This window comes from Lissotriton vulgaris, chromosome 3_1 (genome assembly GCF_964263255.1).
Source record: "Lissotriton vulgaris chromosome 3_1, aLisVul1.2, whole genome shotgun sequence".
In the NCBI taxonomy this organism is placed as follows: domain Eukaryota; kingdom Metazoa; phylum Chordata; class Amphibia; order Caudata; family Salamandridae; genus Lissotriton; species Lissotriton vulgaris.
In genome coordinates this window covers 1,733,643,531-1,733,787,709 of record NC_141689.1, presented here as the reverse complement: position 1 = coordinate 1,733,787,709, position 144,179 = coordinate 1,733,643,531, and the positions used below count along the sequence as shown (strand labels likewise).

At 44.8% G+C, this 144,179-nt stretch overlaps 2 pseudogenes; one reads left to right on the top strand and one right to left on the bottom strand.

Annotated features, from left to right (window-relative positions):
• Nucleotides 1–36,720: 36,720 nt before the first annotated feature.
• Nucleotides 36,721–106,254, bottom strand: LOC147728376 (uncharacterized; annotated as a pseudogene).
• Nucleotides 106,255–106,960: 706 nt separating this feature from the next.
• Nucleotides 106,961–111,358, top strand: LOC147728375 (uncharacterized; annotated as a pseudogene).
• The last annotated feature ends 32,821 nt before the right edge of the window (nucleotides 111,359–144,179 follow it).

The window sequence follows — 144,179 nt, the reverse complement described above, 5'->3', positions numbered from 1 at the left end:
TACTGCTAAAATATCATTTTCAGGGTCTGGAGTTACCGGGGCGAAATCATCAGCGTATGCCATGATTTTAGTTTCAAACCCTAATCTACTTATAGCCTGGATTTCTGGGTTATTTTCAAGTTTTTTAATAAAGGGATCTCTATAGATGGCAAAGTGCAGTGGGGAGCAGGGACAACTCTGCTGAGTCACGGGTAAAATTTAAATCTGCTCCGTTAGTTGCCCATTTATTGAAATCCTGGCTATAGGGCTAATATATAAGGCTTGAATAGCTTGAATAGCTTTGGGCTCAAAGTTCATCCTCCTCATGACGCGCCAAAGAAATTGCCAGGAGACCCGATCAAAAGCCTTTTCGGCATCAAGTAGAGTATGAGCCATCGGGTCCCCTGTAATCTGTGCTGCGTCAAAAAAGGTGATGGTACGCCGAATATGATCGGTAGTGCCTTTTTTAGGGATGTAACAACGCTGCCACTTAGAGACTAGATGTTCAAATTTGGAGGACAGTCTGGATGCAAGGATTTTAGAGTAGAGATGAAATTAATGAGTGTGATTGGCCTATAAGAACCCATTTCAAGAGGTAGTTTATCTTTCTTTGGAAAGATTATAATCTTGGCTGATGCCCATGAGGTGGGTGGAGGGGCACCGTTAACAATATAGATTACCAGGGCTGTAAAAAGGACTTTTAGCTGAGAAGAATTTTTTTTATAGAATTCCACTGGGATAAATGCGGAACCTGCCGCTTTACTTTCTGGTATGCCTGCTAGAGCTGTAGCACTTTCCTCCCATAAGGGTGGATCTTCAAGTTGATCATGATTCTCCATGCTAAATTGGTTTAGTGAAACGGCATCTAGATAGTTCATAATCCCGCCTTCATTAGACTCTGATGGGCCAACGCCCTCTTCGTTATAAGGAACCTGGTAGAATTCTCGGGACGCCCCTTGAATTTTAGCGGGTCATTGGTAATCTCGCCTGTGGAAACCTGTATTGAGTGTATTTCATTGGAGGTAACCTGTTGTCTAGTTCTAATAGCCAACTGGTGACCAATCATCTCGCTACACTTGTATATTTTTTAACGGACCAAGGCCCATTTTGCAGCAACTTGCTCCGCTAATAACTGCCCAATTTTTGCTTTGATAGCTGCAGCTTCAAGTTGTGCAGTTTTGATTTCTTCCCCCCAACTGAATTGCCCTAGATAATTTCTCCTCTGCCTTTGCTAATTTATCGTGAAGCTTCCAGTTCTGCACTTTTTCTTGTTTATTGTTCCTTAAGGAGTACTGAAGGGTCTCCCCATGGATAAATGCTTTTAGCGTATCCCATACCACAGTAACTGAGACAGACCCAATATTTATCTCTAGGAACTCCTGAATACAGTTTTTCATGTAAGTCGGGTAACCAACATCATACAAAAGCTCTCTCTCAAAGCTCCAGGAATTTCCTTATGGGGCACAAAGCCTTTAATATCTTGGATAAGTGGATTATGGTCTGACATGAAACATGGGGCAGTATCAATAGCACAATTACAGATCATGTAATATGTAAAACCTGATTGGGTTTTAAGTTAACCCACACGTCAATGAGCCCATGGGTATGCACTACATTTCCTAAAGCCTGATATACTTTGGGCTTCCGGCTGGTATATTTCCACTGACTATTCACTCTCCAGTTGCTGGGTAAATTGATGTTGATATCCCCACATATAATGACAGGGAGGGGCCAGTGGGCTAGTTAGCCTGAAATCCAATTGATTACCCCAGGGTTATCTGAAGTGCTCCTGTAAATGGAGCACAAAGTAAAAGAAAACTCTGTTGATAGCCAGCATTCTGCTATGACTCATCGCCCAAAAAAATCAGATGTCATACAAATGGTTTTTAATGAGTGGTTCCGCTGGGCCAGAATCCCAACACCTCTCACGCTCCCCTTGTGATGTCCCCCCAATTATTTTATAACCCAAAGAGTTTAAAAGGTGTATCTGTGATCCCACAATATGTGTTTCCTGGAGGCAAACTACGTCAGCCCCCAGCGATCGTAGCACTTGTGACACCTTCTGCCTCTTCCGTACATCATTTAAACAACAGATATTTGCAGAGACAATTCTAAGATTAGTTGTACTATTCATGTTTAAGCATAAAAAGCTTTCAAAGGAGAAAAGAAAAAACAAAAGCAGAAAACATACATATCCAACATACAGGTTATAGCCATATTGCTCGTTTTTTCCTTAAGTTCAAGCTCATTGTAGCTAAACATAAAATATTGATTAATGCCCAGTGTCCCCCCACTGCTATTCCTCCTGCCCTACTCCCAGTCGGCCTACTCACCCCTGCAAAATTAGACCAATCAGGAAAAACCTGAATGATGGACATCTAATGTGAGTTTCCACCACCCATCAACACCATATTTATTGCCCAAAGGCCTCTTACATGAAAGAGACTCATAAAGAGGCACATAGAGAGGGACACAAACCATAAAAAAAGCCTACCTGAATCTCTCGACTAATCCCACATAGAAAAAAAAGGCAGGGGAGTGAGAGAGAGAAAGAAGAGATGGCATCAGAATATTAAATGTATAATTTATCAGATCGAGAGCTGATGAATTATGCCCTTTTCCATGACTTAATTTCACCAAGAAACTCTTCTGTCTTAATTTCCGAATTGAAGGTACGAGTAGCCCCATTCAAAATGCCTTTAAATCTAGCCGGGTTCATTAAGAAAACTTGAGCCCACTGTTGTTGAAAGGGGGCAATTAGCTGATGGAGGCGCCACCTCCGCTCTACCGTGATGTGACAGAAATCAGGTTTTGTGAAGAAGGACACTCCATCAGAACCTTTCTGAGAATTGGGTCGGGCCTGGTCATAGACCAACTGTCTAAGCAAAAGGTTCCCAAAAACACCAGAAAGGCCCTAGGTTTTTCCCCGTCATCGTTGCCACCGTCCTGCTGTATCTTCAGATTAAAAGGGAAGCGGTGAGCTTGCTGGACCTCATGTTCCCAGTTTCAATTTGAGTAATCAGGAAAGGAATCTCGCAGGAGTTTCACAATGAAGCATCGTGGATCATCCCCCTCCACTCCTTTGGGAATCCCCGACAGGCGGAGGTTATTCTGGGTCTGTCTGTTTTCCTGCTCTTCAATCTTCCACATCAGATCTGTCAGGCAGGCACCTTGGGAAGAGCCTTGTTCTTTCAAGGCCTAAACATCAGTTTCCAAATATTCTGTGCGGCCTTTAATCATGGTGACTCTATCACTGATATCAGTGCAGGTTCTATTCAGTTTCCTTATGCCCCCTTGCAGTTTCTTGGCTGCCCCTTTAGCAAGACGAATGTCAGATTGGAACTCTACCTGAAACTGCTTTATTGAGGCCAATGTAGACATTAGGGATGGTTCTTCCATTGATTCAGATGTAGTGCTTATATTCTCCCAATGTAGGGCTTTGGTGGATGTCTCGCCGTGGGAAAAAGTGAGCTGGGAATCTGAATAATCCCATTTGAGTTGGCTGTGTCTATCTGCCTTGCTGAGCGCCTTTTTCTGTTGCTGAACAGTTCCGAGGATTTTGCGGGTACTGCTGTCATTATCATCATTCCTCTCTAATAGATCCTCGTTGCTTGAGTTAGATGTGCCCCCTTCTGCCATTGAGTCAGAGCGGTTTGACACTGAAAAGAAATGTTCAGCGGGAGGTTCAGGAGTCTGGCCAATGAGTTACTTTCCAGAGTTTGAACAGGTTTTGCAATGCTGGCTGTTTTAATTTCTCCTTTATCAGAAGCTGAAGTCCAAGAATCCAACTGAGCCGTTGCGTCAATGTTCTCATCAACGGTGACTAAGGGGGGATCTACGGGCTTGATGGTGTTGATGGAGCACATGGGACCCTATGTATCAGGAGAATGATCCCTGGGCATATTGGGCAGAACAGAAGAAACATTTTCTATTGCAGGCATGCCCCCCCGTGGGGGGCGGAAATGCCTATCCTGGAGTAATACATTCTCACTTGGGGGGGACCGGTGGTTTAGCGATAGGGACTATTTTTGCAATTGAGGGCTGAGTACTTGCCCCTTCCTTTACAGCGTCCCCTTGCCTTGGTCTCCCTGCTGTCTTTTTGGAGACCCCTGTCTCCCGTTTACCTTTCTGGGAGGCATCCGTCCCCTCTGCATCACCTTGTTCAGCGTTAGCATGAGCAGTTTTAGCTTTGGGGGCTCTTACTCCTCGTGAAGACATATTCTGCCTGGAACTAGGCTGTGCCTCTTCAAGAGCCCGCACAGCCCGCTCAGCCCGCACAGCTCCCACCATGGAGGTAGAGCAGAGTAGCACTACAGCAGTCGGCAAACAAACGAGGATACTCCACGACTTTCTCGAAAACAGCCGCACGCAGCCAATGCCGTTAACAGGGACCTGGGTGGCTGAATGGTAGCAGAACGCCTTCCTGAGTGATCCGAGTGATCCCAGTGCCTTCAGAGCTGCTTTCCAGGGGCAGACCTCATAAGCAACCCCAGATTTCCCTTACGGTCTGGGTGGCAGAATGGCCCAGAATCATGCAAACACTATCTTGCTCCTCTCGGAGAATAGTATTTTCATATGGCTTTGTATTTGTAATAAATCTTTATAAATAATCCACCTATTGTCTCTAAGCTCTACTGTGTGACCAAAATGGGTTGCACTGTGATTGTATATTGAAAGTGATCCTTACACCTTTTGTTCCTCAGGCACCCTAGAAAAATCCATTACAGGGGGTAGGAAAGGGAACTTGACTCTGATGTGTTATCAGGTGTGTCACAAAGCTAGTTAGATGTTCTGCCCATAAAACGAAAATTCTAATTTTAGAGTAATTACTTCCTTTCCATGTTATGTTCTCGTTCCCACAAAAAGATATTCACAGATTGTCAACAGATTAAAACAAGAGTGTACCAAAGGTATTGCAAAATGATTTTCATCATACAACCCTACTTTAGGGAGAGGAGTCCCCCGGTACCACTTTCTCTGAAATCAAAAACATGGGGAAAGCAAAAAGTCACAAAACGTTTACATTACACCAACAGGGCTGAGACCTGAGCAGTGCTCATGGGAAGGTTAACCGCATCGCTGCTGCGGTCATTTTTGCGCTGTGCGGCTGTTTTCGCAAAACCGCGTTACATGACGAGCTCAGCTCGTCATCCGCACACGCCACCCGTGGCTGATGACGAGCTGAGCTCGTCATCAGCATCGAAGGGGTTAAAGAATGTAACGTTCTGTTAAAATAGGTAAGTGGCAGCGGGTTCATTAGATGTGTTTGTCTGTACTACAGCTCTACGGGCCTTTTAGGACTGAAAGTGAGGGGCATTTACACTGTACTAAGATGCAGCCTTTCCGAGACAAAAACCTCTTTGTCTTTGTCTGCTTTGGTACTTTCTGCCTTTCAGATTTAGTGAGTTACTGGCCTGCCGGATACATGTCTGCTTCTATTACATACTTGCATACACATCTGACATGCCCCTACTGGTCTTTTAGAGGATCTGAATTGTATTCAAAGATTTATACCTGTTTGCACTACAAACCCACTGCAACCCACAATATTCTCCTATCCCAGCTAGAAGTGGGTGAGCCACTGAAAGCCTAAGTTAAACTGAACTGAGATGCCTGGCTCTGGCTCAACTCATTGTCCTCTTGGACAAGTCAAGGCTTTTTCTGATCTTTGCCTACTACCCACTTTCTGACCTCATTGTGCACCAAGAAAATCAGAGTATTAATCTTTGATGTAAAGAGGGAGAGAGAAATAGATACTCATTGAGCGGTTAAATTGCACAATGTAAAACCAGAAAACCTGGGATCAATCCCAGCGTCTTTGCTTGACCACGTCTGATTCTAGATAAATAGTGTGTTTCCCAGAGACTTCATTTTCTTCATCTCATATAAGAGCACCTATAACTATGTAGCTTCAGAATGTGGGCTTTACGACAATCATTTGTGTTTGATTTTATAGAATATAGTGTTCCTCCATCTATAAAAAAAATCGAGCCCATAGTTCGGGTATGCGTGACAACAGACTTGTCTCTTAATTTTTAAATTCATTTTCATGGGGGGCAGGATTATGTTTCTAAGGTTCAAAAACTATCCCTTTTATTGCAGTGATATAATCTGATCTACTAAGTTGAAACAATTCTGTATCTTAAAGAAATGCACTTTCTTTAATTTTTGGAGATACATTATCACATTTTTACATGTTTGTTGTTGCCCAATATATATTTAAAAAGATGTTATGGCTTGACTCATGTCTGTGCTCTTACAGCCAGCCAGGTCTTTGACTCAGCTCTAGTTTAGCTCTCTCTGCTATCTTGGTGGATTGACTGACTCTGATCCAAACCCAATGGGGACAGGCCTCTCAGAGGCATCAGCCTATCATGAACATAGACATGTATACTTCTACTACAGACCTACAGGCTCCTACACCAAACCTTGTGGGCTTTCAGAAGCACCCCATCTGGACCAGCTCCACCTAGATCCAGCATGCACGCTGCACAGGTGAATGAAGAAAGCTTCCCTCTCTCCTGACTGTACTTACCGACAAGGCTGTTGCACAAGAGCAGGATTCCCAATGTACATTCTAAACAGCAGCAGTGAAACTTACTTTACAGTCATGGTATAGCCCGAACATTTACTGCATGCCACAGGATGAGCCCTCTCCAAATAAAAAGGAAATGGACATATGCCAGAGGTCAGCCAGCTTGTATGGGGTTGCCAAATGTCCACAAAGAGATCCAATGCCCTGCCACCTTATCATAACACAAGGGAGGTGTGGCCAGCTGCCTATGGCGTAGGACCTGCCCGACAAATCCCATCCTGTGACATCATGACCAATCCTATTAGGCTAAATGTCACCTAATCTGTAATATGTGTCCATCTAAGCCCATTGCCTATTTTTCTGAGATGCTTTCGGTGTTTTGAGGCAAGAAGTGGCCCCTGCGGTTGATTGCAAGATCAGATGATTGTACTCCCAAGATAGCAGATGGGGGCCATGCCGAATGATGCAGGGGATCGCTGCAGGGTCCTCTACGGACTGGTCCCCAGTGCTGTGAGCCTGAAGCGGAGGTCTGGGAAACCTTTCAGATGCAGCCAAATAGCACCTACCAGAGCGACCGCTCCTATGGCAGCTGCTGAGTGGTGACATGGTAGCCTGTCTGTTGGTGGCCTACCACATGGTGGTGAAAGGAAGCGGGCGGTTATTGGAGAGCAGAGCCTCTTTGCTCCTGCCACTTTGCTGAGGTGCTGAGTTAGTGACTCATATCTGGGGGTCACAAATCTCTGGAACATTGCTGGAAAGTTGGAGTGCGGATGTGAGGTGAGCGGATACGGGCCCTGACCAATACTGCCCCATGTGTCCAGCTGGTTACCTGCCAGTGTGGCCTAATGAAGATGTGCCTCTCACAGAGAGACTGAACACCGCTTGTCCTTTGCGGCACATTCAGCCTCATCGGTGTATTGTGTCTAACCAAACTCTGAATTAGCAGTGCAGCTGCTTGGGGAGCTGGGTGTGAGATAGCACAGTAGGTCACTTCAGCATGACCAGTAATCTACTGGCCCCTGGAGCACAGCTCTTGTGACCCTACACACTGTGCCTTGTTACATCTGAACATGTACCACTCTTTTAGACTCTACCAAAGGGCTTTTGTGATGAATGGCCTAGAGCTTTACTTATCCCCTGTTAACACATCCAATGGGCCCTGAAGGAGATAAGGTCCCCCAAGAAAAATGAAAATCCCATCACACACTGGACTCAGACTACCGCTCCTGCTTCTGACAATCTTGTGCAAGATGCCTATTTGCAGAACATCTGCCATCATCAGAGCCTGCATTACTGCCTGGTGTGTTTCACTATTGTAATAGGAGCGGCCTTGGAACAAAAGAGGACTGCTGCTTTGAAATACTGCTTTCTAAGGGGTGTGCCCTGGGTGCACAGCTTGAGTGTCTAGCACAATACCGCAAACTATCCTATGCCGGACACTGGTAATCAGCGCTCACATTCTTGAAGTTCTCTCCTCTTCCTCACCAAACTGTTGATCTCTAGCTCCTTTGTCACAGTCGTCGGAGCCTTATATTCTACCTGCATTACCACCTACTGTCTCTCTAGCACCATGGGGAATACCTCCTGATGGAAGGAGACAGATACAGCAGGGCTACTTTGGAAGACCCTGCTGCACCCCTTCATGAAGATTGGGCTTCTGCCTCACAGCCGGACTGTCCGGAGACCCTACTCTTTAATATATCCCACAGGCCTTCACTGCATCCAGGGAGGTACTGGAACTAAGATTGACACTTTGGTGGCAGATATGGGGATCTTGAAGGATGATCACCAAAGACTGGCATAGCAAGTGAAGACAGCAGAGACAGAACTGGTGGAGATCCACCCAGTCCTAAGAACTGTGAAAGAGCACCTCACAGATATGAAGTACCGAAACTGGAAGACAGAGCGGAAGACACTGAGAACAGGTCACGTCCAAATAACATCAAGGTGATTGGCCTACTGGAACAATTTGAGGGAGACTGCATGCTAGATCATCTCAAACAATGGCTGTGCAGTACGGTGGCAACAGAGGGACTCTCCCCGTTCTATGCCCTGGACAGATCATATAGAGTGTCATCAGGACCTCCACTCCTGGGGGCACAGCCATCAACAATAGTGTCCAGACTATTGCATTATAAAGACCGAGACCACATATTTAGCCAAGCCAAACTGAAGGGAGACCTCAAAGTTGAGAATAGCAAATACAGGGTTCACCTTCTTGGACGGAACGCAGCTTCTCTGGCAACTAGGTCTTACGTATGCCTTGATGATGGATGGAGTGCACTTTTTCTGGGCCCCACAGGAGGTATGGACTGAATTAATGTACATTTGCATGCCTGTTCAAGGAGTAGTACCCATATTGGAAATCTATCAGAGCCAGATCAAAACGCAGAGCGAAAAAGTCATAGCAAGGTGGCTCCCTTAAGAGGAAGTCCAAAATGAACATTAGAGAGCGGTGCAAGTAGCAGCAATATTGGGGGGGATGTGGTGCGAGTCCGACATCCACAGAGGAGGATGATGGCACTTGATTCAGATTCTGGCCACAGATCCAGCTCATCTGGGGACTCAGTCATGGACCTGTCCTGAGACTGCTGACAATCTCATATAATGCAGCTGCATTGTCAGTATTGTTATGTTCATTGCTTGGTGTGTGGTTTCATGGTGGGACCCTACAGATGACTGGGAATCCATCCTAGCCCCCTTGAGCCATGGGCTCCTCTTTCCAATCTGCAGCTGGGTGGTGGGGAACTCAGTGTGGAGCTTCCAAATAGTCACAACCCCTTTGTACACACTGGAGATGTAATTGACCCAGTGGATAGATGTGTTATGGTAACGGGTCGACTAAAAGACCAAGACATAGCGGTCATTACTTATCCATGCCACAAATGTAGAACATAGGTTGTTTCTTGTGGACTTGTTGATGTCCTTAACCCCTTACTTGCTGCACTCTGTCATTATGGGAGGTGATTATAACTGTGAGGCAGATCCTGTGCTAGATGGCTCCCACCCCCCAGTGAGGGACCCACCAGCTACCAGATTGGCTTGGTTATATGCGGACTGGCAGATTAAATAGGGGTTAATTGACACCTGGCACAGGAAAAACCTACTAATTAGGGATTATTCCCAGATGTCCATGTCTTGGTGCATTAGGTTGAATTTCACTGTAGAACCATTTCAGCCCACAACCTGGTCATCCTCTCTTTGAAGTGCGAGCAGACGAGAACCTGTATCCCTGGGTGGAGACTGAAGCAGGAATTCTTAGAGGACCCAATATTATCGAAAACCATTGAGGATTGCATTAGGCAATACTTTGAGGACAATACTGGCACAGCTTCTTCACCTCATGTGAAGTAAGATGCCTTTAAGGCAGTGATCAGGGGAAAATGCATAGCGAAATTGATGGGTGTTAGATGCACCTTATTAAATGAGGTTGTGTCCTTTAAGGGAGAACAGAGAGAACATGCAGAAGAGTATACTAGGTCGCCCAGATTTGCAACAGGCCTTGCTAGATACCAGGGAGCATTTGGCAGGGCAGGTTGAGAAGCTCAGATGCTTTGATCATAGAGTGTACATGACAAGGGCACATGCGGAGCCCAACTGCACTGGCTTGCTCTTGCTTTGGCTTTACAACTCTGCCAAATGGGGCTCGTCATTGTGGAACTTGAGACAGATCACGGAACCCAGCTTTATTGACAAGCGAATATCAACCAATATTTTAGATGCTACAGTTTGCGGTCCACACGCCGATTCATTGTGGCCACCCACATCACTGACTGAAGCTGGCTCTTGTAATGTGAAGGGAAATCTCTTTCTGAACTATGGCGGCTACGCAGACAGGAAACTGAAGCGGGTCTTTGAATACTCATATGGCGACCTGATACATAAAACAATTAGATTCATATCAGGCTGGATTTGAGTTACCTATCTTTTTTGTGACAGCCGCAACAAAGGATGCGGACATGCACCATTCAGTATGAATGAACAAGTTTTTTTTTTGCCCTGATGATAACCTTGTAGAAAAGCTCATAATTTCCCCCTCTTTCTCATGAGTTCGAAACACATTGGCATTGCCTAGGGATTTATAGAGGAGTATCACCTCAACATTAGAACAGTGGCTATGCCTTACAATTTTCTCATAGTCAAAAAAGCACTTTAGATTGATTTTGGAATAGGCTGAGTGTGGGAAGGAAACATTAATCATACAACCCCAATATCCTTTGGTTAAGGTGCTTTGACAAGACACTTGGGGGCTACTGTGGACCCATTGACAACAACCCAGGTATTTTCATTCATTTTTGTGTTTCAAATGTTTTTGTTTATCTTATGTTATGTTTTGTGTTGGCTCATGTAAATGTATTGTTTGCTTGTGTACTGGCTATACCAAACAGATAAGACTATCATAACATGGAAAACAGTAAAAACAATAATATAACCTGATATATGAGATACACTCTCAAGCACCTTAAATTCATGTGTAAGTTGTGCATTTTTTACAGTTTGTCATCAATGTTCTTATGTGGTATTCAACATGTTATTTGTGATATTGATCTCTCCCCCACATCAGGCCTTACTGGATCAAACCCCATTCTAAACTAGAGGTTTTCAACTCACTGTCTGGGCTGAGGGTCAACTGGCACAAGTCACAACTGTTCCAGACACTTGCCAATTTGCAGACCACCTGAGGAACTAGAGTTGTTGCACTGAGAACCCCAATGTCTACAATATCTGGGTGTTACTGTATTCCATGACTAGGCTGACTTATTGGATGGGAATGTTGGAATGGCAATCCGTGCTCTTAGAACATGCAATGACTTCTGGAAGATGCTTCGCTTATTTGTCTCCATGCACATCGCTTTGCTTAATGTCGTAGCTCTCCCTGACTGTTTTAGTAGTACTGCCTGTATGGATTTCTGTAGAGCTGTTCCAGGAAATGGACTCACACATTATTGCTTCTATAAGGGGATCAGGCCATAGAAGAATTAGTGTGATATCACAGCACCCTGTGGATCAGGGAGGAATGGCAGTTCCTGAGCTTGAGACGTGTTGCATTGCAGTGCAATTCCAGTGGTTTATGCAGTGGTTGGTGGGTAAGCTGTCCCCGGGGGCGTGAGAAGGGATAGATTTTACATGAGCTTCACTAGCTGGTTATGGTACTGTTGAGATTGAGATTCCAAGTAAATGCTTACAAAAGAAACAAGTGAAGTTTCTGTATTTGCCCTACAAACCCCTAATTATGTTAGAGGTGCTGCCCCATGGGACAGAGTGGTGGAGCTTGGCCGATTGGATATCTGCAGGTGCGACACAAGTAGGGGTCTTGTTCCAAGATGAGGAGCTCCTCCTGCTTGAGGAATTTCTCTTGGAATTCAATTTACCCCGGAGTCACTTTCTGCTCCTTGGGGCAGTGACAGCCGCCGTCTGTAGGCACTGAGGTGTGGTCATGACAGAGCCACAGCATCATAAGTGCTATCAATACATAGTCAAGTCCGCTGACATGTTCAAAGCAGTCACATGTTTGTATAGGGTGATTAGAGAAGACAAGCTGCAGCCCCTAGACACCCTAAGGGCCCAATGGGAACAAGACTTTGGGAGTCCCATACCTGAGTGCGACTGGACAACTTTGTTGGAGTGTGCCCCCAGGTTATCCATGAACTCCAGATTCAAACTAATCAATTTCTATGTCTTGCATAGACCGTACCTCACCCCAGGGTGAATAAATGGGTATTTTAATGCAGTTTGAGCAACATACCCAAGATGTGGGGTAGTGGGAGTGCAATTCCTACACATGCTATGGAGCTGTCAGTCACTAGCAGACTATTGGGAAGAGATCACAAACATAGTTGCTGACATTACCTTGAAGGAGGTCCCATGTTCCCAGGGGCCCTGTTTGCCTAGCTAATTACCACACCCCACATAGATCAAGGTCACAGCAAGTTCCAAGACCTGCCCTTTATTTTGACAAAGAGGGAAATCACAGAAATTGGCGGGCTTCCAGGGGACCCAGGGTTGCAACCTGGCGTAAGGAATTCAAGAGGTGGGTGGGGTATGAAAGTGGAGTGCTCCTCAGGGAGGCTAGATGGGAACATGGTTAACTGACCATAGCCAGGGACTTTGAGGCATTAGTGGACTGTTTAAAGGACTGGCATCCCCCATTGTAGGTAGTATCTTCCATTAGTTTCTGGACCCTGATTAGAACTGCCCATATGTTTGCGATCACACCCGTTGCTGCCTGAACCTCAATGGACAGGCTTAGCGATGCAGATTATGACTGCATCCTACTCTTCACCTGCTGAGTGGGACTATTACTACTGGGACACAAGTAGATTTAAGGGTGGCGAGGGAAGGGTAGATTATGGTTATAGTATTGCGGGACACATCAGCTGGATCTATGTTACTGGTGGTATGATGCAACTTTTCTTTGCCTGATGTTTTCTGCTGCCTTGAAACACAATAAATTCTGGTAAAAAAACTTTCTCATAACACAAAGGGAATATAAATGCCTCTAGACTAACAGATTGTAAATGGCAGCCTCTCATCCTTGGTCAGCACCGAAGACACCACCCGCACGATGAACACCATCCACTCCCGCTCTCCAACCAACCCATGCCCACACCACATCATTAACAAAGCCGACTCCATCATCGCACCCCAACTCCGGGGCATCATTAACAGCTCCTTTGCATCCGCTACCTTCCCGGAGAGCTGGAAACGTGCCGAGCTGAGCGCCCTCCTGAAAAAACCCACCGTGGACCTCACGGACCTCAAGAACTTCTGCCCCATCTCGCTCCTCCCTTTTCCTGCCAAATTCATCTAGAAGACCGTCAACAAACAACTCTCTGCCTTCCTTGAGACAAACAGATCCCTTGACCCCTCGCAGTCCGGTTTCCGAGCAAACCACAGCACCGAGACCGCACTTATCGCAGCTACCGACGACATCAGGTCCCTGCTCGACAACGGGGAAACAGCTGCCCTCATCCTCCTGGACCTCTCAGCATCCTTCGACACCGTATGCCACCACACCCTGATACAGCGCCTCAGCAACACTGGTATCCAAGGTTCAGCCTTGGAGTGGATAATCTCGTTCCTCGCCGGAAGAACCCAGAGAGTCCGCCTCCCCCGTTCCGCTCCATGGCCACCAAAGTCATCTGCAGCATACCGCAATGATCCTCGCTCAGCCCCACCCTCTTCAACATCTACATGAGCCCCCTTCGCTTAATCCATTCACTCATACTGTTCTTCTCTCTATGAATCATGACTTTTCTCCACCCATCCACTTTAATTTTTTCATCCATTCATCTATACTTCCAGCCAAACTACTTTCCAACCATCCTCTCTCCATCCATCTAACCACCACTCTTTCTGCCAATACATTCATCCATCCATGCATCAATGTAATCATCTATCCAACCATACTCTTTTACATCCTTATGATGGAGCAAGGTTTCAAAAGTACAGAAACGTGCTTGGACTTAGCCCTCTCAAAATAACGTATAATATATTAATCAACATGTTTTGTTTACTAATATTTGCATTTCACAACATTTTTAGTTTCCAGGGGAAGCTTGACAATGTGCTTTTACTAACATTAACCTGAGTGTCTTAAAATGGCCACCGAAAACGCGGGAACTGTACTACGCATGCGTCTGCCACATCTACGTGGTGTGACGTACTTCTGCTTTTGGTGAGAATTTCTCACTTCTGCGCACTAGTGCCAGAAATTGCCACTTCAAACCTCACATGCTAATGCTTATGCTCCTGCTTGTACTAAGCTTGTTCGTTCTGTTTACCTATTAATGCAAAAGTTAAAATAAAGTAATGGGTTTAGAGTAGAGATAAGTGGTATACAGGGCATTCATTTATTTTTGTATTCTAATGTGTCTTTCTTTGACTTTGTTACTAGCTTGTATTTAGGCCTGAGGGGTGACTTGAAATGCAATTTTGAAAATGCACTGCACATGTGCTGGAAGATATGAGAGATCATGAGCTGTGGCATTGAAACCGTGCCAGAGATGGTCTTACCCGCGATGCGCCTGAGCATCTCAACCCATGACCCGGGAAAAGGAAGACAACTTGCAAAATGTTATAACATTGTATGCTAAAATGAAATAATATTGGTGGGCAGAATAAAATTGTGAGAAAATAAATTATGGGTGGGAACTTGATCAATTCAAGTCAATTGAAATTACCTCATCTTAATATGGTGTGATGATCTCTCCTCATCATTCTGACCAATCACTGAAGGGGAACACATACATTTGCAACATTTAGGGGTGGTACATTGCCCTCGAAATGGTATAATTAAGGTAGGTTTAGATAGAGAAATTGTCCAACTTGTCCGAGTAGCTGACCTGTCACTAACCCAAAGCATGCTATAGGAGATCATGAGAAGAGGTGATGGCGGAGCACTCTGTCAGAAGAATCGAGGTGTTATGGGAAATTATTGATTACCCAGTTGGGGTAATAATTGGCCTAGAGAGAGGGGTGTGACGCTGGTGTTGCACTTAATGGAGGTCACCTGTCCTGATCTGCACTTGTCTTGTTCCATGGGCACCTTATTAGTCGGGAACCTGATCCTTTTTTAACCCAGCATATGGACCGGATTGGTCAATGCACAATTCTAGGTAAATATAAATCCATGTGGTATGTCCTTGTGCTATTTACTTTCTCACCCTTCCCAGGTACCAATGTCTAAAGGTGTTACTGTGATTTCTTACAAACTTAATATTTTAATAATCATATTCTTACTTATGAAAATTATGATCTCTGTAATTTGGTTCGAGACTCACCAAAAATGTGCATAGATAAAAGCTTTTAAAACTTTCCCTGAGTCTGTGGTTATTACAGGAAAGGGTAAAATTGTTTAAATATTGCCTGTTTATTCTAACTCCTTTTTCGATCCCTAGGACTTATAGCAAAGGTGACAAGGATTGGTAAGTTATGGTGTACAGGTATGAGTCCTAAAAGGAACCCAAAGTACTGATAAGCGATTAGTTAGTAAATCCAAGGCAGGACTGCTAGTTCAAGGTGTGAATGTTTTATAGGCCCAGGTGAGTATGGTAAAATTGAGCTAGTGGTCCAGCGCGCTCTATCAGTATACGCTCTCTATCAGTATACTTTTCTGGTGACAGTAGTATGGTTAGGGATTAGTTAAAAATGGGTAGTTAGATGCATATTGGATATTGATTGTTATTCTTATGTACTAACCAGAATCCGCTAGTGTTGTTAAATGTTGTCTCGAATATCCTGGGATAAAGAAAGCGGGTGGTAATATGGTCCGGGATGCCCGCCACCCCTTCCACCACCAATCCCAATTGTAGGAGACAGACACAGTTTGAACTTTTGGAAGGCAGGGGGGCCTCACGACCCCCCCGGCCGTATTTATTAAAATATGAAACAAAATTTAAAACTTTAAATTAAAGACGTTTCATGTATCATGTACAAAATTCGACATTCATTACACTTGATGAAGACAGGTATCCAGGCTAACCTTAACAAATCTCTAATACAAAGATTTTCCTAACCGAGTCTAACATCCTGAGATAATGCATTGCCTACGAATTTTTGTACATCCTATCATTAGGGGCCAATGGCAAGGTCTTAACCGGTGTCAGATCTCTATCACCAAATTTCCGCCCTCACGTGTGAGTGGCGCATGCAAAGAGGGCTTTACCCTCGTAGCCAACCGTAACTTCCCTTGTCATGGGGGCCCCCTTTAACTCGGCGCCATCTTAAGGTCGTCCGAGTTCCCGTGCGGGGTATCCGTAAGAAGGACAGTGTGGACTCCCCCCCTTTTCCCGCACTCTCTTCCGCCGGAGCGGATATCCGCCCCCCGGGAAATTCGTGGGAGGGGCATATAGCCGTCTCCCCCTGGGAGGGGCCTATGGCTGTCTCCCCCTGGGCGATCCCATCCGTAATGGGTGCCGCCCCCCCATGGGAGGGGCCAATGGCCGCCTCCCCCGGGCACTCCCATCCATAATGGGTGGCGCCCCCACTAGGGACCTTGAAATCACTGCTCACCGATCATGACCTTACCGCCACAGACCAGATAGTTGACCGGCTATCTGGCCCCCCCACACCTCCTATAGGTCATGTCTCCTCAATCCCACTAGCCAAGCTATCATGTCTCCTATCAATAAGTCATTCCCCACCCTGGACAGGTGTACCTCATCATCTGAATAACAGTGGTCCCCCAGAGGCACCCATGCGGTATGCTTTGAAGATGAGCAGAGCGAAACAATTTCTCCATTCTATTGTTGACCCTCTTTACCGAATGGTTCAACGCTGTCATGGACAATCCACCCCTCCATACCCTCCTCGGAATCATGTGTGACCAAGCTAATATGTACCCCGGGAGCGTCTTTGCTAACCAACTAACTGCTTAAAGTATGTGCTCGATTAAAGCTCGTCTGCCCAACCTTACCAAGTCATTGCCCCCAATGTGCACTATGACTACTGAGGGCGGTGACCTGTGCCGCCCTAACAATTCTTCCACAAAACCTTGCAGTCGGTCAATGCATAGGCTGCCCTTCCCATGGAAGGACACCCTGAAACCATATTCCTCAGATGTGTGGATCGCATCACCTGCCTTGAATATGTCCACGGCACGCCTCACGTATGAGTGGCCCACGACCCAGACCACTCGTCTTCCATTTCTTGATCCTTGATCCTGAAGTGGTGGTTAGCTGATACTGGGCCGGTCCCAATTTCCGCCCTGCGTCACAGGCTCGTGAAACTGTAATCCAAACAAAAGACAACAAGCGTGAGTGCACTTCTTCAGTAACTTACAACATGTGCAGCTGCACGTACCATTTAAAACAATTCAAAGACCAGCGGCCTAATTATTTAACATTGTCTGCCCGCAGACCCCCAGCCGTTGCTTCTGTAGCGGCCCCTATCCTGAATGAATGAGTCTCAAAATCACTCGGGTTCAAGCCCGCAGCTGCAGTCGTGATTGACAGCACCCTCTGGAACTGAAACTTCGTTAACGGGGTGCCGTTATTATGTCGCAGCAAGGCCCCCCCCACGTCGTCAACCTTTGTTTTAGGTAGGCCTCAACATGCCTCACTGGACAACAGGGACTACCAGGATGCTATTCCCCTGGGCCTCCTGGTCTGTCTTTGACCTGGCTATGGTGATCAGCAGGGAATCCCCCCTCACTTGCGTGTGGTCCCTGCGCAGACGCTCTTCGGTATCCCTTTTGTTGGCAGCCACTAGTTCGCTTACCCGCAGGGCCCCATAGAACTCCAATGCAAATGCTGCCCAGAATAGGACGGCCTCACTAGGTGATGAGCATGTCTCTTCTAGTTATCCAACAATGAGGTCAATCTGTCAAATCCTATCGGGTGCCTGTTATCCTTTTTGCGACCCTCCAGGCGCCGCCAGCCGCGCAGCGCCTTTCTGACTATAAAGGAATCCGTTGGGTCCCTAATCCCATGGAGCTGAGCCATAAACGATATGGCGGGCTTATACCGACTGGCGGTTGCCACCGACCGGCCCTCCTCATGAAGTGCCACTAAAAATTGGGTAAAGGACCCCTCCTGACCCCATCTATGCTCCCATGTAGGGCCCAAAAAGGTGCAGTACGAGCAGAACGCCCCTTCATAAGCTTTTCATGTCCTGGGCACTAAACTGGCTGCCTCGAGGTTTTGTAGTCCGGGGCGCCGATTTGCCATAATGCTTCGGGAAATGGCACTGCCACTAGCTCCGCTGAGGGTAAACAATCCCTGAATGCCTGCATTTTGAAACGAGAGAGCGCATCAGCTGCATTATTCAGTACTCCCGGCACATGTTTTGCCCTGAATTGCACATTTAGTCTCAAGCATTTCAACACAATTTCTTTCAACAATCGCAATATCCACTTGCAGCGTGCTGCCTGCTGGTTAATGCACTCGACTACGGTCCTGTTATCAGACCAAAATATCACCGAGCGGTTTCGGAACTCTTCTGGCCAGGCCGACAAAGCTAACCAGATGGGGAATAGCTCTAGAAAACCAATGTTGCTCGTCAAAACAATTGTTTCCCACCATGCTGGTCATTTCTGGGAGACCATCGGTTACCGAGGATCGCGCCAAACCCCACACTGCCCGCAGAGTCGGTCCATAAACCTAATACTGCTGACGAGGCCGGGGCTTTGCTCAAGACTACTCGGCCGTTGAAATCTGCCAAGAATGCCAGCCAAATGAGCATGTCCTGGCGAACCTCTGCCGACAGCCTCGTACGATGGTGCCCTTCCTTTAGGCCAACCATGGCCTGGGCAATCGATCTTGAGAAAGGGCGAGCCATCGGTATAACCCTCAATGCAAAGTTAAGCTGTCCCACTGTTTGCTGTAGTTGGTGCAGTGTCACTTTGTCATTCCGGAGACATTGCAACAAGGAGGCCCTGAATTTGGCGATCTTCTCCGCCGGCAAACGGAAGCAACCCTCCACGGAGTCTAGTTCGATACCCAGAAACTCCAGGGAGGTAGTTCGACCCACCGTCTTACCTGGCGCCAACGGGACCCCGAAACCCCACATGAGCACGCAGAAGTCCTGCAATGCCAGTGCACAGTCCCGGGAGCCCGCCGGGCCGATAAACAAGAAATCATCGAGATAATGCATCACATGTTGGTCCCCTGAGGCCTTTCGAGAATACCCACTCCAGAAATGAGCTAAACATTTCAAAATAGGCACATGAAATTGAACAACCCATCGGCATGCACATATCCATGTAGTACTTCACCTGAAATGCAAAACCCAACAAGTGCTGATCCTGGGGATGTACCGGAAGCAACCTAAATGCGGATTCAATATCCGATTTTGCTAACAATGCACCGGGGCCTAGGCGATTCAACATTACCACTGCGTCATCGAATGATGCATACCTCACACTGCAAATGTCTGCATCGATCGCCTCATTAACGGAAGCCCCCCTTGGTGCCGATAAATTATGAATGAGCCTGTATTCTCCCGGCTCCTTCTTGGGAACTACCCCTAACGGGGAACACACACAATTGGCCGTTGGTGGTTCACCGAACGGTCCTGCAACCCGCCCCAAGCGAACCTCTTTTGCGATCTTTGTGGCGGCCACCGCCGGGTTGTGCTTAACGTACAGTCGGTTTTTGCATACGGGAGCCCCCCGAAAATCACCCGCCAGGATCCTGAAGCCATACGAGAAGCAATCTCGCAGGATCCCGGTGGACACATGATCAGGGTATTTGTTCAGCCAGGGAATCAAAGCCAGAATATCCATGGGCGATTGTGTGGACCTCCGAGGCACCGTGTCAATCCTGCTTGGTACCCCCTTTTCCTCCGGTACTATTGCCTCTGGATCAGCAGCTAGTTTCAGGGTGGGAGGTGTTACAACAACCTGCTCAGGCATGCCTGAACCTGCATGTTCCCTGCAGCCTGCTACACGTTCCCTTGTTAAAACCCCAACATACTCCTCGCTTATTCCCATTCCCGCCCGATCTAGACTGAGTATCCCCCCCGTAGGTTGGTCGAAAGGGCTGTGGATGTTTCTGCTGAAAGGCCCTGGAGCCATTTGCACTCAACCCTGATCCACCCGCCGAGCCCGGCTAGAACTGCGCATGCCAAGATACAGTGTCTAAACAAATCCAAGTCAGTGTTTCATTAAACTCTTTCGCTTTTCTAAATGCCACGTCATACCCTTTCCGTTCTTCTCCTCCATACTTCTCATGGAAGCCCGTGATCCTGTTCTGGTAGCAAGCAAGGTCTCCCAACAATTCTGGTGTTCGCTCAGCAATAATTGCATCAAAAACAGAAAAGGCCCTGATCCAGTTCATCATGGACTCTTCCACCCTGAATTCTGCCATTTTTGCCCGCCATACACTGGGGTGCCATAAATCCTTCTGAGTCTTGGCATATTCTAACTCACGATTGTCTGTCAACAATGAAAACATATTGATATACTTATTGGACCACACCATCTCTTTTGTTGCCATAGGAACATGTTGCGCCAATCATTCCCGCCTTGAGGGTACAGCGCCCTCCCCCATTATTGGGAGCAATCTCTTACCAGCTTCTGTTGTACCTCTGGTCGTGTCCGTCGACTTATTCCGATTTTCGACCGCGGCCAGGTTCGCCACCTGCGGAGAAATAGAAGGCACGTTTGCTGCCCCAGCGCCCCTTGTCTGCCTGACCTGCTCGATAATCTGTCTAGCTTCTTCGACAGGGTCTTCCACAGCCGCGGATCCCCCGCTCCCTTCTTCAACCAGGGTAATACAGCTGCCAACTGAATCGCTAATTTAGGGGGCATTTGGTCGTTATCCAGCGGTGTAATAACCACAGGGATTGGCAATCCCCCATCCGGTGTGGGTACCGGGCTGGACGCTGGTGCTACCGGGGCCAGCGGGACCTCCATCGGAATGGGGCCTCGCTAGGACCCACTTTCCCCTTCCTCTTTTTCCCCTTATCCCCCCCTGGTGTAATGTTTGGCAAAGCAGGCCCCACGATCCTCTTAGGTTGCCCTGAGGGCCCGCTTGTGCCTCCACTTGTTTCCGGAGGGCCGCTAGGCCACGACCCAGCTGGTCTACTTCACCGAATTTCCTGTCCATCGCCGACACTTGGTTCACCAGTGTGCGCAGCATTCGTTCCATCTCGGAGCTCTTTCCACTCTTCTTACCAGGCATATCTGCGTTCTGTTTTGTCTCTGCCTGTTTTCCAGCAGTGACTCGGATTCCAGCTATGCCTTGAAGACTGAAACAAAAAAAAAACAATGATTACACGTTCAAAAAACTGCAGCTTGTTCCCTTGAGGGCTCACGAGTGGTGCAGCCTTCAGAGCGCAGGAACAAGAGGATGCTTGCCTGGATTCCCGCGCCTTTTATCTTGCAGCAGGAAGGCGGGGCAGCATCCCCATCCCGCCCAGAGGTGCACGGACTTCCGGGCTGGTGTTAGGACAACCCTTGTAGGCGGCGGGGGCGTGCTCCAACCACGCCACTATGGGCATACCGGCCGGGACACGCCCCCCCACACGCAAAGGTTTCCCCGGGGATCGGGGGAACCCAGCCATACGTTCGGGGTGACCGAGAGGTCTCCCCTTTCCAATAGAAGCCACACTGCTGGGGGGTTACTTGCCTTGAGGAATAGGTGCGTAAAGTTAGGTCAAACTTGAAGCATTAGTTAGGGTTTAATTTCTAGTATAAATGTGAGAGTGATTGGTAACAAAGGAGTTCGCTGTTGAATCTTTGGTTTTATATCACCTAGAAATGGTAATTCTGAAGGAGGAGCAGGTTCTTTTTTGCTCAATTGAAGAGTAAACTGAAGGCTGTTTTACTCACAGTACATGAAGAGTAGATGGAAAAAGGCTTACTTGTTGTGAAAGAAATTATCTTTCCTTTTGAATTTAGTCAATCAGGCACAATAGCGAATGTTTTTATGTTGTCAAATAATGAAATGTGAAATTAAATTAAATTATCGTATTACCTTGCAAAGGAGGGAATCAGTTGCGGTTGCTGCACTGACATCATAGAGACCCGCGCTGGGATTGGTAGAAACATCAAGTGTGTAACCGTGAGAAAATTGTAAAGGAGGGGTGAGTGCAGAGAGTGAGATTCACATCACAGAAAATCAGCTCGATCATTGGTTAACATTGCTTGTAAGTTTAAACCTAACTGGTCATTGAAAATAAGATACGCGCTGGAATTTGAGAACTATTTCTGCAAAGTTAACAAACTGAATTAATTGAATTTACTGAAAATATAAATAGCGGTATATGTGGCATTTAGATCCAGCATTTGTAGGAAATCGTCCTTATAGAAAATATTTAAGATGTACTAGAGAACAACAAATTAGAGGAAGACCTTATATCATGTTTGGAGACAAGAGAAAAATGTCGATTTTCAAGAAAATAAAGAATTATTTTAAAAAGCTATTAAAACAAGAGAAGGGATTATTACTCCTCCACCTAATACGCCTGCATCATACATGATGGTAGAAAGGGGCTGCCACACATGTGTGTAGTTAGAAAATTGGATAGAGTACACTAAGGAAGATGGTATTTTGGCATTTCCAGAACATCGTACCTTTAATGGTAGAATTTTGTATAACTTAAGAACATGTATAAATAAGTTAGATCCTAAACCTAGATTAACGTAGTACGATGCATTAGAAGAATGGGAAACAGAGGCATTTGAGCGAGACAGGTCCAGAAGTGATAGAAATTGTAGTAAATTCTATCCCAGATTTCCTAAAGAGATGAGTGATAAGCAAATGAAAAAATGGGCACAGTCCATGTTAGTGGAAGGATTATATCCTGTTTTTACCACAGAAGAACCGTCAGGAAGTAAAAGTACAGAGAAAACGAGAAATGTTATGACTGGTGGTGTTTCCGATGATGAATATTTAGATGATTTATTAATGAAAAATCCGCCATCTTACCAAGAAGAAACGCATAGTTACTCCCAGTGCTCCGTTTTTGCAACCACCCTTAGTTCTGCATGTTATATATGAAACCTCATTAGAAAAGGTACTACAAAAAAGAGAAAAGGAAGCATTAAATAACCAGCGTAGTGAATTAATTCAGAAAATTTCCGATTTAAATACAAGTCCCGAAGCTCTGACAATACCCGTAACAATAGGCTCTGTAGTTCCTTTATATGGAGACAAGCAAGCTAGTCCTAAAACTCCCATTCTGACTACACCCATAGTGCAGCCTAGACAAGAAACCCTAATAGTTAAGGATCAAGCAAGTGAATGTGAATCGGTAATTTTCCTAATGGATTTACCGATCCGGGAACCAGTAAGTGACTCAATCAGAAGAATGAATCCCATATGTTCAAAAGAAGTACATATTGAGACATCCTCAGGAGTGAGAAGTGCAACTGTAGTAAGCCCTGAAGAATTAGATCGATGGACCCAAGAAATAGAAAAGCCAAAATCACAGCCAAAGGTATTGGACATATTCAAATTGAGGGTAGAATTAGAAGAAATGGAAGCAGGAAATGTGGGATTGGACAGACTAAATTCCTTCAATAAAGATGAATTGTTGTTTATATGCAGAAGTATTACTCAGAATACAAAAACATACCATGAAAAGTTAATGAATTTGGCTTTGGAAAAGGGAATTGACATTGGCAACTCAAAGGTATCATAGAAACCATATAGAGCTGAATTTTCTGACAAAGATTTAGAAAATATGAATGTGTCAGGACGAAAATTGCAGGTAAAGGAATTGTTATCGTTGTTGCAGAAATGGGGAGATCTAGAAAAATGGAAAGCTAGATGGGAAAATAAAAAGGAAGAGCACAGGTGAATTAAACGTCTTCTGAATATTTACTAAAAGAAGCAGGAAAAGTCGAAAGGTTGTGTCTGATGAAAGAAGTGTCGAGAGGAGGTTATGTGCATGTCCCATTGTCCCAAAAGGATATTTTATCATTTAGTAATGACTTCCTGAAGTTTAGAGAAAAGCCTGTTGAATGGTGTCAGCAAGTTGAAAAGTTTGTGAAAGTTTCGAAGGTACTGGTAAAAGATTTAGATGGTTTATTTGACATTGTTGTTCCAGCCGATTTGTGGACCTTGAGAAAGGGCGAGCCATCGGTATAACCCTCAATGCAAAGTTAAGCTGTCCCACTGTTTGCTGTATTTGGTGCAGTGTCACTTTGTCATTCCGGAGACATTGCAACAAGGAGGCCCTGAATTTGGCGATCTTCTCCGCCGGCAAACGGAAGCAACCCTCCACGGAGTCTAGTTCGATACCCAGAAACTCCAGGGAGGTAGTTCGACCCACCGTCTTACCTGGCGCCAACGGGACCCCGAAACCCCACATGAGCACGCAGAAGTCCTGCAATGCCAGTGCACAGTCCCGGGAGCCCGCCGGGCCGATAAACAAGAAATCATCGAGATAATGCATCACATGTTGGTCCCCTGAGGCCTTTCGAGAATGCTCCAACCACGCCACTATGGGCATACCGGCCGGGACACGCCCCCCCACACGCAAAGGTTTCCCCGGGGATCGGGGGAACCCAGCCATACGTTCGGGGTGACCGAGAGGTCTCCCCTTTCCAATAGAAGCCACACTGCTGGGGGGTTACTTGCCTTGAGGAATAGGTGCGTAAAGTTAGGTCAAACTTGTAGCATTAGTTAGGGTTTAATTTCTAGTATAAATGTGAGAGTGATTGGTAACAAAGGAGTTCGCTGTTGAATCTTTGGTTTTATATCACCTAGAAATGGTAATTCTGAAGGAGGAGCAGGTTCTTTTTTGCTCAATTGAAGAGTAAACTGAAGGCTGTTTTACTCACAGTACATGAAGAGTAGATGGAAAAAGGCTTACTTGTTGTGAAAGAAATTATCTTTCCTTTTGAATTTAGTCAATCAGGCACAATAGCGAATGTTTTTATGTTGTCAAATAATGAAATGTGAAATTAAATTAAATTATCGTATTACCTTGCAAAGGAGGGAATCAGTCGCGGTTGCTGCACTGACATCATAGAGACCCGCGCTGGGATTGGTAGAAACATCAAGTGTGTAACCGTGAGAAAATTGTAAAGGAGGGGTGAGTGCAGAGAGTGAGATTCACATCACAGAAAATCAGCTCGATCATTGGTTAACATTGCTTGTAAGTTTAAACCTAACTGGTCATTGAAAATAAGATACGCGCTGGAATTTGAGAACTATTTCTGCAAAGTTAACAAACTGAATTAATTGAATTTACTGAAAATATAAATAGCGGTATATGTGGCATTTAGATCCAGCATTTGTAGGAAATCGTCCTTATAGAAAATATTTAAGATGTACTAGAGAACAACAAATTAGAGGAAGACCTTATATCATGTTTGGAGACAAGAGAAAAATGTCGATTTTCAAGAAAATAAAGAATTATTTAAAAAAGCTATTAAAACAAGAGAAGGGATTATTACTCCTCCACCTAATACGCCTGCATCATACATGATGGTAGAAAGGGGCTGCCACACATGTGTGTAGTTAGAAAATTGGATAGAGTACACTAAGGAAGATGGTATTTTTGCATTTCCAGAACATCGTACCTTTAATGGTAGAATTTTGTATAACTTAAGAACATGTATAAATAAGTTAGATCCTAAACCTAGATTAACGTAGTACGATGCATTAGAAGAATGGGAAACAGAGGCATTTGAGCGAGACAGGTCCAGAAGTGATAGAAATTGTAGTAAATTCTATCCCAGATTTCCTAAAGAGATGAGTGATAAGCAAATGAAAAAATGGACACAGTCCATGTTAGTGGAAGGATTATATCCTGTTTTTACCACAGAAGAACCGTCAGGAAGTAAAAGTACAGAGAAAACGAGAAATGTTATGACTGGTGGTGTTTCCGATGATGATTATTTAGATGATTTATTAATGAAAAATCCGCCATCTTACCAAGAAGAAACGCATAGTTACTCCCAGTGCTCCGTTTTTGCAACCACCCTTAGTTCTGCATGTTATATATGAAACCTCATTAGAAAAGGTACTACAAAAAAGAGAAAAGGAAGCATTAAATAACCAGCGTAGTGAATTAATTCAGAAAATTTCCGATTTAAATACAAGTCCCGAAGCTCTGACAATACCCGTAACAATAGGCTCTGTAGTTCCTTTATATGGAGACAAGCAAGCTAGTCCTAAAACTCCCATTCTGACTACACCCATAGTGCAGCCTAGACAAGAAACCCTAATAGTTAAGGATCAAGCAAGTGAATGTGAATCGGTAATTTTCCTAATGGATTTACCGATCCGGGAACCAGTAAGTGACTCAATCAGAAGAATGAATCCCATATGTTCAAAAGAAGTACAGATTGAGACATCCTCAGGAGTGAGAAGTGCAACTGTAGTAAGCCCTGAAGAATTAGATCGATGGACCCAAGAAATAGAAAAGCCAAAATCACAGCCAAAGGTATTGGACATATTCAAATTGAGGGTAGAATTAGAAGAAATGGAAGCAGGAAATGTGGGATTGGACAGACTAAATTCCTTCAATAAAGATGAATTGTTGTTTATATGCAGAAGTATTACTCAGAATACAAAAACATACCATGAAAAGTTAATGAATTTGGCTTTGGAAAAGGGAATTGACATTGGCAACTCAAAGGTATCATAGAAACCATATAGAGCTGAATTTTCTGACAAAGATTTAGAAAATATGAATGTGTCAGGACGAAAATTGCAGGTAAAGGAATTGTTATCATTGTTGCAGAAATGGGGAGATCTAGAAAAATGGAAAGCTAGATGGGAAAATAAAAAGGAAGAGCACAGGTGAATTAAACGTCTTCTGAATATTTACTAAAAGAAGCAGGAAAAGTCGAAAGGTTGTGTCTGATGAAAGAAGTGTCGAGAGGAGGTTATGTGCATGTCCCATTGTCCCAAAAGGATATTTTATCATTTAGTAATGACTTCCCGAAGTTTAGAGAAAAGCCTGTTGAATGGTGTCAGCAAGTTGAAAAGTTTGTGAAAGTTTCGAAGGTACTGGTAAAAGATTTAGATGGTTTATTTGACATTGTTGTTCCAGCCGATTTGTGGACCGAGTGTAAAATTACAGTCGATTGACCAGATGATAAATACCCTAGAGATCCTAAAACAGGAGCCCCATCAGAAGATGTGATGAAGAAATACAATCAGGTGATAACTTACTTAAAGGGAAACATTCCTCAAAAAGAAACCGATTAGACTAAAATAGACAGAACCACCCAAAATAAAGATGAATCTGTACATTCATATTATGAACACCTCTTGCAGGTATTTAAACAGTACAGTGGTTTAGAAAACATTGATAATAAAGAGATGACACATTTTATTTATCATTTTGTGTCTGGACTAAAACTTGAAATCTCCTAAACGATTAAAGAGCACAAACTCTGTTGGCAAGTGAAGACTGTCGACGAAATTCTCAAGTATGCAAAATACTGTGAGGATGAAATTGATAATAAACTAAAGAAATTAGAAGAAAAGGTAATGTGGGCTCAAGTAAAAATGGCAGAACAACAGGAACTTCTATTAAGTCAGAAAGCAAACAATCAGAAAAGAGGGGAAGGCCAAGGTGAAGGAAGTAGAGGGAAAATGAGTAAAGAAGAGGCAAAGAAAATGTTTCCCTGTCATGGGTGCGGAAAATTTGAGCTCTGGAGAAATTACTGTAAATTAATACAGAATAATAATGTCCAAAATCAAAATTGTAATCCATAGACGCAGAATGAGGTGTCAATGAGACAGCCGCAACAGGTACTACAGAATTAGTTACCTCAAGCCCCTATGCCAGATTTTGTAAGTCAACCCAAATACAGTGTGGACACCGGATTTCGGGAGGGATGTGGTAAGAAAAATACTGTAACACCATAGTTTCTTTTGCACGACACAATTTTCGAAGATGAGTCTTATTGACGGTGCCTGAGAGGGGGGATGAGGATTGTGTACTTGGCACATCCTTACCGGTAGATCTGTCAGGTGCTTACATTGAAGGGAAAGTGGAGGGAAATGATGTTACATTTTTGTTGGACACTGGTGCTACCTGTTCTACTGTGAAAACAGCAGACATCTCAAACCTACCCCTCTCGGGAGAAGCGATCTAAGTAGTGGGCATTTCAAATAAACAAATTAGGACCCCTGTCACAGAACATATGGAAGTCTGTATTGGTAACTTTAGAGAAATGCACAAATTCGTAGTGTGCGATTCTAGCCCTGTAAACTTGCTGGGAAGGGATCTACTGTGCAAAATGAACTGCACAATCTTTTGTACACCAAATGTTGTTGAAATTCAGACTCCAGATGAAGATGGAGTATATAAAATTATGCTAGCCAGACAAGAAGCAGAAGTTAAAAAGATGAGCCTAGAAGATTTACCAGGGGAACTAAAAACGTTCATGAATCCTGATATATGGGATTTTACTGGAAAAAAAGTAGGATTGATGGCAGATGTTGATCCCATAAAAGTGACAGTGACAGAAGGTGCAGTTACCCAAATATTCATCAGGACAAAATGAGTCCCGAAATAAATGTAGGAGTTGCACAAGAAATAGAGGGTTCAGTTGAACAAGGCATTCTAAAAAAATTATGAGCAGTCCTTGTAATTCACCTATAATTGGCATAAAGAAACCAAACAGAAAGTACAGGGTGGTCCAAGACCTCCAGGAGATTAATAAAATTGCTGTCCCATGTTGGCCAATAGTACAAAATCCAGCTGTGATTCTGTATCATATAGCATGGAGAGCAGGATTGTTCACTGTAATTGATTTATGCCATGCTTTCTTTTCCATCCCACTGCATCCAGATAGCAAGTTTTTATTTTCGTTCATATTTGACAAGCATGTCGTGTTCCACAAGGGTACATGAAAATACCATCCATCTTTAATCACAATTTGAAAAAGTGCCGTGAATCATTGGTGCTGCCAGTACAATCTGTCCTGGTGCAGTATATTGATGACCTATTATTGCCATTGAGTACCCAAAAAGACTGTATGATTGATTCCATTGCATTTCTGAACCATTTAGCAAAAGGTGGACACAAGGTGTCCCCTGAGAAATTGCAATACTGTGCAACCTCAGTCAAGGATCTGGGACACCAGATAGAAAGAGGGGTCAGGAGAATGACATTTGAAAGAATCAAAATAATTCAAAACATGAAACTACCCAAAACTCAGAAAGAAATTAGAATGTTTCTAGGAGTTGTAGGGTACTGCAGGCAGTGGATTGTGGGATTTGCTGTGCTAGCAAAGCCATTAATTCAAATGACAAAGAAACGAGAAAAAGATCCAGTTAAATGGGATGATGAGAGCATGACTGCTTTCTTAAAATTGCGTAACAGTTTATGTGAATCTCCAGCATTAGGGATGCCTGACTATTCAAAAGAGTTTGCACTATTTTGTGACACAAGAGACAATTGTGCTCTTTCAGTCCTAACCCAGACCCATAGGTTAATGCGATGACCTGTGGCATATTTTTCTGCCACATTGGACCCAGTGGCATCAGCACTGCCAGGTTGTTTGAAAGCGGTAGCTGCAACTTGTATGAGTCTTGAGCAAAGTGAATCCATTATCATGGGACACCCTGTAACAGTGTATATCCCACATTCAGTCGAGATTCTGTTAACCAGAACACGTAATCAACATTTAACTCCCAGTCAGATGACTTAATATGAAAGAATCACCATTGGTTCAGAAAACCTGACAATAGTGAGGTGCACTTGTCGTGGTGAGCCTCAGCTAGGCCTACCAGTGCTAAGGGTTCACCCTTCTCTGCACAACGTCCTTAGACCAAGAGGAAGAAGTTGGCACGGAAACTGTAATACAAAACAGAGCGCTTTTATTAACCTCAAGAGGTGGAACTACATGCACACAACACCCTTCGATAGTGTATGCAGTAGCACCCCGAACAGAGGGGACATGCACCTTTTATACCCACACAGGGCTCAGAAAAGACGGAACAAGTACAAAACTGAAGGTTTATATACATAAAAAGGCATGTAGAAACGCACAATCAACAATAGGGTGGAGCTTAGCAGTATACTAATTATGATAAAAATACCCTGACAGATACATTTTAGAACATTTGTGAACAGTTACAATCTCCTTTGTGCATGTGCAGAGTAGCAAAGCCTAAATATAACCTGTCTCTAGGCAGAGTAAATGAGTAGACAACAGAAAGGTAGGACAGAGCACATGGTGAGCACATGGTTGACAAGATGGCTGCCGAATCCACGATGGCTTCAGCTAAATGCTACCCCCAATCGCTGCCAATTACAACAGATGACCCTTTTAGCATTAGCTGAAGACATTTGTTTATTTGGGGTAATCTACATTCATATCTTGTACATTAATATTCATCATTTCTGTGACCTCTTTATTTAATAAACTTTGTGATTTTATTTCTGCAACATTTCGCTTGGCAGGTGTACAGGCAGAAATACAGACGAAGCAAAGCATTGGACTACATTATATACATACACAGCATGTAAATAGTATCACTAATATTATACATAGGATAGTCAACAGCTTCCGGCTCCAAGTAATAAAGAGGGTCCACATCCAGCTATAAAGAGTCCAAGTGCCAGTCTCTGGGTGCATCTCAGCAGAAATCTTATGCAGTTGCGAGATTGCATCTAACACTGAAGGTGAGTGGTTCGGAATGTAAACACAGCAGCTGCTACTGATGATACGACATGCACCACCACGATCAGCCAGAACCACATCAAGAACCATACGATTTTGGAGTGCTACAATCCTCACAACTTGCACCTCTTCTGTAATGGTCCCAAGTGCCATAGTTGTCTGATTGATAACAGCTTCCACAACACGAGTCAATCGTCTAATCTTTCTGCTGTTTAATGCTGTAACCACAAAGAAAAACAAGCCCAAATTGAAATCGACATATTGTTGCAGAGTGGTGTCAGTCCGGTCAACCTCATCAGTACGTGTTGTCCTTTTATATCTGTTCTTAGAGATATTGTTGTACAACTTAAAATCTCGGTGATATGATGCAGGTGCCAGAAACACAGGGGGCAACAAAAATGACACATAGCATATTCCAGACCATCCAACAGGTAGTTGGCAGTATCCCTTATTACTGCAGACAAAGTATGTATTATGTGAGGATATAAAACTACTGTTATTAGTCAATAGTCAAAGTCACAATATACTCACTTCTCCCCACTGGAATTCTCCCAACACTTCCTATACATAAGTCTGCTTTAGCTCTGGTAACAGAAATCACAAATGGTCCATTGTTCTTCTTAATAGTTCTCATATTTGGGAAAACATATGGCATAAAAATGTTCTCAGGTCGATACTCTTCCGATCCCCATTTAGTTCCTTCAGCTCTCAGATTGCCATCTTCATCTGGATAACACACCTTATTGAGATGATAATTAATCTTTCCTACTTCCGCCTTTCCAGAAGCAATTAAAAACGCAAACCAAGCTTGACAAGAAGCATTATGTGAGAAAGGAAGAGGAATAAAACGTGTTCCCCCTTTCTTCTGGTGGGCAGGTATCATTCCACACACCCAACAGTCAGTAGTATTTGTGGAATTGCGAGTGTGATGCAGCATCTGAATAAACATATTGTTCAGGTAGGATTGTTGATGTTTCTGCTCATGGTAGGGAAGTGTAAAGTAATGATCCTCAACTGGTACTGGAGTAGTGGCGATCAGCAGCTGTCGAGCAGGGGCCACTTTCTCAACAAACCAAGTTATCAGTGCTATAGCCACCATAGCAACAACAAACCCTACAGCACAAATGATCTTCTTTTTTTAATTTTAGCAACAGTTGATTTCCCTGCAAACATGATCACTTTGTTGTTGAAAACAATCTTTGGAGCTCTAAAGTCCTGGGCAGCCGTTGATTTCTTCACTGAGGGTCAAGACGGGTGTCACTATATAGGACTGATTCCCCCCTCCCTGCCACATCAGTGCCATTTTACCAACCCAGGACGGTTGCTCAACCAGTCTTTTTCAACAAAGCAGACTCTTTCCTCTGTCTCAGTTGGTATTGGGATACTCCAGGGATTGTGTGGTCCGGGAAGACTCCCTCAGATTCGTCAGGTGAAATAGCATGGCCTTTCTCCGTTTCCAGGATATCTTGATGGTCAGTCAGTACAGCAGGTTCCACTAAGGTAGGCAACACTCGCTTGCAGTGAGTGCTATGGACCCAGTTCTTTCTGTACATCACTCGAACTGCTGTTCTCGTCGCTAGGAGCACCTGCTCTGGTCCTGGCCACCTCAGCTCGAAGCTGTTCGACCTCTCGAAGACCTTGACCATTACATGGTCACCGGGTCGGAGTTCATGGGCCTCACCTATAGATCTGTCAGGAAGAGCTTTTCGAACCTGTTGAAGAATAGAGATCAAACTATCAGTCAACTGTGCTAAGTAATCATTCATCAGAACACATTGTACATCATGTATGGAGCGTGGCTTCAGAACTCCCCAAATATTCATTGGTCTCCCAAATTCCACTTCATATGGTGTAAGCCAGATCATGAATGTGGCACCGATCTTATGGACAACAATGCCAAGGGTAGTGCATCAGGCCATTTCAAGGATGTGGAAGCCAGTATTTTTGTTAATTTCAATTTCAATGTAGTGTTATACCTCTCCACCAATCCTGCTGATTGTGGGTGAAAAACTGCATGGAACTTCTGTTTGATCCCTAATCTTTTCAAGACATGCTCAACAAGTTGCCCAATAAAATGAGGTCCGTTGTCACTCCACAAAAGTTTACAAACACCATATCTAGGGAAGAATTCCTTTGAGAGCACCTTTGCTGTAGTGAGAGCCGTATTATCCTTGGTAGGGTATGCCTCTATCCATTTGCTGAAGGCACATACCACCACTAGAACATACTTCCAGTTATTGCAATGTTCAATTTGCATGTAATACAATTTGCTAAAATTCAAAAGGTGCAGTTGGTGTAGCAAACCCTCCTGTAGGAGTTTGTGTCCCTTTTCCATGATTATACTGCCAACAGATCACATAGGATAGTATTATCCGTTTAGCTGTACCGGAAATCTCTGGATGCTCCCAAACTTGCGTAAGCAATTTCGTTATCGCTAAAGCTCCAACATGTGCCGGTCCATGTGCCATCTGAACCATAGTCTGTAAATAGGCTACTAACAATTTCCACTTATCCATCTCTTTATTGCGCCAACAACCCTCATCCTCCAACATTCCCTTGTTAGACCATTGCTCAAGTTCTTCCACAGAGGCAGATCTCTGTATATCTAGCACTTCTTGTCTAGCATCATGCCAACGCCCAGCTTGTGACATCACTACGTACATAGATTTAGTACTCCGTTGCATCGCAGTCTCATTAGCTAAGCGATCTGCAAAGGCATTGCCTTTTCCTATCTTATCAGTTACGTTCTTGTGTGCACTACACTTAACAATAGCTATTTTCTTCGGATATGTCAGTGCAGTCAAAAGATTATGCACTAATTCTCAGTGCATTATCTGCATCCCATTAGATGTAAGAAAGCCTCTTTCCTTCCATAGTAGGCCAAAATCATGGGACACTCCAAAAGCATAGCAGCTATCTGTATAGATGTTCACACATAAATCAGTGCTAAGTTCACACGCTCGTGTCAGAGCTATTAGCTCAGCTGCTTGAGCTGACTTCTGTGGTATCCGTGCTGTCTCCACTACCGTCTCAAGTGTTGTAATTGCATATGCAGCTGAAATTGTGCCATCTGGTAACTTCAGGCAGGACCCATCAACACACAGTTCCCCATCTGCATTTAAAAGGAGCTTATCCTGCAAATCGACGCAACCCTTTGTCTGTTCCTCAGTAAGGAATATACAATCATGAGGCTCATGTGACTGAGGCTTAGTCGCTGGATATGGCAACAAAGTAGCTGGGTTTAGAGTCGCACACCTACTCAAGGTAATGTGAGAGGTCAACAGTGTCAATTCGTATCCTGTCAAACGAGCACTAGTCAAATGTTGTGCCTTAGTCTGATTCAAAAGGGGATCAACCGCATGGGGTACTAGCACCAACAATTTATGTGACAAAACTATCCCTTCACTCTGACATATGGACACAGCTGTTGCTGCAACTGAACGGAAACACCCAGGCAATGCACGAGCAGCAAGATCAAGAACCACTTAAAAATATGCACTGGGGGCGCTGCTTGTCACCGTGTGTCTGTACTAAAACTGACAATGCACACCCATCTTTCTCGTGTACATAAACCGTAAAAGCCTTCGTGTAATCTGGAGTGCCTAACACTGATGCAGAACAAAGAGCTTGTTGTAGCTGACGAAAAGCATCCTGGCATTCATCTGTCCATGGAAGGGGCATTGGAGTGTCTTTAGTCAAAAGCGCTAGCAAGGGTTTAACAATGTGTGAAAAACCTAATATCCATTGCCTGCAAAACGAAGTCAGACCAATAAATGCACGGACAACTTTCTGAGTAGACGGCACTGGTGTGTCTAAAATTGCTTGAATGCAATCTGGTGTAAGTGCACTCCCTCCTTAGACAGAAGGTGACATAAGTAGGTAACCTTCAGTCTACAATATTGCAATTTCTTCTGTGGCAATTTAAGGTGGTGTGAAGAAAGCAAGGAAAGTAAAGACAAAGTAAATTTTTCACACTGTTCAGGCGTATCGGCTGCCAACAAGATGTCATCGACATATTGTATGAGAGCCACTCCTTCAGGCAAAGTGAAAGAATCAAGTTGTCGTTTCAGTGCTTGGCTGTAAATGCTAGGACTCTCAGTGTACCCTTGAGGAATTCTACAAAATCTCTGCGATTGATTATTCAAACTGAAACCAAACAAATATCAGCTATCAGGATGAATAGGAATCGAAAGGAAATCGTTCTCAAGGTCAATAACAGTAAATGTAGTCGCCGTTGGAGGAACTAAGGTAAGTAGAGTTGTTATGTCAGAAACCACAGGGTATTGCGGCACTACAGTCTTGTTGACTTCTCGTAAATCAATAATGAATCTGTAAATCCTACTATCAGTATCTTTTTTTCAAAATGGGAAGAATAGGACTGTTACAAACATTATATGGAACTTCTTCCACAACTCCTACTTTAATCAAATCATGGACAATGCGTACAAGTGCTTCTTCGCCTTCTTGAGAAGTTTTATATTGAGGCAATCGTGGCAATAAAGCACCCTCCTTGACACTAATATGAGCTGGGGGAATAACCATTTTCCCTACATCGGTGTCTAAAGTAGCCCACAAAATACTAGGGAGTGAAGCTAATGCAATGTCCTCTTTAACAAGACAGGATCTCTCAATCACAGGGCAGTTGTCATTCAAAATAACACGTACTCCTGCCAGAGAACATTGTATCATAGCCCTGAAATATTTAAGCATATCAAGTCCCACAATATTGTCCGGTGTGTTTGGAGAAAGCAAAATTGGACATGGAGCAGTAAACTTATCGACATGAAATGCAAGTGGTTGTGACAGTGGGCTAAGGGAAGGTGTTCCCTCGAAACCTATCGATGTAACTGTTAAGCCAGACAGGGGAGCCCTTGGAACCAATTGTTTAGATAAGGCGCTACGAGTAGCTCCTGTATCAACCAGAAACTGATCAGTAGAACCCAAAAAATGTGTTGTAACATAGGGACCCTACTGATCTACTGGAACTTCAACTGATTCCTTACCCCATCCTAGGCAATTCTATGCATAAGCAGAAACTTTCAAATCAGACGGCACATAATCGAACATTTGATATTGGTTCCATCTGTCAAAAGTGTTAAAACCATCCTGTCCACGCATATTAGTATCAAACCTAGCACGATTGTCCGTGTTTCCTCTAGGCCCTGAATATCCCAAACGATTTCTCATTTGTCCCCGTCCACGTGGGTACTGCTGACTGAGCACGCAGTGCCGGACAATTGGCAGCCCAATGTCCAAATTTTCTGCAATAAGCACACTGGTCAGCAGACAACGTCTGACAAGTATAAAAAGGAAGAGACAAACGATAAGATCCAAGTCCACCTCTATCATTACCTCTAGAAGGCAGAACGTAAGCCTGAGCTAACATAACCTTTGTTTTTAATTCTTTAGTTTTCTTATCCTCAGTGCACTTTGCTTCTAACTCCTGTCGTTCATAATACTGAGCCATAGTTAAAAGAGAAACCAGAGAAGAGGTAGTCCATGAACTCTCACTGGCCTTTGGGCGACTAGCTATTCCTGGCAACAGGTTGGCGACATATTTATCGACAAACAGATGCCTGCCTGTGTCATCTGTCAATGATTGGCCACTAAAATTGTGGAATGCCTCCTCAAAGCGCGTAAAGAAATCAGAAACCGATTCATCTGCTTTTTGCTTACAAGATGCTAATACAGTCCAGTCTATCATTTTAGGAGGAATAATCGTCTTTAACTTAACTATTATAGCTGCAGGAAGATCTAAAATTAGCTGACATGACTTCTGTGTGGGTGCCCTTTCTACATCCATTTGTTCTAAATCTTTCCAATCTGGCCCAAAAGCAGCACGGTCATCAACTTTACGAACAGTTCTCCACATTTTTTGTGGTAATATCAATCCGAAAAACATTTAAATATCAGACAAAGTCATAGTACAAGATCTAAGAGCACCCTCAACTTCCTCATAAAAAGCTGCTGGATTTTTCTGTGGATCAGGTAGTGCAGTTTTAAGAGCCATAACGTTTGCTCTATTCTAAGGAGTGTAAACCCAATTATAAACAAAATAACCCTTTGCAGTAGCAGAATCCTTACTATCATCTGTTCCGATGCCTCTAGGAGGAACTTACAAAGGTGCGGCTTCCCGCATAGGTTTGCATGTACTATCATAGTCTTATCTGTTCCCGAGAGTAGAAGCTCGTGCCATGCTGATCGAAGATGTTTGTGCAGCTGCCTCTGCTGCCTTTTTCCAATCTTGCAAACGGCCTGCATCAGCACATGCTTTAACCAAACATCTGATTAAATCAGCCTCCTGAGAAAAGACAAAAAGACCATCAAGCATTTGCTTACAGTCATTTGCTATATCATCGGGTTCCAACTCATCAGAATGTTTCCTAAACTGCTCAAGGACCTCTGTGGCGAATACCTCGGTAAAATATAGTTGCTCCCTTTCCTGCCAACCTTTCATATTATCTATAAGTTCAGAAGCAGGAGTAGTACTACGAACAGCTTTACGAGCAGCGGATCGAAGCTCAGACGAACGCTCAGCAGACAACATAGAACAAGTTTCCCATGCTTTCTCTTGCTCTGATTTGCATATGACCAAAAGCCACCACTGGGTTTGGGTTCTCCACAGTAAGGCCAAGCCACCGACCAATATAGAACAAAACAAATGCCAATACTGTTATCATTATTCCTATTCTGATTTCTCAAAACATGCAAATTATACACCATGTAGATCCACAGTTTGTTGGAAAGAATTAATCTCTTTTTTTAATTTTCTTTATTTCAGATTCATTATTTTGGTTAATTTTCACCAATTTTATATTTCAAACCATCAATATCAAATACAAAAAATTACTATACATTTTCATGACACATCACCCTCTGCGCATTCATATTCTTTACATACTCACAGTGATTTCATATATCCAACATTCAATCTCACACAAACAAACCCCCCACAAATTATTTACATTTGAATTACAATTTTACAATATTCACAAGATGCCATAGACAATTAATATGTTAACTTTTTTCAAATTTGGAGCTCTTTATAAAGCAGCGTTAGAATGATCTCATAGCTCAACAAATATGGTCTACGCATTTCGAACTCTCAATCAGTTAGGAGTTCTCATCAGGACCGAAGCTGTGAAGGAAGCAGAGAAATCATTTCTTTAGTAACTTAGTACTCTTACTTACAAACTAGTTCTACCACTTTTCGCTGATGCCTCTTACCTTAAATAAAGATTTGTATTGATACTCTTGACGCTTCAGACCAGTTTTTAATTTGGACTTACTTGATTTAAGTAGTCCACAACCATGCACTCTTTTATGTTTGATTTGTTCGGGCCCTAAAGAGAAAAGAAATTAAAGGTTTCCGTTTGACTCAAATCTATGCACAATTTGGGCAATGATTCGTACGTGTTGGAATGTAACTTACTTGTCAAAATGGCCCGCGACGTGTAAATGCTGGGCAATGTTAGCCTGCGGTGGCAGCCTGCAGGGAGAGAAGCACCAAAGGATTCAGTATTCTTGAATTCATAAAATGTGCCAATCGGTTTAGGGCGCTTGCATGGGCTCGATCTTACCTTTTTGACACAAGACGGGAAACTAATTCTGCCGGCTCTGGCTTGTCGTAGCGCGTTGTTCAGAGCGCCAGCTTCAATTATACATGTATTCCTGCGCGTCTTCCTGGTTGAAAGGAACCTTGGGACATGTAGTCGCATGTGTCCATGGGGCTTCTATGATTGAACCGGCCGCCATGTATAAACGATCAATAACAGCGCTAATCATTACTCAAATCGTCTATTTATTGGTGTCCTCCGTTCTGTTTGAAAATTCTTGTATAATGTTGCAGAACACTTTTGACTCGCTGTGATTTGCTGGTTGTTTTTGATCTGAATCAGATGGTTTTTCTGTTCGTCTAAGTAGCCTGTTTTTTACTGGTGGTCCAAGTATTGACATTGTCAATATTTCTTGTCTGGAAGGATGAAAAAGAGGGTTGCAATTTAAAAAAAATGAGGAATGCAATTTTGAAAGAGGATGCTTTTGTAATTTGATTCATTTTGTCAGCCTTCTTTTATAGAATCTATATTTGGAACTTTGGAATACGAGTCTATATACAATGTTTATCACCATGAAATCATTGTTTCTATTGTCCGCAGTTTTTTTAAAACAAGTGATTGGGCTTCACTGGGTATTCGTGTTCTGTGGGCCTCTGTGAACATATTGGTCTTTGAGGATCTGAGTTTAATTCCATTTTTAGATCTCGGTAAGCTCATTCAAACCATTGACCGCCGAATTGAATTTGATAATAAGCAGCGCTTCCCTTCTAGATAGCTTTGCATCAAGGTCTCCACCTCTGATGTCATGCTCAATTTTTGAAATCACAGTCCACTTTAGATCTATTTCAGTGGGATTGTTCAGGCGCCAATGGTTGACCAAATGTGCGGTTTGTACATTTTTTCTGATTCTTGACTTATGCTGTGAAATTCTTGTTCGGACCTCTTGGTTTGTCTTTCCAATGTATAACAGGTTGCATGGGCATTTTATTCCGTATACAACATACCGAGATTTATAATTAGAGAAAGTCTCATGTTTCTAAAAAATGTTGTTGTTTTTGAAAACCGATCCTTCTTCAGTGGTTGCACAACAGATGCACGTTCCACATTTGTGGTGACCCTTTAGCGGTGGAAGACCGACCAAAGATCTCATTGTAATCTGTTCTTTTTGGGGGAGTGCTGCCCGTACTAATTGGTTAGCTATACTGAGATCTTTCCTAAATGCAAACAATGGCACACTATTCAAAGAGTCATGGAGATTTTTTACCAAATGCCAATTGCGATTAATTACCTTTTTTAGCATGTTGACATTTGGGCAATATGTTGACACAAACACAATTCTGTTTAATTCTTTTTTGGTTTGTTTTTCAAGGAGACATTCCCGTGGTAGCCACCACGCTCTCTTCATTGATCTCTTTAATAGTTTTTTTGGGTAGCCGCGTAACAACAAGTTTTCGGTTAATTTCATTGCATGTATTTGGTATTCGTCCTTAAACTGGCAATTTCGGCGTATACGGAGATATTGTCTGTAGGGTAAGTTTTCTTCCAAACTCCGGGGATGGTTGCTCACAAAATGCAGTGACTTATTGCGGTCAGTTGGTTTCTTGAAAAGAGTTGTTACAAGGCCACCTTCTGAGGGATACACCTCAACATCTAGGAACGGCATTTTTCTTTTTGAGTGGCTTAGGCTGAATTTAATTGCTTGTGTCCTATTGTTCAGCCATTCGTGAAATCCAAACAAGTCCTCCTCGCTACTGGTCCAAACAAAGAATATGTCGTCTATATAACAACTCCAGTTGTTGATCTATTGAGCAAAGGGATTGTTTTTGTAAACAAAAGTTTCTTCGTATCGGGCCATGCATAGTACTGCCAGCTCTGGGGCAAAAGGGCATCCCATGGCGACTCCATCTGTTTGAAAATAAAAATCGCCGTTGAAGTTGAAATAGTTTCTTTTTAACACAAAATCCACCAATTTCACAATTTATTCAGTTGGTACTTTTTGAGGTTTGTCACGGGTTTCTAAAAAGCATTCTAGTACGTGAATCACTTCATCCTGGGGAATTTGAGTGTATAAGGACACCGGATCCATACTCACAAACCAGTGGGTGTTTTCATCAAATTCTATTGGTGTCAATTTATTGATAAAGTCTGTTGTGACCCTTATAAAGGATTTCACATTTGGCAGAAACGGTTTAAGGAAACAAATCGACACATTTTGCAATAGGTTCCATCAGCGATTCGCATCCGAAAACTATTGGCCTTCCAGGCGGTGAGCTGTCGTTTTTATGTTCGAGCAGTAACGGAACCCCCCCCCCCTAAGCGCCTTGAGACCCTACGGGTAAGTAGTGCGCTCTATAAATGTCTTGATTGATTGATTGATGTATTTTGGGCAAAACGTACAGTAACGGAAAGCAAGGGTTTTTTATTTTGAGAAATTAAATTTATTTTTTGCCCAAGAAGCCTTGACTGTTTCCTTCATCTAAAATGGAGTGCAATTGGTTCTTTAATTCCAATGTGGGATCCTTATCAATTTTTTTGTAACATGTTATATCATCTAACTGTCTTTTGACTTCAGTGATGTACAATGTCCGATCCCAGATGACAACTGAGCAACCTTTGTCGGCTTGCTTAATCACCACCGACTTGTCTTTCTTTAGATTTGTTAGTGCTTCCGACTCAAACTTTGTTATATTGTGTTTTATCCATTTCTTCTTTTTCTCTATCTCCGTGATGGCGGATAAGATTGTCCTTTCAAATATCACTACTTCCTTTGGGATTTTGTTAGTTGGAGGGCAGAACAGTGATTTGTTCCTCAAGCCTGTTGTCTCTACTGATGGTTCATATGAATGTTCGGAGAAGAAGGTTTTTAATCTGATCTTGTGACAGAATTCTATCGCTTCTGTTTTCAACTTCACGAAGTCTGTCATTTTTGTCGGTACAAAAGAGAGTCCTTTCTGAAGCACACTTCCTTCTTCTTAAGTTCCAGTTGTTAAGATTTGGTGGTTGTGAATGGTTATTTGGTATTGTTTGTTTGAGAATGTCTGAAAATGAAACCTTCGCATATATTTGCATAAATCAAAAGAAAGTCACGTTGGTGGTGATTAAGCAAGCCGACAAAGGAGGCTCAATTGTCATCTGGGAACGAACATTGTACATCACTGAAGTCAAAAGACAGTTAGATGATATAACATGTTACAAGAAAATTAATAAGGATCCCACATTGGAATTAAAGAACCAATTGCATTCCATTTTAGATGAAGGAAACAGTCAAGGCTTCTTGGGCAAAAAAGAAATGGAATTTCTCAAAATAAAAACCCTCGGATTCTGATACTGTACATTTCGCCCAAAATATATAAAAACGAGAGCTCACTGCCTAGAATGCCAATAGTTTCTGGATGCGAATCGCTGATGGAACCTATTGCAAAATTTGTTGATTTTTTCCTTAAACCGTTTATGCCAAATGTGAAATCCTTTATAAGGGACACAACAGATGTTATCAATAAATTGATACCAATAGAATTTGATGAAAACACCCACTGGCTTGTGAGTATGGATAGGGTGTCCTTATACACTCAAATCTCCCAGGATGAAGGGATTCACGTACTAGAATCCTTTTTAGAAACCCGTGACAAACCTCAAAAAGTACCAACTGAATTAATTGTGAAATTGGTGGATTTTGCGTTAAAAAGAAATTATTTCAACCACGATGGAGATTTTTATTTTCAAACAGGTGGAGTCGCCATGGGTTGCCCTTTCGCCCTAGAGCTGGCGGTATTATTCATGGCCCGATACGAAGAAACTTTTGTTTACCAAATAAATCCCTTTGGTTAATGGATCAACAACTGGAGTTGATATATAGACAACATATTCTTCGTATGGACCGGTAGCGAGGAGGACTTGCTTGGATTTTACGAATGGCTGAACAATAGGACACAAGCAATTAAATTTAGCCTAGGCCACTCAAAAAGAAAAATGCTGTTCCTAGATCTTGAGGTGTATCCCTCAGAAGGTGGCCTAGTAACAACTCTTTTCAAGAAACCAAATGACCGCAATAAGTCACTGTATTTTGCGAGCAACCATATCCAGAGTTTGAAAGAAAACTTACCCTACAGACAATATCTCCTTATATGCCGAAATTGCCAGTTTAAGGACGAATACCAAATACATGCAATTAAATTAACCGAAAATTTGTTGTTATGCGGCTACCCAAAAATCTATTAAAGAGATCGATGAAGAGAGCGTGGTGGACATTAAACAGAATTGTGTTTGTGTCAACATATTGCCCAAATTCCAATATGCTAAAAAAGGTAATTAATCGCAATTGGCACTTGCTAAAAAATCTCCATGACTCTTTGAATAGTGTGCCATTGTTTGCATTTAGGAAAGATCGCAGTATAGCTAACCAATTAGTACGGGCAGCACTCCCCCAAAAAGAACATATTACAATGAGAACTTTGGTCGGTCTTCCACCGATCAAGGGTCACCACAAATGTGGAACGTGCATCTGTTGTGCAACCACTGAAGAAGGATCGGTTTTCAAACACAACAACATTTTTTGGAAACATGAGACTTTCTCTAAATGTAAATCTCGGTATGTCATATTTGGAATAAAATGCCCATGCAACATGTTATACATTGGAAAGACAAACCAAGAGGTCTGAACAAGAATTTCACAGCATAAGTCAAGAATCAGAAAAAATTTACAAACCGCACCTTTGGTCAACCATTGGCGCCTGAGCAATCACACTGAAATAGATATAAAGTGGACTGTGATTTCAAAAATTGAGCATGACATCCGAGGTGGAGACCTTGATGCAAAGCTATCTAGAAGGGAAGCGATGCTTATTGTCAAATTCAATTCAGAGGTCAATTGTTTGAATGAGCTTAGCGAGATGTACAAATTGAATTAAACTCAGATCCTCGAAGACGCATATGTTCACAGTCCCCCACAGAACACGAATACCCAGTGAAGCCCAATCACTTGTTTAAAAAAAAACTGCGGACAATAGAAACAACGATTTCATGGTGATAAACATTGTACATAGACTCGTATTCCAAAGATCCAAATATAGATTCTATAAAAGAAGACTGACAAAACAAATCAAATTACAAAAGCCTCCTCTTTCAAAATTGCATTCCTCATTTTTTTTAAATTGCATTCCTCTTTTTCATCCTGCCAGACAAGAAATATAGGCAAAGTCAATACTTGCAGTACCAGAAAAAAACTGGCTACTTAGACGAACAGATAAACCATCTGATTCAGCTCAAAAACAACCAGCAAATCACAGCGCGTCAAAAGTGTGCTGCAACATTATACAAGAATTTTCAAACAGAACGGAGGACACCATTTGAGTAATGATTAGTGCTGTTATTGATCGTTTATACATGGCGACTGGTTCAATCATAGAAGCCCCATTGACACATGCGACTACATTTCCCAAGATTCCTTTCACCCAGGAAGTAGCACGGGAATACATGTATAATCGAAGCCGGAGCTCTGAACAAAATGCTACGACAAGCCAGAGCCAGCAGAATTAGTTTCCCGTCTTGTGTCAAAAAGGTAAGACCGAGCCTCTGCAAGCGCCCTAAACCGATTGGCACATTTTATGAATTCAAGAATACTGAATCCTTCGGTGCTTCTCTCCCTGCAGGCTGCCACCGCACGCTAACATTGCCCAGCATTATACACATCGTGGGCTGTTTTGACATGTAAGTTACATTCCAAGCACGTTCCAATCATTGCCCAAAGTGTGCATAGATTCAAGTCAAACGGAAACCTTTAATCTCTTTTCTCTGTAGGGCCCCGAACAAATCAAACATAAAAGCGGTCGCTCCCCACGCTCCCTGGCCATCCTGACTTTGTAGCGCTATACTCCTCCTTACTGCCTGGTATCGTAGCGCTTGCTGCTAATTATTAATTGAGCTCGCATTGCCTGTAACATTATCGTAGCGCCTGGTATCGTAGCCTGGCATCGTAGCGCTTGCTGTTAATTATTAATTGTGCTTATTGCTCATTGGTGTTAATTGTCATTGTTGCACTGCTCGCATCGCCTGCAAAATTATTTGTGCCTGATTGTGCCGCTGCCCAGATCATAGCATTATTCCGGTGGTGCCCCTGTTTCGCTTTTTGTTTGTGCTGCCATTTTGTTGTTGACTCCTGGCCCGTTTCTCCTCCCCGCTCCCGCCTCCCAGCTGCTCCTCCCTCGCTCTGCCCCCCTCCACTCTCCACTTATGTCAGAACAGCTGACGCGCAGCGTTCACGCGCTGCGGGCGCGCCCCATGCGCGCCTAAGGCGCGCCAAAGGTAAGCCCATCTACGCCCGTCCGCTTGGACCGCGCCCAGCGCCAAACCCCCTGGCCCCCGCAACATCCACTCCGCCCGCATAATGTACGACGCCGCAACCCTCTCAGCCCTTAACCCCGGCCGACCGCCAAACTGCTACCAAGCCACCCCAGGACACACCCATGGACCCTTCACCAGCCACTCCTGCAAATTCGACTGCATCAAGACCCACACCAAATCCACATACTCCAAACAGAGCTCCAACACTAACCACCTGAAGTGCATCCTGCTCAACACCCGCTCGGTCCACAGACACGCCATTGATCTTTGGAACCTACTCGACACCACATCGCCGGACTTCGCCTTTCTTACAGAAACCTGGATGAACGCCTCATCAACACCCGACATCGCCATAGCCATCCCTGACGGCTACAAGATTATCTGTAAGGACCACATCAACCAAACAGGAGGAGGCATCGCCATTGTTCATAAGAACACCATCCGCATCACGACCAGTTTGGACGACAACCTTGCAGCCACCGAACACCTCCACTTCCAGATCCACACCGACCCCAAGACCACACTCAGAGGCACCCTCATTTACAGACCACCAGGACCCCGCACACAATTCAGCGAAGACATCACTGACTTCATCAGCCCACACGCCCACACCACAGCTCTCCATTGGACTGACCACAGCTGCGTTCACTTCAACTACAAAAAGACTACGACCCACAACCACCCACAACCAATTCCGCGCAGAAACTGGAACAAAATTACCACCGACCAGCTCTTCACATCGCTTCACCAAAACCCTCCTGCTATATCATCGGACCCAAACCTTGCAGCCACCAACCTCACACAATGGATCACTCACAGCTTTAACGAATTAGCACCCCCAAAAAAACATAAAATCAAGCAAGGTAGCAAAAAAGCCCCCTGGTTCAACGATGACCTTAAGAAATCCAAGAAGATCTGTCGCACCCTCGAGAAAGCCTGGCGAAAAAACCCAACCACTGACAACCTGGCTACCTTCAAAAACGCCACCCGCAAACACCACCAACTGATCCGATCCACCAAGAAATCAGCATTCAAGGATCGACTAGACAACAACGCCCACAACAGCAAGGAACTATTCAACATCGTCAAAGAATTTACCAACCCCACCGCCGGCACCAACGATATCACTCCCTCCCAAGACCTCTGCGACCCCCTAGCCTCATTCTTCCACAACAAAATCGCCGACATACATAACAGCTTTGTAAACCATTCCGGAGACCAGTCCACCCCACCCACCTCCGAACCAAAACCCCCCTCCAACAACCTTTAGGCCTGGAACCCAATCACCACTGTAGAGACCATCCGCCTGATGAACTCCATCCACTCAGGATCGCCAACCGACCCATGTCCCCACCACATTTTCAACAAAGCTAACTCCGTTATTGCACCCCATCTCCGAGACGTCATCAACTGCTCCCTCAACTCCGCTACCTTCCCGGAAAGCTGGAAACATGCCAAACTCAGCGCCCTCCTGAAGAAACCCACAGCAGACCCCACTGAACTTAAGAACTACCGCCCCATCTCGCTCCTCCCATTCCCTGCCAAAGTCATTGAGAAAGCTGTCAACAGTCAGCTCGCCGCCTTCCTCGAATCCAACAAATCCCTCGACCCTTCACAGTCCGGCTTCCGAGCCAAACACAGCACAGAGACCGCCCTCATCGCAGCAACAGACAAAATTCGAACACTACTGGACAATGGAGAAACAGCTGCACTCATCCTACTTGACCTCTCCGCAGCCTTCGACACAGTCTGCCATAGCACCCTTTTACAATGCTTCAGCAACGCCGAAATACAAGGAAAATCATTGGACTGGATCATCTCGTTCCTCGCCGGAAGAACCCAGAGAGTCCGCCTCCCCCCTTTTAGATCAGAGGCCACCGAAGTCATCTGCGGCGTACCACAAGGATCATCACTCAGTCCCACCCTCTTCAACGTATACATGAGTCCCCTCGAATCCATCGTGCGCCATCACAACCTCAACATCATCTCCTACGCAGACGACACCCAGCTGATCCTCTCCCTCACCAAAGACCCAAACACCGCCAAAACCAACCTACACGAAGGGATGAAAGAAGTAGCCGAGTGGATGAAGAACAGCCGTTTAAAACTGAACTCGGACAAAACGGAAGTCCTCATCTTAGGATCATCCCCCTCCGCCTGGGACGACTCATGGTGGCCATCGGCCCTGGGAAACGCACCCATACCCACGGACCACGCACGTAACCTAGGCTTCATCCTGGACTCCTCCCTCTTGATGACCAGACAAGTCAACGCCATCTCATCATCATGCTTCAACATCCTACGTATGCTCAAAAAAATCTTCCGTTGGAACCCCACCGAAACAAGAAAGACGGTCACCCACGCACTGGTCACAAGCCGACTGGACTACGGAAGCACCCTATACGCCGGAACCATAGCCAAACTACAGAAAAAACTCCAACGCATCCAAAACGCCTCAGCCAGACTCATACTAGACATCCCCCGCCAAGTTCACATTTCCGGTCACCTGAAAGACCTCCACTGGCTCCCCATCAACAAGAGAATAACATTCCGTCTCCTCACCCATGCACACAAAGCCCTCTACGACCTAGGACCCGAATGCCTCAACACGAGCCTGTCCTTTTACCCCCCCCCGCCAACTACGATCGTCTAATCAAGCCCTCGCCGCAATTCCACGCATCCATAGATCCACCATGGGGGGAAGATCCTTCTCCTACTTGGCGGCCAAAACCTGGAATTCTCTCCCCACCCACCTCCACCTTACACAGAACCACCACTCCTTCAGAAAACAACTAAAAACTTGGATATTCGATAAGTAAAGTACCCCCCTCCCTCAAGCGCCTTGAGACCCTCTGGGTGAGTAGTGCGCTATACAAATGCTAAACTTGAACTTGAACTTGTTGTGGACTACTTAAATCAAGTAAGTCCAAATTAAAAACTGGTCTGAAAAAGGATATTGAATTTAAGATGTCATAAAAGTAATTAGGTGTAAATTTGTTATTTTATTCTCTCCTGCATTAGAGGGTCCAGCGTCAAGAGTATCAATACAAATCTTTCATTAAGGTAAGAGGCATCAGCGAAAAGTGGTAGAACTAGTTTGTAAGTAAGAGTACTAAGTTACTAAAGAAAGGATTTCTCTGCTTCCTTCACAGCTTCGGTCCTGATGAGAACTCCTAACTGATTGAGAGTTCGAAACGCGTAGACAATATTTGTTGAGCCATAAGATCATACTAACGCTGCTTTATAAAGAGCTCCAAATCTGAAAAAAGTTAACATATTAATAGTCTATGGCGTCTTGTGAATATTGTAAAATTGTAATTCAAATGTAAATAATTTGTGAGGGGTTTGTTTGTGTGAGATTGAATGTTGGATGTATGAAATCACTGTGAGTATGCAAAGAATATGAATGTGCAGAGGGTGATGTATAGAATTTTTTTGTATTTGATATTGATGGTTTGAAATATAAAATTGGTGAAAATTAACTAAAATAATGAATCTGAAGTAAACAAAAATAAAAAAAGAGATTAAATCTTTCCAACAAACTGTGGATATACATGGTGTATAATTCACATCTTTTCAGAAACCAGAATAGGAATAAGGATAACAGTATTGGCATTTGTTTTGTTTTATACTGATTTGCATATGGCCTTGTCTGAACTGGGGTGGCAGAGTGGGCTAAAGAACGGTGATGGATTAAACCCAGATCTGTTGACTGGGTGTGAGTGTTTGATTGGTTCAGATGCTCCGTCCATCACCACTCCCTTTTGTACCATTTTGTTCACCATAAGTTGGCAGGGTATGCTCAGACGTGAATCCCTTGCTCACTTTTCCAATGGATTGAAGCAAGCCTGGCTGAAGACGGCTGTACTGCGAGAAACCGGGCCTAGGAAGCTTGTTTCCGGTCCAGGGAAGGAATGGCTTGGCAGTTCGGGCTGGACTGTTCCCATGAGGCACAGGGTCAAACTGATTTGCATATGGCCATGTCTGAACTGGGGTGGCAGAGTGGGCTAAAGAACGGTGATGGATTAAACCCAGATCTGTTCACTGGGTGTGAGTGTTTGATTGGTTCAGATGCTCAGTCCATCACCACCCCCTTTTGTACCGCTTTGCTTGCCATAAGTTTCCAGAGTATGCTCAGACGTGAGTCCTTTGCTCACTTTAACACTGGATTCAAGCAAGCCTGGCTGAAGACGGATGTAATGCCAGAAACCGGTCCCAGGAAACTTGTTTCCGGTCCAGGTAAGGCGTGGCTTGGCAGTTCGGGCTAGACTGTTCCCATGAGGCACAGGGTCAGACTGATTTGCATATGGCCATGTCTGAACTGGGGTGGCAGAGTGGGCTAAAGAACGGTGATGGATTAAACCCAGATCTGTTGACTGGGTGTGAGTGTTTGATTGGTTCAGATGCTCCGTCCATCACCACCCCCTTTTGAACCGCTTTGCTTGCCATAAGTTGGCAGAGTATGCTCAGACGTGAGTCCTTTGCTCACTTTGCCATTGGATTCAAGCAAGCCTGGCTGAAGACGGATGTAATGCCTGAAACCGGTCCCAGGAAGCTTGTTCCCGGTCCAGGTAAGGCATGGCTTGGCAGTTCGGGCTGGACTGTTACCATAACGCACAGGGTCAGACTGATTTGCATATGGCCATGTCTGAACTGGGGTGGCAGAGTGGGGTAAAGAACGGTGATGGATTAAACCCAGATCTGTTGACTGGGTTTGAGTGTTTGATTGGTTTAGATGCTCCGTCCATCACCACCCCCTTTTATACCGCTTTGTTCACCATAAGTTGGCAGGGTCTGCTCAGACGTGAGTCCTTTGCTCACTTTGCCACTGGATTCAAGCAAGCCTGGCTGTAGATGGCTGTAATGCCAGAAACCGGTCCTAGGAAGCTTGTTTCCGGTCCAGGGAAGGCATAGCTTGGCAGTTCGGGCTGGACTGTTTCCGTGAAGCACTGGGTCAGACTGATTTGCATATGGCCATGTCTGAACTAGGGTGGCAGAGGGGGTTAAAGAACGGTGATGGATTAAACTCAGATCTGTTGACTGAGTGTGAGTGTTTGATTGGTTCAGATGCTCCGTCCATCACCATCCATTTTTGTACCGCTTTGTTAGCCATAAGTTGGCAGGGTATGCTCAGACGTGAGTTCCTTGCTCACTTTGTCTCTGGATTCAAGCAAGCCTGGCTGAAGACGTCTGTAATACCAGAAACCGGTCCTAAGAAGCTTGTTTCCGGTCCAGGGAAAGCATGGCTTGGCAGTTCGGGCTAGACTGTTCCCATGAGGCACAGGGTCAGACTGATTTGCATATGGCCATGTCTGAACTGGGGTCGCAGAGTGGGCTAAAGAACGGTGTGGATAAAACCCAGATCTGTTGACTGGGTGTGAGCGTTTGATTGGTTCAGATGCTCCGTCCATCACAACCCCCTTTTGTACCACTTTGTTCGCCATAAGTTTGCAGGGTATGATCAGACGTGAGTCCTTGCTCACTTTGACACTGGATTCAAGCAAGCCTGCCTGAAGACGGCTGTAATGCCAGAAACCGGTCGTAGGAAGCTTGTTTCCGGTCCAGGGAAGGCATGGCTTGGCAGTTCGGGCGGACGCGTGTGAGGAGGTTTTTGTTCTTTTTGCTGCTATTCTGAATTGCCAACAGTTAGCTGCCTTCACACTTACTTATTACCGCAAATATACGGAACCTTTGAGAAAAAAAGAATAACTCAATTATTATTTCCCCAATGTTTTTGTGTACCTTTTAATTTTCCTGACTGTATTTTTTACCTTACTGGCTGTACTCCTCGTTCCACCGCGGGCTCTTTGGTCCCGATTGTTGTGGAGGGAGTTAAATTCCGGTTTAGTGGAGGTGGAGGTTGGCGCTCTAGTCTCCTCCTCGCCCCCTTTAAAAACCGATGCTAAACCAAGTGCGCAGCGGACGTGCGTAAGGAGGTGTTTGTTCTTTTTCAGCTATTCTGAATTGTCAACAGTTAGCTGCCTTTACACTTACGTATTACTGCAAATATACGGAAGCTTTTAGAAAAAAAGAATAACTCATTTAATATTTCCCCAATGTTTTTGTGTACCTTTTAATTTTCCTGACTGTATTTTTAACCTTACCGGCTGTACTTCTTGTTCCACTGCGGGCTCTTTGGTCCCAATTGTTGTGGAGGGAGTTAACTTCCGGTTTAGTGGAGGTGGAGGTTGGCGTTCTAGTCGCCTCCTCGCCCCCTTTAAAAACCAATGCTAAATCCAGCGCGCAGGGAACGCGCGTGAGGAGGTGTTTGTCATTGTTACTGCTATTCTGAATTGCCAACAGTTAGCTGCCTTCACACGTATTTATTACTGCAAATATACGGAAGCTTTTCGAAAAAAAGAATAACTCATTTAATATTTCCCCAATGTTTTTGTGTACCTTTAAATTTACCTGACTGTATTTTTAACCTTACCGGCTGTACTCCTCGTTCCACCGCGGGCTCTTTGGTCCCGATTGTTGTGGAGGGAGTTAACTTCCGGTTTAGTGGAAGTGGAGGTTGGCGTTCTAGTCGCCTCCTCGCCCCCTTTAAAAACCGATGCTAAATTGAGCGCGCAGCGGACGAGCGCAGCGGGCGCACCGGCGGCGGGCCAAAGGCACGTCAAAGGCAAGCCCGTCTGCGCCCATCCGCGCCCGACCGGGGCCAGGGGCCGGTCATTATGCCCGTTTTACCACCTATTCAGCACTTTGAGTTGCTAAAGCTACGGGGCAACTGGCCCATTAATCCTAGTATTAGGACCTCTGCTATGAAATCAGGGATTTTGTCCTCTAGAGACTCCTTTCCTGAACTTACCACCTGGCCTATTGGGTAGGGTAACCTTTCCCCCAATAAGGTTCCTCCGGAATCCATCAGCCCGACTCCCATGCAGCGGCCCCCCTTACCATCATTTATCTAAATACCCACTCTATGGTGAGACATCAACAAGAAATCTTCCAACTTCAAGATTCCGACAAACCTGACATCCTACTTTTGTCGGAAACTTGGCTTACGGCTGAATCCACCCCCGATATCCTTGCAGCAATACCTACAGGCTATTACATCCTCCAGGCCAATAGGCCATTATGCAAGGCGGGGGCGGGGTGGCAGCTATTATCCATAAGAAGCACTTATTCACTGCCCTTGAGGTCAGTGGTATACCTCGGTTGACAGTCTCATCTTGAAATTTGAATCCCCAAGTCCCCCTTTATCTGTGCCCTTTTCTACTGGCCTTCTGACCACATGCCTTCATTCCCTCAATCATTTGGCGAACGAATTTCCCAGCTAGTTATCAACCATTTCAGAATAATTATCCTTGGAGACTTTATTTACTGGCCCTCTGACACGCATGAGAGTACGAGCTCCGTCGTGTTCACGGACCTTTTACTAGGCATGAACTGTATCCAACATGTGCATAAGGCCACACATGCTAAAGGGCACATTCTGGACCAGGTCTGGACCTCCAATTTAGAAATCACACCTCCTTTAGTTTCCCCGTGCACATGGTCTGACCACCATTTTATTACTTTTAGCATGACCTGCATCCCTTCTACAAACCCCCCCCTGGCGGGCAACTTCCTGGCCAGGAACTGGATGCGGGCAAATATCAATGACTTCTGTACTCTCTTAACAACCACCATTGCGACGAAACCAGACTCCCTCTGTCATCAAGCTTTACAACGGGACCATTGGCTCGAATCAGCCAGTAATAAGGTTGCCCCCTTTAAGAGGACCTCCCTCAAACGTCCCCATGATGCCCAACGTTGGTTTTCCGATGACCTGAAAAGGGATAAACTGGCACTTAGACAAGCAGAGCGCCGCTGGAGGCGTACTTATGCTCCAGAGGAGAGAACCGCCTATGTGGCTCTGCTAAAAAACTACAAAAATTCTGTTCTCCGGACCAAGACCACGTATTTTTCTTCAAAAATTATGAACTCAGCTACGAAAATGAAAGACATCTCCGGAATAGTTGATGAGCTCGCTCAACCGGATAGAGTGATAGCTAAACCTGTCCCATCACAAATACTATGTGACTCCCTGAACTCTTTCTTTATCGACAAAATCACTTCTATCAAAAACAATATTCCCAACCCCACGCTTCCAATCACCCCTCCAATCATATGTAAAAACCCCCTCACGCTTGACCAAATTCCCCTGATCTCTAGAGAGGAATTTTTCGTCCTCCTAAAAAAGGTGGGATCTGGCTCCCCTAACGATTGCTGCCCACCCCACATCCTGCAAGAGGCTTTTGCTGCCTGCCCCAATCCGCCTCTCTTACTCCTTAACAATTCCCTTAAACAAGGTATTGTTCCGGACACCTTTAAACACGCCGTGATTGTCCCGATCTTGAAGAAACCAAACGCCGATCTGTCGGTTTTGAGCAGTTTCCGCATAATCTCCCTGCTTCCATACCGTAGTAAGTTATTGGAGGCCCATGTCACAAACTGCCTCCACTCATTTATTGAGCATTCGCAGTTCCTCGACCCCCGGCAGGTGGGCTTTGGACCATCCCATTCCATGGAGTCCGTCATCTTAGCAGTTATGGACGAGCTGAGAAGAGGAGCCGATAAAAACACCACCACCCACTTTTTGACCTGTCAGCCGCTTTTGACACAGTCGATTATGATCTCTTGATCGACCGTGTCAGCAATGCTGGCATCCAGGGTCTGGCCCTTACTGGGTCTCCTCTTTCTTGCATAAGCGATTCCAGGCAGTTCACCTGGCTAACTTCTCGGCCAAACAAACCAGGCTGGCCTGTGGAGTCCCTCAGGGTTCCTCCCTGTCTCCTCTTTTGTTTAATTTGTACATGCAACCTTTGATTGTCTCTTTAGGCAATAGCCCAGTCATAAACTTCAATTATGCCGACGACCTCCAGTTGGTATTCGACATTGACCCCTCCAACACATCAGTCACTAATTTCCAATCCACCATGACAGCCATCGCCGAATGGGTGTACACTAATCAATTAAAACTCAATCCTGACAAGACGGAGCTGATCCTGACTGGTGGTGCTGCCAACCCCTGGGACTCCAACTTTTGGCCCCCACTCCTGGGCTGCTCCCCCGCCCAGGTGATACTATAAAAAGCCTTGGGGTCATAATCTGCAATGATCTGTCTCTGAAACCCCAAATTAACGCAGAGGTTTCTTCCGTTTTTTTCCATCTTCGCAGAATTCGCAAGTTCTGCAAATTCCTGACCACCGAGGCCCTCACTCTTGTTACCCTGGCTTTAGTCATCTCTCGTAATGACTACGCAAATTCGCTATATGTTGGTATCCTAGCATACCAAATTCGTCGTCTACAGCTAGTCCAAAACCAAGCAGCCAGGCTCATCTACCATCAGCCTAAGCACCAGCATGTCAGTCCTCTGATGAAGAGCCTTCACTGGCTCCGGGTGGCCAAATGTTGTGTTCTTAAACTGTACTGTACCATCTGTACCGGTCCTCAGAAGCTTGTTTCCGGCCCAGGGAAGACATGGCTTGGCAGTTCAGGCTGGACTGTTCCCATGAGGCACAGGGTCAGACTGATTTGCATATAGCCATGTCTGAATGGGGTGGCAGAGTGGGCTAAAGAACGGTGATGGATCAAACCCAGATCTTTTGACTGGGTGTGAGTGTTTGATTGATTCAGATGCTCCGTCCATCACCACCCCCTTTTGTACCGCTTTTGGCCGCCATAAGGGTATGCTCAGACGTGAGTCCCTTGCTCACTTTGCCACTGGATTCAAGCAAGCCGGGCTGAAGACGGCTGGAATGCCAGAAACCGGTCCTCGGAAGCTTGTTTCCGGTCCGGGGAAGACATGTCTTGGCAGTTCGGGCTGGACTGTTCCCATGGGGCACAGGGTCAGACTGATTTGCATATGGCCATGTCTGAACTGGGGTGGCAGAGTGGGGTAAAGAACGGTGATGGATCAAACCCAGATCTTTTGAGTGGGTGTGAGTGTTTGATTGATTCAGATGCTCCGTCCATCACCACCCCCTTTTGTACCGCTTTTGGCCGCCATAAGTGTGGCAGGGTATGCTCAGACGTGAGTCCCTTGCTCACTTTGCCACTGGATGCAAGCAAGCCGGGCTGAAGACGGCTGGAATGCCAGAAACTGGTCCTCGGAAGCTTGTTTCCGGTCCAGGGAAGACATGGCTTGGCAGTTCAGGCTGGACTGTTCCCATGAGGCACAGGGTCAGACTGATTTGCATATAGCCATGTCTGAACTGGGGTGGCAGAGTCGGCTAAATAACGGTGATGGATCAAACCCAGATCTTTTGACTGGGTGTGAGTGTTTGATTGATTCAGATGCTCCGTCCATCACCACCCCCTTTTGTACCATCTTCAAAGCGCTCGCGGGCCAGGGTCCTGCATTCATTTCGTCTATGATCCATCGCTATGTCCCCATACGCGAACTTCGCTCCTCCCACCTCAATCTGCTCACGATTCCTACTGTTAAACACAAAAAACATGGCGACCTCCGATTTTCCTTTTTGGCTCCCCATTTTTGGAACACTCTCCCGATGGAACTGAGATTTGTAACCAGTTACACCCAATTCATAACACTCCTCAAAACCCTTCTGTTCCTACAAGCATACGAATAACGTTTCTGCTCCCCACCTCCGCTGTTCTTCTCTCTTAGCGCCATGAAACCGATTGGTGTAAGCTCGCTTTACAAATAATTTTAACATAACATAACTGTTCCCATGATGCACAGGATCAGACTGATTTGCATATGGCCATGTCTGAACTGGGGTGGCAGAGTGGGCTAAAGAACGGTGATGCATTAAACCCAGATCTGTTGTCTGGGTGTGAGTGTTTGATTGGTTCAGATGCTCCGTCCATCACCACCCCCTTCTGGACCGTTCTCTTGCTCTGAATCAGAGTCCTCATCTGACTCATGAGGAGCAGAAGGAAAAGTATACGGAGGCGGAGAACGGTCTAACAAGAGAGAATCATCTTGGGGCTTATTAAGAATATGATAGAGAGGTTGTCGAACAGCGTATTGGCCATTTACCTGTGAATGACGCTCCCTATCTTCTCTCTCTTTAATTTCTTTAATTTCTTTATTTTTCATTTTTAATGCTTTTGCGTGAATGCTCTTACGCTGTTCCTTTTCCGCTAGGGCTTGCTCATGCTTCATTCGTTCACACACTTCTTTCTCCCACATTCGTACACAGTCAAACATATTTTGCCTAGCCTTTCACTTCAACATACATTGTTCCACATACTGAATCTTTCGTAAATCAAATGACCCATGCATAGGCCCACGCAACTCAGGATCCTTACGAGTATATTTCTTCCATAACGTGCTGTACATTGTGGACGAAATACCATACTTAATATACATATCCCTATTAGGCGTCCCCTCCGGGGGAGCCGGTTGTGCTTCTTCAAGTCTCAAACTGGTACCACTACAAAAACAACACATTCTACGAAATGTGCTAGAAACAGGCATGCCAAAAATAGTGCAAGATATGCAGTAGTATACCCAAAGTAGCACTTAAAGTACACTTGTACACTGTGCCGTTCAAATCAATTCAAAACAGAGAAAATTCTCCTCATTACCTGCCTATATAACTTGCAATTCATATATCAACTACTCACAATTCCCAAATTGGCCAATACAAATTCCAAAGCCACAGCAAGCGTCGCAAAATGACCTTACCAATCCCAGGCATCCAGATTCCTGCCAAGTTCTTGAATCAACCAAATGGTCACTGCACGGCGAATCAACAGAAGAGATGTCAGTCGAGGACCGGCACCACCTGGAGGGTCAGAGCAGAAAGATAAGAAAAATGCTGTGGTTGCCAAGACGAGGGTCTCTTTGGGCAGCGATTGTCCTTAGCGAGATTCCAATCCTTTGTTTCGACCACTCCTTCGGGCATCCGAGTCGCCAATGAGCCCCACTGGTTGGGCGCCATTTTGTCATGGCAAGCCTCAGCCTGGCCTACCAGTGCTAGGGGTTCACCCTTCTCTGCACAAAGTCCTTAGACCAATAGGAAGAAGTTGGCACGGAAACTGCAAAACAAAACAGAGCGCTTTTATTAACCTCAATTTCGTAGTGCGCCCTGCATCGCAAAATGCGATGCAGTGCGCGCTATGAAATTAGTTTTATTAATTAAATTGTTTACTTACCTCCAATTATCCATATTCCGGTTTTTAGCACCCCCCACCCTGCCCCTCCCCCGCCCCGCCTTCCTGCCCCATCGTAACTCCCTCCACGGGCCGTGGCTGCGTGTGACGCTGGAGTTGCACTTAGCGGAGGTCACCTGTCCTGATCTGCACCTGTCTTGTCCTTTGGGCACCTGATTAGTCGGGAGCCTGGTCCTTGTTTGACCCAGCCTGTGGCCAGGATTGGTCATTGCACCATTCTAGGTAAATATAAATCCATGTGGTATGTCCTTATGCTATTTCACTTCTCACCCTTCCCAAGTACCAATGTCTAAAGGTGTTACTGTTATTTCTTACAAAATTTATATTTTATTAATCATATTCTCAATTATGAAAATTATAATCTCTGTAATTCGGTCTGAAACCGAAAACTTTCATAGATAAAAGCTTTTAAAACTTTCCCTGAGTCTGTGGTTATTACAGGAAAGGGTAAAATTGTTTAAATATTGCCTGCTTATTCGAACTCCCTTTTCGATCCCTAGGAGTTATAGCAAAGGTGACAAGGATTGGTAAGTCATGGTGTACAGGTATAAGTCCTAAAAGGACCCCAAAGTACTGATAGGCGATTAGTTAGTAAATCCAAGGCTTGTGTGAATGTTTTATGGGCCCAGGTGAGTATGGTAAAATTGAGCTAGTGGTCCCACGCGCTCTATCACTTCTCTACTCCTTTCATTTCTACATCCCTTCTTTCCTTAAGTGCTTGTTTGCTGTATTTGTTTCCCCAGTCCACAGCTACATCATATACTGTTCTGTTGCAGTGGTATTTATGAATTTCTGGATGGAGAACAGTGTCTCTGAACAAAGATACAGGAGCTATCAACAACATTTCAAATGTTTTAGGTTACACTGACTCTTTTGTGGTACCCACAACCCCTTTCCCCACTTTACCACAGGCCTCCACCAGTCCAGTAGTCTTAGTCCCATACCACAACAGCTAGCATGGATACCCAATGGCAGGCACTTGCTTATGCTGCCTGTAGAAAGGAAACACTACAGCACCATAAAGAAGTAATTTTTTTTTTGCAACCAGTGGAGCTTCCCAGAAGGATGAAGGCTTACCAAATGTCGAAGGTATTATTACATAAAGAATGTTCACTAGAGTGCAACAGAATTTCACAATAAACTGATTATATTGATCTTGATTCATATTTTGTACGATACGTTAATGCTTCCCCCTGGTTAAGTGTGTATGATTTTAATGTATCTGCTAATTCATGTATTTTTTTAGCAGGATTCAGTTATTATTCAGGTGGAACCTTAGTGGTGCACTTGTGTACGTTTCTTAATTTAACATGATATGATTTAATCTATTCATTTTGTGGATGTAATTATTAATAAGCTATACGTTTGTATTATTATATCATTTAATAAGATGATAGTGTCCTTTCTCTCTAAAAATTGTGTTTGGGTTCCAGCAAACTAGGTTGTGACGCTTTTAGCCGAAACACGTTAACATGTAATTGTGCTACCTGCAGTATAAAAAAAACTGATATGCAACAATCCATGTATGTATGATGAGGTCAGTTTCCACTGAAAAGTAATTTTGGGGTTTTTGTTTTCTTAATAACTTTGAGGCTGTTTGACAACGTGCACAAATCTTTCGAAGAAAAGTACATGCTTTTGGACTGTTCACAGCAAGATTCACGGAGACCCGTCAAGTGAGGACCTAAAAATAGGATAGGCCATAAAACTGACATATTCCATTTTAACTCCCATAGAATTCCTTGGTCATCTATACAGAAAATAGACTGAATGAAATTATACGAATTTCGGCATGTACCTAGAATTTCACACAAGGAAATCATTTTGTTTTTATTAGATATTAACTTTTTAAAAAGTTGAACAGGTTAAATTTGAGATATATCTAAACTGTTCATTCAAGGATTCTCTGTGAAATTGCAAATGCAATAAAAAAAAAGACACGCGTCCTTTGGGGATCTTTTTTCTCAGACCGTCCATTCCCATTGTGACTTTGACTATGAATTTACAAATCCATTATGAACTGATTGGTTGGCCATCACAGAAAAAGATTGTGCTGCAACCATAATTACACAACCCTGTTCACCGAACTCTGTATTTGGAAAAAGAAAAAGGGCTTAAAGGGAGTTCAGAGAAAGTACCCTGACCACCAGATCCATGTGGGGTGCTGCCCCGACTCCATAAAATAATTCTAAAGCAAAATTATTTTTAGCATGGGTTTTGTGAGTCCTGTACCAGATTTCCACATTCTAGACACTACATTGGCCCCTATAATGCCCAGCATAAGTCAGCATTCTAGTGCTGAAGCCTGTATCCACACTAAACACCCACCCACCACTGATGTCACTGGTCATGTGACACAGTACCAATAAAAAAGGCCGAGCGCACGTGCTCTGGGCCAGTTGCACCATACCTCCAGTGTGTCCTTCGTCAGTGCATGAGTGCTTGCCAGCATGAGGGCCTAGGGCCCACCACAGCCCTTTACAATGGCGACGAGGGTAGCTGTGCCCATGCGTGCCAGCTAATTAAAAAACGTCAAGAAGAAAAAGGGGAAGAGACTGCTACTCGCCTGAGAGCACCCCTGCAACGAACAGATCCGGCCGCCGAGAGGCCTGTGGGGCGTGTGTCGAGCCCCGGGCCTGGAGAAGAAGGAGGAGGTGACCGGAGCCCACCCGCACCTCTCCAGCCTGCCGTGACCCGCCCTGCCGTGGCGGTGCCCTAAGACGACGAAGAAACCATCGCAGTGCCCACCCGCGTAAGAACAGGCCCGTCGGCTGAAGGTGAGCCCCAGACTGTGAAGCACTAAAAGCGGAGCCCACCCTCTATAATACATGAACACTTGAAGTGCCCCCTGAAATGCGAGCGGCGATGAACATTGGCCCCCGTAATTAAGACAAGGCTCGCGGAGCCCACCCACGGCCTGCCTGCTGCGACGCGACGTCGACCGCAAATGCCCCGATGATAAAGCAAGGCTCGCGGAGCCCACCCGCGGCCTGCCTGCAGCATACCCCGCCGCGTGTGGAAGTGGGGCGGCGGGGTGAGAAACTTCACCTTAGAGCGCCGCAGCGTGAGGGGAGCTGCTGAGCGCTGAGACACAGTTTAAAGAAAGCGGAGCCCACCCGCTGCACAACACTGACACCCCCGCGAAGCGTGTGGCTGCCGCGGTGGGGGGAGAAGAAGTAAGAAGCTAGCAGCCGGCAACAGCATTCCATGCACCCCTGCGCAGACTGACTGATTAAGCCCCAGCGCTGTCCATCTGTGAATGCCTGACTGTGGCCCAGTGCGGAGAACGTGAAAGAAGCGAGAAACTCAGCGTCCGGCCCGCAGCCGGTAAAGCGGCATCTGAACACCCCCTGGCGCAGCCCAGTAAAAGAAACTCACCGGGGAAGGAACGAAGCTGTTCAGCGGTGGCCGCATGTCTCGCTCTGTCTCGAACGGGTGAAAGAAGCGACTCCTCCATGTGTGTGTGCTCTAAGACCGGAGAGCAGCCTGGAGAACAACGCCGACATCCTTCCCCCGCAGCGCAGCGTGTCAGGTGAGGCTCGTGTCCCCGTGCAGCCAGGGAGCATGAGGAGCCAGCATGAAAGACTGATGGGCCCCGAGTATGAACACAACTACACCCGTGTATGCAGAAAAAGTGAGGGCAGGGAAAAGCACTCACTGCGGTCTAAGCATGGGCGGAAAATCCGTTACGCTCGCGGATTTTTGGGAAATTCGCAATCCGCGAGATTTGCGAATTTCCCGCAAAATCCACAAATTCGCACGCAGCGGATTTTTTTTGCGGCTCGCGACGTTGGTGATACCATTTTTGCGGCGCGCGGCGTTTATCATCGTTTGCTGAGTTGTTTTTCTGCGCCATTTTGGATCTTGCTGTGTGATCCCGCGGGAATTTGGCGAGCGCGATTACGTCATCGCGGCTTGCCAACTTGCACAGCGAGAGTTTGTCAACGCGAGTACGGCGAGATCACGTCTCGCGGTACTTCGCAATTGCGAGATTTGAGATGCGGCGAGCAGCAACAATCTCGCACAAGCGAAAATATGAAATTTGCAATTCTGCACAAGAAATCCACCAGCAAGCAGCATAAACCTTCTTGAAATGATGATTTTTATCTGAATAACTCCTTAGGTTGACATTTGCCTGCACTTTTTTAGCGAGGAGTCCATTTTGGGGAGGGGGTGAGGGGGGTGGGAGGAAGGAAGTGCCCCACAGTCTTCAACTTCCCGTTCCTGTCCAGCAGGCTCCTCCCAGTGCTTTGTCCATCTCCTGGTCACTTTTCATTTGGATCTGGAGCTGGAAGGATTACTTTTTGTGGATGCTGCTGGATATTTGGATTTGAGGCCTTTTTGACTTTCTTTGGATCACTGTTGGATTAGAAATTTTACAAGTAAGTTTGTTTGGGGCATTACAGTTGCTGCAACTAAAATTTTGGAATTTTCGATTTTTGGGCTGTTTTGGGGCCTTTTGCCCAGGGGTACTCAGTGGTGGGTGGACTGAGTCTTTCTGTGGGTTGTCTTGAACTTAAACATCATGGAGGGCATGGATGGATTGGGATTGTGCTGATTTTTCAGTGATTTTCGTTTTTTGGGGCTGTACTTGTGGCCTTTTCACCAGGGGTATTTGAGTCTAGCATGGGCCTAGTCTTTCTGTGGGCTGTCTTGAACTTAAACATCATGGAGGGCCTGGATGGTTTGGGATTGTGCTGATTTTTCTGTGATTTTCGTTTTTTTGGCCTGTTGTTGTGGCCTTTTTCACCAGGGGTAGTGAGTGTTGCATGGGCCTAGTCTTTCTGTGGGTTGTCTTGAATTTAAACATCATGGAGGGGCTGGATGGGCTGGGATTGTGCTGATTTTTCTGTGATTTTTGTTTTTTTGGGGTGTTCATGGGGACAGGCCATGTGGGTGGGGGCCATTTTGAGTGCTGCTACAGGCCCTGGCCATGTGCTGGGAGGCAAGTGGCCATTTTGAATGCAGGCTTTGTTGTTAGGCCTGCAACCATTTTGCCTACTTTTCAACCTTTATGCCCAGGGGTAGTGAGTCTTGCATGGGCCTAGTCTTTCTGTGGGTTGTCTTGAATTTAAACATCATGGAAGGCATGGATGGATTGGGATTGTGCTGATTTTTCAGTGATTTTCGTTTTTTGGGGCTGTACTTGTGGCCTTTTCACCAGGGGTATTTGAGTCTAGCATGGGCCTAGTCTTTCTGTGGGCTGTCTTGAACTTAAACATCATGGAGGGCATGGATGGATTGGGATTGTGCTGATTTTTCAGTGATTTTCGTTTTTTGGGGCTGTACTTGTGGCCTTTTCACCAGGGGTATTTGAGTCTAGCATGGGCCTAGTCTTTCTGTGGGCTGTCTTGAACTTAAACATCATGGAGGGCATGGATGGAATGGGATTGTGCTGATTTTGCAGTGTTTTTCGATTTTTGGGGGTGTTCATGGGGAGGGACAGGCCATGTGGCTGGTGGCCATTTTGAGTGCTGCTACAGGCACTGGCCATGTGCTGGGAGGCAAGTGGCCATTTTGAATGCAGGCTTTGTTGTTAGGCCTGCAACCATTTTGCCTACTTTTCAACCTTTATGCCCAGGGGTAGTGAGTCTTGCATGGGCCTAGTCTTTCTGTGGGTTGTCTTGAATTTAAACATCATGGAGGGCATGGATGGATTGGGATTGTGCTGATTTTTCAGTGATTTTCGTTTTTTTGGGGCTGTACTTGTGGCCTTTTCACCAGGGGTATTTGAGTCTAGCATGGGCCTAGTCTTTCTCTGGGCTGTCTTGAACTTAAACATCATGGAGGGCATGGATGGATTGGGATTGTGCTGATTTTTCTGTGATTTTCGTTTTTTGGGACTGTACTTGTGGCCTTTTCACCAGGGGTATTTGAGTCTAGCATGGGCCTAGTCTTTCTGTGGGCTGTCTTGAACTTAAACATCATGGAGGGCATGGATGGAATGGGATTGTGCTGATTTTGCAGTGTTTTTCGATTTTTGGGGGTGTTCATGGGGAGGGACAGGCCATGTGGCTGGTGGCCATTTTGAGTGCTGCTACAGGCACTGGCCATGTACTGGGAGGCAAGTGGCCATTTTGAATGCAGGCTTTGTTGTTAGGCCTGCAACCATTTTGCCTACTTTTCAACCTTTATGCCCAGGGGTAGTGAGTCTTGCATGGGCCTAGTCTTTCTGTGGGTTGTCTTGAATTTAAACATCATGGAGGGCATGGATGGATTGGGATTGTGCTGATTTTTCAGTGATTTTCGTTTTTTGGGGCTGTACTTGTGGCCTTTTCACCAGGGGTATTTGAGTCTAGCATGGGCCTAGTCTTTCTGTGGGCTGTCTTGAACTTAAACATCATGGAGGGCATGGATGGATTGGGATTGTGCTGATTTTTCAGTGATTTTCGTTTTTTGGGGCTGTACTTGTGGCCTTTTCACCAGGGGTATTTGAGTCTAGCATGGGCCTAGTCTTTCTGTGGGCTGTCTTGAACTTAAACATCATGGAGGGCATGGATGGAATGGGATTGTGCTGATTTTGCAGTGTTTTTCGATTTTTGGGGGTGTTCATGGGGAGGGACAGGCCATGTGGCTGGTGGCCATTTTGAGTGCTGCTACAGGCACTGGCCATGTGCTGGGAGGCAAGTGGCCATTTTGAATGCAGGCTTTGTTGTTAGGCCTGCAACCATTTTGCCTACTTTTCAACCTTTATGCCTGGGGTAGTGAGTTTTGCATGGGCCTAGTCTTTCTGTGGGTTGTCTTGAATTTAAACATCATGGAGGGCATGGATGGATTGGGATTGTGCTGATTTTTCAGTGATTTTCGTTTTTTGGGGCTGTACTTGTGGCCTTTTCACCAGGGGTATTTGAGTCTAGCATGGGCCTAGTCTTTCTGTGGGCTGTCTTGAACTTAAACATCATGGAGGGCATGGATGGATTGGGATTGTGCTGATTTTTCAGTGATTTTCGTTTTTTGGGGCTGTACTTGTGGCCTTTTCACCAGGGGTATTTGAGTCTAGTATGGGCCTAGTCTTTCTGTGGGCTGTCTTGAACTTAAACATCATGGAGGGCATGGATGGAATGGGATTGTGCCGATTTTGCAGTGTTTTTCGATTTTTGGGGGTGTTCATGGGGAGGGACAGGCCATGTGGCTGGTGGCCATTTTGAGTGCTGCTACAGGCACTGGCCATGTGCTGGGAGGCAAGTGGCCATTTTGAATGCAGGCTTTGTTGTTAGGCCTGCAACCATTTTGCCTACTTTTCAACCTTTATGCCTGGGGTAGTGAGTTTTGCATGGGCCTAGTCTTTCTGTGGGTTGTCTTGAATTTAAACATCATGGAGGGCATGGATGGATTGGGATTGTGCTGATTTTTCAGTGATTTTCGTTTTTTGGGGCTGTACTTGTGGCCTTTTCACCAGGGGTATTTGAGTCTAGCATGGGCCTAGTCTTTCTGTGGGCTGTCTTGAACTTAAACATCATGGAGGGCATGGATGGATTGGGATTGTGCTGATTTTTCAGTGATTTTCGTTTTTTGGGGCTGTACTTGTGGCCTTTTCACCAGGGGTATTTGAGTCTAGTATGGGCCTAGTCTTTCTGTGGGCTGTCTTGAACTTAAACATCATGGAGGGCATGGATGGAATGGGATTGTGCCGATTTTGCAGTGTTTTTCGATTTTTGGGGGTGTTCATGGGGAGGGACAGGCCATGTGGCTGGTGGCCATTTTGAGTGCTGCTACAGGCACTGGCCATGTGCTGGGAGGCAAGTGGCCATTTTGAATGCAGGCTTTGTTGTTAGGCCTGCAACCATTTTGCCTACTTTTCAACCTTTATGCCCAGGGGTAGTGAGTCTTGCTTGGGCCTAGTCTTTCTGTGGGTTGTCTTGAATTTAAACATCATGGAGGTCATGGATGGATTGGGATTGTGCTGATTTTTCAGTGATTTTCGTTTTTTGGGGCTGTACTTGTGGCCTTTTCACCAGGGGTATTTGAGTCTAGCATGGGCCTAGTCTTTCTGTGGGCTGTCTTGAACTTAAACATCATGGAGGGCATGGATGGATTGGGATTGTGCTGATTTTTCAGTGATTTTCGTTTTTTGGGGCTGTACTTGTGGCCTTTTCACCAGGGGTATTTGAGTCTAGCATGGGCCTAGTCTTTCTGTGGGCTGTCTTGAACTTAAACATCATGGAGGGCATGGATGGAATGGGATTATGCTGATTTTGCAGTGTTTTTCGATTTTTGGGGGTGTTCATGGGGAGGGACAGGCCATGTGGCTGGTGGCCATTTTGAGTGCTGCTACAGGCACTGGCCATGTGCTGGGAGGCAAGTGGCCATTTTGAATGCAGGCTTTGTTGTTAGGCCTGCAACCATTTTGCCTACTTTTCAACCTTTATGCCCAGGGGTAGTGAGTCTTGCATGGGCCTAGTCTTTCTGTCGGTTGTCTTGAATTTCAACATCATGGAGGGCATGGATGGATTGGGATTGTGCTGATTTTTCAGTGATTTTCGTTTTTTGGGGCTGTACTTGTGGCCTTTTCACCAGGGGTATTTGAGTCTAGCATGGGCCTAGTCTTTCTGTGGGCTGTCTTGAACTTAAACATCATGGAGGGCATGGATGGATTGGGATTGTGCTGATTTTTCAGTGATTTTCGTTTTTTGGGGCTGTACTTGTGGCCTTTTCACCAGGGGATTTTGAGTCTAGCATGGGCCTAGTCTTTCTGTGGGCTGTCTTGAACTTAAACATCATGGAGGGCATGGATGGAATGGGATTGTGCTGATTTTGCAGTGTTTTTCGATTTTTGGGGGTGTTCATGGGGAGGGACAGGCCATGTGGCTGGTGGCCATTTTGAGTGCTGCTACAGGCACTGGCCATGTGCTGGGAGGCAAGTGGCCATTTCGAATGCAGGCTTTGTTGTTAGGCCTGCAACCATTTTGCCTACTTTTCAACCTTTGAATGAATGAAATTTTATTTATATTGCGCAACTATGCCCAGTGGGCGTCAAGGCGCCTAAACCAAATAAAAAGCTGTAAGCAGACAGAAACAGAGCCTAATGGTATGCCTTAATAAAGAGCCAAGTTTTCAATGACTTCCTAAAGAGGTCGAGGGAAGGAAGTAATTTGATTTCAAGGGGGAGTGAATTCCACATCAGAGGTGCCAATATGGAGAAAGCTTTGGACCCCCATCTAGCCTTCTTGGCTCTGGGAATTACCAGTTGGTGTTGCTCACTGGATCGTAGACATCTGCTCGGAACATATCTGGTAAGTAATGAACCAAGGGCATCAGCCGAGCCTGCAGATAAAGCCTAATATGTAAGGCAAAGAAGTTTAAAAGTGATCCTTGAAGGAATGGGGAGCCAATGGAGGTTCTTCCTCGCTAGAGTCATGGATGCCAGCCAGGGCAAAGCGAGAGCAAACCGCGCTGCAGCATTCTGTATGACCTGCAAACGCTGAAGCAGGCCCTTGTTGGCCCCGGCATACACTGAATTACAGTAATCAAGCCTTGAGCCAACAAGGGCAATCACCACCTGTTTCCGCGCCTGTGGGGACAGATAGTGCACTATCCTTTTGAGGGTCTTGATGACACCCCAACAGGTCGCCACCGTTCTGTTAACCTGTAGCTCCATGGAGAGCTGGGTGTCAAAGATGACGCCTAGGTTCCTGGCAGATTTGGTAGGTATAGGGCAGCTACCTAAAGAAGGAGGCCACCAGTCACCTGACCATATGTCCTGGTCCTTGCCAAAGACCAGGACCTCTGTCTTGTCCCCGTTCAACTTTAGGGAGTTGGAGACCATCCACTCTGCAACAAGTTGCATGCAGGCCCTAAAGTTAGAAGCAGTTTCAGTGACAGAGTGGGTCAGGGATACCATAATCTGCGTGTCGTCAGCATACGACACTACCTCCATCCCCTGAGATCTTACAAGTCTTGCAAGGGGGGCCACGTAGATGTTGAACAGGGTCGGACTCAATGCCGACCCCTGTGGCACCCCACATTGCAAAGACTTGGCAGGGGAGAGGTATTCACCTAGCATGACACGCTGCTCTCTATGTTGTAAAAAGGAGCTTAGGAGGCTGAGCGCCGGTCCAACTACCCCTGCCTCCCTTAACCTAGATGTTAAAGTCAGGGGAGACAGGGTGTCGAAAGCTGCTGAAAGATCAAGCAGCACCAGTACGGTTGTGAGACCCAAATCTACTTTTCTGCGGATGTTGTCCATGACTTTCGTCAAGGCAGACTCCGTACTATGTAGCTTCCTAAAGCCATGTTGGGACCCGTCCAAGAAGCCTGAGGTGTCAAGGAAGTTTGAAAGATGGAAATTCAAATGGGTCTCCAACATCTTAGCAGGGGCTGGCAGTAGAGAGATGGGTCTAAAGTTCTTAAGCACTCCAGGGTCTAAGGTGGTCTTTTTCAGAAGCGGCTTTACGATGGCTCTCTTCCAGAGTGATGGAAAAATGCCCTGTTCCAAGGCTCCGTTCAGCTTGGAAGCTTGGAATGAAGACTCCCCTCAGTCCCTTGAATTCTTCCCGGCTCTTACGCTTGATGATCTCAATAGCCTGTTGGATAAAACTAAATCTTCATCCCCTCTTGATCCAGTGCCCCTTAAGGTACTTAAGAATTGCAGAGAGATTATTCTTCCCCCGATGCTTGAGGTAATGAACGGAGCCTTGGAACCTTTATGCCCAGGGGTAGTGAGTCTTGCATGGGCCTAGTCTTTCTGTGGGTTGTCTTGAATTTAAACATCATGGAGGGCATGGATGGATTGGGATTGTGCTGATTTTTCAGTGATTTTCGTTTTTTGGGGCTGTACTTGTGGCCTTTTCACCAGGGGTATTTGAGTCTAGCATGGGCCTAGTCTTTCTGTGGGCTGTCTTGAACTTAAACATCATGGAGGGCATGGATGGATTGGGATTGTGCTGATTTTTCAGTGATTTTCGTTTTTTGGGGCTGTACTTGTGGCCTTTTCACCAGGGGTATTTGAGTCTAGCATGGGCCTAGTCTTTCTGTGGGCTGTCTTGAACTTAAACATCATGGAGGGCATGGATGGAATGGGATTGTGCTGATTTTTCAGTGATTTTCGTTTTTTGGGGCTGTACTTGTGGCCTTTTCACCAGGGGTATTTGAGTCTAGCATGGGCCTAGTCTTTCTGTGGGCTGTCTTGAACTTAAACATCATGGAGGGCATGGATGGAATGGGATTGTGCTGATTTTGCAGTGTTTTTCGATTTTTGGGGGTGTTCATGGGGAGGGACAGGCCATGTGGCTGGTGGCCATTTTGAGTGCTGCTACAGGCACTGGCCATGTGCTGGGAGGCAAGTGGCCATTTTGAATGCAGGCTTTGTTGTTAGGCCTGCAACGATTTTGCCTACTTTTCAACCTTTATGCCCAGGGGTAGTGAGTCTTGCATGGGCCTAGTCTTTCTGTGGGTTGTCTTGAATTTAAACATCATGGAGGGCATGGATGGATTGGGATTGTGCTGATGTTTCAGTGATTTTCGTTTTTTGGGGCTGTACTTGTGGCCTTTTCACCAGGGGTATTTGAGTCTAGCATGGGCCTAGTCTTTCTGTGGGTTGTCTTGAATTTAAACATCATGGAGGGCATGGATGGATTGGGATTGTGCTGATTTTTCAGTGATTTTCGTTTTTTGGGGCTGTACTTGTGGCCTTTTCACCAGGGGTATTTGAGTCTAGCATGGGCCTAGTCTTTCTGTGGGTTGTCTTGAATTTAAACATCATGGAGGGCATGGATGGATTGGGATTGTGCTGATTTTTCAGTGATTTTCGTTTTTTGGGGCTGTACTTGTGGCCTTTTCAACAGGGGTATTTGAGTCTAGCATGGGCCTAGTCTTTATGTGGGCTGTCTTGAACTTAAACATCATGGAGGGCATGGATGGAATGGGATTGTGCTGATTTTTCTGTTTTTTTTCCGATTTTTTTTGTGGTGTATAACTGAACTGATGTTCCTCTGTCTTCCATTGTTTTTAGGTGCACAAGACTCAAGAGAACCACCAGTGCCAGGAAGAAGTCCTGCAGCGGTGTGTGTGTGCAGCATAACGTCACGCGACGTCACGTCTGGCCTCAGACAACTCTAGAATTCGTGCAACTGTGGCCTTCTGTCTGACCTGCTCTGAAGAAGATGGCCCCAAAAAAAGTTCTCCGTAGCTCCTCTAGCAAGAAAGTTGCTAGTAAGGAGCAGAAGAAGCAAGTTACCAAGAAGGCTGGTGTGCCAACCGCCACGTTTTTTGGGAGCAAAAAAAAAAGTACGCCTGCAGCAGCAGCAGGATCTGCTGGGGGCCAAGCTGGGAGCAGCACCCCTGCTCCATTGGGTTCAGTGCCTCCACCACCACGCCAACTTAAGTCAAAGCCCTTGAGTGCTTCAGAGGCAGTCAGTGTACTTCTCCAATCACCATCGACCAGTGATGTTGGCTCATCGCAAGAAAGTAGCAGCAATGTCCCTGAATCAACACAGGTTGTTGTAACTCATCTGACAAGTGTTGAACAACCACAGCCGCAACAACAACACCATGTGCAAGTACACGCCCAAGTACATGTGGAAGGAGAGGCAGGAAAAGGAGATGCGCAAGCAGAGGTGCATGGAGGGTCACAAGTGCCCACAATAGTTGTTCCTCCCGAAGTAGGGGCACATCAGGAAATCGACAATGAAGCCGAGGTATCATTGGAAGCCACTCCTCCTGATGATCATTCATTGTCTTCCACATCCCTAGCAAGGAAAAGATCAAGGGGGGTGTCTACATCTTCTTCAAGCCCACCTCCTTCTGATGATACGGATCCAGCTTGGGAACCACCACTGCGGTCTGAGAACGAGGCACACCATGATCTGACAAAGGTACCTAAGCGTAAAAGGAAGGTCATCGAAAAACTCATAGCTATGGAGTGTGATGAGGCTCAACAAGAAGTGACAGATACTGCTGGTGATGAAGCCTCTCATGATGACGACGAGCCAGTCATCACAAAGGTCACTGCAGCCCCACCGGGCATGCAGCAAAGAGATATTTTGACCCTATCCCGAGAAGCTGCTGAGCGTGATGATGATGTCGACGAGGAGGCAATGGAAATGGAAACACAACAATCATTAGATTTGGAGTTAAGTAGTACACCAACACCTACCGCTTCCATATTTCTTCCTTGCAAGAAGGTACCCACCTCGACCTCAATTCGTGGTGGTGAAAGTGCAAAACGTACTGAAGTTCGGCAATCCACATCCTCCACTTCATCTGGCATTAGCAGCAGGACCACCACCACCAGTATCGCCACCTCCTCCGGCCCCCAAAGACATTTCAAGTCTCCAGTTTGGGACTTCTTTAGTGTTTGCCCAAAAATGGAAAACGTAGCCATTTGTAGCATTTGTAAGCTTCGAGTTAGTCGTGGTAAGCTTGGTTCTAACTATGGTACCGGAGGCCAGAGAGGTCATCTTGAGAGAGCGCACCCTGTCCAATGGTTTCCGCACCTAGAGGCGTTCAAGGAAGCCGGAATTGCACGTAATGAAAACGTTGATTTTTCATCTGATGATGACGAGGAGGAAGAAGACGATTCAAACACTTCACTTACACCCAGTACCCCTGTCAGCAGCACACCCCATGTGAGGCACACTAAGAGTGTGGGAGAGAGTGAGACATCAATGCGGAAAAGTTCATCAGCGAGCGTAACTGGGTCGAAGATATCATCATCATCCTGTAAATCCTTGGTCCAGGGCAACATTAAAAAGATGTTGTTTACAGAAGCGCAATATGAACGCAACCACCCACTGACGCGTCTGTATAACACTAAGCTGGCTAAAATGCTAGCTCTGGACCTTCTCCCTTTTTCTTTTGTAGAAGGGGTTGGTTTTCTAGAATTAGTGGCAGCGCTCTGCCCTAAATGGAAGGTTCCTAGCCGTTTCTATTTTGCCCGAGTTGCGGTTCCAGCACTACATGAAGATGTTCTGAAGGTGATTGGGGCAGCTTTGCAGAAGAGTGCTGTTCACACTATACATATGACAACAGACATGTGGACCAGTGGCGCAGGCGCTGATTACATGTGCATCACTGCACACTGGGTCTCTTTTTCAGGGGCTAAAGCAAAGCTAAACACAGGTGTTGACACGGACATTGTTTTTAAAGCTGCTCGGAAACATGCAACACTAGCCATGTTTGGTTTGGAGAAACGTCACACAGCAGAAAACATTTTGGATGTCTTTAACACAAAGGTCCTTAACTGGCTGTCCCCACTAAAACGCCAGGTTGGTTATGTTTCCACGGACAATGGCGCCAATATAGTTAAGGCCATGAGGGACGGTAACTATTTCAGAGTGCCGTGTTTGGCGCACTGTATAAACCTGGTTGTCCAAAAATTCTTGGGTAATAAAGGCAGTGCAGCGTACAGCGTATTGGACACCTGCCGAAAAATGTGCAAGCATTTCAGCCATTCTTTTAAGGCCCGGAAGCAGCTGAGGAGCCTGCTATATCAACGTAAAATGCCAGTGAAAGCACTCATCCAGGAGGTGGTAACACGTTGGAACTCAACCTTCTACATGCTTGAGCGTCTGTATGAGCAGTATACGGAACTCGATCAATATTTCCTTACAGAGGGTACAGAGGAGCTGAGGATGGGTGCGGCGCAATGGAACATAGTTCAAAGCCTGACACGCATGCTTCATCCTTTTGAGTTCTTCACGCGTGCAGTCAGCAAGGAGGACTGTAATTTGGGAAAAGCTATCCCATTGTTGTACATGCTGGAGGACCAACTGAAGGAGGTGTGTTCTGTGTTTGAAAAAGATGTAAAAAACCAAGACTCTTTTCTTCTGGCTGAGAAATTATTAGAGCTCCTACAAGGTGATGAACGTCTTAACAAGATCCACTCAGAAGAGCATTACATTTGTGCTACTATTCTGGATCCACGCTACAAAAAGGCGCTGGCAGGCCAAGCATTCTTTCCTTTTGATGATGAACATGTTCCAAAGTACAAACATTGGCTAGCGTTGTCAGCCAAGAGGTTTGAAAGAGAACGGCTGGAAATTGAAGGAAATGGCAGTACATCAGCAGGCCATCCCCAGTCAAAACAATCCACTTCTGCACCTGTGGCTGTGGCACAAGTGACCTCTCAGCCGTTAAAGACACCGGCAACCGGATCATCTGCACGAGACACAACAGAAACATTGGAGGCTGAAGAGGATTGGCTAGCTCTGCGTGGGTTTGGTTCTCAGAAGGTCAGAGGCACAGCAAGAGCTAAGCAAAGTGGAGGAACCTTGGATGAGGACCTTGAGTCGATGGTGAAGGACTATCTGAATGACTCAACAGAGGTCTATGTTAATTCTGACCCATTGGCGTATTGGCATGGGAAAAAAGAATTGTGGCCACAGCTCACCAACCTGGCTTTAAACTACTTGTCTTGCCCACTCGCAAGCGTGTCTTCTGAACGGGTTTTCAGTGCTGCTGGTGGCATTGTAACTCCCAAACGGAGCCGCCTCTCGCCCAAAAATGTGGAGAGGTTAACAATGATCAAGATGAATCAGCACCTCATACCACCAGATTTCAGAGTACGAGAAAGCGTGCCGGATGAAGAGGAGGTGGCCAGCAACATAGATGAGGGAATTTCTACTCTGTCAGGTGACACTGAGCTCACCCTGCCTGAATTCGCAGAGTATGATGACGAAGCCTTATTCTCATTCCTGGACCGTGATACCGAGCCCTGAAAATGAGACAACGAATCAATAACTTTCTTTTTCGTCCTTATTCACTTTTATTCCTGTGTGTCTGTCTTTCTTTGTTGTGCACAGTTAATATATTTCAAACTTTAATCAGATAATCACAAAAACAAGCCCATCAGCAGAACTGTCTTCACTGGTTTGCTAATTGATTTGAAGTTGCCGCAGTCTTCATTCCTCAGGTTCACAAGTGCAGAAGAACATGCTCCTCTATCCTCCTCCTCCAGACTCCTATTTCCATCAAACCAGAGGGCTGGTTTACGCCCAATGAAGAAAGACTCAGCACTTGTGGGGGTGTTGTTGTACCTCTTTGCAGGTGAGTTGACGGCTCTGGGACCATTGTTGGGAAGCTCTAATACCGGATAAAAGTGGTTTGGACCAAATCCCAGGCGGAATTTTTTTTGTGTTTTTGATGACTTGCTTGCCTTTGAGGTGCTTTTAGGGGGGTTCCGTCTGTTTGTGGGTGAGTTTCGTGGTCTGGGAGCACTGCTGGGACACTCTAATCTTGATTGCATTTGCTTTTCAGGAAATCCGTGGTGGCAACCCCGACTTATGGCCTAGCTACGCAGCGCGTTTGGACCGAAGGCCGAGAAATATTGCAAGTATGAGATTTTGCTTTTGGCCTGTTTGGGGGTGTTATGCTTCTTGGCGGGTGGGTTGGCGGGTCTTGGGGCATTCCTGGGAAGGTCTAATACCGGGTAGAAGTGGTTGGGACAAAATCCAGGCCGATTTTTTTTTGGCTATTTCTGACATTTTGCTCAATGTAGCGTTTTCGGGGGCCTGTTTGGGGGGCTTCCTGGTGTTTGTGGGTGGGTTTCGGGGTCTGGGCGCACTGCTGGCTATATATACTTTACTTTGCAAGAGGTTTGAAGCAAATCCATGGTGGCAGAGGGGAGTTAGGGCCTAGCTGCAGAGCGCGCGCGGAGTGATTTGGGAAATTTGTGAAAAACTGACAAAGTCCCCATTTTTGTACTTTTGCTCTTTGGCTGTTTGAGGGTCTTCTACTCGTTTTCTCCTGGGTTGACGGCTCTGGGGCCATTGCTGGGAAGCTCTAATACCGGATAAAAGTGGTTTGGACCAAATCCCAGGTGGAAATTTTTTTGTGTTTTTGATGACTTGCTTGCCTTTGAGGTGCTTTTAGGGGGGGTTCCGTCTGTTTGTGGGTGAGTTTCGTGGTCTGGGAGCACTGCTGGGACACTCTAATCTTGATTGCATTTGCTTTTCAGGAAATCCGTGATGGCAACCCCGACTTATGGCCTAGCTACGCAGCGCATTTGGACCGAAGGCCGAGAAATATTGCAAGTATGAGATTTTGCTTTTGGCCTGTTTGGGGGTGTTATACTTCTTGGCGGGTGGGTTGGCGGGTCTTGGGGCATTCCTGGGAAGTTCTAATACCGGGTAGAAGTGGTTGGGACAAAATCCAGGCCGATTTTTTTTTGGCTATTTCTGACATTTTGCTCAATGTAGCGTTTTCGGGGGCCTGTTTGGGGGGCTTCCTGGTGTTTGTGGGTGAGTTTCGGGGTCTGGGAGCACTGCTGGCTATATATACTTTACTTTGCAAGAGGTTTGAAGCAAATCCATGGTGGCAGAGGGGAGTTAGGGCGTAGCTGCAGAGCGCGCGCGGAGTGATTTGGGAAATTTGTGAAAAACTGACAAAGTCCCCATTTTTGTACTTTTGCTCTTTGGCTGTTTGAGGGTCTTCTACTCGTTTTCTCCTGGGTTGACGGCTCTGGGGCCATTGCTGGGAAGCTCTAATACCGGATAAAAGTGGTTTGGACCAAATCCCAGGTGGAAATTTTTTTGTGTTTTTGATGACTTGCTTGCCTTTGAGGTGCTTTTAGGGGGGGTTCCGTCTGTTTGTGGGTGAGTTTCGTGGTCTGGGAGCACTGCTGGGACACTCTAATCTTGATTGCATTTGCTTTTCAGGAAATCCGTGATGGCAACCCCGACTTATGGCCTAGCTACGCAGCGCATTTGGACCGAAGGCCGAGAAATATTGCAAGTATGAGATTTTGCTTTTGGCCTGTTTGGGGGTGTTATACTTCTTGGCGGGTGGGTTGGCGGGTCTTGGGGCATTCCTGGGAAGTTCTAATACCGGGTAGAAGTGGTTGGGACAAAATCCAGGCCGATTTTTTTTTGGCTATTTCTGACATTTTGCTCAATGTAGCGTTTTCGGGGGCCTGTTTGGGGGGCTTCCTGGTGTTTGTGGGTGAGTTTCGGGGTCTGGGAGCACTGCTGGGACACTCTAATCTTGATTGCATCTGCTTTTCAGGAAATCAGTGGTGGCAACCCCGACTTATGGCCTAGCTACGCAGCGCATTTGGACCGAAGGCCGAGAAATATTGCAAGTATGAGATTTTGCTTTTGGCCTGTTTGGGGGTGTTATGCTTTTTCGCGGGTGGGTTGGCGGGTCTTGGGGCATTCCTGGGAAGGTCTAATACCGGGTAGAAGTGGTTGGGACAAAATCCTCGCGGAAAAGCCTTTTGGCACTTTTTGTAACTTAGGGTTCGTTAGGGTTAGCCCTCGCAGCAGGATTGCATGTGTTTCGGGGTGTTCTAGATTTTTGCAACTGAGTTCTGGGGTCTTAGAGCACTCGTGAGAATGTGTAATTTTGGTTGCAAGTCATTTGAAGAAAATCCATGGTGGGAAAGGGGGGATTTGGCATAGTTAAAGAAAGCCTTTGCCACTATTCTTAACTTAGGGTTCGTTAGGGTTAGCAGTATTTTAATTGCATGTGTTTGAGTGGGGGGGATTTCGAGTCTTGGAGCGTTGCTGGCTATGGATACTTTTGCTTGGTTGCTTGCAAGTGGTTTGAATGCAATCCACGGTGGGTAAGGGGTAATTAGTAAGGGGGTACTTCGGCCTACTTTTACTTTCAAAGTAAGTTTTGTCACCAGTTTGCTGCTAGGCCTCGTTTTTTTAGATTTGATTGGGGGTCTTCTACATTTTTGCGACTGGCTTTAGTAAGGGTCTGGGTGGGAGCACTGCTAGGAAGATCTAATTTTGTTCTAAAACACAGTTTACAGTACACCTAGCTTGAGGGGAAAGATCCGCTACATTAATTTGCCCCTACTTATTTATCCTTCAAAAGGTGACTCAGACAGAGTACGCACTTTCAAAAATATTGTACTGTCTACTAGGAAAATCAAAGTGTGACTTTTTGCACTCCACAGCCTACATACCTTATATTTATTTATCAGTGGTGTTGTAATATTATATCACTTCCTGTTTTTCGTTGAATAATTACAGGCCGGGTTTCAGTCTCTGCAATGGGGAAAAAAGGATGGAGTCAGGCTTCACATTAGCGAGCCACAATTCAGCATCAGGCAGGCAGTGGACAGGGTGTCTTCTGGTGACCAACATCGATGGACCAAGCGTCGGCTGCAATGGAGGAGTGCCGCTAATAAGAGGATTTTTTTCTGCAGGCAACTTTATTACCACTTCCAACAGGACAACTACAACAACATAGATACAGTATCCCTTGCCTTTTTCTCTGACTGTGACTGCATTTCTTGGATCTCTCTCTGCTTCTAAATTGATCCCTTAACACATCACTTAGTCCACTCCACTATCACATCTGCACCACACATAGTCATTTGTAAGTGCTCCTACGTAATTCGCAAGTCGCAGCACGCCCCAGCCTGTAGAGGACTGGGATGGCCCCAATGATGAAGCATGTCACCAAGGGGCAACCCTGGTGAGTGAGGGGACACCTAGAAAAAAAGCAATTTCTCCTTTTCTATCTACTATACCTTCCAGACCAACCCCATTGAGTGTTGTTGTGAATGGATTTATAGTGACCAGCAAGGCTCTCTGGTATCTGGCTACAGAGACCTTATGTTGAATATAGTTATCAATAATTCCACACAGGCCCTGTACTGTCGCATTCTTTCTTCCACAGTTGTCGAAAGTACTACTTACTTTTCACTGACATGCATGCAGTAGTGCATGCACTTTCAAAGTTTGATGGATAGGTTTGTACCCAAATAATTGTTTATGTTCAATTGTTTGTCTATGCTGTGCTTTTTTTACAGGGTGTCTTCTGGTGACCAACATCGATGGACGAAGCGTCGGCTGCAATGGAGGAGTGCCGCTAATAGGAGGATTTTTTTTCTGCAGGCAACTTACTTACCACTTCCAACAGGACAACTACAACAACATAGATACAGTATCCCTTGCCTTTTTCTCTGACTGTGACTGCATTTCTTGGATCTCTCTCTGCTTCTAAATTGATCCCTTAACACATCACTTAGTCCACTCCACTATCACATCTGCACCACACATAGTCATTTGTAAGTGCTCCTACGTAATTCGCAAGTCGCAGCACGCCCCAGCCCGTAGAGGACTGGGATGGCCCCAATGATGAAGCATGTCACCAAGGGGCAACCCTGGTGAGTGAGGGGACACCTAGAAAAAAAGCAATTTCTCCTTTTCTATCTACTATACCTTCCAGACCAACCCCATTGAGTGTTGTTGTGAATGGATTTATAGTGACCAGCAGGGCTCTCAGGTATCTGGCTACAGAGACCTTATGTTGAATATAGTTATCAATAATTCCACACAGGCCCTGTACTGTCGCATTCTTTCTTCCACAGTTGTCGAAAGTACTACTTACTTTTCACTGACATGCATGCAGTAGTGCATGCACTTTCAAAGATTGATGGATAGGTTTGTACCCAAAGATTTGTTTATGTTCACAATTGTTTGTCCATGCTGTGCTATTTTTTCTTGTCTCCCAAAACCTTTCCCAAAAACCCCCGTACCCATCCATTTTTCAAACCCTAACCCTCTTCCCCCGGGCTGTGTGGTTTTGATTGATGTGTGACTAAATTACAGCAATAAATCCATACACTTGCTGGGGAGGATAAGGTGATAGCAACAGGCTGGTGAAGAAATCCGAGGATATATTCTTACTCTGCTTGACAAAGACCCATGGCTAATGTCAAAGAACTTCAACCGAATTAGTAGTTATACTTTACCATTTGTTAGGCTACAATGTGGCACTGTTCTAGTGTACTTCTGTCACCTGCTATATTCTCTATTGTACCGTTGAGTTGCTCAGGAGGACAAACCAGATTTAATTTTCTTTTTTTTCATAGGCATGCAACTGCCACTGTGTCACACCACTAGTACCACCGCTATGAGGAAATTTTATCCGACCAAGATTGCCAACCTTATTCGCTGTTTCCCGTGGAGCCAGCCCTGGGTCTAGCCCTACTTTCAAACACAAATTACAGGTAAGATAAGCGTTTGGTGGTTTGGGGGTATAATGGAGTATTAGTAGGAGAGACGAGAGACTGACGGTAGTACTACTAAAGTCCTAGGACTCTTGGATTCACTTCACTTACTCTGTGAGAGGCACTTAGTGTTGAAAACATTTGGGCATTTACACTTAAAGGAAGAAAATGGAACTAAACTTTCAGGAAAACAAAGTCACTGTTAAACCCCCACCCACCAGGCAAGCAGTAAGAAACGGGTATGCTCGGATAAAGTTTGAAAAAGTATATTTATATCCCTAACAAAATAATCTCCCGCAAGACCCTCCCTAACCCCAACGATTGTCCTTCAAAAGTCCCCAAAAACCCAACTCCCAATTCCCACCCCCCAAAAGTCTCTAAAAAAGGGGCAAGGGACACTATGGGTGGATGCTGTCTACTTTTTGGGCCAGGGCATCATGCTCCTGGTGGAGCAAGGCGTGCTCTACGCGGAGCCCCTCCAACACGTTTGAAAAGTGGTGGAGCTCCTGCTGGAGGCGGGACACCATCAGGGTACTGCGGCGCAGGCGTGCCTTCACTGCCTTGCAGGTGCAACGGCTGTGAGAGGAAGCTATTGTCCTTGCTACTCGGCGGTGGCGTTTGGCTTTGGCAGCCCGGCTCAGTCTGGGTGGACCACTGTGCTGGGTGGCAGCCCGTGGGGGCACGGAGGCCGATGCAGACGACGTTGTTGTGGTCGACTGCACACTTTCTTCGTCCTCCAGGGCCACCAGCCGCCGATATTTGGCCACCGTGGCATCGATCCTCCATTGCCGGGCCGCTCTAGCCAGCTCCTTCCTCCTTGTTCGTTTGGAAGGAGAATCTATATGAAGAAAGAAAGACATAGTCTGTAACCAATGCTCTTTAAGATTAACTCAATCATTCAGCAGAAATTTGTGTTGCAGTACAACTAGCAACTTGCAAGCGCATTACATAACTATTGAGGCCAGTATCTATCTAACCTCACACTTCTTCATCCTTGCTCTAACATTAGTGGGAGTTTAAGGAACAAATTCTACGAGCACTATGGACTTCCATTGAAGTCGACTATGAAAGTACACCAGTCTTATTCTTCTTCTTGTCTCTTGTTTAGGAAAATTGGTACGTTATCTTCTGCAAGCCGGCATAATGCCAGCGCAGTAAACTTGCACCCGAGAAAAAGAGACGCACGCCATGATGAGTGACCTAGACTTGTGTTGCGTTACTGTACCCGTCCAGTACATGCAGGTGGTGAAGCTCTTACTTTTCTATTACGGGTGGCACTGAGAATACTCTGTTACAACTCAAGGGCTACTGCTTAATTAATTTAACTTTCACCCTACAGTGGAAATGAGTACTAGAAATGGAAAATTGAAGAAGATAAATAATCTGATTATTTATCACTTCACATGGGATGTTTTTGCTTATATATGGGATGACTTTAGGTGCTTTGCTTTTTATTGAGTGACCAGTGATACATCCACACATGAATGACTGAGTACTACTAAACTTATTAAGAGAGGTAGGGAGTGGCCACCGTAATAACCGTATCTATGCTGTGCTTGCAATACAAACTACTGCTACTATTGATGGTAGTATTTGGACAAAATTAAAACTTCTTTTCCTTGCCTTTCCTACACTGGAACGGACGTGCGGGTGCAGTGTTACATGCTCTTCAAAGTTACACTTAGTTCATCCACTGACCGTCTACTCTCTCTAGATCATGGGTACTCACAAACTTTCTCTCAGGGGCTAAATTTACAGTGTAGTTTGTGGCCGAGGGCTGCACTGGTGGGGGCGGAGTCAGAGGGGGTGGGGCTAAAGCAAAACAAAAACTTGTGACCATGAGGTTGCACACAGGTCCCTGCAGCAGATGCCTTCATCCACTGAGCCACCAGACCCAGCATTTACATACATCTCTCTCACTCATGCTCTCCCACCTGCCCTCCCTCTCCATCTCTCTCTCCCTCCTGCCCTCCCTCTCCCTCCCCCTCTGTCATCTCACTGTGTGTGTGTCTGTCTGTGTCAGCCTTCAGCCCGGGCTGAGACAGCTTCCTCAACGCGCACACACAGACAGCCACACCAAAGTACTTAACAGGTCTTTAAAAGACCATTAACATATTATTGAGGCTTTGTTTGTTGTAGCGCCCCTGCATCTCCACCCTGACAATCACTGCTTGCCCGGCCCCACAGAGCAGAGGCTTTGTTCTATTTCACCTCTTTGTGGCCCTGCATCTCCACTCTGCTCTGTGGGGGTCGGGGGAGCAGTGATTGTCTGCAAGGTCTGCACACCGCCAAGGAAGGCTTGCCGGGCCACCACCAGCCCGCGGGCCGTACTATGAGTACCCCTGCTCTAGATACACATATGCTATCTAAGAGTCAGATAGTAGCATGATCCAGGTATATGGACACATACAGTTTCTGTGTCACCCACCCAGGCTGTTGTCCTTCCACCAATCATTGCTTCATCATTCACCCAGCCATGCATCTCATATTCTTTCCTTCCCAGCCACGTCTTCAATCTCAATAAGTAAGGAATATATAAGAGCTTACCTCTGCCCGCCACCACCACCGTCTGAACTCTCACAGCCGGCACTGGAACCGCCGCATCCTCCCCTGAGGAATTGCCCTCCGCCTCCGTGTCGAGCACCACCACCTCCGCGTTGGCCCCGCCACCAGATGTTCCACCTACAAAGTACATTTAAGAATGTTAGAATAAACCACTCACTAGTATTTGGTCAAGGAATGAAGACATGTGAAAACAATGTAATGCAGCACTTTTTGGCACAACTGATGAAGGCTGGCTTTTTAACACGCACCATTTTTTTCCACACAGACAGAAGATGGACTTCTAACAACAAGATCAAGTTGAAACAAGGTGAGAGCTCGGCTCGACCACAAGAAATGTCGTCAATTAATCGTCAGCACTAACCACTTTTACATTCTCAGTTAAACGTTTCGTTTTTTTATTATGACTTCATTTTAATAAATGTGTTTACTTTTAATAAAGCTTTTAAACTTAGAGAGACTCTGTGTTTTTTGGTCCAGAGTGACTAGAGTGACTGAGCGAAAGGTTTTGCAATTTTTGCAAGCATGAGTCCGTGCCTCTGACACTTCTTGACTCTGACTCCGTACTCTTCAGCTACGTTGGATAATAATCATCATTGGGGATCAATGATCGATGAATTCGGGAGGTAAATGACTGTGCCACACTATGTAGTCAGTCAGTAAGGACATTGGGGGTTCAAAGTCTGTTATCACAGAGGTATGTGGAAACTCTAACAGCGCCTATTATAATTGATAAGCAATGCACTATTTATTGTCCATAGTTCTGTTTCTGCAGAAGAATTGTCCGCGCCGCTGTAGTGGTATGGATTGTTCTCCTATCCAAACCAAAAGGTAGTATCTTATTCTTTCTTGGTGGTCATTCACATTTTATAGTTGGGAATTTTCAAAGCAGATAGAACACTTCAAAAGACATTATGGACAATCCCAGAGGACTGCACTAAGTTGATAGAGCTATTGCTGACTAGAATGGGAGTTTCGCCAACCGTGCAATCTTAGTTAGCTACACAGACAGACTAATAAGAATAATCTAGTAATACCACAGGGAGTCATAGTAGAGGCAGGATAAGAATTTAGATACAGTGTACAAGAAGATCAAAGACGATTTTGAAAAAATCAAATGAGGAACGCTAGGAAAAAGTAGGTACTAGTCTAAAATGAAAACTTACTGGGGCCAGCAAAGGAGTCCTCGCCTGCCCGATCCTGGCCCTGTTCAACAGCATCCGCCGCCTGCTGCTCCTGTGTCCTCCCCTCGCCCCTGGGGGGAGCTGACGTACAACATGAAAGAAAGAACAGAAAACATGGATGATTGTTGCTTGTCAATGTCAACCAAATCAAACATTTCAAAAGAACAATAACAAAATATTTCCGCGAAATTATATTGATTAGGGTTAGTTTTCATTTATTTGCGGACCTGTGACTTCAAAAGTCACGTAACTCACTAAACAAAGTACTGAAAGGTTCACCTAGGACTGGCAGGCAGCAGTCCGCAGGCAAGACGCAAAGTGACAGACAAACTCCATTGTGATTTCAGTCAGATCAGTGACAACACTAACAGTTGCCTGCTACATTACCAGTCATTTAAATAGTCAAACTATCAATCCACCGCCACTATTTTTCTTATTGTCAGGGGTACAAAGGAAGGGGCAGATTTAAGCCCCTTGCGGCTCTTTTGCTCCGTTCTTGCGTGACTTTTGTGACGCAGCAGCTAAACAAAAAAGGGCGCCATGGTGCGGCGTATAATATTATAACAACGTGACGCATTTGGGAGATGCATCCCGTTATAAAGCCCTGCGCCATCAGGGGGCGTTCCGGCGCAAGGGAGGGCATTCCTGCGCTGGAACACATCCTAAAAGTGGCTGAGGGAAATCTACAAAATTTCAATCAGTCACCTTTAGGACAATGATGCGTCACACAAACCCTGCACCTGCTTGAAGCAGACGTACGGCTTGACCCAGCATTGGGGAGATAGGGTACCCCAGAGCATTGCTGGAGCTGCGCCATCGTTGCGACGCAACTCCAGCAGTAAAGCTTCGGTGACGTTTTGGGCCCATGGTGCGCCGCATTACAAATACGGCGCACCATGTTTGGTGGTGGTAGCGGGCCGCACAATTAATGGCGCATCCCTGCTACTTTGCAGGGATGCGACGGTAATTGCAATTCTGCCCCTTAGGGGCATACTTACTTACGCGTTCTGGCTCATCTCCAGAGATGCGCCAGATCAAATGCGTCACGCAAAACTACCCTTGCGACACGGCAGATGCGCCTCATTTACAATGCGGCGCGCCCTGGCGCAAGGGTAGGCACTTGCGTGACGCATCTCGTCACGTAAGAGCGGCGCATCATTGGAGTCACGTCGCCAACGCAATGCAACTCCAGTAATGCTCAGGGCCACCCAATACTTAACATGCTGTGTCAGTCCTTTCGCCTGCTTCAAGCAGGCATAAGGAATTGAATTGACGTAGCAGCGTCGCAGAAGTGCCTGCGTTAAATCTTGTAGATTTCACGCAGGCAATTTTGCGAGGCGCACAGCCGCCGGACCGCCCACCCTGCGTACTAGGAACGCACCCATTGTGGTGCAGGCCCATGGCTTTATAACGTGACGCATCTCCCTAGATGCGTCATGCTGTAAATGACTCGCAGGGATGCGGCACGTTTACGCCGCTGTTGTGTCACGCAAGGCAACATAAACGTGGCGAAAGGGGCTTGTAAATGTAATCTGCCCCCTAGTGTCTAGCATTACGCAGTTCTGTAAAGTACACTCATACATAATAGTTACTCAGGCCAATGAGACCACAAAATAGAAAACAAATAAGCATAGTAGCAACGCCACTGAGAAGGAGAGCAGTGCACCTGAAATGCACAGAAGATTTTGAAATATAATTTAACTACAATGTAATCGTCATCAGCGGCATTATTGGCTTGCTCCATGTAAAAAACAAATATTTGCAATACAACAACACAGAGCAGGAGAAAACATCATAGTAGTGTGTGATGAAATGGCTACTACTACTCACCAAGCCCGGGGATCTCCAAGCCGAGCTGGTCCAGCAGGTCGCGCTCCCGGTCCAGGAGGTCCGTCCAGCGATGGGTGACCTGGCTGTAGGTGCGCTGGACCCCGTAGAGGTGGGATATGGCCCAGCACACCTTCTCCCACCGCTTCCGGCGCTCCCGCATGTTGTAGCCGCCGGCCGCGATCCTGCCGCCTCCCGCAATGGTCCTGGGCAGGCGGCGCTGGACGAAGTAGACCAGCGCGCCCACTTCCTCCGGGCTGAAGATCCCCCGTCGCATCACCTGCTCCCCCCTCAATCGACCGCATGGTGTCCTGGCACGGGGTCCAGGACTCCTCCTCCCCGCCGCCGCTGCCGCCCTCAAGTGCCTGGGCAGCTTCACGGTGCCTGGCTTCACCATGGTCTGGGCAAAGTGGGCAGGTAAGGTAGGAAGTAGAAAATTAAGAAGGAATAGGATAGGGAAGAAGAAAAGAAAAGAGTTTAAAAAAGTAGTTTAAAAGTAAAGAAAAATAGCAGAAAAGACAAAAATATACAGCTAGGAAAAGAGAGGGATAGATAAGAAGCAAAATCGAAAAAAAAAAACTGAAAACAAGCAAAGGATGGCAAAGATAACAAGAGGATTAAACACCATGCCCAGACACAGGAAATGAATGAAAAACAAGATGGCCGGCGTCCGTTCACGAGCGCGAAAGTAAGTTTGCGCAAGATTTTCCTCGCGATCTCGTGCGAACTTCTACTCGCAATGCGCTTACTGTGTGAGATTATACATAGCGGGCGGAAACGGAAATACGTCACGCAAACAAAATGGCAGCGCCCGTACTCGACCTTGGGGTAAATTCGCGTGTTGCGCTGCAAGCGGCTCGCGAATACTGCAAAAAAACTCGCGAAACAACAAGCCGCAAAAAAATAAAAAGCTCATTCGCACGAATTGGCGGCTTCCGCGGTCGGTTTCGCACGACGCCGCGCCCCGCGAATAGCGCGAAAAAACCGAAAAACGATTTTTGCAAAAGCAAAAGCAATGAGCAGGTGCAAAAGGTCAACCTCATGATTTGTAACGATTCCCTGTAGTGCTTCCTGAGGGGGCCCTCCAGAATTCGGTTGCCTGCTTGCAACTATTGTGTGACCCTGCTCTGACCTTAACTGTATGCCACAAAGGTCCTGATTTACAGCTAAGGGGGCAGACAAGCAGGTGCCAGGCTGGAACTTCAAATTCAGTGACACATTAATTAGCCCCTACTTCATTATTGTCAGTTGGGGCAGGCCAGGTGTTGTTAATAAACTAACCCCAAATTAATTCATGTCAGTTCAAGCAGGGCAGGTGGGCTTGCTTTTCCCCCCCATCTTCTACAGTGATGATGAACCAGAGGGTGGCATTGATGTAACAGAGGGTGGCATGGGTCAAAGAGAGGGTGCCAGTGGTGAAACAGAGGGTGCTGGGAGGCTGTGATGATGAACCAGACGTAGAAACAACATAGTCGCGACCGTTGCGAGCCGACAAGTAAGTTCGCAATTGCGAACTAGTACCAAATCCTCGCGAACTGGCAGAAACACTTGCGAACACAAAAAAAAAAATCCGCAAATTCGCGAGAATTCGCGGATTTTGCGGATTGCGAATTCGCAAATCCGCAAAATTCACGAACGCGAGATTCGCAAAATTCGCCCATACTTACTGCGGTCCCGGTGCCCCGTTTTTCCACCAACTGCTCTAGGACCCAGCACCGGCCATAGAAAAGGAAGGCCTGCAACCGAGAAAAAAAAAACGAAGACAGTGAAAGGGAGCCTAAAGATAAGCAGCACTGCCATCTAGTGGCCTGTCAGCAACACTGCAGTGAAAGGGGAAAAGACAGCTTACAGAGAAGCCTACAGTAAGGCGAGTGATCACTGCAGCTTTGCCTTAGCAGCCCCAAGTGTACCACAGGACAGCGGACTCCCCGCATAGGACCCTAGCAATACCACAAAAGGAAACAAGCCTAAGACAAGCCAAATAAACACACAGCCCAGCCAAGACTGCATGGCCCCCACACAAGCGTTGCCTAGAGGCTGATAGAGAACCACCTGCTGGCAGGTGGCTACTCGCAAGAACAGAGGAACGCGCCACAAAGCACAAGGAAGGTTTACAGTAAAAGACTACGAAGGGCAGCAACCTGCCCGCCGTCACGTCCAAAGAAGTTTACAAGCCATCGCACCACCGAGGAAGAGAAAAGGCAAATGCGCAGCAGCGCGACAGAAGCACAAAGAGCGTGAAGACAACCCAAAGAAAGCGCCAGAAACCCCAGAAGTGTGCCAGGAGTGCAGCGACTCCTCACAGGACATCCAAGAGAGCGCGCGGCAAGTGCGCCCACAAGAAGAAGATCACAAGAATCGCAACTAGCACCAAACAGAAGAAGCACGACCAAAAGAAGATCCATGGAGTGGTGACGCAACCCTCCAGAATCAAACACCCAAGAAGCATCTACGCCACGCCAGAAGAGAAGACAGCGATGCCTGGTGGCCAACAGGCCATCGCTGCAACAGAATGGCGAAAGTAAGAACACCCCACACGAACCAACAATGGTTCTAGAACCCAGCACCAGGAAGTGCGAAAGCGCATGACGCAAATGCGCAGCAGTGCGGACAGCACAAGCCCAAAGCAGCAAGTCACAAAGAAGATACGAAGAGCGCACCCAGTTGCGCACCAAAGCAATCAAACAGAGATGAAAAGAAGATGGTTGCGCAGTCAACCCGTAGCATTGAAGAATCCACACAACAGCAACAGGACCACTCAGCATGGTCACCAAGCACCAAGAAGCTCAGCACCACGAAGCTTACCTGCCAGACCTCGGCAGAAGGGACCAGCACGAGGTCCAAGAAGTTCGGACAAGGCGCGGTCCGAGGACCTGGACCCACGAACTTCAACCCCACAAATTAACGAAAGCGATAGGAAGAAGATGTGAAGGTCGTGACGCCAACCCTGGAAGAGAGTGACAAGAAGACAGTGTCCTAGGACTAGGACAAGACCAGGAAGACACGTGCAGAGTGCGCGCGCTGCATGGGGAAGCCTGGCCAGAGAAGATGAAGAAAAGGGGACCAGGGTACGTCGCGAAGAGAAGAAGAAAGATCGGAGTGGCATGCCGCCACCCAAGAAAGGAAGAAAAGAAGAAAGGAGAAGGAACAGAGTGGCCATCGCCACTACGAAGAAAAGGAGGAAGAAGTAATCAGAGTGGCACAACTGTCAGGTTAAGAAGAAGGAAGAAAGAACAGTGTGGCTGCTGCCACTAAGAAAAGAAGAAAGAAGCCACCCCTGCGGAAAGAAGGAAAGGAACAGGCACTGGAATACCTGAGTGCAATGGAAGACAAACCTGGCAAGAGCACCGGCAGCGCAGAACAGAGACAACCACCTACGAGCCATCCATTCACATGGCGATCGCAGAAGAGAGCAAGATAGACTGTTGGCGACATCTACTTCTGGGGTTTGAGCTGAAGATTGGATGGCGAGACTACTCGGGACTCCGGAAGTTGAGGACCTGACCTACCTCGCACCAGCCCGTGGCAAACCAGAATCAGAGGCCTCAAGGGACTCTGGTGGCAGCAAGTCCCGCACGGGAGACAGATCTACAGAAGCACGTCTGCAGGACCCAAGAGGATGCAAGCCTCGCGAGCAATGAAGAGAGTCAACAACTCAACCTTCAGGTGGAACTAGGACACGACGGTGAGGCTCGTGGAGCGCCCTGCTCACGGCCCGAAGGCTATGGTAGAGCAACGCGACCAAAAACACCAGTCCAGTGGAAACCTGGCAAAGAGGTCCTCCCGGACACCTTGTGGCAGAAGAAAACCGGCAAGAGGGGCATCCTAGTGAGAGGGATGTTCGCACCTACTATCTTCACCTGCCAAGAAACACACTGAAGCCTGCCCGGAAACATCACGCAACCAGCATGGAGGAAAGAAGCCGGAAGACAGACAACAACCATGTCATCCATCTCTCTTTAACTATTCGTCACCAAGAGAGCAAAGCAAAAGGCAGGGCTGAGAACAGTGGACAGACAGCACAGACAAAGAATGAACCCGCCGAACAACTGCGAACCGTGCCACTGAGAACTGTTAGTCCGAAAACGCAAGAACTATACTGCCTGCGGTTTGCAAGCAGGCAAAGAGACTCGTTTTGAAAGCGCAAATCCAATGTTATTTTCTGTGTTTTCTTTCCCCCACAGGTTTTTGGACTTTTCACGTTTGGTTTAATTTTTAACCAATTTGGGGAGGGATGTAATGCCCAGCATAAGTCAGCATTCTAGTGCTGAAGCCTGTATCCACACTAAACACCCACCCACCACTGATGTCACTGGTCATGTGACACAGTACCAATAAAAGAGGCCGAGCGCACGTGCTCTGGGCCAGTTGCACCATACCTCCAGTGTGTCCTGCATCAGTGCATGAGTGCTTGCCAGCATGAGGGCCTAGGGCCCACCACAGCCCTTTACAGCCCTGAAGACCCTTCTGGGGACTGAGGATTTGCAAATCTGGCCCAGAATTCCCAGATCTGGAAAGATAATGAAACAAAAGTATTCAGTACACTACGGCAGCACTTTGCTAATGGCCACGTGCTGGGGTTGGTCACATGCAGACGACTGGCTGCAGGGCTTGACAGTCATCCAGTTTCAGCTGCCAACCCTTGCTGCACATAGCTCGCTTGCACAGTGTGAATTAGCCACATGCAGTAGGTTGGACACAGGACTGGGCGGCCAGTGGTTTACCCCCGCTGTGTACGACCGAGGTCTATTTGCAGGGGGTATTGGCCTCCTGCAGAGGATTGTGCACTTGTATTTTTGCCCCCCCCCCCCACTCTGCAAAGACAAAGTCCAAGCACAGTAGAGTTTGATCACCTTTAGAGGGTTGCTTGCAGCGGCTGTGGCCAACCCCCTTGTGTACAGACAAAGGCATTGAGAAGAGGGGTTTGGCTGCCCATGGTTGGTTGAAAGCAGGAAACTGTTGTATGTGGTATGATCAGAAATCTCCACAAATTCATAAAAAAAACAAAGGCTGAAGTGAAATGATGGTTTGCTTTGCTCATAATACATTAACATATGTTTTTACAAATTCATCGAAAATACTGCATTTAAAGGGGAGCTATAGTTGCCAATTAAAACTAAAGGCCACTGAAATTTGCAGGTAATGGTAAATATCACAATCCATAACTCACACAAAGACATGCAAAACATAATTTACGCACTAAACTGCTTTGAAATCACAATATTCATGGCACCAAGTAACATAGCCTAAAAGCACAAGGTAATAAAATTAATGTCAAGCATTAATGATTTGGAAATATGTGAATGATATGTTTTGAATTGTGGGGAAGAATTAGTTGTACATTTACCTTGAGCAAAAATATAACAATGCCAAACTCCGCTTTGCATTTTAGAATTAATATGCCTAGCTCGTCATGTTTAATAACACGCTTTTCCTGTTTGCAGATATGTGATTGACATCCTAAGAATTTTAATGCTTTCTGGATATGTTTCCAATAGTTATATCTGTTTTATGGGAACTTAGGCTTGAATATTCAGTAGAATATCCAAAAATGTGAAAGTCTTAAAGAAATAAATGATTTCCATGCGAATTAGATGTAGATATTGGGATATAAGGATGAGTCTGGCACCATTGAATAATTGAGGGGTTGAAACCTATCTGATTCGAATGGCGGATGAATGGAAACAATACGATAGTGTGTCATCACTATGTTCTAGGCATTTAAAAATATCTCACTTTCAACATGGCAACCACTGTAATCAGTTAAAGTAAAGTTTAGATTACAAAAAAAACCCTAAAAATCCCCAAGATTTAATAATTACAGTAAGTTTCACAGTCCACATTGCGCACAATAGCAAGGCAAACACCAACGGTGCACACCAAATACAATCCTTGATGTTATATGTGCAATTACAAATGCTATAAATGATCTTACAGTGGTTAGATTACATATTAGTATACCATTATCACTATCAGCGAGAAAACTATGAGAATAGCATTATGTATAGGTTTGAGTATGTGCTGGGGCGCCTTCCCGACTAGGGCGGAGGAGCGTCGCAACACTGCTTTCCCGCAGTAGGAAAAAGTCAAAACATAAAATGGTAATAACGTTTCGTTATTACAATTTTATGTTTGCTTTGAGCAATGGAGCATTGCGGGTGGAGCTGCCCTACTCTCTGAGCAAGACAGGGCAGGAGTGGTTTGCCCACTCTTGAGTGAGCAAAGACTGTTTGGTCGGCCCTCTCGGCCCCCCCAAATCAGTCATGTGCTCTTTGTCCTTCTCAATGCAGGGTACATTGCAGTCTGCATGGAGAACATGCCCACTCCCCTAGCCTCTGGCTGGGTCTTATCCCGACCAATCACAATGCTCCACTGGAGCGTTTTGATTGGGTGTTGTGATTGACTTAGGGAGGGAGCCAGGCTGACTGCTTCCTGTTCCTGTCGGAAGCAGGAGAACAGGAGCAGTTAAGAAGCGAAACCTGCGCTGACGGAAAGGTAGGTTTCATTTTTTTTTATTAATGACCCCCCTTCCGCCAACCCCCATCTCCACTCAACCCTCCCTGCGCCTGCCCCCCACCCGCAAGCTATGCCGGCCACTACTGAGTATGTTTTGTCATTTCATTATGCTATGTCCTTAGGTGTTGTTACCTTTTCCTGTAAATATTGTATGGTCATCAGTATTTTATGTTGTGTGCATGTATGTTCACGTTTAGGTGGTGAACTGCTACTTTATATGGGGCACATCTACAACTCCACCAACACACTAGATCTACCATTTCAAATGTCTGGTTTTCTAGCAGACTTTTTTAAGCAGGCGATTTAGCCCAATTCCATCCATGCCAAGCTAGAGAACTGAGAAAGACTTTTGGCAGTTCTTAGCACAATCTTTCGGTTGAGGATTAGCAAACATTATCCACGCTAAGATAAAAAAAGAGTCAAAAGCATTTTCCATTCGAGACACAGTTTTACAGATTTGGATTGGAGAAATATCTAGCAAGCCAACCTGAAATAAGTTAAAGTAGCTCCTGACGCGTGTATTTCACTCTTCTTAGAGGTATTCAGAGACAGATGGCTTTGCCCAGACACATGGTGGCGCCTACTATCGATTCAAACCAAACATCTACACGATTAGAGTGGCACATAAACTATGCAAAACAAAAGTATGGGACTCTTGTTTTTTGGTGGAGATCCGTTCTTTATATGGAGTGCCTCTACAGCATTACCAGCACTCTAAATCTGCCACCTCAAATATCTGTTGTTTTACCATAATTGTAAGCATAATATTAGCCCAGTCACATCCATGATGCATCATAAAAGTGACAAAAACGTTTATGACAAAATCCTAAAACTTAAGGCGAGTAAGTACTACCTATGCCAGGCTAGACAATGAAATAGGCATTTTGCCACTCTGGAACAGTATTACAGATTTGTTTTGAAGAAATACCATACAAGCCAACCATTAATAGGTAAAAGCAGCTTCTAACACCTGCGTTTCTCTCTGGTTAGAACTCATCATCGAAACATAGCATTGCACAGACACAAAATGGCACCCCGCGAAGGTCCAAACTTAACGTTAGCAAGCTTAGAGTGACAGGTTGGCTTGGAGTCATTGTATATGACATTGATAAAATAAACATGAATATTACTTTTATCACTGCCATTTCAAGAGATGGTCTTTCTGTACCCCGCAGACATTTGAAAACGATTCTCCAATTATTCATATTTGTTTGCATATTTTAACTGCCTCTAGTCATAATCAACAGCTCTACATAAGAAAATATGCCTTCGTGGGTAGGGACTGCATTTGTGTACCAAGGTTTCCTCTTTTTCGGAAAGATTTTTGAATCGGGACCTAAGTGTGTTAACTTGCTTGAACTGACAGGTAGATAATAATTTGGCAATTCTGAAGTGGCTAACGAAAATGAAGATTGACCAATTCCATTATGGACACTGAAAAGTGATAATTAGGGAATAATGATGTGGTTCACCAAAAGGAAGCCTGACCAGTTCAATGCTGGGCACTGAAAAGTACACATAAATATTCCATTTTATCTAATAAATAATTCAATGAAACGGAAATAGTTGAAGCTTGTTTAAAAATAAAATGTTATTCAAGTAAGTTAGAAAAACTGAAATGTCCCTTTTTTCAGGGACATATTTTAGTGGGATTAAGATCATTTTGTCAAATTGGAAATGTAAGTTTCATGTTAGTAAAAATAATCGGTCTCTCGGTAGCATTAGCACTCTGTCCTCAGGCTAACAAGTGAAATTCCCTTAGGTGCGTTAAAAGTTAAGTCTGTTGGTCTCAAGGGGGGAGGTCCTGAAATATGCACAGTAGTTGTGAAAAAGCTTTTATCAGATTCACAGATGCATATCCCGTGGGGAACCATTGACGTTATAAGCACATTTCAACTTTGTATTATAATCTGAAAAGACATGGGTGAACACTTCTGTGTGAAGCAGAAAGTATTCTGGAAACTACTTTGCGAAGTATATGAACGGTTCTATTTGTATTTTGTGCGAATTTCCAGTATTTCAGCAGTTTCAACGTAAGTGTAGAGATATATTTATTACATTACTTGACACAACAAATCACAAACGTACATTGTTTACAGTGAATAATGGAATGCATACATTTGCCATACATTGCGACATGTCCACCCTAGACAAAATTGACAGGGTGGTCTGATACCCACCACAGTTTGCTTAGCTAACTAGAATATCAAAATATAATATTTTGGCATGTTTCCATAAACTACTCAGGTGGGTATCCTTCAATCACCAAATGAGAGTCTGACAAATCAAATAATTGTGGATAAAGCCTTATCATGCACCTGTGATGATCCCCCCAAAAACTACAAATACCGTGTATAACCACAACAAAGGATGCTATATATGTGATATATATAAGTTTCTGTGCAACTCCCTCTGAAGCATGTTCCTGTAAGGGTGATACTGACAAGAATGTTTTTGATTTTCCGACCAATATCCCACAAAGAGAGTATTCTGGGGGCCTACGAAAATCAAAGTCTGTCATTCACCAACAAGGTGAAGAGTTTGAATATATAGAACTTTGATATGCATCACTATTTTTAATATAGGCCCTCAAGGGAGACAACTTTAAAGCAGCATTTTGGCAAGAGTTAATTTTGACATAGTCTCATATTCTGGTACATGTGCACCTGTGAGGGGCCCACACATGTGAAAAACCTACATATTTGTGGCTCCTCCACTCTTATGTGTTGTGTCTGAGTAATTGAATAACTCCACGGATAGCGAATCTTTGTTTTGATGATTTCCTGAGTAGTGGCAGGGTGATTGCATGAGTGCCTGAATACTGCCTGACTGACTTTGAAAGTACCTTTATTGTTATTAGAGAGTTTCTATAAAAACCATCTTGAAAACCTATTTTCCCTGACTTCGGAGTTTGCAATGACATTGGTGATCACGATCCCCACGGACAGAACTCGAAAATGGAAAACAAAAGCGGACATTCAATGTCCATCCACACATCCTAAAATTATAACCATATAATCTGAACTGAACTTTAGCTTTATTCGATTTTTTAGGTATAAAATCATAAAAGCACATTGCAAAATATATACACAATTACATTTCAAATCATATCACGATAAATAACGTTACAGCTAAGAATATTTAAGAAAAATCAGGTACCAAATCAACAGTGTATCAAGTAAGAATCTGGGTATTAAAAACCCCTCAACCCGGAGCCGTTTTGGTCCAGCCAAAAGTTGGCCTCTTCGATGTTCTTGTATGGGGATAAAGTGATTCTCTGGGATAAAAATCAGATAATCCCCAGGTATGTATAGGACCATCTCCTATCTGTGGTTTCCAGGACTGGAGGTAAGGGACAACATTACTGTTTATAAACTTTATCAGAACCAGGTCACCGGATCTCTCTTTTCGGAGCGGACCCAACCATCCCACCCTTCTGACACATTGTATGCTACCATCAATGTCAGGGGGTAGGGGTCTATTTTTTGTTAGCCAAAATAGGGCCTTATTTCTCAGCTCCTGTTCACTTTCAGTTTTTCCCTTTGTGAGTTCAGGGACCCCAGAAAGGACACCCACAAACGGGGCAGCTTCTGGTGGTAAGTGGATATGATTTGTTCTTCTTTGTGCGTTCCTTATCTTGGAAAGTGACCCTTTAGGTGGCGTGGTTACTTTGTTCGGCCCCGTTTTAAAGGAACGGCTGTTTGCTGTTTTTATTTTGGTGGAAACTTTCTCGGTAGCTTGGGTTAGTGTGCCTGATGATGCCCGATGGAGTTGAAGAACACTACTTTGTGGAGTTGTCAGAGGCTTTACAATATCGCGTAAAGGCTGTGGTTGGTTGGGGTCGGCCTTGTTATTTAGGAGTATCGAGTTTATCCTAGTCATTTCCTCTATTGCCGCGATCCTATCCCCAAGATCGTTCATTCTTTCGATTAAAGGGTGTATTGCGGCATTAAACATAGTCTGTATCTGGGCCAAGAGGGTTGGTGAAGTTGGGGGTGCAGGCAATTTATTTTCCTTGGCTTGGGAGTCTATTTGTTTTTCGGCTGGTCGTTTTCTTTCACCTGGAAAGTCCTGGGAGAACATTATAGGGTTCATACTGCCTATTTCAGGTAGGCAGGGGGAAGTAGCCAGGAGATTTCCATAGGGTGGGGATGATGTACTGGGGTGGGGGCTTGTGATGGCTGAGGGGCAAAAGGAGGCATTAATGTGCTCCGATGTCGACTTAACGGCCGCATACTTAGTTTTGCATAAACTGTTAAGTTCCTCCAGAAATGATAGGTTTGGTGATGCGACAACAGGCGGAGTAGTCTTGATTAAATAATGGACCATCGTCCCCTTTGCCAAGTCCCTAGTCACAGTGGGAATCTTCGGGGCCCCCTTACGAGACATGTTGTAAGTAGCAGTATGCACCTACAAGGAGTGAGAGTGGTTTGGCACAAGATCTCTTACCTATTATATGTGCACGGCCAGGGGGGGTGGCCCGTCCCGGCCTCTTCTGTCCGATGAGGGCCGTAGAGGGCCCGCCCTTTGCCCGGGCTTAGCCCGGCGCTCCCGCGCGCGACTCGCGTTGCGAGAGGTTCTCCTGCTTTTTGCGGGCGCCTCCGGGCGCTCCTCTGACGTCACCTGACCGCCGGGGCACCTGGGGGATGTAGTCCCTTGCCCTCGCGGTGCTCAGGATGCTGGCGCTAGTGTGGCGCTAGAGTCTCTTCGGCCGTTCCCCTCACGGCACCTGGTGAGTGTAGCTGGACCTCCCCGGGCGATCTCCTCCCTGTTGGCAGCTCCCCTGCAGCGCTCGCCACCAGCGCTCGGCTCTCCTGCTTTTTGCCGGCGCCTCCGGGCGCTCCTCTGACGTCACCTGACCGCCGGGGCACCTGGGGGATGTAGTCCCTTGCCCTCGCGGCGCTCAGGATGCTGGCGCTAGTGTGGCGCTAGAGTCTCTTCGGCCGTTCCCCTCACGGCACCTGGTGAGTGTAGCTGGACCTCCCCGGGCGATCTCCTCCCTGTTGGCAGCTCCCCTGCAGCGCTCGCCCATATAATCAATTCTAACCATCATAGTAGATAACTCATTATATCAATAACTCTATAAAAACATTAGTAAAAATGTCAATATCTCCATAACAATGTGTATTATTGATTCACTGATATATGTTTGATATTTCCACCAATATTTGCGACAATGTTGATAGTCGCGATGTCCCCACGATGGTACACGGGAGCGACGCTGGGGGTCGCAGCATTGTGGCAAAAATCAATTTTGGACACATAACTTGTGTTACTAACACCCCCATTTCTCAACAATGTGGTTAGAGTATCTCCACCCTGACCCCTTATGTCAGCTTTCAAACAAACTTTCAGCCCCAGGACCCATTGCCGATCGATAAAATGGCAGTCACAATTTTCTGTAACGTTCCGTCCAGCCAATCAGAGCATTACCGTTGGCGCATTAATTAGTGATTTATCACGAAACCAAAATGAAATATCCTCGGAAAGAGATATCACTATAACTTTTGACTTAAACTTTGCAAAAACTACCAAAACATTTACACCAAATAAGCCAAGGCACTTCCCTGAACCGACATCTACCTCCCTACTAAATTTGTTGAAAGTCTGTTCAGTGGTTTGGGCAGTGAGTGTGGCTAAACATTCTTATGGGAATTGACATTACAAACGCACTTATTTTGCGCTCCAAATTCTCGGGCCCCACTACACGGATCCACCCAAACTCTGCATGACAACCAGAACCTACACTGACAAGTTTTTTGGGGAAAATTTCATGAAGATTGGTCAAACAACGCCTGAGTTAAAGCCAAGTCAAAAAATGCTTTACCTATGAAAAGTAGGTCCTAACTATAACGACCTACTGGTGACTGCCAGTGGGTAATATATATATATATATATATTCACTGGTGGCCATCTTGGGAGACTGCATTTCAGTATTTTTTTAATGAAATAGAAGAGGATTTCAGAAGTCACTCAAAATGTTTCCTAATTTGTCTTTCTGAAGCACTAATCATTCTTTCTATGGCAAAATGAACCCCCTTAATTTTTTCTTTTTTAAATTAAATATTTTCAGACTTACCACTTCATTCCAATCAAGATGGCTTCTGGTGTGCCATACTTTTGTCATAAGTAAGACTGTTAGTGCTCTAGTTGTTCTTTAGAACACTCTAGGAGGCTGCAGTAGAACACAAAGGAATCAACTGACAGTCTCTGTCCTTGTTGTATGTACATGTTTTACTGAGAATGTCAGACTTCATTTTCACATGACTGAGAAAGATAATGTGCATTTACAGAAAATATGCTTTCAGTTTAGCTTATAGATCCCCTTCCAAACCACTGTGGGAAAAGCATGAGATAATAGTTTTCTTTCAAACATGATTCATGATATCCCAGCAGAAGGCTTTTTCACATGGTAAAATCACCTTAGAACACACCACAATTTCTAAAATGAGTATGGTACCATCAACAAATGATTTATAATGTAACTATTAACTACAATGCTTTTTAATGAGGTGCTATCATGTATATTGGTCGCAAGATGGCTGCCAACACTTCTTGGATGAAGTGCTGGCAGCCAATCAGATCTCACGATGACATGTGTGGTTAGGCTCCGCCCAGATATATATGTGTTTTTGAAGTTAATTTTCATAAAAACCACTGGAGCAATTTTCACCAAATATAGAAAAGGCACTTCTGCGTACCAGTCACTACAATTTTGCAAAGTCTGGTGCAATTCCATTCAGCGGTTCGGGCTGTAGCCTTGGCTATTCGTCCTATTGAAATTAACATGGGGAAAACACGTTTGGGGACCCCCCTTTTTCTCGGCCCCCGCATGACGAATCCCCCCGAAACTTCCAGGGAAAAAGCGGAGCGGAGCTGGCCTAAATTTTGGAAAATGACACGCAAATTCCTCAACCGGCGCCAAAGTTATTCCCAATAGAATGTTGCGGATTTCCTATGGTAGCTAGGTCCTAACTATCGCCAGTAGGTAATATATATATATATATATATATATATATATATATATATATATATATATATATATATATATATATATATATATATATATATCCACACAGGTTTCTTACAAACAATGCAGCAGGCTCAATCCCACCGCGGCACCGCCAAGAAACAGGAGACCCAGGTTTTCCGTGAGTAATAATTTATTCTGCAACGGAGAGCATAACGTTTCGGCCTCCCAGAGGCCTTGGTCACATGGCGCCACAGAGGGCGGCGGCAGAAATTTAAAGTGCTAGTGCAGCTGGATTAACCAATAACAGTGGGTGTACAAATTAAAGCACAAGGAAAATAGTAGAAATACTACAATGTTAACCCTTAATTCACTCTGCGCTTTAACAACAGAAATGACGGTATTGGGATCAATCCCTCCAAACATGATATTGCACATGAATCAACTTAATAAATTGAATCGCAAAAAGCTGGTAATGTAATGTGTCCTGGCATCAAAGGTCATACAAAATTGTGGGATAAATCCATAACCACATCTTGCTCGGTTACCATATAAATTGATAGCAATTTTAGGAACCTATCTCAGGACCACAATAAATAGCACTGATAATTGGAATATGCATTACTGTACACAGACCCAATAAAAATAATAGGTATTTTGCAATAAATAGTTATATACATATATACAAAAATCCCATAAAAAATGCTAAGCATATATTTACAGATAGCCTAAAATCCAATTTTCTATGTACATGAAAAGTGAATAAGCATCAATGCTACAACCTTAGTTGTTTCGCCAATGCATGCATAATACATCTATGTGCAAATTCACTAATATATATCCTGTATATAACACCCTACTGGATAAGTCAGTGAAGAAAATGATAATAAAGTGCTCAATAGTGTGTCAAAATCAACAAATCATTTTTTTGTGTGTTTTTTTGTGTGTGTGTTTTCTGTTAGAAAAAAAACCTTTTTTCTGATTAAACTTGCGTTTGTATTGCGTGGATGAGATGTTAAACAGACTGAGTACAGTCTAACAACCTAACACAACTGATGGCAGGTTCCGCAAACTAATAGAGGATCTACTACACAGCTGAAAGTAAATACACCCAAGTACAACAACCAGTTAGTATTACAGTAGGTTGTGTCAATTTTACCTGTCAGTTAGCATTTACAATGCTATAATACAAACACAGAATGGCTTAACTTGAAAATAATGTTTGTTCAGAGACAGGTGTAAAAGTCTTCCGAAGCATTGAGCCCCTGCGGTGCCTTACTGTCCAACATCAGAATATATCTGGTTTCTAGCTTCCTGAGTGCAGCAACTCTGTCACCTCCCCTTCTTAGGGGCGCTACTGAATCAATGACATAGTACTTCAACAGTGTGCTGTTGCTGTTGTGATACTCCTTGAAGTGTCTAGCCACTGGGTATACCGGATCGTTGGTATTAATACAGGTGTTGGAGAACCCTTTTGTGTACTTGCAGCTTAGAGCTGCCCACATATCTTAAGCCACATGGGCACTCCAACACATATACTGCAAATTCACTCTTGCAGGTTAATTTTTTATTGATCTTACACGGTACTTCAGAAAAGGGGGTAAGATATTCTGTTCTGTTAACCCCATGGGAGCATGCCTTGCAAGTAGAGCAGGCAAGTAATGCCCAGGAAGCCAGCTATCACTTATAGAAGGGCTTACTCCTTACAAGACGCTTTGGTAAAATCTAGCCCAGAACTGGAAATAAGCAAAGATTGGCTGGCTGGCAGTAGAGGGTTTAGAAATAAGCAAAGATTGGCTGGCTGGCAGTAGAGGGTTTAGAAAGTGCTCTACTTGCAAGGCATGCTCCCAAACGTTATTCGCTAATAGAATTTGCATTTACAAAACCTTTGAAGTTTCTTGAAAAAAATATAGGTTTCACGCCAGATATAGTTAGGAATTAGCATTTAAAAAACCTTGCAAATTCACTGAAAAAAGCATAGGTTTCAGGCCATATATAGTTAGGAATTAGCATCTAAAAACCCTTGCAAATTCACTTAAAAAACCATAGGTTTCAGGCCTTATATAGTTAGGAATTAGCATTTTAAAAACCTTTGAAATTCACTGAAAAAACATAGGTTTCAGGCCTTATATAGTTAGGAATTAGCTTTAAAAAAACTTTGAAATTCACTCAAAAAGAGTTTTATGGTTGTTATAGTTTGCTGGACATTTCACTCATACAAAACGATTGAAATTGCTCCTATATAGTTAGTTGGACTAACTATATTTCGCGCACCCGCAATGCACTGCTGATGATGTCACATATTAGATCATTCATGACATGGTCAGTGACATCACTGATGACATCTCAAATGACATCACTGACTCCCTTCAAAAGCTTACTAACCAATGGATGTTCCCCAACCGGAGCTCCATCCACAGGAGAATGACCAGAAGAAATGGCTGACCTAAAAGAGTTGGTAATTCAATAAGCCAGTTTTTGAAGAAAAAGTTCTGTCAGGAAGTTCACAACCTCGACAACGCAGGAGCCCACGGGATCCAGGTGTTTTGCCACACACCAACAAACCCACCTTCTCCAAGCTGATCTGTACCGCTTGGTAGTACCTGGGGCCCAAGCCTGTTGGATGAGAAGTTCAGCGTCTCTCGAGAGCGAGACATCAGACCATTGTCTCCTGAAATCCTCCACGCCATAAGATGTAGATGGCCTTGGAGAAGCAGGGGAGGAGGATGACCAGGAGAGTCTGAGAGAATGTTGTTGAAAGACGGCAACCAAAGAGGTCTGTCCCAAGACAATTCTAGAAGGGACGGAAACCAAATCTGGGCTCACCAGATTGGTGTAATCAGGATCAGGGAGGCTCTCTGCCTGCGGACCTGTGCTGCAACTCTCTGAATGAAAAGGAATGGGGGGAAGGGGTAAGCGAGAATCCCCGACCAATCCTGAAGGAAGGCGGCCACCGCCTCTGCACCCGGATCCGGCCTCCAACTGAAAAATCGGGGAACTTGGTTGTTCCATCTGGAGGCAAAGAGATCCACCAGAGGGAGGCCCCAAAGGGACACAATCTGAGAGAAGACCACAGGATCCAGTTTCCAATCGCTGGCATCCCTGAAATTCCTGCAGTTCCAATCCGCCACAACATTCTTATCTCCCAGGAGATACTCTGCCATCACAGAAATATGGTGTTGGAGGCAGTAATTCCAAAAATCCTTGGCAAGATCTGCCAGGATCTTGGAATGAGTACCTCCAAGGCGATTGATGTACCTCACTGCCGTCGTATTGTGCATTCTGAGTAGGATTCAACAGGAGACCTTGTTTGTCGTGAATGAACGAATAGCAAAAGAACCTGCAAGGAGTTCCGGGCAATTAATATGGAGATGTTCCTCCTACATCCACAGGCCTCACACCAAGAGAGACCCGCATCTGGCCCCCCAGCCCAGACGACTGGCATCCGACTCTATCACTAGATCTGGACGGGAGCCGAAGATCCAACCAAACTAACCAATCGTTCTGGAGAAGAAGGTCTCTGAGCAGATGGATTCCCTCCATTTTGAAGTGCCGGTATAACCACTCGTTGAAGGATCTGAGGTTGATAACCGGTCTGAAGCCTTTTTCTTTCTTTTCTACCAGAAAGATATTGCTTAAAAAGGCGCGCAGATAAATATGTGAAAGAGCGATAGCGCCTTTGTAAAGAAGGTCTTGAACATCTTGATCTATCAGAGCCTGCTCTGAGTCTGAAAAAACCAAAGGGCGAGGACGAGTGGTTTGAACGGGAGACCCGTAGAACTCTATGTGAAAACCTTGAACCGTCTCTAAAACCCAAGGATCTGACGTCAGATCTGCCCAGTTTTCCAGAAACAGAGAAATCCTGCCCCCCAAACGAACAGGAGCGAGGATTTTCTAAGCTTACCATTGAATCCTCTAGAAGTCTGGTTGCCACCACGGCCTCTGCCTTGTCCTTTGCCTCGGCGGGAAGGGTAGAAGGTTCCTCGTCTACCATTGTTCCAGCCATTGTTTCGTTTTGCCTGAGCTCTATTGGGACCTTGGTTGTACTGCCGGCTGGAAGAGCGAACCCTGCCTCGTCCGGCCCCACTAAAAACCTTTTTTGGGAAAATGTTCTTCATGGAAGACTGAGCCTTATCTAGAGCAGAAAAAGAGGCCACAAACTTCCCCAGTTCCTTAATGAAAGAAGACAGTTCTCCGAGCTTAGGGTCAATCTTCAACAGAAGAGAACGGCGATACTCCGCAGAGAAGGCACAATTGGCATTGCCCAAAAGGCACATGGCCCCCTGGGCCCACCCCGCAACATCATCCATTGGGAGAGGTTGTCCTGTGACCGCTCCACCAACTCAATAATTTATGTAAGGGGCCCCACAACATCAAGAAGCTTGTCCTGGCAAGCCCTCCAGGAGCCATCTATACCCTTCTTAGGGTCCTTCATGTATTTAGCAAAAAAGGTGCAAAGCGTAGGGTCTACCTCTGGGGTAGTTGCAACACCATTGGGGAGAGAGGGTCTAGGGCACTCTGACATAAGGCGTGATCTCACATGTTGAGAAAGAGGTTGTCTAATCTTTGCGGCAACATAATCTGCAGTCTTTCTATAGGGAACCCAATCAGAAGTACGTGGACGAAAGATAGAGGTAGGGTCAAACATATCAGCATGAACCGGTTCTCCATACCCAACATCAGTGCAAGAAGACCGTGGAAGCCAAGATCTGCCAGAATCTAACATATCATCAGAGCAATTGTCATCATCCTCAAACACATCATCATCGTCGCCCTCTCGGCCATCGGGAAACCCTTCCTCAGGGTCAAAGTCTGGGGTGGACTCACCACCAGTGTATCCGGGTAAGTCTTCCTCCCGGTAGGGTGCGCTTCTCAGCGTGCGCGCACTCTTATGGAAAACTTCAGCTAGTTTGCTGGAGCCTTCAAGGTGCCCCGCGTCATGCTTAACGGCCTTGCGTGGCACCACAGAGTGAATGCCACTAGGCCCCGCCCCACTGTCTCCCAGGATACCAGTACCAGTCTTGAAAACATGAGCAGATAACTTATTAACGCTGTCCTGCAGAGGAGCAAGCGCCTGGACAATGGCTGAAAAAAGGAGCTTGTCAACCTCTGCAGGAGTGCGACCCTGGGGGGGCTGCTCCTCAGCAGAGGGAGTTGTCATATAGTCATGGTCATTATTTGACTCCATTTTTAATGAGGGCCGGGCACCCATACACTGAAACACCCTATTAAGATACAGAGGGTTCTCCCAACATGAGTGCCTTCTAATAACAAGCCTTGAACTGAGAAGGACGTTAGTATGTACTATTATTTGTTTATTTATTTATTTATTTATTTATTTATTTATTTATTTTTTGTTTACATGAGGAACCACCAAGGCAGAAAAAGTGGGCAAAGCCCGTCCAAAGGTACCGCAAACTCGGTGTCAGTGAAGGGGTGAGGCAGAACAAAGAAGAAGTCGAAGCGCCACAGCCTCTGATCGTTTTCGCCACACGCACGCAAGGGCGCTGTGGAGAAATGAAGCACCGGCAGCGCGTCCGAAAACGGCACCACACAGCGCACGCGCGGTAACCAAGACGCTCGAGCAAAAGCCTACCGCGTCCACTACAAGGCGGAGAACTCTGCAACAGCAAACAAGCAAATATACCAAGTACTGTCAACAATAATAATAAACTGCCCACGCCACAATCCCGAAATACGCAATAGAGGAGAGGGACTTAACTGATGGGGCAGCAATGAAGAAAGAGGAAGGACTACATCGGGGGAATATCTTTATGTACTTGGCTAGACTGTGATTGGTGGACTGGTTCCCATGGCTACTGCTGTGCCTCATGGGTTATGTAGTTCCGAGCATGTGTTTTTTTCCCTTACCTTTCAAGTTGCTGTCAATAAAATGAAGAAAGGCTATGCATAATCCTCGCCTACACTTCCTGACATAGAATTGAAACTCATAATGTTGTGTATTGAAATGAATTACATCTCCGTTAATATTAACCCTGGGTGAAGGAATTCGCTACGCCCACGAAGTGGGCGTAGTGTTGCCTACTTCGCCCTTTGCAAAGTAGGCGAAGCAGGCAACACTACGCCCACTCCTTGGGCGTAGCGAAGTTGCCCGCCACCCGCCTCCCTCCCGCCCTCCCGAACATCCCTAATTTTATTAAATCATTCAGAAAAGGGGGGGTGGTGATGAACAGAGTGTCTGAATTAAGCAGACCACTCCTACCCAATCCAAAGATCAGGGCTTGATCCATCACCGTTATTTAGCTCACTGCACCATCCCAGCTCAGAACCTGGCTATATGCAAATTAGTCTGTCCCTGGCCCAGTACATCATGGGAACAGGGCAGACCAAACTACCAAGCCAATTCTTCACCAGAAAGGAGACAAGCTTCCGGGGACCGGTTTCTGGCATTTCAGCCGTCGTCGGCCCGGCTTGCTTGAATCCTGATGGTGCAGTGAGCAAGGGACTCATGTCTGAGTATACCCTGCCACACCTATAGTGGAAAAAAACGATTCAGAAAAGGGGGTGGTGATGAACAGAGTGTCTGAATTAAGCAGACCGCTCTTACCCAGTCCAAAGATCAGGGCTTGATCCATCACCGTTATTTAGCTCACTGCACCATCCCAGCTCAGAACCTGGCTATATGGAAATTAGTCTGTCCCTGGCCCAGTGCATCATGGGAACAGGGCAGACCAAACTACCAAGCCAATTCTTCACCAGAAAGGAGACAAGCTTCCGGGGACCGGTTTTTGGCATTTCAGCCGTCGTCGGCCCGGCTTGCTTGAATCCTGATGGTGCAGTGAGCAAGGGACTCATGTCTGAGTATACCCTGCCACACCTATAGTGGCCAAAAACGATTCAGAAAAGGGGGTGGTGATGAACAGAGTGTCTGAATTAAGCAGACCACTCTTACCCAGTCCAAAGATCAGGGCTTGATCCATCACCGTTATTTAGCTCACTGCACCATCCCAGCTCAGAACCTGGCTATATGCAAATTAGTCTGTCCCTGGCCCAGTGCATCATGGGAACAGGGCAGACCAAACTACCAAGCCAATTCTTCACCAGAAAGGAGACAAGCTTCCGTAGACCAGTTTCTGGCATTTCAGCCGTCGTCGGCCCGGCTTGCTTGAATCCTGATGGTGCAGTGAGCAAGGGACTCATGTCTGAGTATACCCTGCCACACCTATAGTGGCCAAAAATGATTCAGAAAAGGGGGTGGTGATGAACAGAGTGTCTGAATTAAGCAGACCACTCTTACCCAGTCCAAAGATCAGGGCTTGATCCATCACCGTTATTTAGCGCACTGCACCATCCCAGCTCGAAACCTGGCTATATGCAAATTAGTCTGTCCCTGGCCCAGTGCATCATGGGAACAGGGCAGACCAAACTACCAAGCCAATTCTTCACCAGAAAGGTGACAAGCTTCCGGGGACCGGTTTCTGGCATTTCAGCCGCCGTCGGCCCGGCTTGCTTGAATCCTGATGGTGCAGTGAGCAAGGGACTCATGTCTGAGTATATCCTGCCACACCTATAGTGGCCAAAAACGATTCAGAAAAGGGGGTGGTGATGAACAGAGTGTCTGAATTAAGCAGACCACTTTACCCAGTCCAAAGATCAGGGCTTGATCCATCACCGTTATTCAGCTCACTGCACCATCCCAGCTCAGAACCTGGCCATATGCAAATTAGTCTGTCCCTGGCCCAGTGCATCATGGGAACAGGGCAGACCAAACTACCAAGCCAATTCTTCACCAGAAAGGAGACAAGCTTCCGGGGACCGGTTTCTGGCATTTCAGCCGTCGTCGGCCCGGCTTGCTTGAATCCTGATGGTGCAGTGAGCAAGGGACTCATGTCTGAGTATACCCTGCCACACCTATAGTGGCCAAAAACGATTCAGAAAAGGGGGTGGTGATGAACAGAGTATCTGAATTAAGCAGACCACTCTTACCCAGTCCAAAGATCAGGGCTTGATCCATCACCGTTATTTAGCTCACTGCACCATCCCAGCTCAGAACCTGGCTATATGCAAATTAGTCTGTCCCTGGCCCAGTGCATCATAGCTAAAAAACGGTGATGGATCAAGCCCTGATCTGTTGACTGGGTACGAGTGTTCTGTTTAATTCAGATACTCTGTCCATCACCACCCCCTTTTCTGAATCGTTTTGTCCACCATAAGCGTGGAAGGGTATACTCAGATGTGAGTCCCTTGCTCACTGCACCATCAGGATTCAAGCAAGCCGGGCAGAAGACGGCTGTAATGCCAGAAACCGGTCTCCGGAAGCTTGTTTCCTTTCCAGTATAAGAATTGGCTTGGTAGTTTGGTCTGCCCTGTTCCCATGATGCACTGGGCCAGGGACAGACTAATTTGCATGTAGCCAGGTTCTGAGCTGGGATGGTGCAGTGAGCTAAAAAACGGTGATGGATCAAGCCCTGATCTGTTGACTGGGTACGAGTGTTCTGTTTAATTCAGATACTCTGTCCATCACCACCCCCGTTTCTGAATCGTTTTGTCCACCATAAGCGTGGAAGGGTATACTCAGATGTGAGTCCCTTGCTCACTGCACCATCAGGATTCAAGCAAGCCGGGCCGAAGACGGCTGTAATGCCAGAAACCGGTCCCCGGAAGCTTGTTTCCTTTCCAGTATAAGAATTGGCTTGGTAGTTTGGTCTGCCCTGTTCCCATGATGCACTGGGCCAGGGACAGACTAATTTGCATGTAGCCAGGTTCTGAGCTGGGATGGTGCAGTGAGCTAAAAACGGTGATGGATCAAGCCCTGATCTGTTGACTGGGTACGAGTGTTCTGTTTAATTCAGATACTCTGTCCATTACCACCCCCTTTTCTGAATAGTTTTATTAAATGGGCACATCAAAATAAATAAAATGCACTTACCTTGTCCGCGACGTCCCGGGGCTCCCTCTGCTCGTTTACGCCGCGGTCTGCTAACCAATGCGCATGCGCGGCCGCCCGCGCATGCGCATTGGTTTGCAGACGGCGGCGTGAATGAGCAGAGGGAGCCCGGGAACGCCGCAGACAAGGTAAGTGCATTTTATTTATTTTGAAGTGCCCATTTAATAAAATTATGGATGTAGGGTAGGGGGACATGCGGCGCGTAGTGGGGCTACGCGAAGTGCGCAGATGGGCGTAGTTTCTCACCCACTTTGTGTAGCTTCGCGTAGCCCCACTACGCACACTACGCCCAGGGTTAGTTAATATGTAAATGACATATATTTAGTTATATATCTTTTTTGTATTACAAATATACAACTGTTCTTAACCGCTATTTAAAATAATTATTTAAATAATTATTTTAAGTACTTCAATATCAAATTTGACTTTTCACTTCATTTCCAACTGTAAAGATGAAGACGCAGGATTTGCTCTGAAAAAGTATGCCTTCTCTTTCTATCATAGTCACATACCACGGGTACATGCACCTAGCACTTTAAATATGCAAATGTTCTCTGCAGTCATGTGATCAAGGCCTGTTGAAGCCGAAAGGCGTCATGGCGGTGTAAGGGTGCAATAAACCACTTTGTTATATATGTATATAGCTCCAAGGTTTCCAGGATATACACATCCAGAAAAGAAACATAACACTTAGGGGGTGAGTAATCCGTAATTTATTCGCACGAACTCCGGAAAATTGTTTGGACGGAAAAGAAACACAGCACTCACTCACATGAGTGCTGTGTTTCTTTTCTGCATGTCTATATCCTGGAAGCCTTGAACCTATAATATGCATGTGGGAGCACCACCGTAACAAAAAGCACCCGCCCGCGAGTGCACTGTTCTGGTAAACTTGAAGCTGCAAATATATATATATATATATATATATATATATATATATATATATATATATATATATATATATATATATATATATATATATATATATATATACATATATATGTGATCAAGGCCCGGGTGGGGCTACAAGGAACTTTGGGTCCGTGTTTGTCTGTCCAAGTGAGAGTGGATGTTTGCAATGAAGCCAGCGAGATATAGACCAAGGACTCTGTGCAGACCGAAACGTTATGCTGAAGGTGCTGATTAAATAAGGAAACTCACCTGAATTTTGGGTCTCGTGTTCTTTGCTGCAGCGGCGCCTAGGAACTTGTGCAAGTGCCCTCCAGTGTTGAGCGTTTTGAACAATATATATATATATATATATATATATAGAGAGCGCCGCAAAGCAAACGCAAGGTGCAATACCAAAACGCAAGACCTACAAAAAACAGTGGAGCAAAAAGAAACAGCAATAGGGGTGCATGGCGCGACAAATTTCTCGGTGATTAATCTCACTTCCATGACACTAACGCCTAAGGAATTGAAGACTCTTTCTATGGGGCTGTCTTTTTGTCCCCCCAGGAACTTCAATTATGCGGACACACGCATCGATTTGTTTAAATTCATGCGAAAGCTCAAATTGAGGAAGCATTTTGCAAATAACAAATCCCGCAAGGCAGAAGTGAGAACTGACAAGAATAACCCTAATAGTCCAGCCCTCATAGCAAATGATTTACCATTATTACAAGATCTGGAGGGTTCACGACTTCAACAATCTCTTTCACAAAGTCCTAGCACCCCTTCCACTGCGGCCATTGGTGGCCTGACGAACTTCAAACCACGGTCAACATATACACCTCAGATGTTGCATGATAACATCGATATTTTTCAAGAGGCAGCGGTCAAGGATATCAAGGGTCTATACGTACAAACACTGAAGAGCAACAAGCACAAAAACAATCACAACCGCAAATATACTGATTTGGTGGCTAAAATACAGAAATGTGGGAATGTCATCGTACGTCAATCTGATAAGGGAGGCAATATTGTTCTATGGGCAAGAGATCTTTATTTGGAGGAGGCGTTACTACAGCTCAATGACGTCTCTTGCTACAGACATTGTGACGTGACACCAGTTAAGAAGTCCCAAATAACTTTTTATTCTATGTTAATGGGGTGGAGATCATCGGGCCTCATTAGCATGGATGAATTGAAGTATCTCAAAAATGAGCATCCCATCATGCCTGTCCTTTATCTGATCCCCAAGGTCCACAAAAACCCCAATAAACCCCCAGGCAGGCCCATCATCTCATGTCTGAGTATACCCTGCCACACCTATAGTGGCCAAAAACGATTCAGAAAAGGGGGTGGTGATGAACAGAGTATCTGAATTAAGCAGACCACTCTTACCCAGTCCAAAGATCAGGGCTTGATCCATCACCGTTATTTAGCTCACTGCACTATCCCAGCTCAGAACCTGGCTATATGCAAATTAGTCTGTCCCTGGCCCAGTGCATCATAGCTAAAAAATGGTGATGGATCAAGCCCTGATCTGTTGACTGGGTACAAGTGTTCTGTTTAATTCAGATACTCTGTCCATCACCACCCCCTTTTCTGAATCGTTTTGTCCACCATAAGCGTGGAAGGGTATACTCAGATGTGAGTCCCTTGCTCACTGCACCATCAGGATTCAAGCAAGCCGGGCCGAAGACGACTGTAATGCCAGAAACCGGTCCCCAGAAGCTTGTTGCCTTTCCAGTATAAGAATTGGCTTGGTAGTTTGGACTGCCCTGTTCCCATGATGCACTGGGCAAGGGACTGACTAATTTGCATGTAGCCAGGTTCTGAGCTGGGATGGCGCAGTGAGCTAAAAAACGGTGATGGATCAAGCCCTGATCTGTTGACTGGGTATGAGTGTTCTGTTTAATTCAGATACTCTGTCCATCACCACCCCCTTTTCTGAATCGTTTTGTCCACCATAAGCGTGGAAGGGTATACTCAGATGTGAGTCCCTTGCTCACTGCACCATCAGTATTCAAGCAAGCCGGGCCGAAGACGGCTGTAATGCCAGAAACCGGTCTCCGGAAGCTTGTTTCCTTTCCAGTATAAGAATTGGCTTGGTAGTTTGGTCTGCCCTGTTCCCATGATGTACTGGGCCAGGGACAGACTAATTTCCATATAGCCAGGTTCTGAGCTGGGATGGTGCAGAGAGCTAAATAACGGTGATGGATCAAGCCCTGATCTTTGGACTGGGTAGGAGTGGTCTGCTTAATTCAGACACTCTGTTCATCACCACCCCCCCTTTTCTGAATCATTTAATAAAATTAGGGATGTTCGGGAGGGCGGAGGGAGGCGGGTGGCGGGCAACTTCGCTACGCCCAAGGAGTGGGCGTAGTGTTGCCTGCTTCGCCTACTTTGCAAAGGGCGAAGTAGGCAACACTACGCCCACTTCGTGGGCGTAGCGAATTCCTTCGCCCAGGGTTAATATTAACGGAGATGTAATTCATTTCAATACACAACATTATGAGTTTCAATTCTATGTCTGGAAGTGTAGGCGAGGATTATGCATAGCCTTTCTTCATTTTATTGACAGCAACTTGAAAGGTAAGGGAAAAAAACACATGCTCGGAACTACATAACCCATGAGGCACAGCAGTAGCCATGGGAACCAGTCCACCAATCACAGTCTAGCCAAGTACATAAAGATATTCCCCCGATGTAGTCCTTCCTCTTTCTTCATTGCTGCCCCATCAGTTAAGTCCCTCTCCTCTATTGCGTATTTCGGGATTGTGGCGTGGGCAGTTTATTATTATTGTTGACAGTACTTGGTATATTTGCTTGTTTGCTGTTGCAGAGTTCTCCGCCTTGTAGTGGACGCGGTAGGCTTTTGCTCGAGCGTCTTGGTTACCGTGCGTGCGCTGTGTGGTGCCGTTTTCGGACGCGCTGCCGGTGCTTCATTTCTCCACAGCACCCTTGCGTGCGTGTGGCAAAAACGATCAGAGGCTGTGGCGCTTCGACTTCTTCTTTGTTCTGCCTCCCCCCTTCACTGACACCGAGTTTGCGGTACCTTTGGACGGGCTTTGCCCACTTTTTCTGCCTTGGTGGTTCCTCATGTAAACAAAAAATAAATAAATAAATAAATAAATAAATAAATAAATAAACAAATAATAGTACATACTAACGTCCTTCTCAGTTCAAGGCTTGTTATTAGAAGGCACTCATGTTGGGGGAACCCTCTGTATCTTAATAGGGTGTTTCAGTGTATGGGTGCCCGGCCCTCATTAAAAATGGAGTCAAATAATGACCATGACTATATGACAACTCCCTCTGCTGAGGAGCAGCCCCCCCAGGGTCGCACTCCTGCAGAGGTTGACAAGCTCCTTTCTTCAGCCATTGTCCAGGCGCTTGCTCCTCTGCAGGACAGCGTTAATAAGTTATCTGCTCATGTTTTACAGACTGGTACTGGTATCCTGGGAGACAGTGGGGCGGGGCCTAGTGGCATTCACTCTGTGGTGCCACGCAAGGCCGTTAAGCATGACGCGGGGCACCTTGAAGGCTCCAGCAAACTAGCTGAAGTTTTCCATAAGAGTGCGAGCACGCTGAGAAGCGCACCCTACCGGGAGGAAGACTTACCCGGATACACTGGTGGTGAGTCCACCCCAGACTTTGACCCTGAGGAAGGGTTTCCCGATGGCCGAGAGGGCGACGATGATGATGTGTTTGAGGATGATGACTATTGCTCTGATGATATGTTAGATTCTGGCAGATCTTGGCTTCCACGGTCTTCTTGCACTGATGTTGGGTATGGAGAACCGGTTCATGCTGATATGTTTGACCCTACCTCTAGCTTTCGTCCACGTACTTCTGATTGGGTTCCCTATAGAAAGACTGCAGATTATGTTGCCGCAAAGATTAGACAACCTCTTTCTCAAGATGTGAGATCACGCCTTATGTCAGAGTGCCCTAGACCCTCTCTCCCCAATGGTGTTGCAACTACCCCAGAGGTAGACCCTACGCTTTGCACCTTCTTTGCTAAATACATGAAGGACCCTAAGAAGGGTATAGATGGCTCCTGGAGGGCTTGCCAGGACAAGCTTCTTGATGTTGTGGGGCCCCTTACATAAATTATTGAGTTGGTGGAGCGGTCACAGGAGTCAGGACAACCTCTCCCAATGGATGATGTTGCGGGGTGGGCCCAGGGGGCCATGTGCCTTTTGGGCAATGCCAATTGTGCCTTCTCTGCGGAGTATCGCCGTTCTCTTCTGTTGAAGATTGACCCTAAGCTCGGAGAACTGTCTTCTTTCATTAAGGAACTGGGGAAGTTATGGCCTCTTTTTCTGCTCTAGATAAGGCTCAGTCTTCCATGAAGAACATTTTCCCAAAAAAGGTTTTTAGTGGGGCCGGACGAGGCAGGGTTCGCTCTTCCAGTCGGCAGTACAACCAAGGTCCCAATAGAGCTCAGGCAAAACGAAACAATGGCTGGAACAATGGTAGACGAGGAACCTTCTACCCTTCCCGCCGAGGCAAAGGACAAGGCAGAGGCCGTGGTGGCAACCAGACTTCCAGAGGATTCAATGGTAAGCTTAGAAATCCTCGCTCCTGTTCGTTTGGGGGGCAGGATTTCTCTGTTTCTGGAAAACTGGGCAGATCTGACGTCAGATCCTTGGGTTTTAGAGACGGTTCAAGGTTTTCACATAGAGTTCTACGGGTCTCCCGTTCAAACCACTCGTCCTCGCCCTTTGGTTTTTTCAGACTCAGAGCAGGCTCTGATAGATCAAGATGTTCAAGACCTTCTTTACAAAGGCGCTATCGCTCTTTCACATATTTATCTGCACGCCTTTTTAAGCAATATCTTTCTGGTAGAAAAGAAAGAAAAAGGCTTCAGACCGGTTATCAACCTCAGATCCTTCAACGAGTGGTTATACCGGCACTTCAAAATGGAGGGAATCCATCTGCTCAGAGACCTTCTTCTCCAGAACGATTGGTTAGTTTGGTTGGATCTTCAGCTCCCGTCCAGATCTAGTGATAGAGTCGGATGCCAGTCGTCTGGGCTGGGGGGCCAGATGCGGGTCTCTCTTGGTGTGAGGCCGGTGGATGTAGGAGGAACATCTCCATATTAATTGCCCGGAACTCCTTGCAGGTTCTTTTGCTATTCGTTCATTCACGACAAACAAGGTCTCCTGTTGAGTCCTACTCAGAATGCACAATACGACGGCAGTGAGGTACATCAATCGCCTTGGAGGTACTCATTCCAAGATCCTGGCAGATCTCGCCAAGGATTTTTGGAATTACTGCCTCCAACAACATATTTCTGTGATGGCAGAGTATCTCCTGGGAGATAAGAATTTTGTGGCGGATTGGAACTGCAGGAATTTCAGGGATGCCAGCGATTGGAAACTGGATCCTGTGGTCTTCTCTCAGATTGTGTCCCTTTGGGGCCTCCCTCTGGTAGATCTCTTTGCCTCCAGATGGAACGTCCAAGTTCCCAGATTTTTCAGTTGGAGGCCGGATCCGGGTGCGGAGGCGGTGGCCGCCTTCCTTCAGGATTGGTCGGGGATTCTCGCTTACCCCTTTCCCCCATTCCTTTTCATTCAGAGAGTTGCAGCACAGGTCCGCAGGCAGAGAGCCTCCCTGATCCTGATTACACCAATCTGGCGAGCCCAGATTTGGTTTCCGTCCCTTCTAGAATTGTCTTGGGACAGACCTCTTTGGTTGCCGTCTTTCAACAACATTCTCTCAGACTCTCCTGGTCATCCTCCTCCCCTGCTTCTCCAAGGCCATCTACATCTTATGGCGTGGAGGATTTCAGGACACAATGGTCTGACGTCTCGCTCTCGAGAGACGCTGAACTTCTCATCCAACAGGCTTGGGCCCCAGGTACTACCAAGCGGTACAGATCAGCTTGGAGAAGGTTGGTTTGTTGGTGTGTGGCAAAACACCTGGATCCCGTGGGCTCCTGCGTTGTCGAGGTTGTGAACTTCCTGACAGAACTTTTTCTTCAAAAACTGGCTAATTGAATTACCAACTCTTTTAGGTCAGCCATTTCTTCTGGTCATTCTCCTGTGGATGGAGCTCCGGTTGGGGAACATCCATTGGTTAGTAAGCTTTTGAAGGGAGTCAGTGATGTCATTTGAGATGTCATCAGTGATGTCACTGACCATGTCATGAATGATCTAATATGTGACATCATCAGCAGTGCATTGCGGGTGCGCGAAATATAGTTAGTCCAACTAACTATATAGGAGCAATTTCAATCCTTTTGTATGAGTGAAATGTCCAGCAAACTATAACAACCCTAAAACTCTTTTTGAGTGAATTTCAAAGTTTTTTTAAAGCTAATTCCTAACTATATAAGGCCTGAAACCTATGTTTTTCAGTGAATTTCAAAGGTTTTTAAAATGCTAATTCCTAACTATATAAGGCCTGAAACCTATGGTTTTTTAAGTGAATTTGCAAGGGTTTTTAGATGCTAATTCCTAACTATATATGGCCTGAAACCTATGCTTTTTTCAGTGAATTTGCAAGTTTTTTTAAATGCTAATTCCTAACTATATCTGGCGTGAAACCTATATTTTTTTCAAAAAACTTCAAAGGTTTTGTAAATGCAAATTCTATTAGCGAATAACGTTTTTATATGTTATTATCCTTCAGGTACCACCTGAGCAGCCATCTCATTTCTCAGTAGAACTGAGGCACAAGAGAGCACAAAACAAGAGTGGAAAACGCAAAAAGGGGGCAGGGTAGAGACTCCCTGACCCCCTAGCCCTTCTCAGGCGGTCGCCAGTAGATAGTTATAGTTAGGACCTAGTTATCATAGGAAAATCGCAACATTCTATTCCCAATAACTTTGACGCCGATAGACAAATCTTCGCAAAGTTTTCAAAACTTATGGCCCGCTCAGGTCTGCTCCTATCCGAAAACTTTTGGGGTGATTCATCAAGGGGGAGTCAAGAAAAAATGGGGTCCCAAATCATGTTTTCTGCATGCAATTTCCCATAGGAAACTTTAGACACGGCTACAGCCCAAACTGCTGAATGGAATTACACCAAATTTGGCAAAAAGGTAGCCCCTGTTTCAGAAAGATGCCTTTTTGTTAAATGGTGTAAATCCATTCAGTAGTTGCTGAGAACATTTGAATAAAATCTTTTTTGCTAATTGGCTGTCAACACTCCAAACCAGGAGGTGTTGGTGGTCATCTTGTTCCTCAGTAGAACAGAGGCACAAGAAAAGAGAAAATAAAACATGCAAATCGCAAAAAGGGGACCCTCTAGGCCTGCTCAGGGGGTTCCACAAGGACCCCCAAGGCCAAAAAATGAAAACATTTTTTTTAACCGCGGGAAGCATGGGGGATCCGCGGATCCCGACGCAAAAAAACACAGGCACAACTTCCGTGCTACGTTAATATTTAGCCCCCGGCTGGGCCAAGTCCGGGGGCAATCTTAATATTGTAATGGTGGGTCAAAGGGGCCCCCCAGCCTTGGGGACCCCAACCTCCCGGGGCTTTTCAAAAATATCGGGGGGCTCATGGCTCCCCCGGCCGCGGGAACTCCCACCCGCCAGGGCTTATGAATTAAATGGTTGGGGGGCTCATAGGCCCCCTAAGCCTCGGGGACAGCCACCACTGGGGCTTTTATAAAATAATTGTGGCGGCTTCCGGCCCCCCACAGCCCCGTGGACCACCACCCCCCCCGGGCTTGTATTTCAAAAAAACAAAACATAACCTGCCACCGCCCCGGGTCTCTAAATATTAAAATTGGGGGTTTGTGACGGACCCCCCAATCCCCGGGGACCACAAAGTCCCCGGGGCTTTCTAAATGGTGGGAGGGGGGGCTGCATGAGCCCTTGATGGACCTGGGGACTGCCACCCCCCAGGGTCGGCTCCTGCAGTGTCCCGGGGTGCCCACCCCCGGGACACTGTAGTTTGCTATGTACCTACAGTAAGCGCCACAGAGCTGCATTGCAGAGTGTTGCAAAAAGGGAGGAATTAATACCCCAACTTAAAACGCACTACAGCGTGTGTTTACCGACATGCCACCTCAGGCCCTGCCCCCTTCCTTTACCATTTTGCAAACACGCCCCCTGGCGAGTTGTAAGTTGGGGAATTGATTCCCCATCAATACTGAGGTTCCTTGAGGGCCAACTAGCCCACCAGGAACCTTTAGTATGTACCAGAAAGCTGCGTTGTAGAGAGGTATTTAGAGGCCACGCCCCTTTTTACACCTCCCTGCAACACAGCTCTGTGACGCTAACTGGAGGTACCTAGTGGGCTAGTTGGACCCCAGGGACACCAAGGATTCAAGGGGACTTAATCTCCCTACTTAAAATGGCCACAGGGCGTGTTTACACAGTGGTGAAGGGAGGGGACGGGCCTGAGGTGACGTGTGCAAACACGCCCTGTGGCGCGTTTTAAGTTGGGGAAATAATTCCTCTTCAATCCTGAGGGACCCTGGGGGCCAACTAGTCCACCACGTGCTTCCATTGAGCGCCGAGGGCGCTGCGTTGCAGAGAGGTGGTCCAGGCCGTGCCCCTTTTTACACCTGTCTGAAACTGCGCTTATTGTAGGTACCTAGTGGGCTAGTTTGACCCTAGGGACCCCCAGGATTCAAAGAGACCTAATCTCCAAACCTAAAACGGCCACAGGGCGTGTTTACACAGTGGGAGAAGGGAGGGGACTGGGCCTGAGGTGACGTGTGCAAACACGCCCTGTGGTGCATTTTAAGATGGGGATATAATTCCCCTTCAAACCTGAGGTTTTGGGGTGCTAACTAGCCCACCAGGTTCTTTCAGTTAGTGCCATTGCACATAGTTGCAGAGAGGTGGTCCAGGCTGTGCCCCTTTTTACACCTCTCTGCCACGCAGCTCTGTGGCGCTTACTGGAGGTACGTAGTGGGCTAGTTTGACCCTAGGGACCCCCAGGACTCAAGGGGACTTAATCTCCCAACTTAAAATGGCCACAGGGCTTGTTTACACAGTGGGGAAGGGAGGAGACAGGGCCTAAGGTGACATGTGCAATCGCGCCCTGTGGCGCGTTTTAGGTTGGGGAAATAATTCAATCCTGAGGGCCCCTGGGGACTAACTAGCCCACCAGGTGGTTCCAGTAAGCGCCACAGTGCTGCACTGCAGAGAGGTGGTCTAAGCCGTGCCCCTTTTTACACCTCTCTGCATTGCAGCTCTGTGGCACTTACTGGAGGTATCTGGTGGGCTAATTGGACCCAAGGGACACTCAGGATTCAGGGGGACTTTATCCCCCAAATTAAAATGGCCAAACAGCGTTTTTGCACACGTCACCTCAGGACCCCCCTCCCTTCACCAGTGTGCAAACACGTCCTGTACGCATTTTAAGAGGTAGTTTTAATCCTCCTGCCCTAGTATGTACTAGGGTCTTACAGAGGAGGCCATGGTAATCACAGGGGTGCCCCAACGCATAGTGTTCCCTAGTGTATTCTAAGTGTCTTTCAGCATAGCACTGGCTATAGGACTGGTTAGTCAGATTTAGTTACCACCAGTACCCATCTGTAAAAGTTGAAGGTACAGGATGATTTTGCAACAAAGCCTCTTTCTGCTCCTCTCTTTGTTCTTTTGCACGTTTTCCTCCTTTCTGCACTTGTCTTCATCTTTGAGGACTTCTGTTGCTTCTTTCTGCATTTTTTTCTTCTTTCTGTGCATTTTTTCTTCTTTCTTCACATGTCCTACCTCTGTAGGCATAGTTAGAAACTAGTATTTAAAAAACCTTAGAAGTTCACTTACAAAAACCATAGATTTCAGGCACGTTACAGTTAGAAATTAGCATTTAAAAAACCTTTGAAATTCACTGAAAAACATAGGTTTCAGGGGGCTTTATGGTTAGGAATTAGCATTTAAAAACGCTTTGAAATTCACTGAAAAAAAACATAGGTTTCAGAAACACTATAGTTAGTATTTAGCATTTAAAAAAATCACTGAAAAAACTCTAGGGTTATAGTTAGCTGAACTAACTATAACAGGGGAATTTCTATGGTTTTGTACAAGTGAAATGTCCAGCCCACTGAAACCTATTGTTTTTTCAGTGAATATAAATATATATATATATATATATATATATATATATATATATATATATATATATATATATATATATATATATATATATATATATATATATATATATATAATATATATATATATATATATATATATATACAAAAAACAGGAAAAGTGGCACAGCTTTCTTGTGCACAAGACAAAATTTGTACTCCCCAATTCAAAAACAATAAACAGTCACAGCGTGCTTCCAAGGACAGGGACAGCCACTTGTATCCCCAGATAAGAACCAGTAAACCAGTCCAAACTAAATGTTAGAAAAAATGTCCTGAGCACAACTTCTTTTCGAGTATAAAGAAGTCCTGTCAATCTGCTTTTATAGTGATTCTATTCTTCGAATCAGATAAAATCTTCTTGTCAGTCATATATGGAAATCCTCAAATCATCCAAAGCCAAATCACCCAAAGCCAACACATGTTTCGTCAATAACAATGCCTCTGCATCTCTGAATTCTTCAGGGCTATAATATTTTTTTTTTTAAATCATGCTATATCAAACATGTATATTTATCAGAACACCTCCACCATATCACCCATGTGACAAATAGATAATCACACAGTGACTCATAGATGAGGTCATCAGTTCTAGTACGAGATCACATTACACTCAGCTACTAAAGATAGATTATGTTGCGGAGGGTCTAGATCATTTAAATTAAGTTCAGCTAAAAAATGAGAGCACACAGTGCAACACCTATGTCTAAAAGACGCAAGAGAGTAAAGACAATAATTCCTCCAGTGAAAAAAACCCCATGCTGATGTTCCAGAATCTGCTCACCTATCAGGATGTTTCACCAAATCCAAAATTACCAACCACTCCGTAGTACAGGTAGAAAATTTCGTTATATCAAATTCGTATACAGCTCTGTCAAAAATAGTAACCTGGTGGTACCAACCATATAAAATGCAAGTTCTGTTGAATCATAATATATTGTAGTTTTAATGATTCTTACCGCTCAGTATTCCATTTAGCGTCCAAGTAAAAAATAGAATTTTACATAATCTGTTGTCATATGTCCTGTGAATTATAAATATATTCCATAAGGTTTCGTCCCTTAATATATTCTTAGAAACACAAATCTTCATAAAGTTAGCCCTGACGTTTTGTAAGCTCCAGCATATCTACACATATCTTCACAATATGAACCCATCCGTGTTATCGGACAGATCTCACACTCACATGTTGTACCTTCCCCAAAATCCATATCGCTTGCAGTACGTCAAACCGAGTAGTTACCCAACGTGAAAAAGTATAATAAATCCAGCACTCTGGATATAAGCATCACATCGACCCCCTAATAATCATAATACGACACCGCACCATTTCAGGAATAAAATGCAACTAATGTCTAGAGCCTCCACGCCAGTGTAGTCACTTACCGAGACCCAGAGAGTGCTCCTCACAACATCGGACTGGATTTTAACACCTATTTCAAAGGTATCATCTGCCATATAATTACCAAGTGCCGTTTCCAACACTATAATGTAAAAATCCACATTCAGAAGTGCATCACTGGAAGTAGTACGTTAACTACGAGAATGGAACATCAGCCGGAGTCATCCACAGAAGAAATTAATGGCAAGATTCCAGTGTACATGGAATGAGACATAATTAGCAACATCACTATCACATAAGTGTTGATAACCCCGACGTCCATACATTCGCCTCAAATTAAATTCAAATATTGAGCTAATCATTACAATCTCAATCATTTCGAAATTACAGGAACAGAAACATATATCCGATTTTACACCTTTGCTCTCGATTACATTCTTAACATCATAAGGCAGCATATAATCCCAACGATATATATATATATATATCCACCGATCAAAGCCTCAAGCCTCTTACTTACGGTGTTCCACGGCGGGGTAACACAAACCCCAAAACATTCAATAATCGTGTTATAATCCATTCAGGAACAAAAACACACTGTGGCCCAAATGCAATTTCAAGCATGCTTTAATTGAGCAAAGAAGTTTCTTTCCGAGTTTTGGAGTGCAATTCTCTTCGTTCACGGGTAAGTTCCACAGCAGTTGCTGTTGCATAAAATGCATATCAAATGATTGTAAAAAACAGATGTAATAGAAAACAGACTTGTACTGTTATTGACATATAACATTAAATATTTCGTAATTCAATGTTACAAGTGCAAAGCTACTTTCAATTGCCTAAAAACAAATTAGTCACTTTTTAGCAAGGTTAATTTTGAACTTTCACAGTGAGATTTCGCACAGTGTGTAGACTATTTGGCATTTTCAATAAAGTTTAAATGGTTAATTGTGAGACATACAGCTCCCTTTATGGAAAAACAATTCTTCTTTGGCTTTGGAAGAAAGAGCAGGTTTCCCTGCTCTCGCTTCCAAAAGCCAAAGTAGAGTTTGCTATGACAGGGCGGAATCCCAATGGCTCCTGCCCTGCCATAGCAAACAGCAGTGTCCCGGGGTTGGGCACCCCGTGACACTACAGGAGCCAGTCCTGGGGGGTGGTGGTCCTATGGGACATCAAGGGCTCCAGGAGGGGGGCCACGCGACCCTCCTCCTAATGTTGAAAGCCCCAGGGATGTGGTGGTCCTCAGGGCCCGGGGGTCCATAACGGACCCTGCATTTGAAATCAGAGTGCCCCAGGGAGGTGGTGAACCCTATTGCAGGGCAGTGTGGGGTGACTCGAGCCCCCCTATACTAATTATTAATTACAGCCCTGGGGAGGTGGCAGTCCCTGGGGCATAGGGGGCCATCAGGCCCTTGCTCTTAATTAATAAAGCCCCAGGGAAATTGTGGTCCCCTGGGCTGCGGGGGTCCGCATGCCCCTGCATTAGATTTAATAAGCCTTGGGGAGGTGGCAGGCCCCGGGGCTACAGGGGCACCCCTTACATTTTTTTTGACAATCCCCCGGGACCTAGCCCACTCGGGGGCCTCATTTAAATGAAGCGCGGGAGTCCGTGCTTCATTTTTTAAATATTTTGGCAGGATTCCGCATAAATTATAAAATAAAATGCTTTTTTTGCCCCGGGGGTCCTTGCGGGACCCCCTGAGCAGGCATAGGGATCAGGGTGTTTCTACCTTGTCCCTTTTCCTTCTTTTTTATGTTTTTCCTACTGTTTCCTTGTGACTCGGTTCTACCGAGTCACAAGATGGCTGCTAACACTTCCTGGTTATGAGTGAAATGTACAGCTAACTCTAACATCCCTGAAACCTATGGTTTTTTCAGTGAATTTCTAAGGTTTTTTAAATGCTAATATCTAACCATAATGTGTCAGATACGTATGGTTTTTTCAGTGAATCTTGTAAATCTGCTACACAGGGTTCTGTCTTAGTTTGCTTTCCTCTCTGTAGAGGACCCTGGGTAAATATAATGGTTTCTGTACAGCCCGTACCTTTCAACCCTACCCCCAAACTGCTTACTGCCTGTTACCATAGTAACAGTTCATGGAACACTTAAGTGAGCACACAGGTTACAAGTTCACCACACAATGTTGCTAATCCAAACAGTACTGTGCTGGAGTTTTTAAAATTTTCCGGAGGAACCGTTAATCGCAGGTACAGACTCTGGTAAAGAGCTGGTAAAGAATTAGCCTCAGTATATTACTTTTAGTTATAAACATCATTTCTATTTTTAATTGTTTAATGTTTTCAAAGCATATGATTATCACACTAAACAACGATAAATAACTAGAAACATAACTTTAAGATAACAATATAATAAATAAGTAGAAACATAACTTTAATATAACGATATAATAAACAAAATGTGAAATGGATTCCAATAGAAGGAGGGTAGGTAACCTGCAAAACGAAAATGAAAATAAGTGTTTTAAATTAGATCAATGTGACTGATTGAGGTCAAAGATCACAAATTAAGGTAACACTTGGCAATATTTGGTTATTTGCATGTCTGCAGTGTGCCTGTTACATTCCACCTCTCTTATAGGCCCGCGTTGAAGAGGTGTCTGTACGGAAGTGCCTACTGCATCAGATTTACAGTATGGACCAACAGGTCTTTAAAATGATGGAGAGATGAGATAGAATTAGGCGAGAGATCACGTCATTATGCAGGACAATATTGTTTATTTCGAACGCATTGTTTATCTATCCTGGTCTGCTTACCTTCTGTAAACACTGTGGCGAACAGAGTTCACAACTTGATTTTTGCTTTGGTTCTACACTGCAGACTGTATTAAATTCAGTCTTGATTTTTTTATCGGCAGAGTGGACAGCAGTGTCCATAACTTTAAAAGAGAAAGAGAAACAATGTGAGAGAGAGTGAGAGAAAGAAGAGAGATAAAACAACATATGAGAAAGGGCAAGTAATAGATGGAGTAGGAGAGGTAGTGTTAATACTGGAGAAAATCTTCATAGCTCACCTTTTTGCCTCCGTTGTGTGTCCAGGCAAGTGCCCGTTCATAATGCAGTCTCAAGTTTAGTAATCTGAAAGATAGTATAGAGCTAGTAATAGCAGAGTACATACAACTGCACAAGTTTATTTCTGCTTTATGTCTTTGCCCACTCAGGATACTGTAATACATCAACTTCCACTGCAAGGAGGTGTTTGTGCTCTCTTTTTCTCCCAAAGTACTATACCCCATGCACTCCTGCTGCATACTGGTAAGTTCTCATCACTTCGTACCGAGGCTATTGCACCCCATTGGCTCCCAGAGTCCGGTAGTGTGTGCCTTTTCTTAAGCACTCAGGGCAGATTTACAAGCTCCTTGCACCACTTTTGCGTTACTTATCAGATGTTAAAAGTGATGCAAACGTGGAGCAAGGAGCTTGTAAATCTGCCCCTAAGACTATTGCAACCTATCCTCACTGCCCGGAGGTAATTGTACATTCCTAAGCAGTCAAGCTGCTGCACACTACCCACTCTCTCCGCCCACAGGTGACTTCTTGATGCTTCGGATACAATATTCTTTGCTCACCTTGTGCCATTGGCGTGATTCAAAGAGGGTGCACCACGTGTCAAAGCAGCCTTCTCAGACGTTGTTACGATGGCCACACATCATCGCAGAATCCTCGAACGTTGAGCTTTGGAGGTGTTGGGGGGACGCCAATTTGTGAAACACAACCTGTTAGATATTAAGAATGATAACATTGTGCGTCATTTCTTTATCAAAGGAGAGAGGAAGTGAAAGATTGACTGAAAATAATATTCACAGCTCACCTTTCTGTCACCGGTGTGTCTTTCACCACGTGCCGGGACATAATACACCCTGGAGCTCTACATCTAAAAGATAGTAAAAGAAAGATGTTATGATTGGTAATTGTTACTATCTTAATGTGGAGTAGAATTACATTGACGTTTCACACACCTTCCTTCCCGCATTTAAAAAACAACTATTTGTACAGTTCCAACTTGTATAAAAGGCTTCGATTTTTGAAAAAATAGTATAGTAGTGTTTTTTATCCGGTTGTGAAAGGAAGTGGTGTGCAGTGATATCCATGGTTTCGATCATCACGAGCGATGGAAATTTGTTGATTATAAAAACTTTCCTGCTATTGGAAAAAAAATACAAATGCAATAAGATACAGTATATAGGACTGCGTATGCCTAAATCGATGCATCGCCTTTTTGTATCCAGTCTGCTGTACCCCATCTACTCCGTCCGCTGCGCACCCAGGCCTCACTGCTCACTTTTTCGTGGACAGGGTACGTTTTTAACGTTCTACATCATGCAGTCCTGCTCTGCCACCATGAAGTCTCAGATTTGGTGCTGAGTCTTGATATCACTATGGCAAAGGACATACTCGTGCACCTATCTTCATCACAGGTTCCTCACCCGCTCAGTCCTTGCAGTACCACTAACTCAGTGACCAAGGAGGCCACGCACGTGGTAGTGGTGGGCCCCCCCGCTCGGTGGTTCAGGCCTACATGAGGAGTCCTAAACCCTAGGATGGGCCATCACAGCGCTTGCGACTGGCACAATTCTAAAATGGCGTAGAGCACATATGCCCCGTCTTTTTTATTGGTAGTGTCACATGTGTAGTGACGTATGTGCAGGATGGTTGTGGTGTGGATGTATACCAGCCATGCGGGAGTGTGTGTGTGCCGCTCTAACAACTAGACCTGGAAGTAAGAATTTACTACAATGGAAATCTGGGCCATGTACATACCATTGTTGTGTTTTCCTGGAAGCGTAAGCAGAGTCGGCTGGACTGACGTATGCCAGTTCTGTGCGAGGCTGTGAATGATGACTCCAGAGCTATGGGCGTGGTTCCGTCGTGAGCTATATGAAAAATCTACTGATTTGGGTGTCCGTGTTGTAGTGCTGCCATCACCTGGTTCTTACACGCAAATGTGTCAGTATGTCTGTTAAATCCCACAATATTGCTAACATGGAAGGTACGGTGTATCACTGACCCTATATTGATCCATAGATGCACACATAAAAGATGATGGACATGATGCATTTCTGTGAATATGAATGTTTGTTGTACATTCAGTGGAGTATTGTAGCTGTAGTAATACAGGGCTGTGAAAGGTTTAGGTTGCAGTTTTTGCCACATGAAGGACAGATAATATATAAACGTATGTCGTCATTCAGGTATACTGTTGAACTTGGTGCTGGAAATCATTGTTCGAGGCTCGAAGTCGCGTCCACATCCTGTTATTGTAGAGTAATGACGTAATCAACGCATGCCTGAAAATGTACTGTAAATACGGTGGTCATGTAAACTGTTGATATAGTTTTAGGTCGACTTTGAGCAACATAAATATGATAACAAAAGAACAAGAAATAGTACACATTTATAAATTGACTATACTGTTTCTTTGCAATATTGTAATGATCCACTTTGTACGTTTGTATTTGTAGAATGAGCGAGAGAAAGTTATATATTCAAATTTTTTGCTATTGGCAGAGGTAAGATGGTTGTATACTCTGTTTACAGCACAATATATTGTGGTAGGGCGCAGGAGCAGCATTTCACAAACATAATAAGTACACAGACACAGATAGATAGTTGAAGTGGGTACGGGCACGTGTGCTCGACTCCATTTTATTACGTTGCTGTTGGTAGCAAGTAGAATAGTAATCATGATATCATACACAGATATTCAATCATAAACGGTTTATGACTTCTGCTGTCCAAAGGTAAGAGCACTATATGTGAAATAATACACAGAAGATTATAGCGTAAAGGGTTAATGAGTTGTGGTGCACTAAGATAGGATCAGTTTGTGTGGATCCTGCGATGATGCATGGTTCAGGCAGAACGCACTGGTAAGAATGTCTTTTGGCAACTGAATTTTGCCTTAATGAGGCCATGTGGCGATTATTTATGGTGCACTGAGTTAGTGATACGTATGGTGCTCAGCGTGTTGCCTACTGGACTGCATAATTTCTAATCCCAATTGAAATAAAAGATGAAAAATGTATGGAATACATTGTTGAAATATGTATGTTTCAGGGACATTATAGTTCAAGGTGTGACCTGTAGTGTCCGCAGTGTAGACTACCATTGAGTGTGTCTTTGCACTTGTAGCATGATTTTTGATTTTCAACCAAACTTAGGACTGATATAAAAGAAGTTTTTGAAGAAAGGCTACTAAAGGGATATTGTGTAGGTTTGAGGGACGTTATGCTTTGTTTGGTACTGCACTCTATAAATAATGAATGAAGAGTCAGTTGAATTCTGCTTGAATGTCATGTGGCGATGAATTATGGTGCACTGAGTTAGTAGTACCTTTGGGACTGAGGTGTACATAACCTGTGATGATGTGTGGTTCCTGCAGGCCGCACGGGGGGTAATGTTTTTTGACTACTGAATTTTGCCTTAATAAAGCCTTGTGGTGAATATTTATGGTGTACTGAGTTAGTGGTACTTCTGGTGTTTAGCGTGTGCTCACCCTGCGATGATGCGTGGTCTGAACAGGCTGCACTCAAAGCAGTGGCTGTTGCATAATGGACTGCATGTAATTTGAGGGGAAGGAAAAGTACCATCGATGGTTATCAATTCTTCAGCACCAAAATGATCAGAATCAGATGATTCTTTCAGTGGTGTAGCTGTTTTAGTCTCCAAAAAGTGAGGTTCAAGTTGTGATCTGTGCTGTCACCAGTGTAGATTGCCATTAAGTGTGAATTTTATTATTCAACTAAATCTATAACTGATATAAAAGAAATTTTTGAAGGAAGCATACTAAAGGGATATTGTATAGGTTAGATAGGTGTTATACTTATTTTGGTATTGTACTCTGCAAATAATGAATCAATAGTCTATTTAATTGTGAGTTCTGATGACCACAGTGTAGGCAGGAGGCAGCGGTTAGCAAGAGCCCACGGCCATGTGGCATTCAGTAGAGCTGCAGATTATTGGTAATTTAGTGTGTGTGCAACTAGCAATGATAAGTGGTACACAGAGTTAGTGGCACCTGAAGCAACAATGTTAATAAAATCAAGTTTTCTTATAAATACTTTTTGCTGTTTTACGGGACTAAGTTGCAGTAGATTTCCAAAAACTATGATATGTTTTTCTTTAAATAAGACATCTGAGTCAATATGGCTATAGTATAGATTCAAAACTGAATTGAAGTTGTGAACCCTGCTTTCCACACTGTAGATCGAAGGCAGTAGTCACAGAGATATCGACGAATGATTTTTGTCACTCATTTTAACAAAGTCAGAACACATACAGTACAATTGTCTCTGCATTAAATAAATGGAGGTTGAATTCCCTACTGTCTGTAGTGTACATGCAAAGCTGAATTCAAGTTGTGAACCCTGCTGTCCGCAGTGTAGATCTTAGGCTACACTGCATTATCTGTAATGTACTCCATGCATTGACTGTTGCATACGGGACTGCATGAACTGGTATCAAGTGGTGAACTCTGTTGATCGCAGTGTACATTTGAAGGCAGTACTCAGTACAGACATTGAGGAATATTTTTTTGTCGCATCATTCAACAAAATTGTCTCTGCCTTACATAAATCAAGGCTAACTTCAATGCTGTCTGTAGTGTAGATGCAAAGCTGAATTCAAGTTGTGAACCCTGCTGTCTGCAGTATAGATCGAAGGCAATAGTCAGCACAGTTATAGACAAATGCTTTTTGTCACATCCTTTCACAAAATCGTAAGACATAGAGTACAATTGTCTCTACCTTAAATAAAGCAAGGATTGATTCAATGCTGTCCGTAGTGTAGATCCAAAACTGATTTCAAGTTGTGAACACTGCTGTCCGCAGTGTAGATCGAAGGCAGTAGTTGACACGGACATCAAGGAATGCTTTTTTTGTCAAAAAATCTGAGGACACAGTACAACTCTCTATGCCTTAAATAAATCCATACTGAATTCAATGTTGTCTGTAGTGCTGATGCGCCACTGGTATCAAGTTGTAAACTCTACTGACCACACTGTAGATCAAAGGCAGTAGTCAGCACAGATATTAACTAACCCTGGGCGAAGTGCTACACTACGCTCGCGTAGTTTGCGAAGTTTGCGCAACTTCACACTACGTGAGCTGCACGTAGCACAGTGCAAACACACATAGTGCAGCGGACATTTTTTGCTTGTTCGCGGTCCTCAACGTCATGTTCGCGACCGCGAGCAAGCAAAATGACATCCCGGCAAGATTCTTAACGCGGGGAGGTCAGGTTTCCCATTGCCAGTGGTTGCGCATGCTTGCGTTGAGAAAGCTGCCGCTCGAGTAAAAATGTACTCGAGCAGCAGAAAACTACAGCTCACACTGTGCAAGATGCCGTTTTCAATGATTGCACAGTGCTGGATGCTACTACACAGCTCGCAGAGTGCTATGTGAAGTTTGCGTAGTGCGAAGCGTAGCTTCACGTAGCGCTACTTTGCAAACTACACCCACCCTTAATATTGACGAAGAATTTTTATCACTTATTTTAAGTCTGAGGACATAGAGTAGAATTGTCTCTGCCTTACATAAATCAAGGATAACTTCAATGCTGTGCGAAGTGTAGATCCATAGCTGAATTCAAGTTGTGAACCCTGCTGTCCGCAGTGTAGATCAAAGGCAGTAGTCGATACAGATATGTCTGCGGTGCTATGGGGTTGAGTTCGGAATAAGCCTGTATCGAGAAGGCATATGGTTATGGCAGCAGCCACATGGCAGGGTGAGGACCTTCACTGTGGCAGAGTCTTTTCTCTTTGCAGAAGTGAACCATGCCCAAAGCGTAGGCTAAATATTTATACTCTTAAGCTGGAGTTGCGTACGTTAGACAAGCCCACTACGCTTCTGCTTGAAAGGGGGGAGACAACACAGCTACATGACCGAGATATTCCCCAGAGTCTGAGATAATAAACTACAGGTATCAATACTATATATTCACATTGAAAAGTTTTTTGTTTCTATAGTGAGTTGTGTATAGCATATCACTGGTACACTTGGGATTCTGTAATAATTTGCTCCCTTATACGTAGTTGGTCTGAACATTCAGCTATTGTGCGTTTGTGAGGATATGTTATCTTGGGAAGGTCTGTTGTCCCGTTTTGCACTGCCTATGAGGTAGTAGGGGGGAGGGATCCGGGGGGTGGTTATTGTGGTGGCGGCGCTGGGTGTTGTGATTTTGTTGGGTGTCAGAGGTGCATGATTAGTTCTTCTATCACATATTCGTCTTTAAATATTGGTGTGATTTGGGTGTAATTTACGCAGTAGATAGTCGACCTCCTTACACCAGTTAAATGTTGATGTTAATTTGTTACTGGTAAGTGGAGCTATCGCCTATTTTTTTGTGGTTTGTGGCGATTTTGTTGGCGGAAGGAATCAATTGAAGAGTGGTGATGTTTGCAGTATTTACTAGGTTGAGATTGGGATGATATTTAAAAAAGATAGAAAAAAACAGATATGCTTACTGAACATTATAAGTAAGAATGATCATTTAAAAACCCTTTGAAATTCACTGAAAAAACATAGGTTTCTGGCTGCTTATAGTTAGGAATTATTATTTAAAAAATCTTTGAAATGCACTGAAAAAAACATAGGTTTCAGGCAGGTTATAGTTAGGAAATATCATTTAAAAACCTTGGAAATTCATTGGAAAAACCATACGTTTCAGGGGTGTTACAGTTAGCTGGACATTTCACTCATACAAAACCATTGAAATTCCTCCGTTATAGTAAGTTGTGCTAACTGTAACTCTCACGCCCGCAATCCACTGGTGATGATATCACATATTAAATCAATCATACATGGTCAGTCACAACACTGATGACATCATCCACGTGACAATCAGATACACCTCATCATACACTACTATAACCTTTCATCACTCACTGTAAAATACAGAGTACCATATTTGAATCCATTGACACAGCAATACAGGTATCTAAAAACCCACTCATTGATTCCTACATCTACACACACATCTAATCAATTAACTATAGATTCACTCATACATGTTGTCAATGATCAATAGAACACTATCAAATATACTTATACACCTATATTGACATTACACAACAGCACACATCCTATTCAGTTATGCAGTCATCCTACTCACTTTTGCAAACAATATATCTTTTTTACATTTACTCAGCTACACACTTATACAAATAGCACTTTATTTATTTATATAGATAGTAACTCATACTTAGTGTGTTATGAAATCACTTTTACAAGTATACTGTTATCTATACAGTCACTCATGCAATCAATGAGTTTTACGTATACTTATTTATATGCAACAATTATCACATACATTGCTTTTTCTTTTTTCTACTTTGTTGGACACGTACAATTGAGAAATATATTTGCTCATCACCACACCCATTAGGATATTCACTCGCCCAAACAACTATTATAGCATGTAGTCTTAACGTCATATACCTACTGAGTTAACTATTCACACATCTTTGGGCAGTCACAGATCCCCCACCAAACCACACATACATTCACTCTCCTATACAAATAGTCAGTTAAATAATCAATAACTAATACAGACTTTCACGAAGCTAGTAACCAACTGGTACAGCAGTTTACACAACAACTGACCAAGTAATACAGATATTCACACAGTTTAGTCACTATCCAATATATTTAGTGAGACACTATAAATTACTCAAGTAAACATCAATCACACTGCTAATAAATCCTCTATCGATATATTTATATATCCACTGATTCTTCAATGCAGATTGTGTATATATAATACATATTTAAATAACAAACCAACCCGCATTCACTGGATGATGTCATCAGTGATGTCATCAGTGATGGCATTTGAGATGTCATCAGTGATGTCATCAGTGATGTCACTGACCATGTTATGAATGATGTAATATGTGACATCATCATCAGTGGATTGCGGCAGCGAGAGTTACAGTTAGAACAACCAAATATAACGGAGGAATTTCAATGGTTTTGTATGAGTGAAATGTCCAGCTAACTATAGCACCCCTGAAACCTATGGTTTTTTCAATGAATATTTGTGAACAAGGGCTCCTGAGCCCGAAACGCGTCTTTGCTGCCACTTTAAAATCAAAACTAAAAATCTTCACCTACCTGATTCTGTGGTCTGTCTTCCTGCTTCGCCGTTCCTAGGACCGGAGGTTGCTGTGGAGTTGTCCTGCATTTATATATATCCAACAGTCAAGTTGCCCCAGTTGAGGAAGCCCACTCGGAAATAAAACCTCATGCAGTGAGGTCTACAGCACCATTCAGCTTTCCGCTGCATCATTATTTCTGCTGGCTTTACGCGTTTCGGAGCTGAATCATTGGTCACAAGCATCCACCAAACAAACAAACAGCAACTAAGGAATGGAACACCTTTTTTTATTTTACAAAGTCCCGCCCCACTGGGCAGGTACTCCCGCCTCTGTGGGCATATACCAAATTGTATCCTGGTATTTGCAGTTCCATACACAAAATAAAACCTCAGTGGGCATGGCATTGTTTTTATAATAAGTGTCATATAAAAATCCCTCGTGGGTTGATGTCAGCTAAAAAATGCAGAAAGTGCTGCCCATAACTGAACTCTCACGGTTGTGTGTTTATCGTCCTGTAACCGGCGTCAGGTCCTCCTGACACCGCAGGTCCGCACAGCAGCGATGGTTCTCCCTCGCGGCTTGGGCACAGCCACCAACAAATCCAACAGTCAAGTTGCCCTGGTTGAGGAAGCCCACTCGGAAATAAAACCTCATGCAGTGAGGTCTACAGCACCATTCAGCTTTCCGCTGCTTCATTCTTTCTGCTGGCTTTACGCGTTTTAGAGCTGAATCTTTGGTCACAAGCCATCCACCAAACAAACGAACAGCAACTAAGGAATGGAACACCTGTTTTTATTTTACAAAGTCCCGCCCCGCTGGGCAGGTACTCCCGCCTCTGTGGGCATATGCCAAATTGTATCCTGGTACTTGCAGTTCCATACACAAAATAAAACCTCATTGGGCATGGCCATTGTTTTTATAATAAGTGTCATATAAAAATCCCTTGTGGGTTGATGTCAGCTAAAAAATGCAGAAAGTGCTGCCCATAACTGAACTCTCATGTTTGAGTGTTTATCGTCCTGTAACCGGCGTCAGGTCCTCCTGACACCGCAGGTCCGCACAGCAGCGGCGGTTCTCCCTCGCGGCTTGGGCACAGCCGCCAACAAATCCAACAGTCAAGTTGCCCTAGTTGAGGAAGCCCACTCGGAAATAAAACCTCATGCAGTGAGGTCTACAGCACCATTTCGTGCATCCTTCTTTCTGCTGGCTATACATGTTTCGGAGCTGAATTCTTGGTCACCAGCCATCCAGCAAACAAACGAAAGGCAACTAAGGAATGGAATACCTGTTTTTATTTTACAAATTCCAGCCCGACTAGGCAGGTACTCCCGCCTCCGTGGGCGTATGCCAAATTGCTTCCTGGTATTTGCAGTTCCATACATAAAATAAAACCTCAGTGGGCGTTGCCATTGTTTGCATAATAAGTGTCATATTAAAATCCCTTGTGGGTTGATGTCAGCTAAAAAATGCAGAAAGTGCTGCCCATAACTGAACTCTCACGTTTGAGTGTTTATCGTCCTGTAACCGACGTCAGGTCTTCCTGACACCGCAGGTCCGCACAGCAGCGGCGGTTCTCCCTCGCGGCTTGGGCACAGCCGACAACAAATCCAACAGTCAAGTTGCCCCAGTTGAGGAAGCTCACTCGGAAATAAAACCTCATGCAGTGAGATCTACAGTACCATTCAGCTTTCCGCTGCATCATTCTTTCTGCTGGATTTATGCGTTTTGGAGCTGAATCCTTGGTCACTAGCCATCCGCCAAACAAACAAACAGCAGCTAAAGAATGGAACCTATGTTTTTATTTTACAAAGTAAAAAGTAGTGAGACATTCAGCTCCCTTTATGGAAAAACAATTCTGCTTTGGCTTTGGAAGAGAGAGCAGGTTTCCATGCTCTCGCTTCCAAAAGCCAAAGTAGAGTTTGCTATGACTGGGCGGGAGCCCAATGGCTCCAGCCCTGCCATAGCAAACAGCAGTGTCCCGGGGGTGGGCACCCCGTGACACTACAGGAGCCAGTCCTGGGGGGTGGTGGTCCTATGGGACATCAAGGGCTCCAGGAGGGGGGACACATGACCCTCCTCCTAATGTTGAAAGCCCCGGGGATGTGGTGGTCCCCAGGGCCCGGGGGTCCATAACGGACCCCGCATTTGAAATCAGAGTGCCCCAGGGAGGTGGTGGTCCCTATTGCAGGGCAGTGTGGGGTGACTCGAGCCCCCCTACACTAATTATTAATTACAGCCCTGGGGAGGTGGCAGTCCCTGGGGCATGGGGGGCCATGAGGCCCTTGCTCTTAATTAATGAAGCCCCGGGGAGGTTACGGTCCCCTGGGCTGCGGGGGTCTGCGTGCCCCCGCAATAGATTTAATAAGCCTTGGGGAGGTGGCAGGCCCGGGGCTACAGGGGCACCCCTTATAATTTTTTTGACAATCCCCCCGGGACCTAGCCCACTCGGGGGCCTCATTTAAATGAAGCGCAGGAGTCCGTGCTTCATTTTTAAAATATTTTGGCAGGATTCCGCATAAATTACAAAATAAAATGCTTTTTTTTGCCCCGGGGGTCCTTGCGGGACCCCCTGAGCAGGCATAGGGATCAGGGTGTTTCTACCTTGTCCCTTTTCCTTCTTTTTTTATGTTTTTCCTACTGTTTCCTTGTGACTCGGTTCTACCAAGTCACAAGATGGCTGCTAACAATTCCTGGTTATGAGTGAAATGTACAGCTAACTCTAACATCCCTGAAACCTATGATTTTTTCAGTGAATTTCTAAGGCTTTTTAAATGCTAATATCTAACCATAACGTGTCAGAAACGTATGGTTTTTTCAGTGAATCTTGTAAATCTGCTACACAGTGTTCTGTCTTAGTTTGCTTTCCTCTCTGTAGAGGACCCTGGGTAAATATAATGGTTTCTGTACAGCCCGTACATTTCAACCCTACCCCTAAACTGCTTACTGCCTGTTACCATAGTAACAGTTCATGAAACACTTAAGTGAGCACACAGGTTACAAGTTCACCACACAATGTTGCTAATCCAAACAGTTACTGTGCTGGAGTTTTTAAAATTTTCCATAGGAACCGTTAATCGCAGCTACAGACTCAGGTAAAGAGCTGGTAAAGAATTAGCCTCAGTATATTACTTTTAGTTATAAACATCATTTCTATTTTTAATTGTTCAATGTTTTCAAAGCATATGATTATCACACTAAATAATAGTGAAATGTTGTCAGAAAAAGAAGACGTATATATTTTTTCAAATTAACTTTTATTAAAAAGACAATAAATAACTAAAAACATAACTTTAAGATAACAATATAATAAATAACTAGAAACATAGCTTTAATATAACGATATAATAAACAAAATGTGAAATGGACTCCAATAAAAGGAGGGTAGGTAACCTGCAAAACGAAAATGAAAATAAGTGTTTTAAATTAGATCAATGTGACTGAATGAGGTCAAAGATCACAAATTAAGGTAACACTTTGCAATATTTGGTTATTTGCATGTCTGCAGTGTGCCTGATACATTCCACCTCTCTTATAGGCCCACGTTGAACAGGTTTCTGTACGGAAGTGCCTACTGCATCAGATTTACAGTATGGACCAACAGGCCTTTAAAATGATGCAGAGATGAGATAGAATTAGGCGAGAGATCACGTCATTATGCAGGACAATATTGTTTATTTCGAACGCATTTAATCAGAGGCATTGATTATCTATCCCGGTCTGCTTACCTTGTGTAAACACTGTGGCGAACAGAGTTCACAACTTGATTTTTGCTTTGGTTCTACACTGCAGACTGTATTAAATTCAGCCTTGATTTTGTTATCGGCAGAGTGGACAGCAGTGCCCATAACTTTAAAAGAGAAAGAGAAACAATGTGAGAGAGAGTGAGAGAAAGGAGAGAGAAAAAACAACATATGAGAAAGGGCAAGTAATAGATGGAGTAGGAGAGGTAGTGTTAATACTGGAGAAAATCTTCATAGCTCACCTTTTTGCCTCCGTTGTGAGTCCAGGCACGTGCCCGTTCATAATGCAGTCTCAAGTTTAGTAATCTGAAAGATAGTATAGAGTTAGTAATAGCAGAGTACAAACAACTGCACAAGTAGTTTATATCTGCTTCATGTCTTTGCCCACTCAGGATACTGTAATACATCAACTTCCACTGCAAGGAGGTGTTTGTGCTCTCTTTTTCTCCCAAAGTACTATACCCCATGCACTCCTGCTGCATACTGGTGAGTTCTCATCACTGCGTACCCAGGCTATTGCACCCCATTGGCTCCCAGAGTCCGGTAGTGAGTGCCTTTTTTTGAGCACTCAGGGCAGATTTACAAGCTCCTTGCACCACTTTTGCGTTACTTTTCAGATGTTAAAAGTGATGCAAACGTGGAGCAAGGGGCTTGTAAATCTGCCCCTAAGACTGTTGCAACCTATCCTCACTGCCCGGAGGTAATTGTACATTCCTAAACAGTCAAGCTGCTGCACACCACCCAATCTCTCCGCCCACAGGTAACTTCTTGATGCTTCGGATACAATATTCTTTGCTCACCTTGTGCCATTGGCGTGATTCAAAGAGGGTGCACCACGTGTCAAAGCAGCCTCCTCAGACGTTGTTACGATGGCCACGCATCATCGCTGAATCCTCGAACCTTGAGCTTTGGACGTGTTGGGGGGACGCCAATTTGTGAAACCCAACCTGTTAGATAATAAGAATGATAACATTGTGCGTCATTTCTTTATCAAAGGAGAGAGGAAGTGAAAGAGTGACTGAAAATAATATTCACAGCTCACCTTTCTGTCACCGGTGTGTCTTTCACCACGTGCTAGGACATAATACACCCTGGAGCTCTACAGCTAAAAGATAGTAAAAGAAATATGTTATGATTGGTAATTGTTACTATCTTAATGTGGAGTAGAATTACATTGCCCTTTCACACACCTTCCTTCCCGCATTTAAAAAACAACTATTTGTACAGTTCCAACTTGTATACAAGGCTTCGATTTTTGAAAAAATAGTATAGTAGTAATGTTTTTTATACGGTTGTGAAAGGAAGTGGTGTGCAGTGATATCCATGGTTTCGATCATCACGAGCGATGGAAATTTGAGGATTATAAAAACTTTCCTGCTATTGGAAAAAAAATACAAATGCAATAAGATACAGTATATAGGACTGCGTATGCCTAAATCGATGCATCGCCTTTTTGTATCCAGTCTGCTGTACCCCATCTACTCCGTCCGCTGCGCACCCAGGCCTCACTGCTCATTTTTTCGTGGACAGGGTACGTTCTAACGTTCTACATCATGCAGTCCTGCTCTGCCACCATGAAGTCTCAGATTTGGTGCTGAGTCTTGATATCACTATGGCAAAGGACATACTCATGCACTTATCTTCATCACAGGTTCCTCACCCGCTCAGTCCTTGCAGTACCACTAACTCAGTGACCAAGGAGGCCACGCACGTGGTAGTGGTGGGCCCCCCTGCTCGGTGGTTCGGGCCTACATGAGGAGTCCTAAACCCTAGGATGGGCCATCACAGCGCTTGCGACTGGCACAATTCTAAAATGGCGTAGAGCACGTGTGCCCCGTCTTTTTTATTGGTAGTGTCACATGTGTAGTGACGTATGTGCAGGATGGTTGTGGTGTGGATGTATACCAGCCATGCGGGAATGTGTGTGTGCCGCTCTAAAAACTAGACCTGGAACTAAGAATTCACTACAATGGAAATCTGGGCCATGTACATACCATTGTTGTGTTTTACTGGAAGCGTAAGCGGAGTCAGCTGGACTGTATACCAGTTCTGCGCGAGGCTGTGAACGATGACTCCAGAGCTATGGGCGTGGTTCCGCCGTGAGCTATATGAAAAATCTACTGATTTGGGTGTCCGTGTTGTAGTGCTGCCGTCACCTGGCTCTTACACACAAATGTGTCAATATGTCTGTAAAGTCCAACAATATGGCGAACATGGAAGGTACGGTGTATCACTGACCCTATATTGATCCATAGATGCACACATAAAAGATGATGGACATGATGCATTTCTGTGAATATGAATGTTTGTTGTACATTCAGTGGAGTGTTGTAGCTGTAGTAATACAGGGCTGTGAAAGGTTTAGGTTGCAGCTTTTACCACATGAAGGACAGATAATATATTACGTATGTCGTCATTCAGGTATACTGTTGAACTTGGTGCTGGAAATCATTGTTCGAGGCTCGAAGTCGCGTCCACATCCTGTTATTGTAGAGTAATGACGTAATCAACGCGTGCCTGAAAATGTACTATAAATACGGTGGTCATGTAAACTGTTGATATAGTTTTAGGTCTTCTTCGAGCAATATAAATATGATAAAAAAAGAACAAGAAATAGTACACATTTATAAATTGACTATACTGTTTCTTTGCAATATTGTAATGATCCACTTTGTACGTTTGTATTTGTAGAATGAGCGAGAGAAAGTTATATATTCAAAGTTTTTGCTATTGGCAGAGGTAAGATGGTTGTATACGCTGTTTACAGCAAAATATATTGTGGTAGGGTGCAGGAGCAACATTTCACAAACATAATAAGTACACAGACACAGATAGATAGTTGAAGAGGGTACGGGCATGTGTGCTCATCTCCATTTTATTACGTTGCTGTTGGTAACAAGTAGAATAGTAATCATGATATCATACACAGATATTCAATCATAAACGGTTTATGACTTCTGCTGTCCAAATGTAAGAGCACTATATGTGAAATAATACACAGAAGATTAAAGCGTAAAGGGTTAATGAGTTGTGGTGCACTAAGATGGGATCAGTTTGTGTGGAGCCTGCGATGATGCATGGTTCAGGCAGAACGCACTGGTAAGAATGTCTTTTGGCAACTGTATTTTGCCTTAATGAGGCCATGTGGCGATTATTTATGGTGCACTGAGTTAGTGGTACGTATGGTGCTCAGCGTGTTGCCTACTGGACTGCATCATTTCTAATCACGATTGAAATAAAAGATGAAAAATGTATGGAATACATTGTCGAAATATGTATGTTTCAGGGACATTATAGTTCAAGGTGAGACCTGTAGTGTCCGCAGTGTAGACTACCATTGAGTGTGTCTTTGCACTTGTAGCGTGATTTTTGATTTTCAACCAAACTTAGGACTGATATAAAAGAAGTTTTTGAAGAAAGGCTACTAAAGGGATATTGTGTAGGTTTGAGGGACGTTATGCTTTGTTTGGTACTGCACTCTATAAATAATGAATGAAGAGTCAGTTGAATTCTGCTTGAATGTCATGTGGCGATGAATTATGGTGCACTGAGTTAGTAGTACCTTTGGGACTGAGGTGTACATAACCTGTGATGATGTGTGGTTCCTGCAGGCCGCACGGGGGGTAATGTTTTTTGACTACTGAATTTTGCCTTAATAAAGCCTTGTGGTGAATATTTATGGTGTACTGAGTTAGTGGTACGTCTGGTGTTTAGCGTGTGCTCACCCTGCGATGATGCGTGGTCTGAACAGGCTGCACTCAAAGCATTGACTGTTGCATACTGGACTGCATGTAATTTGAGGGGAAAGAAAAGTACCATCGATGGTTATCAATTCTTCAGCACCAAAATGATCAGAATCAGATGATTCTTTCAGTGGTGTAGCCGTTTTAGTCTCCAAAAAGTGAGGTTCAAGTCGTGATCTGTGCTGTCACCAGTGTAGATTGCCAATAAGTGTGAATTGTATTATTCAACTAAATCTATAACTGATATAAAAGAAGTTTTTGAAGGAAGCATACTAAAGGGATATTGTATAGGTTAGATAGGTGTTATACTTAGTTTGGTATTGTACTCTGCAAATAATGAATCAATAGTCTATTTAATTGTGAGTTCTGATGACCACAGTGTAGGCAGGAGGCAGCGGTTAGCAAGAGCCCACGGCCATGTGGCATTCAGTAGACCTGCAGATTATTGGTAATTTAGTGTGTGTGCAACTAGCAATGATAAGTGGTACACAGAGTTAGTGGCACCTGAAGCAACAATGTTAATAAAATCAAGTTTTCTTATAAATACTTTTTGCCGTTTTACGGGACTAAGTTGCAGTAGATTTCCAAAAACGATGATATGTTTTTCTTTAAATAAGACATCTGAGTCAATATGGCTATAGTATAGATTCAAAGCTGAATTGAAGTTGTGAACCCTGCTTTCCACACTGTAGATCGAAGGCAGTAGTCACAGAGATATCGACAAATGATTTTTGTCACTTATTTTAACAAAGTCAGAACACATACAGTACAATTGTCTCTGCATTAAATAAATCAAGGTTGAATTCCGTACTGTCTGTAGTGTACATGCAAAGCTGAATTCAAGTTGTGAACCCTGCTGTCCGGAGTGTAGATCTTAGGCTGCACTGCATTATCTTTAAAGTACTCCATACATTGACTGTTGCATACGGGACTGCAGGAACTGGTATCAAGTGGTGAACTCTGTTGATCGCAGTGTACATTTGAAGGCAGTACTCAGTACAGACATTGAGGAATATTTTTTTTGTCGCATCATTTCACAAAATTGTCTCTGCCTTACATAAATCAAGGCTAACTTCAATGCTGTCTGTAGTGTAGATGCAAAGCTGAATTCAAGTTGTGAACCCTGCTGTCTGCAGTATAGATCGAAGGCAATAGTCAGCACAGTTATAGACAAATGCTTTTTGTCACATCCTTTCACAAAATCGTAAGACGTAGAGTACAATTGCCTCTACCTTAAATAAAGCAAGGATTGATTCAATGCTGTCCGTAGTGTAGATCCAAAACTGAATTCAAGTTGTGAACCCTGCTGTCCGCAGTGTAGATCGAAGGCAGTAGTTGACACTGACATCAAGGGATGCTTTTTTTGTCACACACTTTAACAAAATCTGAGGACACAGTACAACTCTCTATGGCTTAAATAAATCCATACTGAATTCAATGTTGTCTGTAGTGCTGATGCGCCATTGGTATCAAGTTATAAACTCTACTGACCACACTGTAGATCAAAGGCAGTAGTCAGCACAGATATTAACTAACCCTGGGCAAAGCACTACACTACGCTTGCGTAGTTTGCGAAGTTTGCGCAACTTCACACTACGTGAGCTGCATGTAGCACAGTGCGAACACACGTAGTGCAGCGTAGCGTAGTGCAGCGGTCATTTTTTGCTTGTTCGTGGTCCTCAACGTCATGTTCGCGACCGCGAGCAAGCAAAATGACATCCTGGCAAGATTCTCAACGCGAGGAGGTCAGGTTTTCCATTGCGAGTGGTTGCGCATGCTTGCGTTGAGAAAGCTGCTGCTCGAGTAAAAATGTACTCGAGCAGCAGAAAACTACAGCTCACACTGTGCAAGATGCCGTTTTCAATGATTGCACAGTGCTGGATGCTACTACACAGCTCGCAGAGTGCTATGTGAAGTTTGCGTATTGCGAAGTGCACTTCGCGTAGCTTCGCGTAGCTTCGTGTAGCTTCACGTAGCGCTACTTCGCGAACTACACCCACCCTTAATATTGACGAAGAATTTTTATCACTTATTTTATCAAAGTCTGAGGACATAGAGTAGAATTGTCTCTGCCTTACATAAATCAAGGATAACTGCAATGCTGTGCGAAGTGTAGATCCATAGCTGAATTCAAGTTGTGAACCCTGCTGTCTGCAGTGTAGATCAAAGGCAGTAGTCGATACAGACATGTCTGCGGTGCTATGGTGTTGAGTTCGGAATAATCCTGTATCGAGAAGTCATATGGTTATGGCAGCAGCCACATGGCAGGGTGAGGACCTTCACTGTGGCAGAGTCTTTTCTCTTTGCAGAAGTGAACCATGCCCAAAGCGTAGGCTAAATATTTATACTCTTAAGCTTGAGTTGCGTACGTTAGACCAGCCCACTACGCTTCTGCTTGAAAGGGGGGAGACAACACAGCTACATGACCGAGATATTCCCCAGAGTCTGAGATAATATGGTTGCTTCCACTGTGCAATAAACTACAGGTATCAATACTATATATTCACATGGAAAAGTTTTTTGTTTCTATAGTGAGTTGTGTATAGCATATCACTGGTACACTTGGGATTCTGTAATAATTTGCTCCCTTATAAATAGTTGGTCTGAACATTCAGCTATTGTGCGTTTGTGAGGATATGGTATCTTGGGAAGGTCTGTTGTCCTGTTTTGCGCTGCCTATGAGGTAGTAGGGGGGAGAGATCCGGGGGGTGGTTATGGTGGTGGCGGCGCTGGGTGTTGTGATTTTGTTGGGTGTCAGAGGTGCATGATTAGTTCTTCTATCACATATTCGTCTTTAAAAATTGGTGTGAGTTGGGTGTAATTTACGCAGTAGATAGTCGACCTCCTTACACCAGTTAAATGTTGATGTTAATTTGTTACTGGTAAGTGGAGCTATCGCCTATTTTTTTGTGGTTTGTGGCGATTTTGTTGGCGGAAGGAATCAATTGAAGAGTGGTGATATTTGCAGTATTTACTAGGTTGAGATTGGGATGATAGAAAGATAGAAAAAAACAGATATGCTTACTGAACATTATAATTAAGAATTATCATATAAAAACCCTTTGAAATTCACTGAAAAAACATAGGTTTCTGGCTGGTTATAGTTAGGAATTATTATTTAAAAAATCTTTGAAATGCACTGAAAAAAACATAGGTTTCAGGCAGGTTATAGTTAGGAAATATCATTTAAAAACCTTAGAAATTCATTGGAAAAACCATACGTTTCAGGGGTGTTACAGTTAGCTGGACATTTCACTCATACAAAACCATTGAAATTCCTCCGTTATAGTAAGTTGTACTAACTGTAACTCTTCCGCCCGCAATCCACTGGTGATGATGTCACATATTAAATCAAACATGCATGGTCAGTCACAACACTGATGACATCACTGATGTCATCTCAAATGACATCACTGATGACATCATCCACGTGACAATCAGATACACCTCATCATACACTACCATAACCTTTCATCACTCACTGTAAAATACAGAGTACCATATTTGAATCCATTGACACAGCAATACAAGTATCTAAAAATGCACTCATTGATTCCTACATCTAAACACACATCTAATCAATTAACTATAGATTCACTCATACATGTTGTCAATGATCAAAAGAACACTATCAAATATACTTATACACCTATATTGACATTACACAACAGCACACATCCTATTCAGTTATGCAGTCATCCTAGTCACTTTTGCAAACATTATATCTTTTTTACATTTACTCAGCTACACACTTATACAAATAGCACTTTATTTATTTATATAGATAGTAACTCATACTTAGTGTGTTATGAAATCACTATTACAAGTAAACAGTTATCTATACAGTCACTCATGCAATCAATGAGTTTTACGTATACTTATTTATATGCAACAATTATCACATACATTGCTTTTTCTTTTTTCTACTTTGTTGGACACGTACCATTGAGAAATATATTTGCTCATCACCACACCCATTAAGATATTCACTCGCCCACACAACTATTATAGCATGTAGTCTTAACGTCATATACCTACTGAGTTAACTATTCACATATCTTTGGGCAGTCACAGATCCCCCACCAAACCACACATACATTCACTCTCCCATACAAATAGTCAGTTAACTAATCAATAACTAATACAGACTTTCACGCAGCTAGTAACCAACTGGTACAGCAGTTTACACAACAACTGACCAAGTAATACAGATATTCACACAGTTTAGTCACTATCCAATATATTTAGTTGGACACTATAAATTACTCAAGTAAACATCAATCACACTGCTAATAAATCCTCTATCGATATATTTATATATCCACTGATTCTTCAATGCAGATTGTGTATATATAATACATATTTAAATAACAAACCAACCCGCATTCACTGGATGATGTCATCAGTGATGTCATCAGTGATGGCATTTGAGATGTCATCAGTGATGTCATCAGTGATGTCACTGACCATGTTATGAATGATGTAATATGTGACATCATCACCAGTGGATTGCGGATGCGAGAGTTACAGTTAGTACAACCAAATATAACGGAGGAATTTCAATGGTTTTGTATGAGTGAAATGTCCAGCTAACTAATACACCCCTTAAACCTATGGTTTTTTTTGCAATGAATATTTGTTAACAAGGGCTCCTGAGCCCGAAACGCGTCTTTGCTGCCACTTTAAAATCAAAAATAAAAATCTTCACCTACCTGATTCTGTGGTCTGTCTTCCTGCTTCGCCGTTCCTAGGACCGGAGGTTGCTGTGGAGTTGTCCTGCATTTATATATATATCCAACAGTCAAGTTGCCCCAGTTGAGGAAGCCCACTCGGAAATAAAACCTCATGCAGTGAGGTCTACAGCACCATTTCGTGCATCATTCTTTCTGCGGCTTTACACGTTTCAGAGCTGAATTCTTGGTCACCAGCCATCCAGCAAACAAACGAAAGGCAACTAAGGAATAAAATACCTGTTTTTATTTTACAAAGTCCACCCGACTTGGCAGGTACTCCCGCCTCTGTGGGCGTGTGCCAAATTGCTTCCTGGTATTTGCAGTTCCATACACAAAATAAAACCTCAGTGGGCACAGCCGCCAACAAATCCAACAGTCAAGTTGCCCCAGTTGAGGAAGCCCACTCGGAAATAAAACCTCATGCAGTGAGATCTACAGCACCATTCAGCTTTCCGCTGCATCATTATTTCTGCTGGCTTTACTCATTTCGGAGCTGAATCCTTGTTCACAAGCCATCCACCAAACAAATGAACAGCAAGTAAGGAATGGAACACCTATTTTTATTTTACATGTCCCCACTCCACAGGGCAGGTACTCCCGCCTCTGTGGGCGTATGCTAAATTGCATCCTGGTGCTTGCAATTCCATACACAAAATAAAACTTCAGTGGGTGTTGCCATTGTTTGTATAATAAGTGTCATATAAAAATCCCAGGTACTCCCGCCTGCAGAGGCGGGAGTACCTGACCAGTGGGGCGGGACTTTGTAAAATAAAAACAGGTGTTCCATTCCTTAGTTGCTGTCCGTTTGTTTAACTAGCCCACCAGGTACCTCCAGTAAGCGCCACAGAGCTGCCTTGCAGAGTGTTGTAAAAAGGGGCATGGCCTCTGGACAACTCTCTGCAACGCAGCTCCCTTGCACATACTGGAGGTACCTGGTGGGCTGGTTGGCCCCTAGCGACCCTCAGGATTGAAGATGAATTAATTCCCCAACTTAAAATGCCCACCAGGGCATGTTTGCACACATGTCACCTCGGGCCCTGCCCCCTTCCTTTACGATTGTGCAAACTCACCCCATCGCAAGTTGTAAGTTGGGAAATTAATTCCCCTTCAATATTGAGGGACCCAGAGGGCCAACTAGCACACCAGGTATCTCCAGTATGTGCCAGGGAGCTGCGTTGCAGAGAGCTGTTCATAGACCACGCCCCTTTTTACACCTCTCTGCAGCGCACCCTGTGGCGCTTACTAGAGTTACCTAGTGGGCTAGTTTGACCCTAGGGACACTTAGGATTCAAGGGGATTTAATCTCCCAACTTAAAATGGCCACAGGGCATGTTTACACGGTGGGGAAGGGAGGGGACGGGGTCTGAGGTGAGGTGGGCAAAAACGCCCTGTGGCACATTGTAAGTTGGGGAAATATTTCCCCTTGAATCCTGAGGGACCCAGGGGTCTACCTAGCCCACCAGGTGGTTCCAGTAAGTGCCACTGCACTGCGTTGCATAGAGGTGGTCCAGGCCGTTCCACTTTTTACACCTCTCTGCAATGCAGCTATGTGGCGCTTACTGGAGGTACCTAGTGGGCTAGTTGGGCCCTAGGGACCTTCAGAATTCAAGGGGACCTAATCTCCCAAATTAAAATGGCCACAGTGTGTGTTTACACAGTGGGGAAAGGAGGGGACAGGGATCTGAGGTGACGTGTGCAAACACTCTCTGCGGCGTGTTTTAAGTTGGTGAAATAATTCCCCTTCGAACCTAAGGGCCCCTGGGGGCCATCTAGCCCACCAGGTGCTTCCAGTAAGCACCACTGTGCTGCGTTGCAGAGAGGTGGACTAGGCCATGCCCCTTTTTACACCTCTATGCAACGCAGCTCTGTGGCGCTTACTGGGCGTACCTAGTGTGCTATTTGGACCCAAGGGACCCTAGGGAGCCTCAGGATTTAAGGGGACTTAATCTTCCAACTTAAAACGTCCACAGCGCGTGTTTGCACAGTGGTGAAGGGAGGGGATGGGGCCTGAGGTGACGTGTGCAAACATGACCTGTGGCACTTTTCAGGAGGTAGTTTTAATCCTGCTGCCCTATTATATACTAGGGGCTTACAGAGGAGGTCATTCTAATCACAGGGGGTCCCCAATGTATAGTGTTCGCTAGTGTATGTAGGTGTTTTCATTGTATTCTAAGTGTCTTTTACATTGCACTGGCTCTAGGACTGGTTAGTGAGACTCCATTACCACCAGTATCCGTCTCAAAAATGTTGAGGGTACAGGATGATTTTGCAACAAGGCTTCTTTCTCTGTTTGTTCCTTCTGCACGTTTTCCTTCTTCCTGCACGTTTCTTTATCTTTTAGGACTTCTGTTGCTTCTTTCTTCATTTTTTTTCTTACTGTGCGTTTTCCCTTCTTTCTTCACATGTCCTATCTCTGTAAGCATATTTAGAAATTATCATTTAAAAAAACCTTTGAAATTCATTGAAAAAACCATAGGTTTCAGGCGTGTTATAGTTAGGAATTAGCATTTAAAAAACCTTTGAAATTCACAGAAAAAAACATAGGTTTCAAGGGCATTATAGTTAGCTGGACATTGCACTCGTACAAAACCATTGAAATTCCCCCGTTATAGTGAGTTCAGCTAACTATAACTTGCGCACCCGCAATGCACTGCTGATGACGTCACATATTACATCACTCATGACATGGGTCAGTGGCATCACTCATGACATCACTTATGACATCTCATATGACATCACTTATGACATCATCCTTGTGCCAGAGTGTCAGACCTCCTTTCACCCTAATAAAACCTTTGATATACACACACTCAAAAATAGAAACTAACGTTTTTAAAACAATGGACGCACCAATACCAGTTACAACACACCTATTCAGTAATTCCAAGAAATACACACACATTCACTCATTTAGCAACATTCCTATACAGTGACTCATACATGTTCTCACTCATCATATGTACTCATAAACCTATACATCCTGTTACACACCGCCACTCATCTATAGAGTACTCACACACATAGTCACACATGCAAATAAGGTTTCAAACATTCATTTACTTGCATATATAGTTATACACACACCACCACACATACTTCTACAG